Source organism: Scardinius erythrophthalmus, assembly GCF_964197995.2.
Source record: "Scardinius erythrophthalmus genome assembly, chromosome: 24".
In the NCBI taxonomy this organism is placed as follows: Eukaryota; Metazoa; Chordata; class Actinopteri; order Cypriniformes; family Leuciscidae; genus Scardinius; species Scardinius erythrophthalmus.
In genome coordinates, this window is record NC_138244.1 from 5522079 (window position 1) to 5627078 (window position 105000).

Here is a 105000-nt window from a genome sequence, read left to right on the forward strand (position 1 = left end):
AGGGAACGAGGGTCTGTCCATATAAACTTCCCTCGTCCACTTCACCTAGTGGAACGCACTTCAAAATGGCGGCGGGGATTCCCCCGAGGGGAAGTGCTTAGGGAAGTTCGCAAGTGCGTGTCTAAAAGTGGACTGGAACGCAGCCTAATTCGCGTTTTTTTTGTTTACACGGAGCCAATAACGGTATGGTGTAAAAATGAACGGCCAAAATGCATAAAAAGTTTTACATTTTTAGTTAAAAACTGTGTCGTGTAAACGGCCCCTAATTAGATCGTAGAAGTGTTGCCACCAATAATCTCACAATGCTTTTGGGAAACGCAGCCCTGTACAATGAACATTCGTAATTAAAACTTAATTAAACTAAAGGCAGCAAAATATGTCAGCTGACCAATCTGTAAATAAAATAAGCAAAATTCTCTCACCTGACAAAATCTGGAGATCTGGAGATGACATGCTGAAATTCAGAGAGATTCACTGTTCCATCTTTATCGATGTCCGACTCCTCCAGGATCTGCACAATTACATTTGTTCACATCAGTAAAGTTCACCTGACAGATGTCTCTCGTTTGTAATGTGACGTGTATCCACCGGACTCACATTGCTTATGAGCTGCCTCATCTCCTCCGCAGTGAGACGAGTGTCGTCCGTCTCGCCGGTCAGGCAGTTCACCAGCTTCTCCAGATCTCTCGCATCAAGTGTCCCGTCATCGTCAAAGTCTGCAGAGGAACAGAATAATGTTCAGGAACTGCTGTTTAATGGTGTTTGCTCAATTCAGAGTGTGTTCACACTTGTAGTTCGGTTCGCTTGGTCGGGACTAATAAAAACAACAACATTTAGTCCTGGTCTGCTTAGTGTTCACATTGGCATTTTAACACCGAACCTAAAGACATATGTTTAAAATCTGATTGGCCGGCTTTTATTACGTATATTTTGTGACGGAACTTACCGAGCATCCGAAACAATGCTGTGTTCTGGGCTAAATGCGCTTGTTGTGTGTGTGTAACTACATTTGATGGTATTTTGACCAGCTGAGAACTCGCTAAGAGCTTATAAAATGTGTAAATGAGTCAAAACAGCGTCAGGAATCCCTCTGTCACACACACTAACACACAGATCTGCTGCGAGGAGACACGGTTCTGATCCTGTACTGAACTGTGATGGGAAACACTGCGACTATGACGAGAAAAAACAGCTATGCTTGAGCTTTCCGTCCTTTTTAGGGTCACATCTCGTCCTGTTTGTGGTTCGTTTACATGTCTTTGGTCCGTGTTGTGTTCATATTTCAGGCGAACTGCACCAGAGTTGGTTTGGAAGTGGAGTGAGACTCGGTTTACTCGGTTTGATGCACCAGGGTTCGGATGGCAGCGTTCACACTTATTCAGATGAACCGCACTAACAGAGCAAGTGTGAACACACCTTAAACCTCAATCTTAAGAGCGTTCCAACTATTACCAAAGATCCGGAAGGCGTAATGGGACTTGATTTCCAGGGTTGCCGAATCGCTGAAGGCACTCAAGAGGTCCAGGAAATCCTCAAAGCTCAAGCTGCCATCCCTCAAGTCACAGGTCGAGAAGACGTGACAAATCCTTTTCCGGAAGGGGTTCGACTGTGAAGGATTGAACACTGAATTTCCAACAATAACAGCATATATACAGTTGAATAGGTGAATTTCAAAGGATTATAAGAAATTATATTACATAAGAAACATTATGGTTTCTAAATTTGATCTTTTACCTTCAGTTCAGGAAGCGTAAGGACCTTCTCCATGGACACCCTGGAGCTGTACGGCCCATTTTCTCTGCCCTGGAGTTCAGAGAATCTTTTGTGTGCCCTAAACAAACACATAATCAATGATAAAAGTATCAATACATTGAATGCCATTATCAATGTAATGACATTCAAACACTTTTAAGTGTTAGTTAGGCATCCATAAGCCACTTTCGATAACTTTACTGTATGTTTATGTAGTTTAGCTATTGTCACAAGTAAACTGACACCTTGCTGTTACAAATTCACTTTACAAGGAATGCCAAAGCAAAATGTACCATAGTAGAGAAGATATACATGTGAAAATCCAATAATAGAACTAATAAAATAGTACAAATGTAAAAACAAAATATAAAAATCAGGGTAACACTTTATTTTAAGGTGACATGAGTTACATGTACTTACTATAGTAATAACAGTAAATTATGCAAAATTACAAGTAACTAACCCTAAACCAAACCCTAACCTTAATCGTAACTCTATAGTAAGTACGAAGTTAATTCATATTAATTGGTACGTATTTGAGTAAGTACAATGTAACTACATCACCTTAAAATAAAGTGTAACCAAAATCAGTTTTGGTTTTCAGTGACTGACATAAAGTTAAAATATAAATATTAGGTGAAAAACTTCAATAAAAATTAGAATGGTCACTGAAATAAAATTACTAAAAGTAAAACTGATATAAAATTAAACCACAGTTAAATAGAAATATTAAAGATATAATTAAAATTACAAAGAAAATTGTAAAACAGTTTTAAAATAAAAAAATAAATACTTTAACAATAATAGCTTACTAAATAATACAATTCAATTCTACAGTCAACATTCACAATTAAAACATAAGCAGATTGAAGGCAATGAAATATAACATAAAAAACGAGTTTAAGTACATTATGACTTTACTTACAGTAAGATTTCTTGCTTAGTGAGAAATGTAAGCTCCTGTGTTACACAAAAAGGAGAAAATATAAACAAATAAGAGCAACTCAACTCCTCTCTATAAAGAATAACGTTACATTTATGTTCATAAATAATAAATATATTAAATGTGTCTGTCTCACCTGATACTCTGATAGAAGTTCTTTCGGCAACTTACTCGCGGTCCCCCCCATTACTAAACTACAAAAAAGTCGATTAAAGTCACTATTGTTTCATAAAAACCGAGGCAACTGGATGAAGTTTTGCTGTGTTTAGCTAACGTTACCAGGCTAAACCAACAAACTTTGGTCGAAAGGCTCTGCGCTTCCGCTTCCGCTTCCTGGATTACACGTCAGTTGCTATGGGAACAGATTTACAGCGTTCAAAGACCACAATGGATTTTTCTCTTATCTTCTTTTTGATGGGATTTTTTATTATTACAAGGAAATAAGGTTTAGTTGTAAAAAAAAAAAAAAAAAGTGATTAGGTAACTAACAGATTGTAACTTGTTTATTTACCCTAATTAGTATTTTTTTTAACGTTACAGTGTTATTATTACAAGCAGTGAATAATACTGTACTGATGATCAACGTGTATTTAATACATAATAATTTCCTGGAGCATCTGATTACACATTGTTATTGTTAGTTCTAATGTATCTATGGTTTATGATCGTGTCATATATTATTCTGACCGAATATTTTGAAGGAAAGACATTAAATTATTCATATCATATCATGTTGCTCTGTCTTGGATCTGCAATTTGCCAGTGATTTCAGAAGGTGGCATCATATCACAAATAATAAATGATCATGCCAACTATTCATGAAATAAATAAACAATTTATTTACAATTTATAACATTGTATAGCCATGTATCTTCTTCGTTTATTGGCAGTACGATTGGGTGATCAAAGTTATTTTGAGGTTTTAAATCTTACGTTATGCTTTTAATTCGATAGTGAGAAGTATGAGCTCTTGTATTAAAGAAAATATTACAACACTGTAAATAATGCTGGGTTATTTCAATCCATGTTTGGGTCAAATATGGACAAACCCAACCGTTGGGTTTAAAAATTTAATAAAAAAATTTAAACCAACGGTTAAAAATGTAAACCAACGAAATAAAAGTGATAAAAACACATTTTGCTTTTTTAATCTGGAGCTCCAAAAAATTTATTTGTGTTTTACGTGTTTGACATATGCTGTCAAAACATGTAATAATAAATATAATAGAGGATCAAAGAAGTTCTTATGAAGTTTTGCGGGATCAGGATGGGTTTAGCGCGTTGGACCTTTTCTCGAGTTAAAAGGTCCATCCAGCTCTACGCAGAGTGACCCCGCCCCCACATGACGTATGCTTCTCCCACAATCCCTCGCGCGGTCACATCATGGCGGACGAGCAGGCGCAAGAGCTGCAGTCCGTAGCTGCAAAAATGCAGATTTTACCGAACGGAGACTCTCACCTTCCCAAAGTAGACGCGGATCCCGTTGACGAGACCGGGAAGAAGAAGAAAAAGAAGAAGAAGAAGGGAAAAGCGGCAGCCGTGGGTAATAAAGACGGAGGAAAGTGTCGCGTGGCCCTGCCATTTACTGCCCTTTCTGATGATCCCATTAGAGCTCGCTATTCTTGTATCTAATTCAGAGGACATTCTTTTACTAGGGACTAAGCGTGTTTTAACAGACCTTAATGTTGATTTCATGCTCTGGGGTGTTAAGTTAAAGGCTGGTTGGAGGGTTAAACTAAGTTAGCTGGCGAACTCATGGCAGTTGTGTAATGTTGTTATGAGAGGGCACAGTGACTCCACGTGCGTTATTTGTCTATGTGCTTTATGTCTGTCAAATGTATTTTGAATTACAATATCTACACCGAATTCCCTTGACTATTCTGCAGGAGTGTAAAGAGTCCCTGAAAACCATACTTGAGGAAAAGCACAGTAAAAAATGACCCATTACAGGTTACCAATACCACTTGAGTATTTTATTTGAACAGTACTTTAGTATTTTGTACTGTAGGAGATGCACTAGTCCTCAACATCCAAGAGTAAAACAAGAAACCGTTGATTTGGGAGGAGAGCAATCACGTTTTGTTTCTAAAATCAAAATTAAACTGAACATCACATAAGTACATAAACCTAAAGGGATATTTCACCGCTGGAAAGATGAATGTGTATTTAAATTGGGTCATTTATGTAGTAGAAATGTGAAATTATTTTAGAAGTTGGTGCCTTCTAGACTGAGAAAAGCCAGAAAATGTATTTTTGGCTCATGTGGATGAAAGACTACAACTCCCAGAATGCACTTGCTTCGCTGCCCTATGAGGACACTCCCAAGCCACGGCTACCGGTTACAGAGGGCAGTATCGGGAGAAATGATACAGCTAGGCTACTAGTCGACTGGAAACTGAAAAGACGGCGTTTTATGGTGAGATCCCCCTATGGGCGGGTTGAAGACATGCGGGACGAGCTCCTCCTACTGGCTGGAGTCTCTCGCCTCTGGACAGAAAAGCCTCAGATGAGCTAAATGACCATTTTTGCGTTATCAGAGGGTTTTTTTTACAGACACACAACACAGAAATTGTCTCAGGGGGACATGAGGGAGGGAAGCACGGTCACTCGAAAATACTACCAGGTTTCTACTGATACAAAGTTTAATGCTAATCGGTGAAGTATCCCTTTAACTAAAAAGGTAGTCGAGTAGAGAGTTAAATTTGCTAATATCTTTGATATTCAGTAAAGCTACAAAGTAGCCAAAAAGATACTTAAAGTACTTACATTTACTCAAATACTTTACTCCACTGCTATTCTGCGCAGGGAACCATGAGGGTGAAGGAGAGTCGGACATCACCAAAGTGGCCAAACAAATGGAGCAACAAACTTTAGAAGAACATGAGAAAGAGGACGAGCCAGAGGAAGGTTTGTCTAAAGGTTTTTACCATTGTGAATCCACGTGCACATGCGACAAGCGTAGGTTTGAGCACGAATCTTGTTTTGTTTTATATTGGCAGATGGTGAGGAGGGAGATTCAACTGGAAAGAAGAAGAAAAAGAAGAAGAAAAAGAAAGGCCGTGAGTGATTATATAAATACTTCATACCGTATAAAGTGCCCTTGTTACTCGCAATGTTTATGTTGTTCATGTTCCTTGTTCTCTTTCAGCCAAAGTTCAAACAGATCCTCCATCGGTTCCCATCTGTGAGCTTTACACCAGTGGAGTTTACGCCAAGGGCCAGGAGTGTGACTATCCACCTGTGCAAGATGGGTACAGACCAGTATTGACACACTCTAAAACCTGCAGTCAACCAGTGTAAAGAAACCTCTCAGTGGATGTGTGTTATCTCCTTTGCAGACGGTCTGCGGCGTGGAGGACGACCAGCGAGGAGAAGAAGTTTTTGGATCAGGCCAATGAGGACATGTGGAATGACTTCAGACAGGCGGCCGAGGCGCACCGGCAGGTCAGGAAGTACGTCATGAGCTGGATCAAGCCGGGCATGACCATGATCGAGATCTGGTGAGCAAAACCATCATGAGTTTGGCTTTATAGGCTGTTTTTGCACTGATGATGTGGAAACTCATTAAATGTGATATGAAACCTGTTGGGCTGTATTAGTAAATGCAAAATGTCTCGTGTCTATACACGTATGTTTCCGCCCCCAAAAGACATTTTTATATATATATATATATATATATATATATATATATATATATATATATATATATATATAAAATTAGCAATTATTTATTTATTTATATAGTTTTTTTCTTTTACGATAAAAAAATGCGGGTTTTTAGGGCTGCACAATTTGGCCAAAATTGTGTGATTATTGATATGGCCATAAAATATTATTATTTAATATTCCATTATTAATATTGTACATGATTTTTATTATTATTATTGCTAAATTAAAAATGTAAAACTTACTAAAAAAGTATAATATTACTATTGGTGTATTGCTGGTGTCATTTTTATTCCTTTATTTAAATATTAATACATATTTAAATATATTAAATATGTATGTGTATATATATATATATATATATATATATATATATATATATATATATATATATATGTATATATGTATGTGTGTGTGTGTGTATTAGGGCTGGGAAATGATTAAAAACAATTAACTAATTAATCAAACAATTTGCTGTGATTAATCACATTTCCTCCAAACTTGTAATCATCAATATTTAAACGTAGAATCACTAATTAAATTAAACAACACAGTGAACACACAAAAAAAGGGGGAAAACACAACAAATTGGACAGAAAATAGCCCTATATTCAAATATTAAACATCAATATATCAATATTATTCTTCATTCAGTTCTATGCAACATACTCAGATTTAACAGATTTATTTTTTGACTAATTATCAAAATAAAGTATATAAGTATATTATAAATAAAGCAGGTAGTTTTACCATTGTTGCACAGCATGGCTATACCAGCTCAGCAAACAGAAGTCTACTACTGAGAAATTTCACATATTTCACACATTTGAGTGGACTTTGCTTTTCCAGTGCTGATCGGTACATGATTCTTGCGTTTGGGCCGTTAAAGACAGAGCAGAACATTGAGCAGAGAGCGAAGCGACACACCGACACGGCATATTTTCTGCCTTTTCAATAGCAGCCGCAACAGGAAGTAATTAAAACAAGGCAAAAAAAGGTGCTGCGTCAATTGCGTTTTTTTTTTTTTTTTTAAGCGTTAAACATCTCAAATTAATCGTTAACGTTAATTCCCCCAGCCCTAATATATATACATATACAATTAATTTTTTTTAAAAGTCTAACATGGGACTGGGGCTTCAAATTAGCCTTTGGCTAGAAGCCTGTATGTAGAGCATCGGCTGCTTGAAATTGTAGCAATGTTATTCTGCATTGTCCCTGTTAAATAAACAAATAAATTAATTACAAGTATGGAAAGATGTTGCGTTCCTGAAATGCATGTTAAAGCGACCCAAATTTGTTGTAAAAGTCACAGTGAACCGCACTTCACTCTGAAACACGAGAAATGTTACAGCCATAATTGCAGTAGTTCCATATTGACACTCACTGGCACTAATCCACTATTCACATCTTGTTTTTTCCCTGACAGTGAGAAACTGGAGGATTGTTCTAGGAAGTTGATCAAGGAAAATGGTCTGAATGCTGGTTTGGCTTTCCCGACCGGCTGCTCGCTGAACCATTGCGCGGCTCACTACACTCCTAACGCGGGAGACCCCACCGTTCTCCAGTACGACGACGTCTGCAAGATTGACTTCGGCACGCACATTAATGGTGCGTCTTTAATCATTCCTTATCCGTCTTGATTCTTTCCTGGTGCTTTTCTTGCTGATCTTTAGAGATGTTTGATGATTATGGCATTCCAGGTCGAATCATTGACTGTGCCTTTACCGTCACCTTCAACCCAAAGTACGACAAACTGCTGGAAGCTGTGAAAGATGCCACAAATACTGGAATTAAGGTAGAGTCTCACCTTTTTGCATTGTGATTGTGACAACACACATTTTCCTCTGTCAATATTGTAACTCTTTACTATATTACAGTTAAATACAATAGAAAGGACAAAAATACAGTAAAAACCGTAACATTGTGAAATATTACATTTTAAAATGTTATTCTTGTGATGGTAAAGCTGAATTTTCAGCATCATTACTCCTACATTTTTGAATAGTAGTGCAATTTAAATGTATGAAAAGACTAGAAACATGTTTTATTTGCATTTCAGTGATTGTTGCAAAGGTTATTATTTTATTTCAGTGCGCAGGTATTGATGTTCGCTTGTGTGACATTGGAGAATCAATTCAAGAGGTTATGGAGTCTTACGAAGTGGATCTTGATGGAAAAACATATCAAGGTAAAAATAGTACTACCTTTAACATGAAAGACTTATAAATAACACAAGATATGTTGTTGCAGATGACATTATTTTTCTTTCCAGTGAAACCAATCAGAAATCTCAATGGCCACTCTATTGGACAGTACCGAATACATGCAGGCAAGACGGTGCCGATAGTGAAAGGAGGTGAAGCCACCAGGATGGAGGTGTGTGCTGACGTTTTTGTTTTACAGATCTGAACATAGCTTTAACCCTTTTTATTTGGGCTGTTGTCTGTATATTTAGAGTTTACCATAGCAAGGAAAAGGAAGGCTGTGTTTTTGCCTCTCAGGAGACAGACTTTATCTTAGGAAAAGGGAGAGACAGACTCAGAGAGAGAGTCTCATTCTGAGGGTTTAAGGCTGAGTTTGGGTGTGCCAGAATTATCAACCCTACACAACCTCTATCAGTCACGCCACAGGGCTTAAAGAGAGGTGTAGTCAAATACACTAGCACTCAAGTTTGGGGTCGGTAATGTTTTTGAAACGGGTCTCTCATGCTCACGAAGGCTGCATTTATTTGATCAGAAACACAGTAAAAACAGTAATACTGTGAAATATCATTACAATTTAAAATAACTGTTTTCTATGTGAATATATGTTAAAATGTAATTTATTCCAGTGATCAAAGCTGAATTTTCAGCATCATTACTCCAGTCTTCAGTGTCACATGATCCTTCAGAAATCATTATATGATGATTTGCTGCTTAAAAAGCATTTTTAATTATTTTCAATGTAAAAAACAGTTGTTTTGCTTTATATTTTTGTGAAACCATAATACAATATTTTCAGGATTCTTTGATGAACAAAGTTCAAAAGGACAGCATTTATTTGAAATAGAAATCTTTACGACATTGTAAATGTCGTTACTGTCACTTTTGATCAGTTTAATGTGTTTTTGCTGAAGTAAAATTAATTACTTAACAAAAATAATTTTTACTGACCACAAATTTTCACTTTGTCAAGTCGACATTGTAAATCTGCTCTTATGTAGTGTTGTAAATCTCATTAAGGGTTTAGTTGTCATTTTGATGGTGTTGTCTTGCTGAATTTCCTCTTTTACAGGAAGGAGAGGTTTATGCCATCGAGACCTTTGGAAGCACTGGGAAAGGCATGGTGCATGATGACATGGAGTGTTCCCATTACATGAAGAACTTTGAAGTTGGTCATGTGCCAATAAGGTGAGAAACATGCTAATCTTGACACCATGTCCTAACTAAGTTTCCAGCGACAAGCAATTTGTCAATCACAGACAATCAGAAGATACTTGACATTTAAAGGGATAGTTCACCCAAAAATTTAAATTCTGTAATTTACTCACCCTCAAGTCCCAAACCTGTATGAGTTTATTTCTTCTGCGAGAAACAAAAGATATTTTGAAGAATGTCAGCAATCAAACAGTTGATGAGCCCCATTGACTTCCATAGAAATGTTTATATTCCATACTATGGAAGTTAGCTCATCTGTTTGGTTACTGTTTTGGTCAACATCCTTCACAATAACTTTTGATTTCAGCAGAAGAAATAATTCATACAGGTTCACAACAACTTGAGGGCAAGATGACAGAATTTTTGTGTGAATAATCCCTCTAATGTACTGGGAGCTCACATGCTTAAAGTTCCCTAAATGGGCAACTCACAAGATTTTAGAACAGAATTATGTAATGTTCATGTTAATCTTTCCCAGACTCCCCAGAGCCAAGCACTTGTTGAACGTGGTCAACGATAACTTCGGCACCCTCGCCTTCTGCCGCCGTTGGTTGGATCGCCTCGGTGAGAGCAAATATTTAATGGCGCTGAAGAACCTCTGCGACCTGGGCATCATCGACCCCTACCCGCCTCTGTGCGACACCAAAGGCTGCTACACGGCCCAGTTTGAACACACCATCCTGCTGAGACCCACGTGCAAGGAAGTGGTCAGCCGAGGAGACGATTACTAGGCCTCCACGTCACCCGTTTTTATAAATCTGTCCTCTGCTTTCTTATCACATGAGTATTTGATGGGTAAAGACCTGAGTAAGTTAATAAGCTGTGCCTTCTTGTTTTTAAAATGCTAGTATTTGTTTGTATAAAGGATGGCTGGAGGTAAAGATGTCCCCTTGTTTAACTGTGGTGTAACTCACTGGCACAGAAGTGCCCACACGTAAAGTGCTCTAGAACCATTTTGTAAATGCAGACAACAATATGGTTAGCTTTTGACCAATGAGCGACCCAGGAAAATGTGAAGTCAAAACCACATTTTTTAATATCATCTGGATTAGGCTGTTGCGCATTTAATAGTGCACTTTTTTTTTTTGGTACACATCTTGGTTTAAGAGAGATTAGGAAATGTTCTAGTTTTGATTAATTTTGTTCATCAAGTGCTGTTTGTTTCTCCTTTTCAGTTTGATTCAATTGCTCATTTAGGCTGAAAAAGAGGACAAGATATTATTAAAGGTGGGGATTTGGCTTTATTCCTTAGTGCAAGAACAGACTTTAATGTAACATAGACCCTAAGATACTAAAATACTCATTGAAACATGCTTTCCTCTAAGAGCGGGCACTCATAACAAAAGTGGCGGTGATGATGTGTAAACATCTTTATTTTGGCTTTGCTTGATTTCAGGTAAAGCCTGTTTGAAATCACCTTTCTCGGAATAAAGCACATGTGGTGTTTTATTTTGAAGTACAAATAAAATTTATAAGAAATTGTGATCTGCATGTTTCATGGTTTTTTCTTTTTTCTTTCAAGGCTTCATGTGTAACCAAGTCTGATGTTCAATTTATGAAATGTAGAATTTAACCATAAATGAATATATCTATATTGAAAATGTGTATTTTGTCACCACTTCTAGACAAAATTATATAAAATGTAATGGGTCACACTTTATGAAAATATTAATGCACGTGAAAAGTTGGTTCGCAAAATCATTTACAAGTTCAAAGAAAGTAATCTAAAATTAGATTACATTTCATTCAGAAAAAAAAAACAGGAGGTAACTGCTCGAACGCTTTCCGTTAGGCTGGTATTAGTAACTTACATTGACGAAACGTGAGTACTGTTATTTATACACATTTTTATCACATCACAAGAACATATTTTAGTGTTTTGTTTAAACGGTGTTAAAAATAGTCGACGTTTCGTTTGGGTAAGTAGTTTGAGTTGCCTGAGGCGAGCCTCGAAAATTACACAATTTATTTTAAAAACTCGACCCTTTTGTCGTAATTCATTAAGTTATTTAGAGTTAGCTGGAAAATGTTACACAGAAAATGCCACTATTTCTCATAACAGTCCTATTTTTTTGTTAGTATTTGGTCCAAACTCAAGTACATAAGAGGTGCGTCACTGTTCGGCGAATTTTCGCGGTGAGGGCGAAATATTTCTTAAAGGGATAGTTCAGCCAAATTGAAAATTCTGTCATTAATTACTCACCCTCATGTCGCTCCAACCAAACTTCGTGTTTTCTTCGGAACACAAATGAAGAGATTTTTGATGAAATAAGTTATTTTTGTCCCTCCATTGACAGCTACACGACCACTTTGACACTTAAAAAATAAGATTAAGACTAATATATAATTCGAGCGGTTTAGAAGAGACACGATCGCTCACTTTAGGCCTATGATGAACAGATTGAATTTTGGCTTTTATTCACATATAATTAACATTGATTAGCATTCAAGTTGGTCATTAAAATTGGCCGTATTTACGAACAGAGCTTTTTAAAGGTGCCTTCTATGTGAGCTGTGCTTCATATATCGCTACACAATGAACGATAGACAGTGGACCTTTTTTTGCCTGAGAAGTTTTGCTAATGTGATGCAACCGCACCTTTAGTGATTGGTAGATCATTACCAGTAAGTTAGATGCCGTTAACTACACCAAATTTCTCCCAAGTATAATAGATCTCTTTGAACCAAACAAACCAAGCTCTCATTCAGTTTTACACTCAAAATGTTCTAAATGATTCAAAATGGATCCTCAGAAACTCTCCATCACGCTAATAATCTGGGGGTGCACCCGTTTCCTATTGCATTTGAACAGCCAGTCTTTCTTCCGCCTGTAGCGTTTGGACAGCAGAACGTAGAGGACGGGATTCACGCAGGGGTGCAGATACTGGAGAACCGTGCAGGTGAAATGAAACATCTCCCATGAGCGCCCATGCCGGTAAAGTCCCAAATACACACACAACTCTAGAACATACCCTGGCAGCCAGCACAAGGAGAACGTCCCAGCCGCCAAAAACACCATGAGAGACGCCCGCCGTGTGTTGCGGGTGGTGGCGAGGGACATAACGGGCCTCTTGTGCAGGAAAAAAGCCATACGCCCCGAGCTGACTGCGATAACCAGCATTGGTATGAGATAGTACAGCACAAATTGGCTGAGAACAACCTGGTAATGATGTTCCTGGGTAGTCGGCATACAAACAGTGCTGTTACTCAAACCTGGGCCTAAGCTTTCTTTAGTGGCGAAAATACGCAACGGCAGACTTATAAAGAAACTCAGGCCCCAGACTAGAATAAACATGAGTACCACAAGGTCCATGCTCGGCGGGCGGTAGGGGTTGGTGATGATCATGGCACGAACCATTGATACGGTGCACAGGGAGTATGTGCTGGCGGCCAGGGAGAATGCCAGCAGAAACTGATAGACCTTGCAGGATGTGTTGCCCAGAGGCCAGGAGAAACTGATCGCGGAGTGGATGGTGAAGGGAATGAGGAGAAGCGTGAGGACGTCGGCCAGAGCCATGCTGAGGAGAAGAACGTCCAGGCGGTTTTTATGAAGGTTCTTGTGTTTGGCGAAGAGGGAGAAGGCCAGGAGGTTGGCGCAGAAACCAATGCCCACTATGATGCCACAAGTGCAAGCAAAGATCACTCCGTAGGTGTTTGGGGCTGCCTATTAGAGACAATGGGAAAAATAGTATAAAATAGTATGTTTTAAGTTGCATTTAAATTATTTTTTTGTTGGAATTAAATCGCTGTATTGAATTATAATAAAAAAAAATATTATTATCATACCTAAATATAATTTTAAAATGTATTAAAAAATTATATAAATACAGTATAATATTAAATATTTTGAAATACATTTTATATACAGTAGTCAACATACAGTAGTCAACATTTGAAGTGGTTTAAAAAAGTTCATCAAAGTTGTCCTAAGACAAGAACGGGTATTGTTCAAAATTCATGTATAACTTTGATAACTTTGAGGTTTTGATCCAAATGTTGACTAGTGTGTGTGTGTATATATATATATATATATATATATATATACACAGTTTAAATATAACAAAACATTATTATCTCTCAGTGTAAAAAACATAAAAATTAGGTTGACTACATACATTTTTCACTGTGCTTCTGAAAATATGTTCAATGATAAATTATATTATAAAATAACTAAGTAAAATGATTTTATTTGTTAATAAAATACTAATTCATCTCACATATTGCCAGAGGAAATTATTTACTCACCATCTGAGACGTTCAGTTACGGTAGATATCCGTGTATTTGCAAAGATAATACATCTGTGCATTCAGATAAGATTCAACAAATCATTTTTATTGTAGAGATGAGTCTAAATGTGTAAAGATATAATCCCGCTTTAAGAATAGACAAAATATGGGCTAAGCTTCCCTAACACCTCCATTAGAATAGAGCCATTTACAGACACAAAAAAAGAATATGAAAAATATCCATTTATCAATAAAGTCTTCTATTGGATTTGATTCAAAAAGCGACTTCTTACTCAAGATTTTATGTAGCGCATACACCAAATAACATCTTTCGAATGAATGTCAGACGTTCCCTGCTGGTTTTTTCCATCTCTCGTTCTCTGATTGGAGGCTTATTGATTTGCGATTGATCTCTGGGCTTCTGCCTCGTGGTTAATGAGTCTTTAAGGCTCGGCATGTGATCCTAAAGCACTCACAGGAAGTTAACCGAAACTTGCATTTACCTCTCCATCCATTAGCATGTGCACTGAAAGGTGTATAATTGTTGTTAGAGCCATTTTTGTGTCTTTTATTTGCTCGGTTTTTGCACTCGAGCGCACATTGATTGATTATTCCACCATCCTCAGTCACTAATAGTAACGGCTACTTAACCCATATTGATGAAGGAGTAAAGTGACGCTTTGTTTGCACAGACAGAAAATAATAGTAAAAACTGCACCTATAGTGGTGCAAATTATGAGAATGAATTTGGCGTTCTCTCTTTTTCAGTTTTATTGTGTATTGCTTATCAATGTATTTATTGAAAATAGCAGAACATTAACTAAAGTGAAAGAAAAGCTGTGTAATAAAATGTAAAAGATAGAAAAACACTTAATGTAGACCAGCATAACTATCTAAAGTGCATTTCAAAATCTCATCAAAATCAGCAGCATTGAGATACATTCAGGAAATAAATATTCCGATCAAATAAATTAAATATTACACGAAAAAGTCTGACTGAATGAGTACATTTAAAACAGGCTATACTGTAATTGTAACATATGCAAATTAGTTTGTATAAGAAGCATTTTCTACGCATCAATTAAGGCTTTAAAATGAAGAATTGTTTGGAGAGTTTATAATAAAGGCAAAGGCCTTTATTGTGAATTAAAAACAAGTGGGTTCTCAAAAGAGTCCTGGCATCCCAAGTCACTGAAGTCTCTCCTTGTAGGTGTTGCAAGCAGATCATGTGATCACATTATATCACTGTTCATTTGCATAAAGTCATTAATGTTGCTTCAAGTCTTTTCATGTCCAGGCTCTTTTAATGGTCTCTTTGCATATGTAAGGCACACCCCCTGTCTTTCCTCCGGTCTGGGTCTCTCAATCTGCCCAAACACATCTTCCTCTTCCTCTTCGTCACAGCTTTCAATGGCTGTTGCTCATATCTCAGGGTCTTGCTGGTCTCTTGCGGTAGGTTGTCTCTCATCACTATAGTCTCTATTTGAAAGCTCAAGGGGAAGTTTTTGTTGCCCCCGATGTGTTTGGGACAGTGGACGGTGGCCCACAGCGGGGTCTGGACGCTTCCCTCGCTCTGATATGGGGATATGGCCGTGTGCACCCGCTCAAGAAGCTCTTGTATTAACTTGCGCCTCTTCCAGTCATGCAGGGATCGGCCCCTGTCGTGCATCATCTGTGCGTGACCTACTGATCGTCGCCTGCATGGGACAAACAGAGAAAATATATATCAAACTGACTTTAACCTCAAGTCACATGCAGAGATTTGACTAGTAGACATGAAAAAAAAAAAATACATGATGCTTTATTATAACAATTTGACCTTCACTGCATGCAAAACTGCATTTATTTTGCATTGGCTTCTCAGAGCTCCTGTTTCTTCTGTTACCAGCAGATGGCAATCTCAACTACACTGAACAAGCCTCATGTTTTGAGATCTTGCAGAAATCACTCATGTTCAAAAGTAAGAGGAGATCATGACTTACTGTCTGTTGTTGAGAGTGTTAGTGGGTCTGGACTGGACCGGTATCAGGACAGTTAACAGGAACACGGCAAACCCCCAATGCCTCAACATACTGGACAACTGAACACAGGAGACAGTCACAAAGTTATCAAACATTAATATATATTTATTGTATGCAAATGATTTAAATATTTTACTAGGCATATTAGTCTACAAATTACTATTAGGTTTATTAGACAAAAGATAAAATACAAATGATAATATAAAATATATATTTTTAATAAAATGTTTAAAAATTACTACATATTTTTGCATGAAAATATTTGCCTTATATCATTTGTAAATCTGAATGGTTTTAGTTTCAACATAATAGTATGATATTCTTTTCACCTTCTGCATACACTTTAACATTATATATATATATATATATATATATATATATATATATATATATATATATATATATATATATATATATACATTAACTTGAATTATTAATTGCTGGTACTTAGAACTGAGTCAGTGTCCAGTACACAAGTGGAAATAGTAATAGAATTATATCATTATTTATCAATTAACATGAGGTGCTATAGCCTACATTAAATTGCTGTTGTAAGGCTTCAGCATTGATGATATACTCACATGTAATGCCACTGCTCAGTAGATGTTACTGCCACCCGGCTGGACGAGTTACAGATGTTGAAGCCCAACATGTGACTGTACGTTCAATAAACCAGGAGCATCATCTGCTGCCTAAATGAAGCATGTTAATATGTCCAAACTCCACTAGTCCAGAAGACAAACTCTTCCTATGTCTCCTTCCAGAGTGTTTGAAGGAATGAACGCATAGAGAGAGAGAGGACCAGAGCGATGGGCGTTAGATTTATTGCACCGGTGAGTCTTGTAAGTCCCCTTTGCTGTTCACTGCAAACTGGAATAGACAGCAGGCGTTACAGCAGAGAAAATTAGTGCGCACTGCACACTTGTCTGTATGTGTGTATGTGTGTGTGTGTGTGTGTGTGTGTGTGTGTCTGCTGCACATGACTGCCAAAGTGTATACCAGACTGACAAACCACACACACACACACACACACACACACACACACACACACACACACACACACACACACACACACACACACACACACACACTTCTAGAAACACACAGGCAGACACCTTCATTGGAAAGAGGCTGGTATGCTGGTCTCTCTCTCTCTCTCTCTCTCTCTCTCAACACTCATGAAGGGCTCAGGTTTGGCCAGGAGGGGCAGCATTTGACGAATAATCACCCAATGATATCTAATCTTAACTTTTGATTACAATGGTACATATTTGATACGCTGTTTGTGCATGTAAACAATCTGCAAAGAAAACACTTGCCTTAAACGCCTCGTACGTCGCCTTGTAACACATTACTGTGACCCGCCTAAACAAAGTTGTAAGGCTTTGAACCTGATGCTCGCCGCTTATGGTAAGGGGCGTTACTTTTCCAATAAACGCTCTTAAGTGATTGACCAATCAGAGCAGACTTGGTTTTTCCAAAGGCGGGGTTTAGAGAAACTAGTATTCAGACAGAGGGTGAAAACAGGTGCTGCAACTATGAATATGAAAAATAATGTGTTTTTGTACATTTAATCATGTAGACCTATTCTAGTAGACACCCTGCACAAAATTATGAACCTGTAAATTAGCATATTATGGTCTCTTTAATTTTTGTGTTTATTACTTAAGATCTTATCCATACACTGGGTCCTTTTAATGTATGAAGCAAATCCCGAAAACTCCTGAAAGCCATTACAATGGACAACTGATACTGATACAACACCAAAAAAAAAAAAATGCTGCATTATGTTGAACGTCTTTTACTTTGCATGGAAATTGTGTGTGAGAGTTCGGGTGAACATTATAGCTTATAACGGAGACCATAAGACCCTCCCCTCCTAAAACATGGGTGAAGCTGGGTGAAGAAAGTAAACAGCTTTGGCTGACCACTGTCCCAAGAGATTATGACCATAACCTCAGTGAAATCAAGCCTGTGGGTGGGTCTGCTCGCCTCCTAAGCAAACGTAATGGTCAAGGTGGTTTTCGGGGAGCCCACAAAATAGTACCGCTTCATTTATAGGCCTCGGGGCAAGAGGTTCACAACATAACTAATGCTCATCAACTACAAATTAGTTCTGTGCGACACTAAAATATTCCATATATTTCCATGTTTATGAGGCAGTGCGTACATTGGAAAATACACTGACTTGCACAACCACTCAAAAGTTTGGGTTTTTTTGAAAGAAATTAATACTTTTATTCAGCAAGGATTCATTAAATTGATCAAAAGTGACAGTAAAGACATTTATAATGTTACACGAATGTTCTATTTCAAATAAATGCTGTTCTTTTTTAGCTTTCTATTTATCTAAGAATCCTGAAAAAAGTTTTCCACAAAAAAAAAAAATTAAGCAAAACAACTGTTTTCAACATTGATCATAATCAGAAATGTTTCTTTAGCAGTAAATCAGGATATTAGAATGATTTCTGAAGGATCGTGTAACAAATGTGAATAAAGTACTTTTTTAAAATAAATTCAAATAGAAAACAGTTATTTTATATTGTAATAATATTTCACAATATTACAGTTTTTACTGTGTTTTTAATAAAATAAATGCAGTTTTGGTGAGCATGAGACTTCTCACGACCCCAAACATTTACTGTTCATCACACAAATGGCTTAAAAAAAAATATGTGCAGTTTCATGGACTACTTTTTATATTTTGAGTCTATACACTGTCATGAATAGCAACAAGAACTTTGTAAAGATTCTTCAGAAATTTCTGCTTGTTCTACGGGAAAAATAACAGCATTAAAGTTTGGAAAATGGGGGGCAATGGCAGAAACGATGACAGAATTAGCATTTTCAGTTTTTTTTGTAGACTGAACAATTGACACCTTTGGCTTTGAACACACTATATTTCTATCATTTGTATGTAATTCTCATTTGTCATATAAAATATGATGAAATATGAAATAAACCCAATGCGCAGACTCAAAAACCTATAGACAAAAATGTGTCTTGATTAGAAGAACCTCAAGTGCTAAAAGATCCTTTTCGTCCCATGAATCCTTCATGTTCATTCTTTCTTCTTAGTGGCCTTAAACTACTGAGAAATGTTTTGTTCTTTATTTCTAGTCAGTGACAGCATCGTCTAGCAATGTTCAAAAGGGCTTGACTCATCCGCACTAATGTCAAAAGCCCTGCGTTTTTTTTTATTAGAAATTGTTTAACTGTCATGGCTTGAGTTTCCTTTCCGCTTCCAGCGAACTCCTGTTTTGTTCTCGTGTTTGTTTGTTTTATCATGTAAGCTTGCGGGAACACATGACACGATTTCTTCCATTCGACCAGCACAAAAAATAGTTCCAGCGGGCCGCGGCACAGCGGCGCTCCAGATTTAATCACGAGGCGAAAGTGAATTCTGCTACCGAGGAAAGTCTCAGATTTTTGCGGTCTTCTCCGTGAAATTGTTAAATGAAGAAAACATGTCATTTAACACCTTGTCAGTTCCCCCATCGACCACTGGCACTTGACCTTCTCAGCACTTGGACAAACTTTGATATGACACCCGTAGTCAAACGCCACTCTTGAGTGAATCGTGGGACATTAGAGAAACATGCGAGCTAGCCACCCAGTATGCCATCAGACTGTGAGATTATTAAGACTGATGTCCCCAGCGAGGCCAATATTTTTTGTTCTACTGCAGAGCGTCGGCAATTTATCATCCAAACATCCCACAGGTTTGTGTTGTGTAGGTACTTTTGGATCTAGTCCGGCGGGTTTGATTCGGTGCCAGAAAAAACATGGCCGCCTTGCCAACAGGCCGTTTAGAGCTCGAGTTGTGAAAGCTTGTCTGAGGGTTCCAGTAAATCCTTCTTCTAGCAGGTAAGAAGTTTGGAAAGCGACGAGGCAGCTCCCCAAACCCCCCCAACACACCTCCCACCGCTGATCTCCATAAGCACAGCTTCATTTAGGTCACTATTGTTCGACTTGCGTGTTATTTCATTCATTTCTGCTCACATTGCATCGATATACGAAGGCACCTTGAGGACTTCTTCATGAAAAGAGTATTCACAAAAACTGTATTTAAATATTCAGCACTAGGGGCCGCGGAAAGGACACGCGTGTGTTCTCAATAAAAACTATAGGTGAAACTTCTCAAAGTCAAACCTGATGTGTTCCTGAGCTCACAAAGCATACAAAGGACCTTTCACTTGCGAAACGCTTTGTATCATCTTTTATTATTGCATGATATATTTCAATTTAAATAATGTATATACAACTATATTGGTACCATTTTACAGTCTCAAACTATATTTAGTGTATGCAAAGTTTTCTATAGATAATTTGTTAACTTTATGTTTTAAAAATAATATTTATAAATACAGCAAAACATTTTATAAATTCATTAATTAGATAAAGATAAACACTTTTAAAAAAAATAAATCAACAATTCTTTTAAATTTGTATATATATATATATATATATACAAACTTTTATGTTATGGGATTAATCAACTCGACAGTATAATACATATATGTAAATATATTTTACAGGGTTTTTTTCCCTATAAGTAAACAAAGTGGCATATATATATTATTTAATATATGTGTGTGTATATATATATATATATATATATATATATTTGTGTATATATATATATATATATATATAATGTTTATTTCTTCTCAAAGGAAATTCAAAACTCTACTATATACTGTATACATACATATGTACATACCAAGCTCTGCATAATAGACAATAAAGGCAATATCAGAGATGAAGGTGAATGCTTTCATGTTGTCGAGCAGGTGCCATCCCATGTGGTCTGTCAACATTTCAGCGGTCAGCAAACCGCCTACAAAAACATGTTTCGATTTTATCTAATCGTCTGGAGGGAAAGCCCTTCCAGTAAATGCTTGGTTGGTTTAGCCCTCCACCATCCAGCCATACATAAAATATACAAATATTTACTGCATAATGGAGGTGAATGGGAGGTGTCCTTCTAAAGACCCACACGTATCCCAGAATCCCGTGCGGCGGGGCAGATGAGTGATACGCCACGGCTAAAATGCACGCATGAAAAAGTGCTGTGTTCGCGCTGGAACAACGGGGACCGGAAGGTGAACTGCTGAGGGGCTTCTTCAGATTTTGGGGATCATACATCATGGGTCTCAATGCCTGTTGACCTCAGTCCACTGAGCTGAAGGTGTGTGTGTGTGAGGGGGGGGGTTAGGAGAAGGCACACCAAGGCTGTGTGTGCCGCCACACAGTAAGGCCTTTTGCTGGCTGCCATGGCGATGGCGACCGCAGAATTGCCATGTTTACTTAAAAGCTAGTGCATAAGAGAACAGCAGACCACCGGCAGACGCCACCCGCCGGCACTGGGCAAGGGCTACGGCTCATCTTTGTTGAAAATGGCTCGGGAACCTGCTGCCTGCACAGGGCCAACCTAAATTTAGCAACAAACTGAAAAACCCTCCTCATTCTTAAAAAGCTGTTTAAGTTTCCAGAGCGAGAGGGTTCAGTGAGGGACAGGAATGGTCTGAGAGACTCGTTCTGTCTCGTTGCAGGTGGCGATCGAGCGCTACGGTCCACGGGCTCGGTCAAGACTTGTGATTGTGCTTCCTGCGATGTAATATCACATAAAACATGTCAACGCGAGGTTAAACGTGCAGCAGGGGCAGAATCTGACTGGCCCACTGGTTAAATTTAAAAGTGATATAAAAATAGCACCTGTTTTGTTTGCCATTATTTTTGGTGTGAGGTATTTTTGGTTCATTATTTAGAGAAGTGTGTGAATCATATAATAAGTTTCTGAGGGACCAATTTTTGTTGTTGTCGAAAGTCATTTTCGTTGAGCATCTACCTAGTATAGTTACCTAAACGTTCACTTTTTCACCCTATGGACACCACATGTACACGGGCCCTAGTGAGAAATACCGGTAAATCCATTCTGGCAATGAGAGATTGCAGGTAAATGGACTTGTTGATGATATGTGTGAACAAAGCAGGATTACAGGCATGACCACCTGCTTTGAGAGAAATTATCCACCCTCTTTTTAACGTAAGAGCTGACGAGACCATAGTAACTTGAATGTGTCGAGGCTTAAAGTCTCATCTGCTTCTAGTTATTTTTGCTAGAAAGTGCATTAGTGCAATGCATAGCATTTTTTCATTCATTTTTCCCATAGGGATTTTAAAGTCCCCCTGTAGTCAATAGCTATGTTTCCATCCACTTGTCAATCGAATTATCTGAAGTTCGGTAAAAAAGCTCATGCGAATAAAGCTGGTGAATGTGTGTTTCCATCCAACGGCTTTAAAGCGAATAAAAACCTGTGCGTAATGACGTCACATGCTGTTTTGCGATCAAATTGGTATATCGAATTGATTTGAGACATTTTAAGGTGTTTCCATTTCATTTTCGCACTGAATCGCACAACATTCAAGCATACATTTGTGAACAAAGTTTTGCTAGACAAAATGGATCGTGCCATCTATCGTTTCCATCAGCGTTTATCGCATAAGCCGTATATCGATCAAGATAAAATCCGATGAGACGGACCGTATTTCATTTGAGTCGATATTCATGAAATTCAATCGAATTTTACTGTTTCCATAAGGCATTTTTCATTCGATATCACTCAATTCGGATAAAAACGTGTGAATGGAAACATAGCTAATAATTGTATCCCTTAAAACTCATCTTTGATCAGCAAAATTACATATTTAAGCCTTTTTTTCCCCGTGAGAAATAATTTTTCATGCCCTAAAATATCTTGAATGTAACTCGACACCCTCGCCTCATTTAGTATATGCAGTTCTATGAATATGCAAATGAGCCCCGCCTCCACTCACTCACTCAGCTCAGAGATCCACTGGTTGACGATCACACGTTGATCTGATTGGTTACAAGGTAGTTTGTGACATCAGAAACAACGGCGATTTCAAAGCGTGTTTTTGGTTCACTGCAGTTTTAAGGAGAAAATACTCAGCAATGGTGTTGACATGAATTTACACATGGTTTGTCTTAAAGCATATCAAAAACACCACATAGACATATAAACCTCATTAAAAACTTGATTTTCATCACAGGAGGACTTTAATGCGATCCCACTCTGTGTATTTGCTGGTTACCTCCTCAAGAACACAGAGTTTGTGCATCTTTTTGGTGAAAATACACACTCTAATTTGTAATATAACTTTTTAAGTGACTAAAACTCTGTTGTGTAGGTCTATATGATATGTAGATTTAAATTGGTTTATTATATGTACTATTAAGACACAAAAATGGTTTCCTTTGGAAGCACCCTAATATGGGGTCCGAAATTGGCTTTCACAAAATACAGTAATACTAAGCAGTTGAGGATTATTCCTGTAATAATGGAGTATTGAAACACCCAGCCAAACTCAATTCATGTTAACTTCCCTGTGTGGGCCAGACCTGTGCATTGGGACATTAGCTGGATTTCTCTTCAGGTGCTTGGGTAATTGTGCTTGGCATAAACTGCCGGTTCTTTGTGTCGGCCCGCGTGAATAGGATCCTCAAGGTGGAATTCCTGTGCTAACATGGGGAAGTCACAATATACATGGTCATATGACCAGACGGCCCCCATGGATTGGTTCGGTGGAAAACGTCCAGCCTGCACACGGTAGGTGGGCGTGGGCGGCGACTTTGCCCTTGTGCCCACTCAAGGCCTCATAAAAACACCTGACAGTTCGTATTGCCTTTGAGTACAACCCAGTATTGACACGAGCTGACCTCCGTCTACACCAGCCAAACAAAACAGCAAAAATTCACATAATAATTGAACAAATAAATGGAGAACTTGTTTGGCACGCCGTTCATAAAGAGCTGGACTGGCAGGCTTCGGGAAAAGGAGTCTCACTTTCTCTGTAGTGAGAGTTGACATCGAGGTGTGTGTCCTTTAAGCACAGTTTGGACTGTCAACAGGGGAAATATACTGTACTAGGTTTTTCCAAGCCAGGACAAATCCATTCAGTGCCTGTGAAAAGCTGCCTCTCAATCAGCGCCACACCAAGGGCCTGATTCTAATTAGCCATGAATACAAACCTTTGAGACGCTGCGTGTTGTACGCTGGTCAAGAGTAATGCTCTTTCATGCTCTACACAGAGGCGGTGATACATTGTTACTACAACATCAAAGACCCTGTTACTTTACACCTGGTATTAAGATGTGTTTTGGTTGATCGGATCACAAGTAGACGAGGGAGACATTCCTGTTTACACCTGGTGTTTTAATCCGTCTCTTTTGTCCACTTTCAACCACTTCTGTCCTGATTTCTTCAAGGGGAGGGTCTATGGGCGGGTAAATGTATGAACTTTTTCAGTTCTTTCAATCTAATGGATGAAATAAGCTTTTGTAATTTACATATGAACGCGTCCGGAGACGACGGAAACACACACGGAAAGCATCAGCTTTAGTTTCTGCTCTGACAGACACAAGACCAGCCGAACGCTGTGAGTGTGTGTTAGAAATCAGGAAAGGAGAGAGAACATTGTGCTTGATATGTTTTTCATCTTCAAACCAAACTTGGGTCTTCAGCCGATAAAGTTTAAATCCCGTCTGGCTCGAGCTCTTCCCATAATGTTACTCATTAGATCAGTAGACGGAGAGAAGACAGTCTTCTGTGTCTGTTTGAACACATTCAACCACATAAGCGTTTACACTACGAAAGCAATCCGGTCGAATGTGTTTTCAACTCCCTCTGGAAGTGTCAAAAAACGTTTTAGACCCTGTTTACTCCTGTATTTAGTGTCGTCCACTTGTGATCCGATCCACCAAAACACATCTTAATACCAGGAGTAAACAGGACACTCACATCTCTTTTGTTTAATTGCAGTTGATATTGCAACTGTCTGTATGTAATTGTAATGCACAGTTAAAAAGCTCACGTTTTTGAAACATTGGTTCAGCATTGGTTGAGTCAGTGTTGCTGTGTTGGGCTGGTCGAGATGCTCAAACAAACAGAGCAATGTTTTGAAAGCACCACAGAGCCACAGTGTTTACACTTTTGTGGCAAAATCAACCTACAAATGGCTTACTTATAGTTGTCTATGCAAATTAACATAGAAATACCACACACTTCACCTTTAAGAAAAGATCAGATCTCAAACATTTTGAAAATACCTCTCAAATACTTTCACAGAGAAGGCGTTTTATGTTAAAATATGGTTATAAGCCACAAACCATATGAAATTTTCAGTTTTCACATATGCTGACAGAGGTTGTGTGATGGACAGACTAAACTGCGTGCTGAAAAGTACTGCAGTCTCTCAGTCAGTACTTGGACTATAGAGAAGTTTAAGTGTAAGCTGCAAGTTTTTTGCACTTTTGCAACATGCAGTTAAACCCCTGCCAATGCAACATTTATCAAACGACAAATGCAATATTCAAGATAATCATATTTTGATCAGTGAAACCTAATAACATGTTGACATTAGACGTGCAAAATGTGACTGACTGCCATCTTGCAGATGCTGTTACTTCAGAGTTCACAATGCATAAGCATTCTCATATTCCATCATTAAACAAAAATGTACAGTAAATACAATTCGAAGATTGTTTGATTTGGAAAACGCACAAGCTTGGACAGTTTATACGTTTGAACATGTCATCACCCTGCTACAGTTTACACTGCATTCCTTTTTCAAAACCACTTTTATACACCCCGATGTTGATAATTGCCTAGTTTCTCTCAGATCCCTTTCCTGAGGGCACCACTGTTATGCTTTAAAAGACACTTTTATGTGGTGCTTGGCCGGAGGACTGTTTTCTGTATAAATGAAATACAATAAAGACAGAAAGGGTGTTTCTTAAGAGCTCAACATTTTCAAAGTTTCCCTCTCTGCTTTTCACTGGCAGAGCTCTCTTGGAAAAGCTTTAACTGAAGATTAAGCGTTAAAATCTGTGTGGTTTTGGGCACCGTTGCCATAATTCAGCTATATCCCAGAAACATAAGCGCGGGGCGAAATCACCAGCTCTCGCGACGGAGATCCAGGGTGCCCGACCTAAACCACACCGAGCTGGAATCCAGGAAGACCAGACAGTGGTCAAAACCAACACATACATCCACACCCGCACACAAGCTCATGTTCATTATGCGCGTGGAGACCGTGAACCTGAGATGAGTGGAAAGGAGCCCGGATCAGTCCAAGAGATATTTGGACAAAGAATTAAAAAAAGATCGATTGGAAACTCCACATTTAGTCTTTTTTTCCCCTTTTGTTCAAAGTTTTACTCGTATCACCCATTCAGGGTGTGTTCACACTTGTAGTTCGGTTCGTTTGGTCCGGACCAAAAAAACAAAACAAAAAAAACATTTAGTCCTGGTCTGCTTAGTGTTCACATTAGCATTTTAACACTAAACCTAAAGGCATATGGATGTGTTCACAATCTGATTGGTCGACTTTTATGACGTATATTTTGCGACTGAACTTACCGAACATCCAAAACAATAATTTATTAATATTATTAGTCAAATTTCACATCCATAAGTGTAAGTTTTCTAACAAAAAGCCACTTTTTTTCTGTATTCCTTAAAGAATTTGAAAATTATCTTTCTACAATTCAATCTAGTACTGATAGAAAAGCTATTAAGAGCTATTAAGTCTTTAAAATCTTTGACTGATATAATGGTCTTGTATTTTTATAAAAAAAAAAAAAATTTATATATACTGTGTATATATATATATATATATATGTGTGTTTTCTTTGCTCCCCTGGCTTTAAAGTTGTATGTTGTATCATTCTGTTGTTTAAAGCAATAATAATAAAAATAAAAAAATACGGAATGACATGAAAATCATAAAAAAAAACATCCAAAACAATGCTGTGTTCTGGGATAAATGCACTTGTTGTATGTGTATAGCTACATATGATGGTATTTTGTCCAGCTGAGAACTTGTGAAGAGCTTATAAAATGTTATTTTTAGGGTCCCATCTTGTGACATCATGTCCCGTTTTTGGTTCGTTTACATGTCTTTGGTCCGTGTTGTGTTGATATTTCAGTCGATCCGCACAAGACGTAGTTTGGAAGTGGAGTGAGACTCATCTTTTCATCGTCTCGGTCCGTGTGTGTTTGATGTGTGTTCAGATAGCAGCGTTCACACTTATTCAAATGAACCACAACTAACAGAGCAATCGCACTAGAGTTAGTTTTAATCCAAACAAACATGCCAAGTGTGAAAACACCCTTAATGTCAATTAAAGATTAAATGAAAAATAAAAAAATGGTGATTTTTTCATTATTAATTTTATTCATCCATCTTTTAGAGGGCTTGGTCAGCTGAAAAGGAATATTATTTTAGATGCAGAGCAAGAGTTTTGACAAAAAAAATAAGATTTCTTATTCTTTAGAATAATGTGCAGTGTTCGCAGGAGCATGCATTATAAGAAAGTAAATACGATCAATTTTGATTTCATGTTGACTAAGATTTTAGACTTAAGACTATTACTGGCTTCACATGTGCATTTCATCTGTGTTTACTTTACAGTGCTGTATACTTTGTACTTCTCCATGTGTGTCATACATACCACAAGACCAGATTTGTACCGGATTGGCTGCTAAATACGGTTCATTTGACCTTATGCGTCTGTCCTGTTACTGTAGAGCCTGGTCTAATAAGGCTTATGCTGCCATCTTTAGGTAGGGTGCTATGCTGTAATTCCTCTATATTGAGTTAATCTTCCTACATAGAATGATTTAGTCTTACCGTGTACATTTTAGTCTAATGTTTGAATGTTTTTAAGGGAAAATATAACAAATACAACGGTATTCAATAAAAATCATTAAAGATTTCACAGCAAAAAGACATGAGCTGAACTACTGAAAATACTAAAAGCCCTTTTTATTGCTAAAAAGAGTGTTAACTATCAATCAGAGGAAGAAAGGCTTTGAGAAGCAAAACTTTTCAGCAGTTTATATAATTTTTCAGGTCTTAGAAACACAATACTGTAGGCTTTATAGGGTTTACACTCCTCCATGCTTACAAAATACCATTTAATACCATGATGTTTTAACAGTAAATCTGAATAATGACCATATTCATGTGCCATGGTATTTTTTTAAGATACCCCTCCCCCATTTTGTATTAGTCTTTTATTATGAAATACAACCCTGTCAAAATCCCCACCTACGGTTTCTGTTGAACTAAACTCATAATAATGTTCCATTCTTAATTTTTACAGGCCTTTCAACCGAGTTTACACAGTTTATTGTAAAGAAACCTGCTGTAAATTCAAGTGTGTGTTGCAGACGGACACCATATGCTGCAGCTGTCGCTCGGTGTCGGCCTCTTTGTTTTGGACCAGCGTCTGTCACTCTTCCGCCTCGACCAATAGGAGAACGCCTTACTTAATCCATTCGACCAATGAGCGTTGAGCTTTGTTCTACTGTGCCAGTTCCGAGGCGCGCGCGCACGATACGATAGCCGTCGAGCTATTTCTACTTTAACCCGCCTTCGCAAAACCGCTTAATTGCGTATTTTAGCAGGGTTGTTTTTATTTACCCACAAGATTCGATGTTCAAACTTCCAAAAAAATCAATTTTTGGATGTAACAGACAGCTGTGTTTGTCGTAAAACCCCTAGGAGGACATTCAAACGGAAGGCGCGAGCCGGTTTGACGGTTGTCAGCGCGAGGCATCTTTTACTTTCATTTATTCTCGTGTGGGGGCGTACACAAGTTACCGCTTCACTTTTAAAACAGGAAAATAAGTAATTACACTTGCATTTTGTAAGTAAAACCCGCGTTTCATACTGTACTTTGGTAAAGATAATAAGCATGGCGCAATTTCTCGAGGATCCGGCGCTGCTCACTAAAGAGAAACTGAAGAGTGAGTTACTAGCCAATAATGTTCCTCTACCGAGCGCTGACAGCAAGAAAGATGTCTATGTTCAGCTGTATCTGAAGAACCTGACCGTGCTCAACAAGAAGAGCCTCTCTCCTCCCGCTCAGGACACTTTCTCCAGTGATGAGGAGATGACAGCGCCGCTGGTGTCCGACAGGAGCCGCTCGGGGAGGGTGAGATCCCAAAACATTAGTCTTAGGCAGAGATGGGCATACATACATGGAAATGTATTTAAAATACAAAAACTGTGTGAAAAAATGTATTTAAATACAAAATACTGTGTGAAAAATGTATTTAAATACAAAATACTGTGTGAAAAATTTATATAAATACAAATACAGTATTTTATATTTTGAAAATACACAAAATACATGTGAAATTGGCCATCCAGTGCAGGTATAGGTCATATTTTCATTCCTAACCACATCTTTCTTTATTTCTTTTTTTCTTTCTTTCTTTCAATTACAAATAACCTTATGCAAAATAGCAGCCATTCATATAGGCTACTTATTTCTGGTTGTGGTGAACACTATTAAAAAAAATTCATACTGTATGTAAAACTGGGAACCTTTTCTGCTATCTAGCAAAGAATATGGATGGGCGATATGACCAAAATCTAAATTTTACTTCACAGTAACAATATCATGGTTTCATAATTCTCAATATCAGTTTTGATTCCACAGCATAAACTGAATTTCAAACTCTTTTGAGTGTTTTTTGCAGGTAGTCCAATGGTTTATTTTATGTAAAGTTTATTTGTTTCTCTATAAGTTTATTAAAATTAGAAAGTGTATCTAAAATTTAAAATTAGAATTAATTTAGATTCATTTGACACTGTTTACCCCTTTTTGATTTTTTTTTATATACAATAAAACTAAAAGCTGAAGATGTTTGTGGTGTATCATTCATCAGTGCTTCTTTTTCCACTCCAACGTTACAATAATTCCTGCCCACTAAAAGCTGCACGGATAAATTTGCTTACCCCACAAATAGGCCCATCTATGTAAACGATTTAGAAAAAGTTTCATCAATCGCTATGATATGTAGTGTCATATCACCCAGCCCTAACATGCAGTAATGCTTTACACACATTTGACAAGCTAGTTGTTAAAATCAACAACCGGTCAAGACTGATTGGCTTACGCTATTTTTCCCTCTTTTATTCTATTCGTTAACTGAAGTGAATAATGCAGTATTTTAACTTTAATCAACAAGCAGAATTGATCATGACATTCTCACCTTATTAAAAAAATGAAAATAAAAAATCGCTGATCCAATGCTGAGCCAGTGAATGTTTGAATAGTTGATGCACAAAATCAGTACCCTGATAAAGAGGTTGACTGGCAAAAAGTATTTTGAAAATACAAAAATACTCATATTAAATGTATTTAAATACAAATTACATTTGATTTTTTCCAAAGGCGTTAAAATACAAAATAGTATTTTGTATTTCAAATACGTATTTTAAATGCATATATCTGAAATACTGCCCATCCCTGGTCTTAGGAAAATCAAAAGCATGCATTAACATAGATTAGCATGCTTGTTCATAATTATGATGGGAATCATTATATATATATATATATGATACAATTAATATAATCCTATATAAAATTAAAATTATGTGATCATGCTTATAATTAGAGATTTTACAAATGCTGGTTTTCAATAAAATATGCATTAAGCATTTTTTTTTACTGTTTTATTTGTCTCAATAAAATATTTCGCATATATTTATAATTGCTTTTTGATCCAATGACCATTTCTTACTAGTCTACCATAATAAAACATGCTTTCTATAATACGATATTTCCTTAACCTCTAGAAAGCCACAAGAAAGACAGACAGAGTTCGGGCTGAGGAGAACGACTTTTTGAGATTGACTGATGAAGAGTTGAAGGTTCAGCTTCTGAAGTATGGAGTCAATACAGGACCAATTGTTGGTTAGTATTGGGGTTTTCCACAGCCTGATTGTGTTTGTGAATATTAATCACCCAATATGAATGTCCTATATTATGTGTAGGTTTGCATTGCATTCTCACATGTCTGATTCTGCATCTCAGCAACTACACGTAAGGTGTACGAGAAGAAACTCCAGCAGTTCCTGGAGCATCCGCCGCTGGAGAAAATCCTTCCTGAACCCGAGACCACGATCCCAGAGGCCATCACCATCAAAGCAGACGGAAACCAGAACGGCAACACGCATTCAGCTGAAGATCAGTACAGCGACAAAGAAGAAGGTAAAGCACGGATAATCAAGTCAAGTATCCAAATATCCAGTCGAGCATGTGCACGTTCAAGTATATTGCAAGGGATCAGACTCATCCAGACAAGCACTTTTTCTGTTTTAAACATAAACATTTAGTTGTGGCATTTGAAGACTTAAAGTTGAATATTTATGGTCATATGTCACCCTGGATCACAAAACCAGTCACATGTCGCACGGGTATATTTGTGGCAATAACCAACAATACATTGTATGGGTCAAAATGATCGATTTTATCTTTTATGCCAAAAATCATTAGGATATTAAGTAAAGATCATATTCCATGAAGATATTTTGTAAATTTCCTACCGTAAATATAAAAAAACATTTATTTTTGTGAGTGAATGCAGCACAATCGCGAACATAAATGGACAACTTTAAAGGAGATTTTCTCAATGTTTAGATTTTTTTGCATCCTCAGATTCCAGATTTTTAAATAGTTGTATCTCGTCCTATCCTAACAAACCATACATCAATGGAAAGATTAGTTATTCAGCTTTTTCGTGATGTATAAATCTCAATTTAAAAAAAAATTGACCCATATGACTGGTTTTGTGTTCCAGGATCACATATTAAATCTCCTTTTCACCAATTTTACTTTGCATTTGATTGTCAGAAATTGCTCCAGCACCTGAGCCGGTTCCTGTAGTGATGAAGCCTGTCCGGAGCCGAGGAAAGACTCCAGTCACTACCAGGACCAGCAGCAGACAGCGCTCTAAAGTAAAGCCTGCACTTGCACAGGAAAAATACAGTTAGCATCACAATAGAGTCATCAGGCCTCGGTTTATGTTGCAAAATCTCTTACTATCAGAGTTTTCTTCTGTTCAGCTGGTGGTGGAGGAGACGGCATCAGCCACTGAGGAAGCATCCGTGGACGGAGGAGATATTCTGAAGGAAATCTTCCCCAATGAACCGGCCACACCAACCGGAATAATGTGAGTATGAAGATGTGGCGTGAAGGAGGTTTCATTCACACATTTTTGTTACTAATTAAATCATTTATTAATTGATTTAATCTAGTTGCCAAGGCAACATTTCTTATTTTAATTTATTTTAACTGGATGTAGTAAAATTAAAACTTAGGTTACACTTTATTTTAAGGTGATGTAGTTACATTGTACTTAAAGAATACAATACTCAAATAAGTAATTAACTACATGTACTTACTATAGAGTTGTGGTTAGGGTTGGGTTTAGTGTTAGTTACTTGTAATTATGCTTAATTTACTGTTATTACTATAGTACGTACATGTTAGTTACTTGTTGTAATTATGCTTAATTTACTGTTATTACTATAGTAAGTGCATGTTAGTTACTTGTAATTATGCTTAATTTACCGTTATTACTATAGTAAGTACATGTTAGTTACTTGTTGTAATTATGCTTAATTTACTGTTATTACTATAGTAAGTACATGTTAGTTACTTGTTGTAATTATGCTTAATTTACTGTTATTACTATAGTAAGTACATGTTAGTTACTTGTTGTAATTATGCTTAATTTACCGTTATTACTATAGTAAGTACATGTTAGTTACTTGTTGTAATTATGCTTAATTTACCGTTATTACTATAGTAAGTACATGTTAGTTACTTGTTGTAATTATGCTTAATTTACTGTTATTACTATAGTAAGTGCATGTTAGTTACTTGTTGTAATTATGCTTAATTTACTGTTATTACTATGATAAGTACATGTAGTAAAGTGTAACTACGTCACCTTAAAATAAAGTGTTAACAAAACTAAAACTGAATTTAAACTTAATATAAAAAAACTATATTTAAAAAAAAGCCCAAACCTATTATAAATGACAAATAAAAGCTCAACAAAATTATGGAAACTAACTAAATTATCTAAAATTGACCTTAATACAAAATATGACAATAAAAACTGATATTAATAATCTATAATAGTATCTCAATAATTCAAAAATAACCCTGATATAGAATTGTGCAACTGTTTTAAGATTTACAACAAAAAAATTAATCTTTCTTTCTATATACCCCTGACATGTTTGATTATATGTGACTTGTTTATACGTTATACTTGTTTCCCTCTCTCTCTATAATAATAATAATAATTACTAGGGCTGGGTATTGACACAAATTTCACAATTCGATTCGATTTCGATTCGCAAGCTTGCAATTCGATTCGATTTCGATTCGATTCAATATCGATTATTTTGGATATCAGGTTCAATACATGGCAAATTTTCTCAAGGAAAACAAATCTTTTAACTAATGCTGTTAACTATGGGAGTCAGTTAGCCTGTAGGCTTCATTAGCCTACTATAATATAGCTTAAAAATAAGGTAAAAATTAACTGATTTGTATACAAACACTTAAATTACACTTTTATTTATTTTTATAATAATAAAGTTATATGAAATATAAACATTTAAATGGTGGCTGTCATAAAAACCTGCCAGATTTATTCAAACATGCATTAAAAATAGAAGAACAATAAAAAATTATAATGAATATGTAATATGGTGCATATATTTAGCAAAATGCTCCTATCTAGAGTTAATTTTTCTAGCTGACTAACGAGTTTATGGTCACTGGATATGTTTTTTCTGAGGTAAATGTGACGTTACATGACATTGTTTGCAAGCTGATTTACTGACGTCTTGTTTATTCCGCGCTGTAACTGGTATTATTAAGGCGGAAGAGAATATCACGTGCGCTTCGTGCTGCTTCTCTTGAGCTGAGCTGCGCCAGAGCGATCTCAGGCCACAGCGCCAAAACGGTATTTATGTTTTTGAATTGCGTAATAAAATGGACGTAATTTGAATCTGAGACTTTGTTTCATATCAATAATATCAAAGCACAAAGATTAGTGCGATTTATTGGATAGGATGCACGCAACAATGTTACATTCATTCATCAACTGAAAACAGGATGACTAATCGATTCTTGGGATTTAAGAATCGATATCGTTTCGTAAAAATGAGAATCGATTAAAATCGAGAAATCGATATTTTTTACCCAGCCCTAATGATTACAATAAATTAAGAAGATAGATAGCTATAAATTGTAAATAAATTGTTTATTTCATGAATAAATAAATACATCATAGTTGGCATGATAATTTATTATTTGTGATATGATGCCACCTTCTGAAATCATTGGCAAATTGCAAACCCACATTTATGTTATCTGTCCGATCAGGGCCACATGTCGGAGGCCGATCCACGGTGCGGCCGGGCGTCCGGTGAAGCCGCTGAACCTCTGGTCCGAGGAGTCGCTCCTCCAGCAGAACGTTTACACCACGACTAAATCCACCATCACAGACGTTCGCAGTGCAGCACCCGCCGCTCCTCCCACTCCTCCTCGCCGCTGGTTCTCTTTCTGGCTGAAGCTTCTGGTGTTCATTGCAGTGGCTGCGTCTCTGTACTACGCCTTCCAGAACGTCACCGCCGATCAGATCGACTCCTTCCAGTTCTATGTCCAGGACAATCTGATCACACCCATCATCAATTACATTAACCTGGTATACCAGCCGGAAGGTGGCGACGACAGCGAGTGAGCGGCAAACCCGTCGAGCCGCTTCAGCATGCATCTACCGTCAGACTTATTTTCTAGTCCTTTAAGGAGCAACGCATCGGCAGGGTTTGGCGAGGGGGGGGGGGGGGTTCTGGTTATTTCAGTTTGACCTAGCAGTCACATCTGAATAGACTTGTGTTTCAAGTAGTCTTTAAACTCTGTGTGCATCGTGTGTTTTGATCTTGCTTTGTGATTTTACGGTTTTTGTAGCATTCGAGACGACAAGTGTAGACAAGTGTAGTGTTCATTCACGATCGCTAGCAGTGAATCATTCGCCGTTCAGAATCACACGACGAGGGTTTAGGACTCGCCTGCGTGTTTCTTCAAGTGCCAAGACGCGGCCAACACAAGCACAATTCGGTTACACACTCACACACATCACGGCTAGAAGGAAAAGCTTCAAGCTGAATGTCTGTAAAAAAAAATCTACGTTTTCCTGAATAAACCTGGTGAAGTTTATTTTTAGCGCGAGTGAATCTGACATTAGGAAGTGTTGCTAATGAGACCGGAGTGAGAAAATGTGTTCTTGAATAGTAGGGTGTGTCTCAGAAGGAAAGATCTTGGTCATATTTCACCACAAATGAGTGAAAAATCAAATTTTCATTACTATAGTGCAAAAATTAAGTTGTGTTACTGTTATGGTGGAGAATTACTATTATACAATTTTTTTTTAATTAGTATATTATTATTTTGAATTAATTTAATAAATTAATTGATATAATAATAATTCATGTCTGGGCACAATAATTATTTTGACTTAAAATTGGCATAAATTTAATTCAGTTTAAGTACAGACACTGTGTACTTAAATTTTACATTACAATACATTTAGATACAACATTATTGGCTTTACAGTAATGAAAATCTATGAATGTGCTTAATTGAAAATATTTTTTTTTTTTTTTGATAAATAGTCAATTTTGTGGTGAAATATGACTTTGATATAGTATGTTTGACGGTTTTCGTGAGATTCATCCCGTAGCTTTTGTTAAAACGATTTTTTAGCACTGAAATGTTCAAGCTAACTGAACTACCAGCTCAGATAATGTCTGGTTTTAGAACTAGACTTTTTAGATTGATATTCGTTTTGTTTTTTATCCAAAGCTTGAAAGAAAATGTGATCTTATATGAAAGTCTTGTGTAGTAAATAACGCTTCACTTCTGGTAAGAGGCAGTTTATTTTATTTTTTATAGGTAATGGTGGCTTGTTAAATGTGTTTGTGATGTTTTCATATTGTGATGTGGCATTGTAGCCAATATTAAAACCCATAATGAGAATCGAGTCCGCCGACACTTGCCTGCTATTGACTGTAATCGGACGTCTGTGATTCATCTGACTAAACTCAATTCATTTCTTATCTGTGATTTTTAAAAACAAAACTAATGTCGTCTGGACCTATGAACTAAGTATATATTCATTTCATTCAAAACAATACATTTGTGATGCATCTTAATGTGCAGGGGTTTGTTTTTATATTTTGCTACTCAGTTTAATCGCGTTTTAACTGCAATATTTTTCTAACGTCTTCTCTGAAATTAAAAGCTTTTTTTTAAAATGCAGTGGGTTACTTTTAAATAAATGTACATATACTGACTCCACTAACCACTAACTAACATCTTAGTTTTGTACTGCTCTGTCAAATGCAGTGAATGGTATTCAAGTCCAATGCACTTTGTATTTAGGCAGCTATTTGTGGAAAACTGGGCATATGGAATGATTTGAATATTTATCCTGGATTCAATACAAATCTGTTGTGAAATAAAAGAAATACATTGAGATCCCAGAGGTGACCCTTGTTTATTTACAGCAAGGTCAGTTCAGTGACCGACCCACACACACACACACACACACACACACACACACACATGACATTACAGAAATTGTATTAAACCAGGAATGTTTCCATTTTTATAGGAGGTTTGACCTTCAGACACATCATCGCACACAGGAACTAGCAAACAATATAATCAATAATTTACATAAATATGCCTCAAACACACTAGAAAGACATCAGACGGTGACTTTGAGATGAAAGGAATCTCTTGCGTAATCCTCTCCGGAAAAGCCCCGCCCCTCATTTTTGACCTGTCTGGGCGAGCGAAATCTACTATGGAGAAGGCTTGGCTCATGAATATTAATTACGTAATGTGACGTTATCCAGTTGGCCGGGCTGATTGGCTCAGACGCAGGTAGGTAATTTTTGGTGTTTCGTTGTATTAAACAATATTACAAAAAACAACAAAACAAAAAGTAAAGTGTGTCACTTGTCAATTATACTTAATAATATGACAGTCTCTAATGGCTTTTTTGTTTTTACATTTTTGCATAACATTAGTTTTGTTTAAAATATTTATGAAACTAAGTTTCTTTGAGTAAAGTAATACAATTTATTTATGTATGTGAAATTTTAAATCAATAATTATGTAAGACAAAAAATGTCTTCTTGAAATCTTTTTCTTATTGAAAGGTATTATTATTATATCCTCTTCCTACACTTATACCTCTTCCTACACATACTTCCTGTGTGTGTGTGTGTGTGTGTGTGTGTGTGTGTGTGTGTGTGTGTGTGTGTGTGTGTGTGTGTGTGTGTGTGTGGGAAAAGGATATAATAATAATACATTTCAATAAGAAAAAGACAAAATTTTGTCTTACATAATTATTAATTTTAACTTCTGCATACATAAAGATATTTAGTTTCTTTACTTAAAGAAATTTAGTGTTTCGTGTGTGTATATATATATATATATATATATATATATATATATATATATATATATATATACATATATTACATACTATATACAGTATATGTATGTGTAGTCATATATAGTCAAATATATATGGTAAAATATATATAGTAAATAGTAAATATATATATATAGTAAAAGTATATATATAGTAAAATGTCATTAGCAAACAGAGAACAGAAGAATTTGAATGAATGTAAAATAGGTTTTTAATTTTTTAAGTTTTTAATATTACTATGTACATCCATTGTGTCTTCTGCATTGAAAAAGCTTTCTTTTTTTTTTTTAACACCGTCCATATTAATATTCATGAGCCATGACTTCACCATAGCAGAGAATGTCTAATAGGAAGAGAATTGGCACTCTCTGCTTACTTCCGGGTTCTGGATTGGTTGCAGTAACACGTCTCTGTCCATGCGGGGGCGCTCGCGAGCGAGTGCAGAATGAATGGAGGTCTATGGCGAAAAACCCTCAAAACCCACTTTTCTCAGGATATAATTTTTTGTCTAGTAATTTGAATGTTGTATTCGAAAGGAGATGCAAAGAAATTACACATTGTTGGGTGTTAGATTTTTTAGAGTCACTTATTTGGTTTAAAAAGTCTTTTAAAATGTCAATGACGTCAGAATGCTGACGTCATTAGCAGAATGCTAGCGTGTTCTGGGCAACAACAATTCAACCTGTAAGAAATAGAAAAGAAATAAGTGCTCGTTCATTCAACTTTCGACCTATAACCCATGTTGAACTTGCAAAACCTACAATAAAATCTGAGATTTCTCAACGGCATTTGGGTGAAAGAGACACATTTAGCCGTTTAGCCCCATTGACTCCCATTCAGTCTGCACTCGCTCGCGATCACCCCCAGTGGAATTCTAATGGAACTGCAACCAAAATCAATACAATGGGGCTGAATAGGGAGTGCCAAGGCTCTCCGTAGACGGGCTCTGACCATAGTGGGATTTATACCTAAGGATTTATAAAGTAGTGGGCGTGGCTTGCAGTGACGCATCACTTCCTTTATCCGGTTCAGTCTTGCGCGGCTCTCACTCACCGCTCGGTCTCTATGCGCACCGGTAGAGGAGAGGACGGAGGCGCCATTTTGCGACAACTTCTCTAAAGTAAGAGTTTCTCCCACTTTGCAACACATTTTTCTTGGTTTTCACACACATATTAAACCGTCTTCTCACACTCTCCTCAGATAAATACTTCTTAACGTGTTAAATGCTTTAGTTTAGTGTTATTTTCATCACAACGTCTTCCTCAAGAGCGCAGGGCCGCTGACCTCTCCATAGAACCACATGATGATGAGAGGACAAATGATGACTCGTTTAATGGACACATTAGCTGCTTATAAATGTGTTCACTGCCTAACCAATGTTTGTTCTTCATTCAGGTCTACCATCAGACATGTATCCGACCACACTAACCCAATTGGCCCGGGGGAACCCCTTCAGCGCCCCGTTATTCACACTGCAGAAGACCGTTGAGCCCGAGACGAGCAGTCCCGTACCGAAGCGCAGGCTCGCCGCCGCCGCAGTGGCCGGTAAGACCCTCGCAGAACAAAAACCTCTGTTCTTAATGCTTAAAATTCTGTTTAAATGGGTGTAAAGGGGGTTGAAATAAGAGAGACCGCATAACCCATCACATTTCTCTGTTTATTATTGTATTAATGCTTGAAATGGATCAGAATGGGAGATATGAAACGCCATATGAACGTTGAATAAAAGGTTAGAATACTTGTTAGCACTAGATCTTGCCGAGCTGTAGTTTAGATCATTAGGAAGATCCATTTAAATGCTTTAGTTATTACATTTGTAGATTGTGTAGTTTAGTGTGAGTCGTTGCTGCTTGCTGTGTGTTTCTGGCCTTGTTGCGTTCATGGAGGGCAATGAAGGACAAAGATGGAGAACGCGTATCAAATCTTTCGGAGGACGTTTTTACATTTTAATGAGTTGTGTAAATATGACAAATGTCAAAATGGTATTGAGGCGGTCAGGGGACATGATGTACTTTATTTAAAGGGTCCTATTCTGCACATGACCTGTGTGTGCACCGCTACTAGCAATGAAGGGCGATCTGATTGGCTCCAGCTCTCAGCAAGGCGCGTTCTGATTGGCCTTCAGTCTGAGGAACACGTCCAAGACCGGCATCGTGTGTCGTTCAGTATCTTGCCCATCATTAAATCGTAAATTTGAATATCTTTTTGCATGTGTTATCAGGCTTGTATAATAATTGTATGTAGATTTAGGTTGAGTTGAAACGCTTTAATTGGTTTGCTTAATCTTTATATCTGTTTACCAAAATGAATAAGGATGTAGACCATAAACTGTAGATAACTGTTGAGTTTAGGTTAGAGTGGTTTATTGTCAGTTAATGTTAGCAGAAACTGTAAGTGTCCAAAATGAATCGATTAATAATTGATTGAAAGAATTTTCAGTTGTCAGATGTATAGATCATATATTAATTATATATACAGTAGTTGCCTCTTTAGATTATTTTGTTTTAGGAAGGGAGTCCCTCACACAAGGATGATTATATTTGATGGTATGTGGGATATAGGGTGTGTTCACATTTGGCATGTTTGGTTGGATTAAAACAAACCCAATTGTGATTGCTCTGTTAGTGCGGTTCATCTGAATAAGTGTGAACGCTGCGATCTGAACCCTGGTGCATCAAACACACTGACCGAGACGCTGAAAAGATGAGTCTCGCTCCACTTCCAAACCAACTCTGGTGCGGATCGACTGAAATATGAACACAACACGGACCAAAGACATGTAAACAAACCACAAACAGGACAAGATGTGACCCTAAAAAGTACAGAAAGCTCAAGCATAGCTGTTTTTTCTCTTCATTGTCACAATGTTTCCCATCACAGTTCAGTACAGGATCAGAACCGTGTCTCCTCGCAGCAGATCTGTGTGTTAGTGTGTGTGACGGAGGGATTCCTGACGCTGTTTTTACACATTTTATAAGCTCTTACCAAGTTCTCAGCTGGTCAAAATACCATCACATGTAGCAACACACACACAACGAGCGTATTTAGCCCAGAACACAGCATTGTTTCGGATGTTCGTTGCGAAATATACATAATAAAAGCCAATCAATCAGGTTGTGAGCACATCCCTATGCTTTGCCCTTCGCCTAACGGACCAGGACTAAATGTTTTTTTTTTTGTTTTTTTGCGCACCAAACAAACCGAATTACGAGTGTGAACACACCCTAAAAGATTAAAACCCCCTTGGCATAGCTCATGTCACTTGGTGTGATAGCAGGTGAAAGGTAGCGCTTTAAAGTCCAGCATGGAGGTTTCCCACTAACCCCCAATCAAACGTCTCAGGCTTTGTGTAGATGAATGTGACTCCGTGTTTCTCTTCAGAGGGAGACAGCTGTGAGTTCGGCTCACAGAAATACCTTGTCCTCTGTGGCTTCGGAGGAATCCTCAGCTGTGGCACCACACACACGGCTGTAGTGCCCCTCGACCTGGTCAAGTGCCGAATGCAGGTCCGTGTGCGTGTGTGTTAGCCGGAGTCACCCGAGTGTGTCCGTGTGTGTGACCTGACCCCAATGCAACCCTTCATCAGCATGTTAAGTGTCGTGTTGTGACGCATGAGCATGTGTGTGTGTTGTTCCCCCACGTCACAGAGACAGGCAATAGCTGCGAGTTCGGCTCATCGAAATACTACGCCCTCTGCGGGTTTGGGGGCATCTTGAGCTGTGGTATCACACACACGGCCGTCGTGCCCCTCGACTTGGTGAAGTGCCGTCTCCAGGTCTGTACTCGCCTCCATCCCCTTCATCAAATAAATGAGATGGCATCCGTGGCGAAGGGGTCACTAACACTTGTGAAGAGATTTGGCTAACCAGCTAACACATCTGATTATTTCTGATTGAGAATTTGAGGTGCAATATCATTCTGCGGAAATGGTTTATAATATGGAATGAAAGAAAACGCCATATTTTCTTATATTATGCAGAATGTTCAAGCTGCTCTTTTCCATAAAATATAAGTAAAACTGAAGATCTTTTGAGTTTCGTGTAAAAAAGGTAGTAGTTTGGAACACAATTAGTATTATTAAATTGCCATTTCTAAGTAATCAATTCCTTTAAATTGATCTGTGACGCTCTGCCACTGATGTCATCCAAGTAACATTTGGTTTACTTTTTGATTTATTAATCATGTTCCAGCATGTAAATACCATTTTTGAAGTGAAACCATTAACCGTGTTCCTTCATAACCAGCCGGTTCCTCGTGAAGTTCCTGTGTTGGTGTTTCTGGCTCTCATTGCATTAACCAAATGCTGCGTTTAGGTGGATCCTGCTAAATACAAGAGCATCTTCAATGGGTTCTCCGTCACGATCAGAGAGGACGGCATGCGTGGGCTGGCCAAGGGTTGGGCGCCCACCTTCATCGGATACTCCATGCAGGGGCTCTGCAAGTTCGGCTTTTACGAGGTGTTCAAGATCTGGTACGGTGACCTGCTAGGAGAGGTGAGATGGATGATGTGATGCTTGAGAAACATGTTTCAAAAACTTTTTTACTTTGGATCATAGATTTAAAATTTATTTATTCATTGAAGTATTCAAAAATTAGTAACTTAAAGTAAAATTCTGACCATTTATTTGTAATTTAGGGGTAGGGTTTCAGGTGAGGCGGTAGCACACTGCATTTAGAAGAAAGCAATGTATTGTGGCACAACAATTTTTATAGTGTTTTTGTAAAAATTGAAACTAAATTGCACGCCCTAATTTGTTTTCATTTGACATATTTGTTTAGATGGCTAATACATATGTTTTTAATTTATAGATTAAATTACCTGTTAATTAATTTGTATAAATATTAATGTAAACCTATATTCCATGTAGCCATTCTCCACAAAATTAAGCATGGCAATAACCAATGAACAAACATTGTAGAAGCTCGGGCTGGGTTAAACATATTGGTTTCTCGATTTTAATCTATTCTCTTTTTTTTTTTTTTTATTCTTAAAAGACAAGAATCTGTCTTTCAGTCTAAGCTGTTTTCAGCTGATGAATGAACAAAGCTTTGTTTGTGCTTTGTTACTTCTGATATGAAACAAAGACTCAGCTTTTAAATACTGTCAATTTTATTATGAAATTCAATTACCGACACAGCTTCAGTGTTAGTAAGCTAGAAAATAATTAACCATAGAGGAGCATTTTGCTAAATAAATGCACTATAGCATATTAATTTTATTCTTATTTAACCTGTTCTTCAATATTTAATGCATGTTTGAATACGTCCCATCATGTTTTTATGCCAGCCGCCATTTAAATGTTTAAATAAAAAAATAAAAATGAGTAGAAACATAATTGTCATTAAAGTTAAGACATTATTATTAAACCTTCCTTTTGTTTAAATGTAAGTAGCCTATACAAATCAGTTCATTTTTAAGTTGGTATATATATATTTTTATCCTTAATTTTTTCATGCACTGTACCTGATACATTAGCGACCCCAAATTTATTAACAAATGATCGTTGCGACAGAAGCGAATCAATCTAAACTAACTTTAGCTGGAAAATAACTATATTCAAGAACCGCTATAAAGCCAAAACAATCTGTTACCTTAAATGACACGTTTATCTCTGTAAAGCTGCTTTGAAACAATCTACATTGTTAAAAGCGCTATATAAATGATGACTTGACATACATACCACACAATTATCCGATATTGATTTAGAATTGAATCGTGAAATTAGTGTTATTAGCCCGGCTGTAAAGTCTGTCAGCCGACGCTTGTGTTCCTCCTGTCCTCATAAATATAGTACATATGAAAGCGCTATATAAATGCCTCATTCATTCCTCTTACAGGAAAACGCGTACTTGTGGAGAACCTCGCTGTATCTGGCTGCTTCTGCCAGCGCTGAGTTCTTCGCAGATATGGCTCTGGCCCCTATGGAGGCGTGTAAAGTGCGTATCCAGACTCAGCCTGGCTATGCCAACACCCTGAGAGAATGTGCCCCTAAGATGTACGCCGAGGAAGGACTCTGGGCGTGAGTATCCTGCACTTTAAAGCTCAACACGTTCCTTAGATCCACCTCTGGGGAGTTCCTCCGGGTCGGTTCTGCTCTCTCTCTCTGGGATCAGCAGGATCGGGCCGGAGGCTCCCAGCAGCTTCACCGCTGTACAGTCAGAGGTGCTTGAGTCATTGGCGTGTGAGATCAGTCTACCTGCTTTACCCAGCATCCTCTCTGCCCTGAACCGTCTCAGGAATACACCAGGGCAGAACCGCTGGAGAGCAGACAAACTTTTTAAATGAACCAGCAAGCCCGTTTATGTTGAGTCTTCGGAGAGTTGATGAGTGCTGTAAATCTTCTGGCAGGTTCTACAAAGGCGTGGTTCCCCTGTGGATGAGGCAGATCCCGTACACCATGATGAAGTTCGCCTGCTTCGAGCGCACCGTTGAGCTGCTCTACAAGTTCGTGGTGCCCAAACCCCGCAGCGAATGCTCCAAAGCCGAACAGCTGGTCGTCACATTCACTGCTGGTTACATCGGTAAGGAGGATTTCGGAGGATTGAGTTGATGACATCAGTGATACGACCTGGCTCAAAGTCATAACATATAGAGGACACTTCACAAGATAAAATTACATTTATTTAAAGTTAAACAAATAATGTCTAGGGTCAAAACATAAGGTAATAATAGTAAATATCAATACAACCTCAAATTATTAAACCGTTGGAAATGGGGTTTGTAGAGTCGTGGAAGTCGTATGGGAACACAACAACTCAGGAACCCACTCTTCAAACAGAGACATAAAACAAAAATGAGAGAGAGCTAGACAAAATCCAGGAGGTTCTTAAATATGTTGGTCTTCATCAGGGCAATCCCGCCACCGAGGAGGAGTCGGCCCTAGAGTTCTCACAAAAACTAAAGTTAAAAAAAAGGCTGTAATATCAGTTAATGTGTTAACTAACAATGAGCAATACATTTGTTATTATATATTAATCTTTAATGTTGGTTCATAAAAAAAATAAAATAAAGCCGTTTGTTAGTTCATGTTGCTCAGATTTATTAAATAAAAGTAACAGATATAACTTCTGATTTTTAATCATGTATTAGTGAATAAATATTAGTAATTTTATATATTGGTTTTTATTGATTCTATGATTGATTAATTTTATATTACTGTTAATTTTATATTTTTAACTGTTAATATTTTATCTTAATTTATTATACATTTTATTGTAAATTTACTTTATTATTTTATTCTTTTTAATACTAATTTTGTTCATTTTTTTTCTATATTATCATTATAATTATTGTATTGTATTACCTTAATGTCTATTCATTTTTTATAGTTTTTTTCTGTTAAATATTTATTTGTAATATTTTATTAAATCCATTTCATTCTAGTTCTTTAATTCTAGTTTTATATTAATTTACTAATTATTGTTATTATTGTATTATCTTTTATTTATATTTCTATTAATTCATTCTTTTCTATTAAATTATTTTTTTATGTTATTAATTTTATATTTAATTCTACTACTTTTTTATTTGTATTTAATTTGTTATTATTATTATTATTCTAATACCCATATTCATTTCTATATTTCCATTAATTTCTGTATTTAAGTTATTTGTTATTAGATGTGCACAGTATTGTCACAGCTCAGAGTGTCTGAAGTGGAGTAGTGACGCATGTTGCTGTTGTGTCTTGCAGCTGGTGTGTTCTGTGCTATCGTGTCTCACCCTGCTGACTCGGTCGTGTCCGTGTTGAACAAAGAGAAGGGAAGCACAGCCGCTCAAGTGCTCAAGAAGCTGGGACCTAAAGGTGAGACTTTTCTTATCAATCCATTGTGTTTTACAATATTTCTTTATTGTACAGCCTGGGGTGTGTTTCCCGTACAACACCGTAACTCGCTGCCTAACCAGCGTAGTGCGACGCATCAGTGAAGAAATCAACATGCTCGTCACGACTGGTTACCGAAACCATATCGTCGCAAATTTGTCGTTCAACCACGTTGGTTAATGATATCACGCAGGTGTTGGAGTAATAACTTGTTTTAATGAAACCGTTTGAGATTGAATTAACGCTAGATGTTTAGCTATAAATTACAGACATGACATCTGAGGACTATTTCTCATTTTTCTCAGTTATTTTGCTTTATTTCCAGATTCAATCATAGGCTCGTTCTTGCACTCTAGAGCACGTTCGCACATGCGACACTTTAAATCTCTTGAAAACTAAAAGACGTAAATATTTGTATTCTAAATGAAAGATATAGGTTGTACTGAATGTCGGCTTGATTATTTTGCTCAGGATGAGGATTTATTGAGTCCACGTGTCATGCAAACTAGAAACTGCTTCTAACCACAGGTCGAGATCTGTCGTTACAAACACACAACTTTGTGATGTTTGCAAATGTTTGTTGAAACGATGGTTTCAGGAAACACCGACTCGTTGAACTATACTGATAATAACAGAACTTGTGACCATAGTTGTCTAACAATGCTTTTGGGAAACACACCCCAGATCAACACGTTCCTTAGATCCACCTCTGGGGAGTTCCTCCGGGTCGGTTCTGCTCTCTCTCTCTGGGATCAGCAGGATTGGGCCGGAGGCTCCCAGCAGCTTCACCGCTGTACAGTCAGAGGTGCTTGAGTCATTGGCGTGTGAGATCAGTCTACCTGCTTTACCCAGCATCCTCTCTGCCCTGAACCGTCTCAGGAAAACAGCAGGGCAGAACCGCTGGAGAGCAGACAAACTATTCCGAAAACAATTGAGCAATTCCAACACTGACTTTCTTAAATTCTCATCCACCCTCTTGACGTGTGTGTGTGTGTGTTGTTTTTCAGGTGTGTGGAAGGGTCTGGTGGCCCGTATCATCATGATCGGTACCCTGACGGCCCTGCAGTGGTTCATCTATGACTCAGTGAAGGTCTACTTCCGCCTGCCCCGCCCTCCTCCCCCCGAGATGCCCGAGTCGCTCAAGAAGAAGCTCGGCCTCACAGAGTAGACAGCGATCTCACACACACCTTCCCCTCCGACAGCTACACACCTCCTGTTTTCTATATTTAAGCCTGTCCTGAGCCCCACTCACCCCCGACATCACGATACAGGGGAACCGCTCTCCTCCACGGGGCAGTTCCATGTCTAAATAGTCTATATAAAAAGAGTTGTGACCTGAATGAATGCCGTCTGGTTTTAACCTCTGACATTTGTTTTGTCAGTAGTACAATAAAGAGCTACCTGGATATTATACACAAGAAGTGCTGTCTCTCTCTTTGTGTTTCATGTTTTCATGTTCAATCAATAAATTGTGTTCTCAATAGTTTCTCTAAGGATTGTTTTTCAAATTAATTGTGGTTGCATATTTAGTGTTTTTGCTGTTAACATTTACAGCGGTGTGGTTAATTTAAGTTATTTTATTAAATTAAAATTGAATGAGTTATTTACACAGTTATTTTAGCTGTAGAAAATCAGTCTGTCATGCAGCTTGGTGTTGCAGACTGGTAATTGTTATATTTTAATTTATGATAACTAGTTTGTAGTATGAATAGATTTACTGTTTACTGCATGTTATTTTTATTTAGTCATTAACAGAGAATAACTTACCTCTGTATTGGGAAAAAATAAGGTGCTTGAGTTTTTTTTATCATTTTACTTGATATACACAAATAAGATATCAAAGAACGTACTGAAAAAAAGTCTTAAATGACCTTTTACTACAGTATTTCACAAGTTTTTGAAAGCTTTTTCCTCTGAATTATTGATTAACACCACTTGATATATGGAAAATGACACGAGGGTAATTATACTATTGCTATAGTAATAATTAATAGATATTTAATGTAAGTTAGCATTGGTAATGCTAAGATCAGAAACACTATTATAGAGATGTGCTGACTATATACATGTAGGCCTGCAAGATTTTTGTGCATTATTAAAAAGTGGTCTAGAATAAGAGTTTGTTTGTAAAATGACCTTTGTTGACTTCTAACCAACCAAGGCCTAATTTAACCGATAATTAAAATAAAATGCTTACCAAATGATACCTACAGTAAATATGGTTGATCATGCTCTTCTACACTGGAAGCATATCCTAAATGTTTGTATTATGGTTTTACTGTCATAAAACAAAATTTTGGTAGTTTTTTTTCCCCACCAATGAATAAAAATAAATAATAAAAAGTCATTGTAACTCTCACAATTCTGTCTTTACAACTCGCAAATCTCCAAAAAGGTCGATCCTGCTTATCCATTCAAAATTATATGCACAAATATATTCATATGCACAAATCATATATTTAGTTCATGCTGCAGTTATTATGGCTTACATCAGAGACCAATTTTATAGAGATGTATTGATGTTTTTTATTTTATTTTATAAATGTGTCATATAGTTTGAACCGACAAAACAGGCTATTTTTAATGGCTAAATCATACCGATAACAGTAGGCTAATTTAAATACAATATTGGCCGATAATGACGATAATCCGATGTACTTTTGATGTATCAGTGCTTGGATTAAAACTTTGTTGATTATCGGCAATTAACATTTGTTATTACAATGTAGCTAGCCTAGCCTACATGCTAAACATGTTATTACAGTATAGTTAGGCTATATGTAAAATCATGCACATTTTGCTTGCTGTATGTCAAGAGTATTTAATAAGTAATTTGTTGAGGTAGTTTTAAGATCTCTAATCTATCTGCTGTCTGACCTCTCGTGTCACTCATAAGTAAGGCTAATCAGAAAGTGACAGGTGTCAATCAGTCGCTTGAACTCCGCTAATTCACAGCTTTACCTGTGCGCCTGACCCCCCGCCCACACACACACACACACACACCAGTATAAACTCAGTCAGGACCAATGTCGTGTGATTTCCCTGTGGTTTTAATCTCTCAGCGTGTGTTTCAGCGGCTGTACAGCAGATGGCAGCGGATTACAGTAACTCCATTAGCCTGGCACTTCCAGCACTGACTGCAGAGGACAGAGCAATATATAAATATATCACACAATAACATGCTCGTGTCATGGTGGTATCTCTACCTGGGCGCGCAAAGCCTCTACACACATGGTAAGACTAACATGTGCTTGTGTTTTAGCAAGAGTGGATGTTGAACATATAGTCTTAAATGACCTTGATTGGAAACGAGAGGAGTGTTATGTGAGGATCAGAGTTTGTTTGAGTGTATATAGGACAGGACAGGACGTGTGTGTTTGTTCACATGATCCATCACTGGAGGAGTGTCCTGTAAGTGACCTTGATCTTTACAGACAGCAGCAGATATTATAAACATGAAGCAGGTTCTTCATTACAGCCTGTGTGATTTACTGAAGAGCATCTGTGTACCGGTGAGATATTACTGTGCTTTATTTCTATCATCTGTGTGTTATTATGATGGTTTTGATTATGAGGTGAGGTTCTCCATTTGCTGCTCTGTTGACTGAGTTTTGGGAATTGTTGCTTGGTGAGGTTTTTAATCATCAACATGGTTAGAGGCAAAACTTAATCTGGGACTCATTTAACCAACATGTTCTCTGGAGATTTACTCAAATTAACCTCGTATTTTACTTTCGGATTCTTTAAAATATTCCTGTAAATTTTTCCTCTTTCTGGTTTTTAGGTAATTGTTTTCCCCAGAATGATAATATATATGGTAAATGAGTATAAGCATGTTATAAGAATCAACAAGGTATTTTTAACAATTAATTTAATTCTATTTTTATTTTTAATTAGTAATTTAATATTTGATTTATTTTTAATAAAGGTCTCTTAGAGGTCTCTTGATGAGATGCTGAGATACAGGAAAAAGTCTCCTGTTGCTCTCCTTTTCATATCATTGCCATTTAAGAAAAATAATTTAGATATTACGGAGATGGACGTGTGTGTGTGTGTGTGTGTGTGTGTGTGTGTGTGTGTGTGTGTGTGTGTACTTAACTATATTTTGGGGACAAATTTGTACCCAGAAGTGACCAAAACCTCCCTTTATGGACGTACTCATTTGTAAATCAGGTTTTTTAACAATGTAAAACTGCAGAAAGTTGTGTGTATAGGGGTACGGTTAGTGTGTGTGTGTGTGTGTGTGTGTGTGTGTGTGTGTGTGTGTGTGTGTGTGTGTGTGTGTGTGTGTGTGTGTGTGTGTGTGTGTGTGTGTGATGGGCAGGTTTAGGGGTACGGTTAGTGTGTGTGCGTGTGTGTGTGTGATGGGTAGGTTTAGGGGTACGGTTAGTGTGTGTGTGTGTGTGTGTGTGTGTGTGTGTGTGTGTGTGTGTGTGTGTGTGTGTGTGTGTGTGTGTGTGTGTGTGTGTGTGTGATGGGTAGGTTTAGGGGTACGGTTAGTGTGTGTGTGTGTGTGTGTGTGTGTGTGTGTGTGATGGGCAGGTTTAGGGGTACGGTTAGTGTGTGAGTGTGTGTGTGATGGGCAGGTTCAGGGGTACGGTTAGAGTGTCTGTGTGTGTGTGTGTGTGTGTGTGTGTGTGTGTGTGTGATGGGTAGGCTTAGGGGTACGGTTAGTGTTTGTGTGTGTGATGGGTAGGTTTTGGGGAACTGTTAGTGTGTGTGTGTGTGTGTGTGTGTGTGTGTGTGTGTGTGTGTGTGTGTGATGGGTAGGTTTAGGGGTACGGTTAGTGTGGGTGTGGGTGTGTGTGTGTGTGTGTGTGTGTGTGTGTGTGTGTGTGTGTGTGTGTGTGTGTGTGTGTGTGTGTGTGTGTGTGTGTGTGTGTGTGTGTGTGTGTGTGTGTGTGTGTGTGATGGGTAGGTTTAGGGGTATGGTTAGTGTGTGTGTGTGATGGGCAGGTTTAGGGGTACGGTTAGTGTGTGTGTGTGTGTGTGTGTGTGTGTGTGTGTGTGTGTGTGTGATGGGTAGGTTTAGGGGTACGGTTAGTGTGTGTGTGTGTGTGTGTGTGTGTGTGTGTGTGTGTGTGTGTGTGTGTGTGTGTGTGTGTGTGATGGGTAGGTTTAGGGGTACGGTTTAGGGGTACGGTTAGTGTGTGTGTGTGTGTGTGTGTGTGTGTGTGTGTGTGTGTGTGTGTGTGTGTGTGTGTGTGTGATGGGTAGGTTTAGGGGTATGGTTAGTGTGTGTGTGTGTGTGTGTGTGTGTGTGTGATGGGCAGGTTTAGGGGTACGGTTAGTGTGTGTGTGTGTGTGTGTGTGTGTGTGTGATGGGTAGGTTTAGGGGTACGGTTAGTGTGTGTGTGTGTGTGTGTGTGTGTGATGGGTAGGTTTAGGGGTACGGTTAGTGTGTGTGTGTGTGTGTGTGTGTGTGTGTGTGTGTGTGTGTGTGTGTGTGTGTGATGGGTAGGTTTAGGGGTACGGTTAGTGTGTGTGTGTGTGTGTGTGTGTGTGTGTGTGTGTGATGGGTAGGTTTAGGGGTACGGTTAGTGTGTGTGTGTGTGTGTGTGTGTGTGTGTGTGTGTGTGTGTGTGTGTGTGTGTGTGTGTGTGTGTGTGTGTGTGTGATGGGTAGGTTTAGGGGTACGGTTAGTGTGTGTGTGTGTGTGTGTGTGTGTGTGTGTGTGTGATGGGTAGGTTTAGGGGTACGGTTAGTGTGTGTGTGTGTGTGTGTGTGTGTGTGTGTGTGTGTGTGTGTGTGTGTGTGATGGGTAGGTTTAGGGGTACGGTTAGTGTGTGTGTGTGTGTGTGTGTGTGTGTGTGTGATGGGTAGGTTTAGGGGTACGGTTAGTGTGTGTGTGTGTGTGTGTGTGTGTGTGTGTGTGTGTGTGTGTGTGATGGGTAGGTTTAGGGGTACGGTTAGTGTGTGTGTGTGTGTGTACAGTATAAAAATCATGATGTCTATGGAATGTCCCCATTTAGATGGCAGTGTGAGTGTGTGTTTGCAGTGATGTGATGATTGTCCTGTGCAGTGTGAGTGTGTGTTTGCAGTGATGTGATGATTGTCCTGTGCAGTGTGAGTGTGTGTTTGCAGTGATGTGATGATTGTCCTGTGCAGTGTGAGTGTGTGTTTGCAGTGATGTTATGATTGTCCTCCTCTGCAGTGTTGAAGATGGCATCAGTTCTGCAGAAGCTCATCACTCCTCTGTTCAGCGGGCCGGTCGAGCCGCCCAGGAATAAAGTGACGGTGGTCGGCGTGGGACAGGTTGGCATGGCCTGTGCCGTCAGCATTCTGATACGGGTGAGACTGTGACCGTCATGAAGTCGTTGATCGTGACAGGCTGTTCTCGCCAACAGAACTCAGACTTTGTGACCAAAGCACAAACATATTCCTGGACAAATTCCTTGTTTGTTTATTGATTGTGCAAGAGGGTATGAACATGTTGCTCATACTGATGATGTCAGTAGGTCAGCGGGTCACAATATCAATCATTTTTCAGTAGATTTGGGTCATGTTTGTCTGCGCTTGACTTTGATCCCTTCGTCCAACTAGATAAAAGGTGAAGAACCACGGCCAGCACAAACACAGATGAGCAAATCTGAGTCTAACAGGTCAACAAATAACTAGATCAGGACAAAAATATATCTATGAAAAACATTGTTTTTCATAGATTTATTTTTGTCCTGATCTAGTTATTTGAAATGAAATGTATTGAAATCATAGTCTGTGTATTTTATATATATATATATATATATATGAAAAACATTCAATTTTAATTATTTTATTTCATATTTTACATTTTTGTGACTCAAAACGTCAATAATGTCTAGGTGTAACTGTCTAGAGATTATTCAAGCAAAAAAGTCTCTAAAAACATTATTATATCTATTTTTAATATTATTATTTCTTTAATATTATTATTTCCCCCTGTATTTTCATATTATTATTATTATTAGTAGTAGTAGTATAATTATTATTAGTATTATACATATACATTTTTCTATTTCTATCTATCATTATGTGTCTAAAAAATCAGTGTTTTATAAATGTATTGTAAAATCAAGTACATACTTGTGTGTAGTGTGAGTGTATGTAATTTGTGAGTTATTTGTTGAATGTTGTGTGTGTGTGTGTGTGTGTGTGCAGGAGCTGGCGGACGAGCTGGCGCTGGTGGACGTGGTCGAGGACAAGCTCAAGGGGGAGATGATGGACTTACAGCATGGAAGTCTCTTCTTAAAGACCCCCAAGATCGTCTCAGGCAAAGGTAGCGCTCTTCTTCTGTCTTCTCGACTCCTCAGTGTGACTCACTCATGCAGAGTCGCCACTATGATGCTGGTGGTTGCCAGGGTGTTGCTAAGCAGTTGTTGATATGTTTTGTATTATGTTACAATATGGTTGAGTGGTTTGTTTTAAAAGAGAGTGATATGTTTTGTCCTTCAGATTACTCTGTGACGGCCAACTCTCGTGTGGTGGTGGTGACGGCGGGCGTGCGACAGCAGGAGGGAGAGAGCAGACTCAATCTGGTGCAGAGAAACGTCAACATCTTCAAACACATCATCCCTCAGATCGTCAGATACAGTCCCAACTGCATCCTCATCGTGGTGTCCAACCCAGGTACACACACACACTCTCTGTCACACACACAGTCTCTGACACATACTCACACTCTCATTATCACACACACACACACACACTCTCTGTCTCACACTCACACTCTCACTATCACACACACTCTCTGTCTCACACTCTCACTCTCACTATCACACACACACACACACACACTCTCTGTCATATACTCACGCTCTCACTATCACACACACACACTCTCTCTGTCACACACTCACACTCTCACTATCACACACACTCTCTGTCTCACACTCTCACTCTCACTATCACACACACACACACTCTCTGTCACATACTCTCACTATCACACACACACACACACACACACACACACACTCTCTGTCACACACTCACACTCTCACTATCACACACACTCTCTGTCTCACACTCTCACTCTCACTATCACACACACACACTCTCTGTCTCACACTCACACTCTCACTATCACACACACACACTCTCTGTCACATACTCACGCTCTCACTATCACACACACACACACACTCTCTGTCACACACTCACACTCTCACTATCACACACACTCTCTGTCTCACACTCTCACTCTCACTATCACACACACACACTCTCTGTCACATACTCACACTCTCACTATCACACACACACACACTCTCTGTCACACACTCACACTCTCACTATCACACACACTCTCTGTCTCACACTCTCACTCTCACTATCACACACACACACTCTCTGTCTCACACTCTCACTCTCACTATCACACACACACACTCTCTGTCACATACTCACACTCTCACTATCACACACACACACACACTCTCTGTCACACATTTACACTCTCACTATCACACACACACACTCTCTGTCTCACACTCACACTCTCACTATCACACACACACACTCTCTGTCACATACTCACACTCTCACTATCACACACACACACACACACTCTCTGTCACACACTCACACTCTCACTATCACACACACTCTCTGTCTCACACTCTCACTCTCACTATCACTCTCACTATCACACACACACACTCTCTGTCTCACACTCTCACTCTCACTATCACACACACACACTCTCTGTCACATACTCACACTCTCACTATCACACACACACACACACACTCTCTGTCACACACTCACACTCTCACTATCACACACACTCTCTGTCTCACACTCTCACTCTCACTATCACACACACACACTCTCTGTCTCACACTCACACTCTCACTATCACACACACACACTCTCTGTCACATACTCACACTCTCACTATCACACACACACACACTCTCTGTCTCACACTCACACTCTCACTATCACACACACACACTCTCTGTCACATACTCACACTCTCACTATCACACACACACACACTCTCTGTCACACACTCACACTCTCACTATCACACACACACACTCTCTGTCATATACTCGCACTCTCAATCTCACTATCACACACACACTCTCTGTCACATACTCACACTCTCACTATCACACACACACACTCTCTGTCATATACTCGCGCTCTCAATCTCACTATCACACACACACTCTGTCACATACTCACACTCTCACTATCACACACACACACACACACACACACACTCTCTGTCACACACTCACACTCTCACTATCACACACACTCTCTGTCTCACACTCTCACTCTCACTATCACACACACACACTCTCTGTCATATACTCACACTCTCACTATCACACACACACACACACACACTCTCTGTCATATACTCACACTCTCACTATCACACACACACACACTCTCTGTCACACACTCACACTCTCACTATCACACACACTCTCTGTCTCACACTCTCACTCTCACTATCACACACACACACTCTCTGTCATATACTCACACTCTCACTATCACACACACACACACACACACACACACACACACACACACACTCTCTGTCATATACTCACGCTCTCAATCTCACTATCACACACACACTCTGTCACATACTCACACTCTCACTATCACACACACACACACACACACTCGGTCACATACTCACACTCTCACTCTCACTATCACACACACACACTCTCTGTCATATACTCGCGCTCTCAATCTCACTATCACACACACACACTCTGTCACATACTCACACTCTCACTATCACACACACACACACACTCGGTCACATACTCACACTCTCACTATCACACACACACACTCTCTGTCATATACTCGCGCTCTCAATCTCACTATCACACACACACTTTGTCACATACTCACACTCTCACTATCACACACACACACACACTCTCTGTCATATACTCGCACTCTCAATGTCACTATCACACACACACTCTCTGTCACATACTCACACTCTCACTATCACACACACACACTCTCTGTCATATACTCGCGCTCTCAATCTCACTATCACACACACACTCTGTCACATACTCACACTCTCACTATCACACACACACACTCTGTCACATACTCACACTCTCACTATCACACACACACACTCGGTCACATACTCACACTCTCACTATCACACACACACACTCTCTGTCATATACTCGCGCTCTCAATCTCACTATCACACACACACTCTGTCACATACTCACACTCTCACTATCACACACACACACTCGGTCACATACTCACACTCTCACTATCACACACACACACTCTCTGTCATATACTCGCGCTCTCAATCTCATTACAGTATTTCACAATTGCTAAAACACTAAACCCCATTCTCTGAACCCAATGCTCAGTGGCCTAAACCCATTTGTCGAATCAGTCACTCTGTAGGCAAAACCTTAAACAAGTTCAGGTAGTTAAGACACTGTTTGCAAATCTCATCCACTCTTTTTGCAAAACTCTAAACACATTCTCCCTCACTAAAACACATTTTGCACTGTGTTGCAAAATGGTAAATACATGTGGCAAAAGTTAAACACAACTACATCACCGCTGTCATCGTTTACACACAACAACTCAAAATTGTTCACACTTATTTCTAATGATGTGATCAAATCAGTTGTCTAGAATATAAGCCAGTTCAGAGTACACAGGGGGCCCAGGTACGTTGAATGTTGATCCCAACAATGGATGGAAACAATGTGAGAGGCAGAGGAGGAAGAGTTTGTGTAAGAGGTGGTGGACAATGAAGAGCAAGACCAAGAATAGTAATTTCAGATCAAATTCAGGCAACTGTGATAGGTTCATGTTCTTGTTCATGGAATGACAATGAGGGAAGCAGGACAAAGAGTACAACCCAATTTGAGCAGATTCTCTGTGGCCACCATAATCAGGACATTCAGAGAAGAGAACAGGTAAATGTATTGTTTTTCTAATTTGTGCGACTGAAAGTTTACTGTATACATTTGACACAGGTACATCAGTTTGGAAAAAAGAAAAAAAAGATTTACAATACATTTTACATATGAATGTGATGTCCATTACTATTGTTACTGTATGTATTCATTTGTAAGAGCATTTTCCCTTTTGTAGAACATTTTGTGTAATATGCTTTTCATTTAGAGTTGTCTTTCTTCTTTGGGCTTACTTTATTTTTCTACTGAAAATACAGGCATTCAATACTGTATTACTTGCAGTACTTACAGTATGCAATATATTTGCTGTACTGAGTTGTGAATTATTTACTTTTATTTATGGCAAAATTATTTTCTATATGCAATAAACATTTTTTTCTCTGTAACTACATGCCCTGGACGCTGTGTTCTCAATTTTTTGATGTAGTGTCTAATGAATGCTGATGAGTGTTTATATATTGACTGGCTGCGTTTATGTTTTGAAAGCATAGTTTGATTTTGAGCACAGATCAAATGGTTTTGAGGCAAGTGTTTGACTCTGCCAGAAGAGTCAGGGGTTTTGTGAATGTAGTTTAAAGACTGGGTTTTGTGTTTAAAGTTTTGAGAATATGGGTGAAGGTTTCAAGAAATGTGTCTTAGCAATTGTGAAATACTGTATCACACACACACTCTCTGTCTCACACTCTCACTATCACACACACACACTCTCTGTCATATACTCGCGCTCTCAATCTCACTATCACACACACACTCTCTGTCTCACACTCTCACTCTCACTATCACACACACACACTCTCTGTCATATACTCACGCTCTCAATCTCACTATCACACGCACACACTCGGTCACATACTCACACTCTCACTATCACACACACACTCTCTGTCACACACTCACACTCTCACTATCACACACACACACTCTCTGTCACATACTCACGCTCTCAGTCTCACTATCACACACACACTCTCTGTCACATACTCACAATCTCACTATCACACACACTCTCACTATCACACACACACTCTCTTTCACACACTCACACTCTCACTATCACACACACACTCTTTGTCACATACTCACACTCTCACTATCACACACACTCTCTGTCATATACTCGCGCTCTCAATCTCACTATCACACACACACACTCGGTCACATACTCACACTCTCACTATCACACACACACACTCTCTGTCACATACTCACCCTCTCAGTCTCACTATCACACACACACTCTCTGTCACATACTCACAATCTCACTATCACACACACACTCTCTCACTCTCACTATCACACTCTCTGTCACACACTCACACTCTCACACACACACTCTCTGTCACATACTGACACTCACACTCTCACTCTCACTATCACACACACACTCTCTGTCACATACTGACACTCACACTCTCACTCTCACTATCACACACACACTCTTTGTCACATACTCACACTCTCACTATCACACACACCCACTCTGTCACACACTCACACTCTCACTCTCACACACACCCACTCTGTCACACACTTACACTCTCTCTCTGTCACACACACCACACTTTATTTGCGTTTCTAACAGTGTTTCTGCTACAGTGGATGTTCTGACGTACGTGACCTGGAAGCTGAGCGGCCTCCCGAAGCACCGCGTCATCGGCAGCGGGACAAACCTGGACTCTGCTCGCTTCCGGTTCCTGATGGCCGAGAGGCTGGGCATCCATCCCAGCAGCTTCAGCGGGTGGATACTGGGAGAACACGGAGACTCCAGCGGTGAGACGATCCAGACCAGTGTGTGTGTGTGAGAATATATTAGTGAAGATATTAATATTACTATTATATAAAATACATTTATACAGTATTTGTATAAATATTTAATTATATAAAATATAAATTTAAATATAATATAAAATGATAAATAAATAATTATGAATAATAAAATATATTAAAAATAATACACAATAAAATATTAGTGAAATAATCATAATTTGCATTAATTATAAAAATAAATATAAATTATGTAATTAATAAAATATATTAGGAGTATGTATAATAAAAATATTACAATAATTATAATTCTTATGCATTATTAGCATAAATACTAATTAATATAATAAATAATATAATAGTAGTTAGTAAAATAATTATTAATATTTATTATTCAAGATTTAAATAAATGAATAATAAATTATACATATATAATTATATAAATTGTAAAATGTTTTTATAAAATGCATTCTATCTATTAACAATAAACATAAAATAAAATAAAACCATAAATATTGCCATCAAATTCTGAACATGTAATATCATTGAAGAACTGTGTGTTTGTTTTGCAGTTCCTGTTTGGAGCGGCACTAACGTGGCAGGAGTCAGTCTGCAGAAACTCAATCCTGATATCGGCAAAGACACGGACAGAGAGAACTGGAAAGAAACGCACAAGAAGGTCGTGGACAGGTACGTCAATGAGTTCGTCTCTTAGAGATTAGTCCTAATTAATGAATCAGTATGCGAAAGGAACAATAAACATTAAAAAAGCATGCAACACTGTCGTCACGTGACTTCACTACATTGCATGATTGATTCAGTGTTGTGCCTCGTTATCTCACAAATAAATATACTTTATAATTCAGTCTGGTTAAATTTAAGACAGACATGAGTACGCACTACTCTTTACTGATGTGTTCACCGCAGTGCCTATGAGGTGATCCGACTGAAGGGTTACACTAACTGGGCCATCGGCTTGAGCGTGGCCGACCTGAGCGAGAGTCTGATGAAGAACCTGAACCGAGTCCATCCCGTCTCCACCATGGTGAAGGTCAGGACGGGTTACTGAACCCTACATATAACACACACACTAATGTTCAACACTTCAGGGTCTGTTAGAGTTGAAAAAAAGAAAACAAAAGTGACAGTAAAGACATTTGGTTACACTTTATTTTAAGGTGTCATTGTTATATATTTAAGTACTGAGTAATATTAAGCAACTACATGTACTTACTATAGGGTTAGGGTAGGATTCGGGTTTGGTTTAGGGGTTAGTTGTATGTAATTATGCATAATTTACTGTTATTAGCCTACTAGTACATGTAACATATGTAACAAGGACACTGTAAAATAAAATGTTACCAGACATTTATAAAGTTACATTAGACAATATAATGCTTGTGATAATATGATTGCTTGTAAGTAGTTGGTTATCACACATTAATCCAGTAAACGTTTCTCACAGTGTAAAGACACAACCCCTAAAGTCTTGACCACAGAAAAAGCTATTAAAAATATCCACCATTTTCCCAAAAACAATGTATTTATTAAACAAGTTCATGCTATAGTGGGGCATGTTCTCATACTGACATCAAAGATATACTTCACCCAAAAATGTTTAATTCTGTCAGTAATTATTCTCCCTCATGTCGTTCCAAACCTGTACGGCATTCGTTCATCTTCGGAAACACAAATGAAGATATTTCTGATGAAATCTGAGGTTTCTGTCCCATCATTGACAGCCATGCACTTTAGCACTGCCACTTTGACACTTAAAAAAGTAGATTGTTAAACTAATCCATATGAATTTAGTGGTTTAGTCCAAATTCTCTGAAGAGACTCGACTCAAAAGTCTTACGGGTTTGGGACGACATGAGGGTGAGTAATTCATGACAGTTCATAATCCTTACACTAGTTCGCCTGCCCATTCAGCCCATATCTGTGACCCTGGACCACAAAACCAGTCACATGGGTCAATTATTTGAAATTGAGATGTATACATCATATAAAAGCTGAATAAATAAGCTTTCCGTTGATGTGTGGTTTGTTAGGATAGGACAATATTAAACTATTTGAAAATCTGGAATCTGAAGGTGCAAAAAAATCTAAACATTGAGAAAATCGCCTTTAAAGTTCTCCATTTATGTTCGCGATTGTGTTGCATTCACTCACAAAAATAATTTTTTTATAGATTTACGGTAGGAAATTTACAAAATATCTTCATTGAATATGATCTTTACTTAATACCCTAATGATTTTTGCCATAAAAGATAAAATCGATAATTTTGACGCATACAATGTATAGTTGGCTATTGCCACAAATATACCCGTGCGACATGTGACTGGTTTTGTGATCCAGGGTCACATATGATGATTGACAGGAGGACTGAATGTTTAGGCACGTTTTGAACTTCATTTAACATCCTACAGTAAATCAATGATGAAACCCATTTCCAGGCCTGAACGCACGTGTGTGTTGCAGGGCATGTACGGGATCGGGGACGAGGTCTTCCTGAGCCTGCCGTGTGTGTTGAACAGCGCTGGAGTGGGCAGTGTGGTCAACATGACTCTGACCAGCGACGAGGTCTCGCAGCTGAAGAAGAGCGCAGACATGCTGTGGCACATCCAGAAAGACCTGAAAGACCTGTGACGCTCGCTAACTCACGGCCAACAGCTTTTAATCACAGCGTCCGATGTTTGATCACTGCTTCCCGTGTGAGCGGTTCACTAGAGGTGTTGCATACGATTTTTTTTAAATATCCTAGTATTAAGTAATGCAAACATACACTGCCCGGCCAAAAATAAGTCTCTGTTTGGATTTAAATATGCAAATGCTTAAGAGTCTGTGATTGGATCATTATTGCAGTGATTATTATGTTTCCAGCATGTTTGGCAAAAGTTCCTCTTACTCTAATTGATGGAGTGTGTAGCTTTTCATCTCTTAAACAACCATGTATGAAGACACATTATGGCCATATTCCAGGATGACAATGTCCAGATTCCTCAGGCTCAGATTGTGAAAGAATGGTTGTGAGGAGCATGAAGAATCATTTTCACACATGAATCGTCTCCTCTGAGTCCAGGGGCCGGTTTCACAAAGATAGACTTTGACTATGGCTTAGATATAGTAGATAGTCAGACTTCAGATAGACATCTAAATCAGACCGTTGCACAAAGCACTTAAGACTCTGACTATCTTAAGTAGGACTACACTGCAATGCATTCTGGGTAAAATAAGACACTTTACAAAACAAAAAACATGGCGGATCGCGTAAGCGCATTCAACCGCTCAGCGCAGTTTACCCCAGCGGAAAATATGTGTTTGTTGGAGGAGTGTAACAGTTACAAGGACATTTTACTTGGGAAATTTAGCGGAGAATGTAGTAACAAGAAGAAATGTTTAAATTATGAGCCATTTTCCCTTTTCTTTTGGCTGTTTGTAATGTAACTGATTGTTACTGCTGGTTGCCAAGGTAACATAGAGTCTTTAAGGCACGTTCACACCAAGCACGATAACTATAAAGATAACGATAAAGATAACTATTTATGCGTCCACACCAACGACCGATAACGGTCTTTTTATTCTAAGCACGCGCGCGCCCGGATGATCCAGATCCATTTTAAATGCGCGAGACCTTTAAATTAGAATGGATTCTGATTGGCTGTCAGTGTTTTATCGTTCGACAGCTGGAAAAAAATCGTTCTGAAAGTGATCCCAACGACGATATCGTTCCTCATATCTTTATCGTTATAGTTGTGGTGTGAACTCTGTTATTCTTTAATATGGAGAACGATTTTTAGAATTATATCTTTATCTTTATAGTTATCGTCCTTGGTGTGAACGGGCCTTTTGGACCTAAGTTAGCCTGGGGGTAAGGTGTCTAATTCTTTTGGTCTAAATTAAGTCAGTCTTTATTTTTGTGAAACAGTCTAACTTGCATTAGCCTAGTCTATGAGCAACTTTTAGACTCATCACTATAGACCGGTCTAAAATAGCTTTGTGAAACCGGCCCCAGATCTTAAATTCTCTGAAAGTCTCTGGGATGTGCTGGAGGAGACTTTACACAGCGCTGGACTCTTGAATTGACAATAACACAAGATCTGGACCAAAAACTGATGCACCTCATGATGGAAATAACATCACAACATTTAAAGTCTACTTAGAAAAACTGATGCCAAACATATAACATGCTGGAAACATAATAATCACTGCAATAATGATCCAATCATACACTCTTAAGCATTTGCCTATTTAGCGACTTTTTGTTTTTTTTGGCCGGACAGTGTGTAAATCGTACTATCAAATGATTTTGGGGTCTGAATTTACATACTTAAAATAATCAGAAACACATGACTGTCTCTGTAAAACAGATCTTGGTGTCTGAAAGCTTATGGTGAAATATAGCAATTATTATACGCTACAAGTCAAAAGTTTGGATACAGTGTAGTGAATTGATGTTTAAAAACCTTTTGATCCAGAAGTTTATGCTCAAATGCTTCAAATTCGCTTTGTAAACAAATATAAATTTAATCAACATTTGATTTGCCTTACTAAATAAAAAATATATGCATGCATTGGATCAGATTGTGAAGGAAAAGCATCAAGCGTTCAGGTTTAAAAACCTCCCATGATGCATTTCGAGATGGTTGATGCATGCCCTGACAGAGTAAGAAGAACTGGAATCCAGACAAAGAAAAAAAAAATCAAATATGAGAGTTTTCATTTCTCACTTTTGATCACAAAATGTGCAAAATGGGCATAAAGAATAAGTAGGCGTGTCCAAACTTTTGATTGACATTGTTGCTCTTCCAAATGATTGTTGGTTACAGGAACTACTCAATGTACGCACTAAATGTTGATATTTAAGTGCAATATGTAAGGCAAATGCTACAAATATATACACTTTGTGTAATGTTTGCACTTGTATAAGGCTTTAAATGTGATGTCGGGCAACACTAGCTGGACCATCAAGGATTTAATCCATTTATTAAACAGAATCTTTGTCGGTAAAAATGTATATTAGTCTCACATTTCAAGTATGTACAAATACTTAAACAAGTCAGTCATGTATCATAACAGCAAATCACGCAGGTTGCTGAATTTCCTGGTGAGCACGAAGAGATGAAACAGTCTCCGCTCCACTGGGTGGAGCTCATGTGGAAAACGTCCAAATTAGCCTCACGATGTTGATGATTAAAAAGAGCGAGACAAACCAGTTGGCACGTAAAAAACATTATTTTTTAAAAACAGTAACGACTTTATTCAGAACCCAGTGATTCCTTCATTGTTCGCTCGTCGTCGTTTCGGGGTGCAGTCGGTGGTCCCCGTCGCCCCCTGGAGGGAGAGGTGTGATGCAGCAACAATGACAGCGCCTGACTTGGTTTGGTTATCAGTCCCAGAAAAAACACAAACTTCTTCACAGGTAAAATATCAAAAATCTGATCTGTGGTTCAGAGAGGCCAGCCAGCAAGACGCCGAGCCCGAAGCACATCATGACAAATATAAATATGAGCCACTCATAGAAAACTAAACCATTGACCGTTATACCATAGTGTTGCTCTCGCCGACTTTATCCACTAGCTGAAAGAGAAACACAAACACAATCGTCAAAATGAATCATTTGACAGGATTTCTGTCATGCAAGCGCAAAATACCAAACCAGTGACAAGAGTGGGCGAACTGTGGTTGACTTACTCCACTGATACCAGGAAGGTTCAGTAAAGATCCCAGAATAGGCACCCGCCTAATAAAGCCAATCGCTACTGGGAAAAAGCCCCTGAAAACAGAAGGACACACAATTAAAGTCAAGTATTATTAAAATTCACCATAAAACCAGTATTTATTATAAATGATTTATCCATGCACATCATTTTTTGACTAATTAATGTGCCCTCATAATCAATCAATCAATCAAAATAACTTCCTCTCACTCTTGCAGCGACATTTTTCCTCTGATGATGTGTTTACTGGCGTGAGGGCGGGGCAACCTGTCACTCACATGAGATCGACCAATAGCAAACCACAACCAATCAATTCCCCATGGACAAAATCAAGCCCCGCCCTACATTTGTTCTTGTTTGCGAACTACTTATAATACTATACAAGCTTTAAGACATACAATCACATCATAAAATCGCATAATAAATTTGTGTTTTTAGTTCTGAACTGAATCCTCCTTCAAAGCGCAATGGGTTGTGGGTAATGTTAGCCGTTAGAGTGTGCATGAAGCCACACTTCGAAAATTACCGAAAATAGTAGACTTTTTGGCATGCACTTTTCAATATACAATGCTTTGTAAAACACTTTTTTTAAATCTCACGTACTATTTAGGCTGGATAATACACACATTGGTCAGATATGCGTTATGTGTGACCGCAAACGTCCTGAAAAGTGCAGCTAAAGCATTGATCGCCCCCTGGTGGCTGGCTGCAGTATAGCTCATAAAACCCACCCTCTCCATGTAATCAAATGGGACGTGAGCCAAACTAAAAAATTAAATTACACTTAAAATAATATTTTTCCCCAGGATGTTTTATTTTGTCATTTTAGGTAGTTGCTATAAAAACGTGGTGTAACATCATGATTGACAGCTGTGCTTGCGATCGAGTCCGCAGGAGTGGGAGTATAGACCTTATTCAGAGCAGCGCCATGACAGGTATAAAAACGAGGCTGTGAGAGATAGACTTGCCGTGTTTTCATTGGTTTCCGCTGTAAAAGCACGATCATTAAAACATTTCCACAGCTCATGTTGTCTGGAGTTTTTGTACATTTCTTGGAAAGATATTTTTGCAGTGTTTCGTCAGCAACACATGAAATAACAGTATAACCCACTGAAGAGATGTACGTCTATCCCTCACAGCCTCGCTTTCATTCCCATTCAAAATCAAAGATGGCGCTGCTGTGAATAAGGTCTATGGGCGGGACCTTGATACCAGTGAGTGACTTGGGCTTTGACTTATGTAATCAGCAACAACCTTTCTGGGATGTTTTGGTGACATTTTCTACAGTCAAAAGAAGTGGAGACATGTCATCCATATCTTTTTTTTTGCAGCCTATGGTTACAACAGGGAAGAAAAGACTATGGCAACTTACGTTTCATGCTGACTTTAAATCTGTTAATCTTGAACAAAAAAGTTATGTAGTGTAGCTTTACATAAATAAAAATAAACCCCTTTATGGTAATGCAAAACCACCCTGTCAGGGTTTGTGAATAAAACAGCAACAACAACTCACCGGAAAAGAAGGAAAAATCCATAGACCTCCAAAACTACGCCTACAATCGGCCATCCGATGAGCACCACGAAAACACCTCCCAGGAAGAAACCGGTGGCTTTCATTTTATGCCGCTGGAAGAAGAACCTGAAAGTCCGTTCCAGCCCGATAACAAATGAGAGACCTGCAACGAACAAGATCTACACACACACACAGACATCCATGTTCAGTTCAAGGAGGGTTTCATTTCATGACACAAATCTGAGCATTCACATCACATTTTACTCCATTCAAACACAACTTTGTTTCCATGCTAAAGCACACACTCACATTTCCTATGGCCAAGAGTGCTTTATCAAAGAACAGAATCATTCCGAAGAAGAGGAAAAACACGCCGAAACCCGTCAGCCCCATCCCGATCTCTGAGCAAACACAAGAACAGACTTCATTAGTGCTCAATTACAAATCTGTAGAGAGTTACTGCATGCAAATGAGTCATATTTGAGAGGTTGCAGAAATTAACATTCAGTACTTCAAGAATACAAGTAATACTGTTGTACAACTTGCAACTGTATTAAGCTTTTTCTTTTTTATGCTTTGGAAAATATTTGATTACCATTTACCATGGTATTTGCATAGTACACCACAGCACTTGTTGTGAGAATGCCATGGTAATATATCTATCTATCATAGATAGACAGACAAATGATAAATAGACAGTCATAGATAGATAGATAGATAGATGATAGACAGACATAGATAGATAGATAGATAGATAGATAGATAGATAGATAGATAGATAGATAGATAGATAGACAAACATATATGATAGATAGATAGATAGATCTATAAATCTAATGATTACCATATTTACATACTATAGTACATTACACTAGCCTTCGGGCTAATTTGGGTACTTTTACATGCATGGATGTTTATTAATGTACACTTTCCCTTTTTGAAATAAATCAATAAAACCATAATGGCAGTGCTATTACCATGGCATCGCCGTTCTTCATACATTTTTAAGAGTTTTACAATATTTGATTGTACTGTTAGAGGCCAGGCCGTCTATCCTCATTCATTCCCTTTCATCACTTTAAGAACATTTCCAGCTTTAAAGCCGCATTTTCACTATTTCTATCACGGTTAACATAACGCAAACATACAGTAAATTTGACTTACTCTGTGAATCCGATAATGAAATCATGTTTGTGTTGTGTATCAGCTGCTTTACTGACTGAAGTGTAAAACTGTTCTGTGTGTGATCGCCACGACACCGGAAACACGTAGAGATACTTTAAAACCCTGAAATGACGCAGGAGACGCGCAGCAATTTTTTTACATAGTTTATAGTATTATTACTATTATTATTTACTTTATTTTATTTAAAAGCTATTTTATTACTACCTCTCGCGATTATGCAACACCAACGTAAATACGGGCAAAGTTTGTTCGTTTGAATTAACCTACTCGCTTCCGTTTGTGATGCTGGGAAATGTAGTTTTCATTCGTACCCGGATGCATTCTGAATTAGAGACAGAAAACTACAAATCCCACAAGAGGAGGTTGGAAGCAGGAACGCATGTCTGTCGCTAGTCGGGAGACGTGTTCATTGAAGTGCAGGAACATTTACAAATGTATTATTCACAATGCCAGCATCCGGATTAGTGTAAAGCTGAAATAACTGCTGAAATAAGTGTTTCATTTTAACCTTTAACAATGAATACGCTGTTTGCGACCAGTTTGGTGTTTGTTGGTTGCTGCAGCAATGTTGTGTTTTTGGAACTTTTGGTTAGGTGAGTTGCATTTCTCTCATTTATGATCATTCAGTGTCAGTCATTTCTGATATGCTGTCAGTTCTCACTTCTTTAAATCACATATTTTACAGGGATTTCCCAGGATGTGGAAATATTGTCACATTTGCCCAGTTTGCCTTCATCGCACTGGAGGGGTTCATCTTTGAGACAAACTTTGGACGCAAAAAGCCACACATACCCCTCAGGTTAATCATTTATACATTTTGCATGTACACGCGTGCATTTTTATTCTAACCATTTGCTTTTGGCTTCTCAGACTAGATTAGTAGTTGATTCTCATCCCATTATGTTATATGTGCAATTGTGCATTCATTCATTAATTTTTACAAAAATTAAATGCACATTTATGCATTTTTACTGAAACAACCAGTTTTGCTTGTTGAACGAGGTGGTAAAAGGCAGTTTACCATTATTAATTATTATATTATTATAGGTGAAAGGTGAACGCCTTGCTTTGTCACTGGTACAGGCGATTTGAACATTGAACATTAGGGACATGTATATGTGTATATATATATATATATATATATATATATATATATATATTCAGTGTGCATGCTTTTTCATGGTGTACATATTTGGGTAACACTTTATTTTAAGGTGACATGAATTACACATTACTACATGTACTTGCTATAGTAATAACAGTAATAAACTAATCCTAAACCCAACCCTAACCCTAACCCTAACCGCAACTCTATAGTAAGTACATGTAGTTAATTAATATTGCTTATTTGAGTAAGTACAATGTAACTACGTCACCTTAAAATAAAGTGTAACTCATATTTGCATCGAATATCGGATATGAAAACTAGATACCACTTCCTGAATGTGGTGTTGTGACAACAATATAGCATGCTGCATAATGTTTCATATACTTGAAAGCTAATATACTGTATTGCACAGTGTATGTTAAACCAGGGGGTTTCAATATTTTAGATGCCATGGGCCCCCAGATATGATTATGTGAGAGAGCCCATCTTAAAATATCTTTTATAAACACCCATCTTATACACAATTTTTTTTAAAATAATTTAATAATATTAATAATTTACAGATTTTTATATTTATTGATTTATATATATATTTTTTTAATCTAATGTATTTATTTATTTTATTTTTATTATTTATTTTATTCTCATTTAGTTATTTATTTATTAAAAAAAAAAAAAAAAGACTGGACTTTTCCACGTGCCTCCTGTCACTCCCTGGACTCCAGTTTGAAAACTCCGGCGTTACACTCGTATTCAATTCCAAACATAGTCGTGCAGTTTTGAACCTCAGCAAGACGACTTACGTTACAGTGTTTGTGCTAAATCTAGAATCAGACACATCTCTTACATTCAGTGTTCTGGTTTAGCTTCAGGACAGATTTTGTACTGTACTTCAGGTGGGCATCTATAAAATACATAAAAATTACCTTAGTTAAGCATTGCAATTTATACGTTTAATTAATGTTTTATTGTTTTCAGTATGAGGGCATGTCATGCAAATCTGTTCATGTTGAAATCTGCCTAATTTTGCCAAGTAACAGATGAATTTGCAGCAAATATTGTATGGATGCTCATATTGTTTAGATGCATTAAATTATCTGCATTCAGCTTTGATTTTCCCTCTTGTCCATCAGAAGCTACAGCTTAACGTCGCTGACTTTCAATGTCCCTCTTCTTTTGCAGTAACTATGTGATCATGGTGACTATGTTCTTTACCGTCAGCGTTATCAATAACTACGCCCTGAACTTTAACATCGCCATGCCACTGCATATGATCTTCAGATCAGTGAGTGTCATTCGTTTCATTCATTCATTGCTTTGGACTGTGCCTTATAGATCTTTCTAACCTCTCGTTTTGTGCACAGGGATCTTTAATAGCAAACATGATTCTCGGTATTGTCATCTTGAAGAAAAGGTATGCTGAAGATCATGCACAAAATCATTACTGAAAGAGGACCTATTATGTATTTTTATATGTTCATCTTTCTTTAATGTGTAATGTTGGTGTTTGAGCATGAAAAAGCTCTGCAAAGTTATAAAGTTCCTCCAGCGAGAGTTCTTCTCTATATCAGTGTCAGTGTTTCTGAACTCCCTGAAACGCCTCCATTGTAGTCTTGAGTTTCTTCCGGGAACGAACGTCACAATATTCCTCATTTGAATAATTAATACGCAGAATAAAGGGGGCGGGGCCTGGTTGAGTTGGTTAGGAGTGTGTTGAAACTGGCTGTTATGGTAAGGGGCTGGACATTTCCCAAACACTGACCAATCACAACACACTGCTCCAGCTGACCAATCAGAGCACAGTGTGCTTTTCAGAAGGAGGGGCTTCATAGAGACAGGAACTAAACAGAGCGTTACTGACAGACTGAGTAGAGAGGAGCCGCAACAATGGAGAATATGAGGAAAATTAAATCTAAATCAAGACTTTGTGAAAGTGCATAATAGGTCCTCTTTAACTATCAGGTTATTGTTCAGTCACATTATTACTTTACAGATATTCGATGAGTAAATATCTCTCCATCGCGCTGGTGTCTCTGGGCATTTTCATATGCACTATTATGTCGGCCAAACAAGTGGTGAGTTGCAAAATACTGTGTTAGAACTTGTTTCATATTATAAAAGGCACAACATACTTGCATTTCAATGTTTTATTTCACATTTTATCTGCACCTAATACATCAGGTTTGATCCTTCTGTAGAGTGTTGAGAAAGGGGCCACAGAGGAAGATGGTGTTTATGCCTTCATGCATTGGCTTCTGGGTAATATCCTCACCGCACATTCAATGTTTTGGCATTATTAAAAATAAGCATTTAAAATGGTTGTATCCACATTATAAGTAGAATGTAGAATATTTCATATGGTTATTAAGATTTGCACATGACTGTTCAGTTTGGGTCAGCATTTTTATATTTATATAAAGTGTAAATCTCTCTCTCTCTCTCTTTCTAAATATATATATATACATATTTATATAGAGAAAGAGAGAGAGAGAGAGAGAGAGAAATTTACACTTTTATACTGCAAGGATGCATTAAATTGATCAAAAGTGACAGTAAAGACATTTATAATGTTACAAAAGATTTCTATTTAAAATAAATGCTGTTGTTTTGAACTTTCTATTCAGCAAAGAATCCTGAAAAATAAAATGTATCACGGTTTACACAAAATTATGAAGCAGCACAACTGTTTTCAACATTGATAATAATCATAAATGTTTCTTGAGCAGCAAATCATCATATTAGAGTGATTTCTGAAGGATCATGTGACACTGAAGACTGGAGTAATGATGCTGAAAATTCAGCTTTACAATCATTACAATATCTTACCCATCCCAAGCTCTTGAATGGTTGTGTATATACTGCATACTGCTAAAATAATATCAGGAGTGTGTTAGTATGCTATTCTGAACCTACCCTAAAACAGTTAAAGAGTAAATGTTAGAAGTGTAATTCTTCTGAACTTTATTTTTTATGTCACGTAAGCAAGATATTCCGTTAAATTAGTGCTGTTGTGTTTCAGGTATCGCCATGCTGACGTTCGCCTTGCTGATGTCTGCAAGGATGGGGATTTTCCAGGAAACTCTGTACAAGAAGTATGGGAAACACTCGAAGGAGGCTCTGTTCTACAATGTGAGTCCCTAACTGAACATATGATGCTGTCATATATGAGTTTGTGAGATAAAGTCTAATTTCTCGGCCTTTATTTCAGCACTGTCTGCCGTTACCAGGGTTCCTCCTGCTCTCAACGGACATCTACAAACACGCCGTGCTCTTCAGCCAGAGCTGTGAGTCTCATTCAACAGGGAGTCATTTAGGCCCTGTTTACTCCTGGTATTAAGATGTGTTCTGGTCGATCGGATCGCAAGTGGACGACACTAAATACAGGAGTAAACGGGGTCTAAAACGTTTTGAGCTTGTCCACTTTCAACACATCCAGACGTGTTGAAAACACATTCGACCGGATTGCTTTCGTGGTGTAAACACTCATGTGATCGAATGTGTTCAAACAGCCACAGGAGACCGTCTTCTCTCCGTCTACTGATCTAATGAGTGAACATTTTGTGGTTTGGTTTGAAGATAAATTTACTTGAAAAAAAAGTTTGTCAAGACAAACTTTAAGTTGGCTTGAGAAAGCTGAACCAGAAAGTTTGAAGAAGTTTAAAGTTGGGAATGTGTCTCCCTAGTCTACTTCTGATCCGAGCGTCCAAAACGCATCTTAATACCAAGAGTAAAGTAACATGGCATTAGTAAATTAGTCCTCATCTCTATTTACTACCGTTCAAGATGTTTAAAAAAAAAATAATAATAATTTTATAGAAGTTTCTTCTGCTCACCAAGGCTGCATTTATTTGATCAGAAATACAGTTTTAAAAAAAAAAGTATTTTCTATGTGAATATATTTTAAAATGTAATTTATTCCTGTGATCAAAGATGAATTTTCAGCATCATTACTCCAGTCTTCAGTGTCACATGACCCATTTGACACATTTAGATTTTGACACAATGACCCTTTAGATTTCTTATTGTTAACAATGTTGAAAACAGTTTTTGCTGCTTAATATTTGTGTGGAAACTGTGATACAAATTTTTTTTTTTTCAGGATTCTTTGGTGAATAGAAAGTTCAAAAGAACAGCATTTATTTAAAATAGAAATCGTATAACTGTCGTTACTGTCACTTTTGATCAATAAAATGCATCCTTGCGGAATAAAAGTGTTTATTTCTGTGAATATATAAGCCTATAAGGCTTTGGAAATGACAAACCGATGACTTTCTCTCAAAGCTCCAGTGGAAATCCCTGTGATTGGTCAGTCTATGCCAGTCATGTGGTTTTACCTGCTGATGAACGTCATCACCCAGTATCCTTTCATATTGTTTATGGGCTTTATTGGACAGGACTGTAGAATCCTAATTGCATGCCAAGAGTCAGTTTTATATTGCGTATATCGACCTTATCCAGGTTTCTCAGATATGTGTGTATCCGCGGCGTCTTCATCCTGACCACAGAGTGCGCCTCGCTCACGGTCACACTGGTGGTGACACTGCGCAAGTTCCTGAGCCTCATTATTTCCATCCTGTACTTCAGTAATCCCTTCACAGCCTGGCATTGGGTGGGAACGGCCGTGGTGTTCCTGGGAACGCTGCTCTACACAGAAGTGTGGTCCAGCATTCGAGTGGCAATGAAAGGAGAGAAAGCCCACAAGAAGGCAGAGTAAACTGTACAGGAGTTGCAATACCTCTTTAGTTCCGTGCGAGTGTGTTTGTTGTCACTTTTCATTGATTTACTGTGAATGGATGAGAGCTTGAAGTGTGTTTGGGCCAATTTTATGAGCTGTTTTTGAGCCAGATGTGTGTGTAGGTCTGTTAGAGCATTTGTCTGTAAGCTTGCACAATCCCTGACCTGTTTCAGATTGTTTTTTGCAGAAATAGACACTCCTTTTGTTCCTGCCACCATATCTACTTCACATAGATCTACTTCATTCAGGACTTGCAGCGAACCCAGTTTGTATTAATTTCCACAAGTATTTATTTATTTTCCGTTTTTTAATCACACCCAGTTTCGGTAAGTCAGCGGGATGTGTCGGCCCATTACATGTGTGAAATAATAAAGTAAATATGACAACAAAAGTTAATGCAATACATTTTTGTAATCATTTTAAGCTGTAGTCATTATATCAGTTTTGACATTAGCGCTTCGTCAGGGTGAGCTAAAGCAATACTGTAGAAAACAAGACTGCCTAAACTGTATGAGTGTTGTTCATGAGGCTACAATTTGTAATGTTGCATGGTTTTGTGTAAAAAAATACTTTGTTTTCTATCAGCTAACACAGAGACCTCTTTGTCTTCTTTATTGGCTTTAAAAGCGTTGTACCTCCATGTGTCTGAGGGATCAATACCTAGGCTTTTTATTGAATGTGGCTCATGTTGATCCCAGGAATCCACACAGTATTCTTTACAAAAAAATCAGCATTATTCCACCAAAATACAATAATTAATGAGTTATTGTTAATATTGTAACATTAAAATAATGAGGGATTGCGCTAAAAAGTTTTCAAGTGTATGATTTACTTTTTTAGTACACAGAAACAGTTTGTTTTTACCATTTTGAATAATAATGAATAATAATAATCACCTCATGTATTATTTACATATATTAGCCACACCCCCAATTGCATGAGAGACTACATTAAATAAGTTTTTCTTGTTCCTATTTGCTCACATAGCAACAGAAAAACTCCACTGTAGTGTTTTCCACAACTTTTAAAAGAGGAAAAAATACAGAGAGAATGATAACGACAGTCGGAAGTGAGAAAGTTGTCAATTTGACAGAAACACCCTCATAGCAGCGTTAATTAGTTTATTTTGTAATCTGATGCAAAGGTAATATAATACAAGGTATAGTGTTATAAATGTACATAATTATAAAAAAATAGGCCTATATATATATATATGGGTGATTCTCCAACTACAGGCACTTTTGTTGTCCCTGGCCTTTTTTTGTGAATAAATAAACAAACAAGTGCACAAATAAACTGTCATTATGAAGTTCATGCTCCAACATCCTAGTAACCACCAAATCTTGCCCCTTTTTTCTTTTAAAAATGCTTTTGCATGGCTGTTTATTAGCAGATTTTGCAGTTTTATGCTAGTCCCCAACCCAGACTTGCCCTCTTTGAATGTTAGAAAATTATAATAAAGGATCGATTTAAAAATATTTTAAGGATATCTTAAGGACAAATAAAATAATGTCATACCATCGAAATTCCATATGTATATCATAATTTTAAACTATTTTTGGAATGAAATATGTCTGTCCCCAGGTTTTCCGTCATTTCCACCTCCCTCAACAAAATCCACTTTAATAGACCCACCTTAAATATTTTATTTACTTGGTAATCATGGAAATAACTGTGAAAAGGATGTATTAGTTGAAGATGAAACTTCAGGCACATGTGCTCTTCAGCACAAGAAAATAAATCAAGGTAAGTCAAGCTTTTATACAGAATATTTTTATTCAGCGTCATTTCCACCTTGGCTGTAGTTCGGTTGAATTATGTACAACAAAAATGAAAATAATGTATTTATGTTCATAACGAGTAAACAACATAATAAGTCCAAAAGTAGCTAATCCTGACATGAGGGTGTGCTAATATTGCAGAAAAACTGCTAAAATGTCATTTCCACCTCCGTCATTTCCACCTCTGAGAAATTTGAGGCGTAGATTTGGACATGATATATGCTGTTTTTGTGCGCTATTGGCATGTTCTCATGACATATTTGTGCTTTTGGACTGAAAACTTTATATATCACCATTCCAGTACACTCTAAATGTATTTTTATTTATCTATATTTATATGAATGTTTTGAGTAGGTTTATATAATTTGCATATCATTTATTATCATTATTTTTAAAATTATTAGGTATACTGTTCAACTCATATATGTTAAATAATAAAATACATGGTTAAAAATATTTTGGACTGGCAATTTAAGTAAAAATAAACAGAAACAATCTTTCCACCATAAACCGTCATTTCCACCACTTTCCACCACTACAGTTTTTAAGAAAAAAAAATAAGAATAACCAATGATGTGGATCTAAATGTATTTTAAAATAAGTAGTAATAGTTCATTACTTACAATATATGTGTGAGTGACTTATAATAACATAGACCTGAGCAAAAATGAGATGCTGTAGGCAAAAATCCCAAACTCGTGGCAACTCCTGGCATTTAGCAACTTTAAATGAAAATGCATTAAGTTCATGAAGTATTAAGATTTATTTTGTTACATGATAAGATAGCCACTGATGTTGTTGACAGATACATATAATCATATATAACAGTTTTACTATATTATATTGTAATAAAATACATAAATTGAAAAGTGGTGGAAATGACATGGCTCTTCAGAAAAACTGTTAAAAATAATAATAATCCATGGAATTCTAAAACTGCCCACTGTTATATTGTGTTAGAAGACAAATGAATGAAGCTAGGAAGATAAGAGTGTTTTAAGAGTGTTTTAAGAGAGTGAATTTTACATAAACTCACAGTGCCAAAAGTGCTTCTAGTTGGAGAATCACCCACATACGTGTGTGTGTGTGTGTGTGTATGAAGAGTTATATATATATGATATATTAATATATATATGAAGAGTTCAGATGCAAAAGCCTCTAAGTGCCATCTGATTTTCTTCTAGACTGATCATTTTTATCAAGCTCGTATATTTAAGTTCAATAATTTCACTTGAATGGCATTGCAAATTACCTATTATGTCAATTAAGTGAAATTACTGAACTTAAATATACAAGCTTTATAAAAATGATCATTCTAAGAGAAAGTTTTAGATGGCACTTAGAGGCTTTTGCATCTGAACTATATATTCATATATATATATATATATGTCTGTGTGTTATATATATATATATATATATATATATATATATATATATATATATATATATATATATATATATATATATATATATATATATATATATATGGATTTACATTATATTAGCCACGCCCCCAAACATAACGAAAAGCAGTCAGAAGAATGTCCACTTCAAGTACTTCTAAACTTTACATATTTTATGATCACATATATATATCAAATGTATGTTGAAAAAACATTTATTCTCGATTATAAACGTTCATTATCTGGCAATAATAATTCGTTGTCTCTCCGGAGGTTTGAATGAGCGCGGGGCTGTGGACAGAAATTCCTCAGGGTGTGTGAGCAGTCTATGGGTGAGAGACTGAGTGGGAAGGGCCGGTCTGAACACGAGCTTTTCGGCAGATATTGAAGCCCGTGCTGAATTTCCCATCAGCAAATTCCCGTTTTTTGAATTTTATGTACAATAATTATCACATTAAACTATAGAGGTAAAGGTACACCGTCGCAGTGATGGGAGGCAACAGCAGCTCGCGCCACGTTTCCCTCGAGGAGGCCGATGAGGTTACATTCGTAAAGGGCATTCGGGTAAGTGTAAGTTACTAATTAACAATACACTTATTGAAAAAGAGTTTTCCCTTTTCGTTATTAAGTAGTTATAGCTTCATAATCTCTATCCCTCATACAAAACTTTCTTTGGTGTTTGCTTAAGAACGTAAGTTTGTTGTATGTATAATGAGTTGCAGTTTCACTGATTCAGTCGAAGTCTTGTAGCATTGCAATATCGTCCAAAAATGCAAGAAATGCATTGTTTGTGGAGATTTCAGTCGAAGTCTTATGTCATTGGAATATCGTGAACAATGCAAGAAATGCACTGTTTGTGGAGGGTGTAGAACAAAATGTAGTGCTGTGCAGGAGGGCATGTTATGTTAAATATAGCCTATGGGTCATGCATGTTGTTGACCTGATCTGCATACTAAGCATGCATGCATACTACACCTAAACATGATTGGTCAACTTTCGTATTACCTATAGACATTTTGTAGTACCATGGTACATGAATTTGGTTGCCAGTTTCAGTGAATAATATTATTGGTATGCTGTACAATGATTTAGGCAAAGTACTTAATTAATGCTAATTTCAATCAATTCCTGCATTATTTGCAATTGCTTGCATAAAAATAACGCAATATCAGCTAATGAATATCCACGAATCCTGGTACTATTATCACAAAGTTTGAAAAAGATTAGTAAATTCAATTTGGACAACAATAATCTGGACAAACAAGTTATACGAGATCCTTGTGGGACGATCATACACATAAACTTTTAGGTGATGCAGAAACTGTTCTCATTTATCACTGTAAAAACGCAATGGTGCACATATTTTAATAAACAAGAGAAAATGTATCTCAATGCTATTTCTGATCTGATGATACACAGCTTTCAGAGAGAGTGATTAATCGAATGAAGGAGTCTCCACCTGTGGTTCGCCCGCAAGTGCCAACCAGATCACCATCAACTCCTCCGGTTGAGTCTTCAGTTCCAGATGTACGTCATGTACCCATAATGCCTCATTCCCCTTCATACGCCAGTGCTTTGGTCCCTCCTCCTCTTTCAGAGCCAATAACACCTTTAGTGCCTCCTGTGACTGAGGAAACATCAACACCTCCTTCATCTGTTCAGTCACCTGAGGGTCTTCCAGTTCCTCCACCCACTGGTAATGAGCATGTAGTTGTACCTGATCCTCAACCTGGGTCTGCTAACATACCTGTACCTGATCCTGAACCTGCTAAACCCATAAATGCTCCTTCACAAGCCTCAAGTGAACCAATAACCCCTCCTCCATTAGTGGATTCAACCAGTGCACCTGTTGAACCCTTAATAACACCTTCTATCACCACCTCTACTACTGAACCTGTAACCAATCCACCTCCACCAACCAAGAACCCACTTACTGAGCCTGTAATATCTTCAGAGTCCTCTAGTGAACCTATAGTACAGACTCCATCCTCCTCTACTTTAGCAGCTGAAGCATTATCTGCCGACCCCATGGACTTACCTGTTCCTTCTCCTGTTGAGCTTGAGACTTCACCCTTCCCGATCTCCATACCTGATCCCGTTGTATCTGTCATGGAGGAGTCTACTGTGTCACCTTCTGGATCTGCTTCAGATGTGGTTTTGTCTAATGAAATGCCTTCCAAGACACCTCCTGTTGTTGTTCCTTCCTTAATCGACCAAGTCGAGGTCTTTCCACCACAAACACATGTTGGTAAGTTCATAATCCGGTACATTAGTCTTACCACAATCTTTCTGCTTAATTTTTTGACTGATTGACCAGCAAAGTCTCCAATTGTATCTCAGTATTTTATACAAATGCTTAACTCAGTCTTAAAGTCAATTAAAGGGGTGGTTGATTATGATTTGACTTTTCTAACTTTAGTTAGTGTGTAATGTTGCTGTTTGAGCACAAACAACATCTGCAAAGTTCAAAGCAAAGGGAGATATTTGCTTTTAAAGAAATCGCTTTTTAAAGTCCCCGTGAACCGGAAGTTGCAAACGACTTTTCTCCAGTGTTATGACGTATTTCCCAGTGAAACGGAATATTGAACAGAGGGCAGGGATTTACTCTAGCGCTCCTCCTCTCCATCTCTGCTCATAGCAGACTAACGGTTTGAGGGGAGTGGTTAAGCGTTGCCCAAACCAATTCCTCAAACCTACGTCATCGGAGAAGGTCCTCCAATGCAGAGGGGAGGGGCATTTTCAGATTTTGATTAAAGATTACCATGGTAAAAAACATTTTTTTAAAATATTTTCTTGCACGGATTAATTGTTCACCACAAGACTAGTAATATGCGCTAACAAAGTAAATAGGGTCAATTTTGATTTCATGGGGACTTTAAGGATTACAACAAACGGCTGGTTGGGACTACACAACATTCCTCCAGGGTTAGTGACATCACAAACCCTAAAATTAGCATAAACCCGCCCCCGGGAACGCGATTTATAGATTATCATGACAGAAAATGCTCATCAATGACTAGAAGGTAACTTCACACAACCTACATAAATTCATCAAATAACCATTCAGAAACGTCCTGTTGCTTCTACATGTTGTCACTTCTTCTTGAGTCTCTCCATCTTTGTCTGACTCCGGTTTGAACATAAAAGGCTAAAAGTTTTTGAAATTTTCAGTGAGTGTCTGTGTGAGGTAAAAGGACACAAGCTGTTGAAGCTCCGCCCTCTGTGCCGGGAGCAGCAGCTCATTTGCATTTAAAGGGACAGACACAAAACCGATGCGTTTTTGCTCACCCTCAAAAAGTGACAACTTTAACATGCTATATAAAAATATCTGTATTATTTTGAGCTAAAACTTCACATACACACTCTGGGGACATCAGAGATTTATTTGACATCTTGTGAAAAGTGCATTATACCACCCCTTTAAATGATCTGTCACATAGCCCTCTATATAAAGTTGGATATTTATAATCTACAACTTTATCCGCATATATATACTATATAGCAAATCTCAACTGTCTGATTTTTAATTTCATTTCAAAATGTAACTATACCATCACCCAGCTCTTTATATAAAGTTGTATATTTGTTATGTCCAAATTTATTTGCATGCATGCCATATATTCGTATAAAGCAAAGTCTAAACTCCCTGATGTTTTATTTCTTCGTAAAATGTTAACTATATTATCGGCCAGCTCTTTATATAAAGTTGTATATATAAGTATGTCCAACTTTTGCATACATTCAGTACATTGACGTAAAACAATTTATATTATATAGCAAATGTCAACGGCTTGATTGCTTGAATCATCGCAAAATGTAAAGTATGTTATCGCCCAGCTGTAATCTGCTAAATGCGACAATAAGGCATGATCATCATGATTTTCTGTAAAGATTTGAAACAATGTTTATTGTGAAAAGCAAATAAATTTGACTTGATGTCCGTATTTTGACGTTTTAGCAGGTTATCACTAGAAGTCTGTCATTTTCACCATAATGACCAGTTGTGGCATTTTGATTAAGTAAAAAAATAATAATAATAATTAAACATGCCCAAATGAATTGTTGGTTGCACTTTATTTTACAGTACCAGTACTTTCACAGTGTACTTACCTAAGAAAGTACTGGGTAATATAAGGTAACTACATGGGTTAAGGTTAGGTGTAGATGTCCGTTCATTGTTAGTACCTGTATTTTAATTACTGTAATAATAAGATCTATAACATGCATGTTGAAAATAGATAGAGTGAATTTTCATCTCACGCTCAAATGTTGGTGTTTCTTCTGTTTAGTGAGTGAGGAGAAGCTCAGGAAGGAGATCAGAGAAGATCTCCAGAAGCTCCTGAACGAGGAGATAAGGATGGCAGAGCTTAATATGCGACAACAGTAAAAACCTATCTGATCAAGATCTTTCAACAACATACGCAAGAATGCAGTGAGTTTTAGGGTTTAAACGGTGTTTATTACTGTGTTTTCGTAAGGCTGGAGGAAGAGAAGGCTGAAGCGAAGGCTCAGGCTCGAGCCGCAGCCCGACTCCAGATTCAGGATGAGGTCCAGAAGGTTCTGGATCAGGAGAAGGCGTCTTATCAACAGACTCTAGCAGACGCCATCAGGAGGGAGCAGTTGAACGTTCAGGATGATCATCTCATAACTCAGTATTATGTAAGTCAGCTTCTCCACACAGGATCCTGTTCGCTGTGTGTTGTTTGTGTGTGTGTGTATGTGTGTGTGTGTGTGTGTGTGTGTGTGTGTGTGTGTGTGTGTGTGTGTGTGTGTGTGTGTGTGTGTGTGTGTGTGTGTGTGTGTGTGTGTGTGTGTGTGTGTGCGTGTTTCTGACAGTTTGAACAGCTTCTTCTGTCTCATAACTAAAAAAAACTGTTTTCATACTGTGGTATCATATAGTTATGGAAGCTTGTTTCCGCCACTGAATAATAAATAAATACTAATAATTGCGACTTTTTATATCACAATTCTGACTTTTTTTCTCACAATTGCGATATATCAAGTCAGAATTGTGACTTTTTTTCTCACAATTGCGAGATATGAAGTCAGAATTGTGATAAATAAAGTCGCAATTGCGAGATATAAAGTCGTAATTCTGAGAAATAAAGTCGCAATTGCGAGATATAAAGTCGTAATTCTGAGAAATAAAGTTGCAATTGCGAGATATAAAGTCGTAATTCTGAGAAAGTCGTAATTCTGAGAAATAAAGTGGCAATTGCGAGATATAAAGTCGTAATTCTGAGAAATAAAGTCGCAATTGCGAGATATAAAGTCAGTATAAACTATTCTGAGGTAAAAAAAAAAAAAAAAAAACTCCGTCTTTTTTTCCCTTAGAATTGGACTTTATATCTCACAATTCTGAGAAAAGATGTCAGAATTGCGAGGTATAAACTCGCAATTATGTGTTATAAAGTCAGAATTGCGTGATATAAACTCGCAATTGTGAGATAAAAAGTCGCAATTATCGCAAAACAATAACATAACATTAGCATAACACCATGCAGGGTTATTATAGTTAACTAAAACTGAAACAATGGATAACATATGTTTCTAATATTTAATATTTCCCATTTTCATTTAGTTTAACTTGATTTACTAAAATAACTAGAACTGAAATCAAATTACTAAAAACTATAGACATATTTAAAAAAATATATAAATATATTATTTATGGTGCAAATTATAATGTGAAAAAATTCAAACAGAATGATGACATTTCACAGTTTTTACATTAGAGAGAGGAGAAAATAATTTATATAGAATGGATGGATAGATAGATGATGGATGGATGGATGGATGGATGGATGGATGGATGGATGGATGGATGGATGGATGGATGGGTAGACAGATAGATAGACGTGCAAAACAATGTTACGTAACATTTTCTCTGCATCCACCTCTACTTTGATCTGCTCGTGTTGTCTTTGCTTATTGCTAATGTCCGAATGCATGAAGTAATTGAACCGGTGATGCTTTGCTGCTTAACTCCACTGTCGCTTATTTCCTTTCCATGTCTCTCTTTCTCTTGATCTGCCCGTGTCTTTCAGTGGATGGAGAGGAAGGTAAGACGCTGCACCTTCATTCTGACAATCACTCGCTCTTTCACTTTTTACAGAGAGATTTGTGACCTCTGAAAAAGTGAATGCTCAAATACAAGATTAAATTAGTTCAGTTTAATGTTCATTAATTTATCACACACATATACAGCCTTTGGTGTATTAAATTTGACTTGACTTTTCATTTAGAGGTCATGTGTGAGCAAGATTTTTAATGTGCATCAAAAAAAATGCATGTGCCTTTAAACTTTATTTACTACAGTGATCAATTATTTTTATGGGAGATTTACAGGTTGATCCGGTCATATCATGTTTTATCTTTAGGCTCAGAAGCTGGAAGAGAAGGAGAAAGATCTGGAAAATCAGGACGCTTTGTTCCGGGAGCAGATCGCCAAGATGCAGGAAAAGGCAAAATGATTCATCCCATCTTTCATATCCTCTCCATAACTTCACTGCATATGAATAATATTACATGTGTTGTTGACCATCTCTTGTTGTTGTTGTTGTTGTACAGGCGGCTCAATTCACTAAAGTCACAGCTGAAAATTACAGGAAAGGCTTAGAAAGCGCAAACAATCGCTTCAGGTCAGTGTGCAAGAGTAGATTTACTAATATTTTGAATTAGCTTTTATTTTTATATTTTTAGTTTTCATGTTAACTTTAGTTTAATCGTCACATTTTTATATTAAGTGTCTTTAACTACTATGTACTTACATTAGAAAATAAGTACAGTGTACTTGTGTTCATCTTGTATTGCAATTACAGAAATGAATTATAGATGTAATTACGTGCATAATAATAATAATAGTACAAACTAAAAATATGTATGTGCATAAGTGCATTGTATCAAATGATTCATTTAAATATCAGTTCATTGTAGTTAAAGACACATAATATGAAGTGGGACCAGTTTAATTTTTAGTATGTGCTTTTGTCATTTTCTAAAAAAAAAATTAAATAGCTATTTAGGTTTAATTTATCGTTAATTAAGTTTTTTATTTATTTACAGTTAATAATTGTAATGCTTCAACTTAAACTACTTTCAGTTCATTGCCAAAGCAACCTTTCTAATTTTCGTTTAGCTCAAGTTTTTTAACTCATTAATATTTCATTCAATTTCAGCTTTGTTTTAATGAACATAAATGTTTTTAATAGTTTTAGCTAATAATAATAACCCTGGTGCAAGATCAGTAAATCAGTGTTAATTTTTTCAAATAAGTCTCCTTCTCACTCTCTGTAGGCGATACCAAATCAAGCCAGTGTGTTTGGATCTACAGAGTCAGATAATGAAGTGTTACGCTGAGAATAAAGGTCAAACTATGAGCTGTTCCAACATCGCATCTCTGTACATTCAGTGTGTGGACCGCGCCAAACAGGTAAACCGGACACTTGGATGAACAGGACATGACTTGTATTCAAAATAGCAATCAAAATACTAATTAAGAAAAGCTTAGAGGACATTTTGAGCTAAGACTTTAAAAGTGGTTTAAAAAGGATTACAGAAATGTTTGCATTTCATTTATTTTTCAGGATAAAAAAGTAAGCACTGGAGGTTAACTTACCGGCCTGAACGTCAGATCTACAGTGTCATGGTGAAAGAAAAAGGACCATTACAGCAAATACACACATCTAAACCTTTATTAACATTTAGTTAAACATTTTCCACTGGAAGTGTGAGGGAATTTCATCCCTACAGAAAAAGAAAAAGGAAACTTAACATGTTTCAGCAGTTTTAAATGTGCTTTTCAGGAATATGAGCCATGATTGGACCACGATAGTGCAATACCTCAACTCTTTTAACTGTGAACTGTGAGCTAAATGATTTTAGGTGCTATCGAGTGCTGGTTGTGTGTGCAGATATAGTGATGTTTCCCTTTATGTTTCAGAAAAATAATGCACACTTTTTTTTGCATGACCAAAAAGTACAAAGCGATGCACAATCTGGAAGCTGCTGTCTGATGATACATTTTTGCGTAGTAAAAAGTTTGTGCCTTTTTCTTGAGATGCTTTTGTTTCGGTCATTTTGGGGCAGTGTGATTGGCTTTTAGCAGCACAGTTTGGATTTCATCCAAATTTGTCAATGGCAACTCCTATAATAATGGGTTTCCACATTATCTTTTCCAGCCTCTGAAGGCTCTTCGTTGTGCAACTTATTTCCACTAGATGGCGCTGACGTTATTGTAATATTATTGGATGTATTGGGGAACCACGCTGGTCTAGAAGGTTAAAAGGACGACCAAAAATTCTGCAATCCCATTTTCCCAAGCCTCTGGTCAACAGATTAAGTTCAACATGAAACGAACATGACCAGTTGTAAAATGAGGCAGTAGATGCATTTACATCTAGAGCTTGTTTTCTAGTTTATTATTTAATTGATTCTGTGAATTGTAGGAAGGGGGCTGTAGTTCTGTATCGTATGAGAAGCTGAAATGAATAAGAAATCATGTCCACTTGCTGCTGGCGTCCTCTGATAAACGTCCTACCAGCATGAACACAGCCTAGATTCAGCACAGCAATTCATGCTAATTTCACATCCAGCGCACTCGCTGCCTTAACCCTCTATTGCATGCATTATGAAAGCATGTTTGATGCATAAAACGGACCTCATTATCGAAATCAAAATCAATAGCCTTGTGTTTTATTAAGATGTGTTATTTAAAGACTGCCATCACTCTCAACCTCATGTTGTTCCAAACCCATATGCATGCATGACTTCTTTTATTGTGTTGAACATTTTTAATGTAGGCCTATATGTCACTCTTTTGCATGCATTTACAACTTTCATGCATCAAAAGCACCATAAAAATATCATAGTAGTCCATTTTCAAGTCATACTATAGCTTTATGTGAGAAACAAATTGAAAATTAAGCTTATTTGCTAAAAATAAATAAAAAAACTCCTTTAAGCAAGCTGATTGTTAAATCAGTGAGTTGAGCTCAAAAACTGGATCAGTCTAATTCACAAATTAATAATTTGTGAACTGAATCAACTGATTTATTGAAAAGATCTGACTCAAGAATCAATCAGACTCAAACATTGTTAGTTCTCTAATGTACACTAACACAAAACATATGGCTTTCTGAGAAATGGAAAGATTAATCCTATGATCTGCGTTTATGATGCTATCCTCTTATTTTCATTATATAGAAATTATTGATTCAGATAATCATCAAAAAAAAAAAAATCTCCTTTTGTGCCACATAAGAAATAAAGTCAGGTTTGAAATGACGTGAGGGTGAGTAATTAATGACAATATTTTCATTTTGAGGTGAACTATCCCTATATAGATAATTAATGTAGGATTCAAAAATCTAAATGAAAAACTTATGACTGCAACAGTATTCATAATAGCCTTGTTCATTTCATTGCACAGTTGCTCCTGGGCAATAAGTGTTTAAGCGACCATAACGTACAATGAATTTATATGACTGTAAATGCTATGAACAAATATGAGTCATATTTTCTCCAACTTTGTCCTCAAGATGTTTTTAAAGAATGCTAGGATGTGCTGTGACCAAGAAAAGAGTTTAATTTCATACTCATCTCTTCATTTTAATCCATTTTATATGCATCAGGTGCTTGTAAAGTGTACAGAATAGTTACCCAGAGTGCAACAGACGGACACACTCACCTGAATACACGACGTACTCCTGGTCCCCCCCATCTAGTTTGACATGAGCAAACCGAGCTTTATATATGATGACAGATCTTAACGGGTGACATTTACAAAACCCTTGTGGTGCATTGACTGTTTACAGAGGGGTTGATGATTCTCAATTACAGTTTTATAGGACGATCTGAGAGGGGCAGATCTTATGCGAGCGAAGTGTGACGAAAGGTCACCGTGGCATATTGAACGGCTGGTTTGGTTGTTTGAAGTGCCGTCACTTGGAACGAGGCAGAACCGTGAATTGCGGGTCCCCGTGTGACCTGGATTTTACAGTGCCATGAAACCGGCTTCTGATGTCTGCCAAGGGCATTTCAAATCAAGCGTATGATTTTATCCCAAATAACAGGACTCCGTTGGCGTGACCCGTTGATGCCAGCTTGATATTGCTTTTCTAGAGGTCGTCGGTGAACAAGACCCCTGTTTGGATGCAAAACTTACGCTGTGTCACTTTATAAGAGCTTTTAAGTGATTCTAAATTGTATCGACACCATCTATTTGTCTCAAATTTGGCCCATTTAAGTAGTGTGCACTTTACCTGTCATCCAGTCTGATGGATGAACATCTCAAGAACCTTGTTTTCCTTCATCTGTGGTTCAGATGGCAGCACTTCATTGAGATTCCTTGGTACTGAACAAATTATTATTATTATTATTTTAAACATTTATTGTAAAACATAGCTCGGTTCCAAATCTTTAAAGACACGTTGTTGTATGAATAAGCAGACAGTGATCTCACATGGCTTAAGTACACCGTTCACTTTGAGACAAAAGTTGTATAAATCAAGAATAGCTTCAAAAGGTTCAGTGAGTGACTCATTAGAACGAGTCATTTTGACTGAATCATTTAAAAGAACAAGCTTGTAAGAGTCATTTGTTCATGAATTACGGTCGTTTTGACACTTTTATTTCTTTCTATAGCTTCATCCCAGTGTTGTTATGGTTAACTAAATCGTTTTCATTAACTGAAATAAATCTGAATTAAAAATATAAATATTAGATAAAAAGATTTAAATGAAAATTAGAAATGTTTACTTGGCAATTAACTGAGATAAAATAAGTTGAAGTTGAAGTAATAAAATTAATAATACTAAAACTGAAATAAATATAAAGCTATTAAGTGAAGCAAATGTTTATCATTTTTCTTATCGCTTATTTTTCTTATCGTGAATCGCTAAATCGGCATCGTCATTTGTCCATTGACAACACAGAATAATTCCCACTGAACGCACAAGGACGAATGCTCGTAACGGTGCACAATAGACCTCTAAGAGCTGGGAAAATTTTCATTAATATGCAGATTTGGTGAATGGGAGCTTAACTTCAGTTTTTTTGTGAATGCAAAATGAGGGACGTTTTGTCCTTGACAGCAGAGGCGAAATTAACCAGACGTTTCCTTAGATTTGACAGCATATGTCTTCGATGTCCTCCCTTCTTTTCTTTGCATATCATGAGGCTTTTACAACTTGTTTGTTACCAGCTTTTAATTTGCGGTCTGTCACTCAGAGCTATCACATGACACCAGAAGACTTGGTGTACAGCGCAAGAGGCAACTTTTTGTAAGTGCTTTTGGTGTTTTGTTAATGTTTATGAATCGCTATGTGATGATTCATCAAATAATTCTGCTTTTTTGTTCCACAGAAACCATAATATTCTCATATTCCTGCACAAGATGACTTCAGACGGAAGGAAAAGCAGCCATCATGGCGGGTTAATGTTCCCAGCATCTGCTGTTCATGTCAAAGAGCAGATGAATTTCGTCTTTCCCCCACCTAGTTTATTACAAATACATGTATACACAGGCTAATAGACATAATAGAGGTACATAACTGATCAAGAATATGTACAAATCCCATGTATTTACAGTACATACAGTGGTTTATAAAGGACATGCATCTTGTAACTGCAGTAGTATCATTCTATGAAACCTATCATATTATATTCCAAGTAAGTTATATAAATAATACGATTATTTGATACCTGCTCATGTACGACTAATATTCACATCACGTGGTTCCCTTTATGGATAACAGTGCTTTTATGAAAACTAGTCTTTTGTTAGAGGTTGCAAAGTGGCTTTAATCGGCATCTTCGGATGATAGACATTTCTGCCTGGCTTCGTGATCATCAAACGTCACTTTCTTATTCCGTTTAGGGTCGATCCAGGAGTTTCGGATCACTGCATTGTTCGGCAGCGGATCCGCCTCGATGATGGACACCACCCGTTTCTTCATTTTACTTTTCAGGACATTCTGAAACTTCTGCCTTGTGAAGGCATACAAGAGTGGATGGAAGACCGTGGTGCCGTAGGCCATGACCAGAAAACCCATTCGGAGCTTGACGGTGAGGTCGCTAGGGCCTGCGCTGAGAATCACAGTGTTTAAAACGGTAATGGGCGTCCAACAGAGGAGGAACGTGGAGATGATGAGCAACGACATGCGGAAAACGCGCTTTTGCCGCTCACGGCGTTCCCGGTGGCGTTTGACGGCCCTTCGCAGGGCGATGATCACCGAGACTGACGTGCGCATGCCAAGTGGAGCATTTCCACGGTTTCCGGCGCTGCTCTGCGAGGCGTCCGTGATCTCGGGAAGCTGCTGTTCGGATGTCGACATGAGAGAGAAGTTCTTTTTCCTCCTCATCTTCTTCTTCTTCTTCTTCTGCGTGGCATGGAAGCGCGTGCCAATGCGGATGTTGAGAGCCTGCAGGATCTTTGCGTATGTCACTAGCATTATGACGGCAGTCAAACAGAAAATGGGGATTTGGGCCACTAGGTGGTAGTACAGACCAAGTTCGGTGTAATACTCGTTTACGTGCACAACGGCGGTCTGATTTGCTTTGGTGGGCTCCGGTCCCAAGAATCCCACTTCGATAAATGGCACCAAGAAGCTAGCGAAAGACAGCACCCAAATGCAACCCAACAAAGCCACTGCTCGTCCCATTGTCAGCACGCGATTGGCGGGTTTAACGGAGATGTCGTATCGGTCCAAAGTGATGGCTAGCACGTTAGCTGCCGTAGCTACGCTAGCGAAGGACACGCAGGCCTCGTGGAAGCAACACACGAGCACCGTGTCGCTTTGCAATGACAGCATTAGCACGACGATGGTTAGCGGGATGCAGCAAACGCACACCAACACGTCCAACACGTGCAGGTTCATGGTGACGATGTTGCTAACGGAGTTGACCAGGTTGGACTTCATGCAGTAGAGCGCCAGCACGGTCAGGTTGCTGCTCAATCCCAGTACGATCTCCAGCATGAGGAATCCAGTCAGGGACACCTGGAAGCTGAGTGGGTACGGGATCGGGCCGGCCGCCGTCATGGCGGGACTCACGGCCTCGGTGATGTCAAGGACAGTTACGTTACTCATGGTGCTTTCTTCCTCCGTTGAGGGAGGGACGTGCATTATCCTGAAAGGTAAAAACAGCAGGATGCACAATCAGAGAAAAAGGTAGAAAGACCAGGCGCATTTGAACAGCGTTGTTTCATTCAGAATTTAATGTCTTGAAGATGAATCGATTGCTTGAATGACAGATAGATGGATGGATGGACAGAGATGGATGGATAGATGAATGACAGGTGGATGGATGAATGATAGGTGGATGGATGAATAGATTGATGGATGGCTAGACAGAAAGATAGATAGAAAGATAGATAGATAGATAGATAGATAGATAGATAGATAGATAGATAGATAGATAGATAGATAGATAGATAGATAGATAGATAAAAATGGATACAATTCAGTAAATACTTCTTCCTTTCATTCCAATTCGACTTCCTGAATTTCAAATTCACACTCGTTCACTCACTTCAATTCTGAATTTCGGACAACCCTGTGTTAGATCCACTACTAATCTAAGAGAAGAACAAATTAAGTTGTCTGTAATGGCCACAATAAGATTTATCATGGATCTCACTTATTGAGACCAACAAAACCATTAGATTAAGGAATCTGTGGTAGATTTAAGATGGATTCGAATCACCGCCATATACAAAGTTCTGTTTGTCTTGTTCAGATTCCCTATGCGCCTGCTAATGGCTTTAGATCTGAGGTTCCTGTGCACGTTGACTAATAATGCATTGGTTATGCACTGGCCTGTCTGTATTAGGCGCTGCCATGAATAGACTCACTTTAGGCATTATTTTTTGTCCACAATGCATTTTCATTTGTTGCACAGTGATGGATTGCTCCATTTGCAAATGTGACTGTCTTTAGTGCTGTGTTTCATTCATCACCGTAAGAGAGAGAATTAAGAGAGAGAGAGAGAGGATTGTCAAGATAAGTATTAACCTGGTTTTTGTAATTTACTCCATGTAGATGGATGCATCAAGGTGCCAACTGGGTACTAATAACTCTTTTTGTTTTGATGTAGGCCGACTGACACCTTGGAGTGAAACCATATGGAAACTCGAATGACTTCATGAGCTAAAACACAACACCTCACAGATCATCAAGCTTGTTTTCTGGACGTCGAACAACCTTGACGACTAATGACAACTGTCCAATAGTTTATTCTACACATTAGTTGACTTACCCTTCCCCTTCCAGGTTTTTTCTCAGCCTCGGGAGTCAGCGGTCGAGACGGGAGAGTCTGGAAGGGGTACAAGTTGTACATCAGCCCCAGGCATGGCCTTTCAAGGAAGTATTCTGCACTTCTTAATCCTCGTAATCCAAGCGAATCTCTCTCTTAATGATCAGGGATGATGTTTTTGTACTAAACCAATTGATATGTTTGGTCCCCTGCCATGTCCAGACCTAACAAAGAGTTGGCATTCCTGTTTTCTTTAACGCACTGATTAAGTCCAAAGAACATGAAAAGTGATTTAGAGATAAACTGTCCATTTTCATTTTCTAACCTAGCTTGACAAACACTAGAGCGTTGGCGCTTGCAACGCCAAGGTCATGGGTTCGATTCCCAGGGAAAGCAAGAACTGATAAGAATGTAAATGCGTACCTTGAAATGCAATGTAAGTCGCTTTGGATAAAAGCGTCTGCCAAATGCATAAATGTAAATGAAGGTAATTGTTTTCGATTAATTATTATATCCACTTTAGGGTTAGGGAGTTGCTGTAATCTCGCTCGATACCATCAGCACGGCCTCATACCGTTCCTTCACCGCTGACATATTCCCGTTATTGCAGTTTTATGGGCCCTATAAGGTGATAAATCCATATTGATTTGCTGATTTGCATGTGCCATCTGGTGAAGAATCCAAGGTCGCTGAATTGTTTAGGTCAGCATGAGGGCGTTGGGGAATTGGCGATGTAATTTCCAGTCCCCTCACAGAAGGTCACCTTTAGGTTGCATTATCAATGCTTTCTGAAGCCTGTGATAAAATTTTCACATCTGTGGCGAGCATGGGAATGTCTTCCCCTGGGAAATCCACTCGTTCTGGCACGTCTTCCTGAGAGATGGCACTTTGGAAGCAGTTCTCTTCCACTCTTTGATTCCACAATCCTAACAAGAAAAAAAGCAGAGAAGTGTTGATAAGTGAACAATCAATTATTCATTAAGCCTGCATCCAATCCATCATCAAGTAAGGACTTCCATGTGTTATCCATTCATCTTTTCCGAGCGGTCTGCGGAAATGCACACGCTCTGGTCTTGCTTAACGTCCATGTGAAGGTACAAGTAACATCTGCGAACCTGAAGGGGTTGATGGATGGGCCCGTGCATCTTGGGAACAATCTACAAACACTCATTTCCAAAGCAATACCTTTTAGGTAAGGTAACGCAATCACCTGTGTTGTTTTTATGTCTGTACTTTTCTCACATCATTTTTCAGTCAACGGCCCTGAAAGAATATGCCTGGATCACGTGTAACGAGGTGGTCGTGTTCCAGCCGTGAATGAGATTTTACACTGTAAATTTTTCCCAGATGTTACAGTCCAGCAGACTTTGACAGATCGAGGGGAAAACCGTAAACAGAATCGATTGGGTATTGGGGGCGAAATTTGTCAGCGGAGACGTGGATCAATAGACTAACTAAAGTAAGAATGCTGTTTACAGGCAGCGGCAAGTTAATCACAAAACGTAGACGTCCCCTCAGATATTCAGATAACGGATCGATATGAGGTTTTCAATGACAAATTCTTAAACTTTAACCTTTGGTTCCTTCAATCATAAAGGTTGCATTCTTGCAATAAGCATATTTTCCCTCCTTCTATCCTTCATTTTGCGGATTTATTTGAATTTGATTTACTAGGGCAACTCCAATTTTGACAGATTGCCCTAGGGAGATGTATATATCTGCTATTCCAAGTTTCGACATCTGCTCTTTTGAACGAATACTGTTTAAATGGTTTTACATCCAAAAACTCAGCCGCATGCATACTTGTTCAATCACATTTATTTATTTTTTTACCAAAGTTATTCAATATCACCAGCTTACCTTTGCGCTCCCAGAGTTCTCATCTGTCATGCAACGTGGAGCAGCTACATCTTCACCGAAGCATCACCTGAGATCCACAAGTGCACAGACTTTTGTAGGCATTGCATGTCAGCGAGTCGTAAACCTGCTTCTCCTTGAGGAGCATGAATCAAATCCCGTCCGTGCGAACTGTCAGAGTGAAATAGACTGACTTTGATCTACTGTCCTGCTAACTGTTTCTTTCACTGTCTTGCTTCTTTTCCTCTCTTGATGGCACACTCGCTCGCACACTCGAACTGTGATGCATTGAAGTGTTACCGATGCACCCCTCTGTTGCTCCTCCAAAAACCTTGCTTGTCCCCCCTCTCTCTCGTTCGCTCCTTCTCTATCTTCGTCTCCCTCTCTCACTCACTGCGGCGGTTTTGCAGTGTTGCTCTCTGCTCTGATTGGTCTGTCGTAATGGGGTTAACCCTTTCCTCCCCAGAGAGTGGGGATGCACTCTTTTGTTTTCTTGTCGTTCTCTCCATCCAGCTTTTCCCTCTATCCTGCGATGGAAGCGCAGTCAGTCCCTGCGGAGATGCTTTGGTTTCTATTTAAACACTGTGTCAGAGTTGCATGTTTTCATTCATATTTGATGCCGTGCTCTGTGATGAAAATGGATATGTGTCTACTGGGAAAAGGACACAAAAAGAATGTGGCTGTGTTATAAACCTAGTGAGCTGTCTATGTAGGCAGCATTTTATGGTGCGCAGGCAGTTTTTAAAGACTATTACTTCAATGATTCTTAATTTTGGCAACATTTTGGCTGAAACAGCATGGCATGCATTCATAATGGAGAAGGCAGTGTCAGAATGTTTTGCGATGAGCTCAGTGGAAAAAAATATATAATTTGTCCAGTACCTATGTACCTATAAGTGCCTATAAAAATGACACATGCACCAATAAGACCGATAAGCCGATAATTATTTTGGTATGTTATGATAGGTGAATTTAATCACAACATTATAAGAATGAAAAAAAAAAGATAGATAGATAGGCAGATAAATAGATAGATAGATAGATAGATATTTACAATTTACAAATCCTTTAATTAAAAAAAGTTATATAATGATATTAAATATATTATGTATTCCTATTCATTTTAAGATTAGCTAAAGATTGCATTGTATCAATGTTAGAAAATTATTAGTATTTTTAAAGATGAACATTTAGCAAGTAGATGTAATATTACATATCTAATATTGACCAATAATTTCTTAATAATTTTCCAATATGAGCATTTTACATTTACATTTAGTCATTTAGCAGACACTTTTGTCCAAAGCGACTTACAAATTAGGACTTAATTAAGCGAGTCATCGTGAAGAGGCAACAGCGAAGCAAGAAATGCTCAAAATACGAAGTTCAGGCATTGTTCAGAGTAGCATAAGCCCGATAAGGGAGGATTAAAGGAAAAGGAAAGATATTTTTATTTTTTATATATGCTCACGGAAGAGATGAGTTTTCAGCTGTCATTTGAATGTTGTCAGGGATCCTGCTTTCCGGATGAGGGTGGCGAGAGCATTCCACCAGCTTGGAACCGTGAATGAGAATGTTCTGGAAAGTGATTTTGTGGCTCTCTGTGATGGAACCACGAGACGTCATCAAAAAGTAATTTTGAGAATCGAAACGTTATTATGAACATCCATAATAGATTAAAAAATCGGATTAATTAAACGTACATGATCTTACCCAACATATTTTTGTATAATATAGTGTATTTTAGATGCTATTGTCGTGTGCTTAATGCTAATGGGAAATTATTTAAATCGATACTCCACTTTTTTTGGAAATAGGCTCATTTTACAACTCCCCCAGAGTTGAAGAGTTGAGTTTTACCGTTTTCGAATCCATTCAGCCGATCTCCGGGTCTGGCGGTACCACTTTTAGCATAGCTTAGCATAGATCATTGAATCGGACAAGACCATTAGCATCTCTCTCAAAAAAATTGTTTTTGATATTTTTCCTATTTAAAACTTGACTCTTCTGTAGTTGCATCGTGTACTAAGACCGACGGAAAATGAAAAGTTGCGATTTTCTAGGCTGATATGGCTAGGAACTATAATCTCATTCCTGCGTAATAATCAAGAAACTTTGCTGCCGTACCATGAGTCCAGCAGGCGTAATGATATGACGCAGCACCTGAAAATAGTCCCCAGCTCGGTAGACTATAGGGTCGACTATTTTCAGCCTATTTCTGGCTTAAAATGATTAAATAGGCATAAAATGAGCCTATTTCCAAAAAAAGTGGAGTATCCCTTTAAATCAAAGTCGAGTCTAACATGCATTTTACAAAGTTGAGCGCTATTTGTACGAAGTAAAAATAGCTGCCTATATCGATAAAATTGTTCACTTATGAGATTACAATTCAAACCAACTGTGTAGGCAGTAGGCAGCTCACTGGGATTTGAAACAGAGCATGTGTGTTATATTTAGATGATGGGAACACTTAGCGTGTGTGTGTGATAAGTAAAGGAATTGTGATTGATAGTTTCAATTAAACCGGCCTGTCAGCTGGCAGAAGGAGCAGTCTTTCTCTATTCATTTTGTTTGGCTCATTTGGCAGGTAAGGGGGGGGCGTTGAAAGTGACAGTCGTAACAAGAATGTGTGTGTGTTCATATTTGAAGCACTTGTTGGCGTGCAGCTCTCCGTTCTGAAATGCACATGTTGTATTATTAAGTAGTAAACATCCTTCTATAGACACGGCGGCAGCGCTGCTGAAAACTTTTTACTAAAACCAGGCTCAATATTTCAGCTGTCATTAATATTTCAGCATGCTTTCCCAGCAGCCTTCCAACACTGCAGACTAATATTCGGTTATTCCTAACCATTTTTCTGTGTTGAGTGTTGGAGAAAAAAGACACTAGCAATAGCAGACAGCATTGTGTGTGCTGTGGATAAAAATGCACAATGATCATTCTAAATAACTATTTTGATTGATATGAATATTTTCATAAATAATCCTCCCTCCGCAGTCCTTACATGTTTGTCCATATGCAAATCAGACAGATGAAGGCTGTGAGGAAAAAAGAAGATATAGTAAGTATTTACAAATATGTTGACATGCATTTAGAAGAAAGTAGTGGAAAGCATTTTACAGTGTCATTGTTACATATGTTACATGTAGTTACTATAGTAATAACTATAAATTATGCATAATTAGATACAACTAACCCTGAACCAAACCCTAATCCTAATACTAACCCTATAGTAAGTACATGTAGTTACTTAATATTACTTAAGTACTTAAATGTCTAATTACACTGTAACAACGACACCTTAAAATAAAGTGTAACCCTGTTTTCTAGCTGATTCTTATAGCATGGTGAAAGTTATTTACAAAATAACATGGTTTTACCATGGTACATATCCAAAAAGCCAGAGCAATGAGATTTACCATTGAAGTGCCTTGAAATGCGGAGCATTATTCTAATTTGTAAGTTGCTTTGGACAAAAGCGTCTGCTAAATGACTAAATGTAATGTAAATGTATTCAATGTTGATGTAATTTCAACTGAAACAGGAAGACAGGGCGGGAAATATCAAATTGCTCCTCCCCTTTTTTAAAACTAGCCAATAGCATTTAGTTTATATCACAGCTTGGCCAGAGCCGTTGAGCTCGGTAAAGCCGCAGTTTCCTCCTGATCTCTACCCTGGAAATCCAGAGTTCTCGCGAGAGCACAAGTTGAATTTGCTCAGCGAGTTACTCTGGCGTCGAGTAATGATGCTCATTAAATATGTCCCTCTATCTTAGCTGCACCAATCACATCGGGTTATCTGATATAGGCGGGCCAGAGGCGAGATGACGACAGCGCTGTGACGTCGAAGTCATTAGTAAACATTGCAAGATGGCTGTGGATGAACACCAGTTGTTTGAAACGGCTTTGGTCGCTACAATGAATGAGTTAAACTTGACTTTTTATCTAAAAGAGGAACAGAAAACGCCGCTCGAATCATTTCTTTGCAAGAAGACGTTTTTGCTGTTTTGCCGACCGGATACGGTAAGAGTCTAATCTACCAGTTAGCTCCGCTCTGGATACGTCACCCCATGTATTGTTGTGATTGGTCGTAGTGTTATCCAATAGGAGGATCTTTGTTGACATCTTTGTACGCATGCGCGAGTGGTTGTGTGGCAACAAATCAAACAGTATTGCGGGCTGTAAAGACGCGACGAGCACTTTCAAGAGAGTTAGCGGGCAAAATCCACAATATATAAGCACTTTAACATCTGAAGACCGGAGGAGGTTTGGAGAGAAGCTCACAATTTGTATTGGTGACAAAATCAAAGTTATTCAAAGCCCATATGAGATCTCCGCTGACTGTGCGTGCAACTCCCCAAATAGACGAGGCATTTATACTTGACGCAACTGTTTTGTTTTAGACTGAACACCAGACCATACAACTGATTTAGACGCGCAAACTGGGTGATAATGAGATGTACTAATATCCGTCTGCTCGGGCAGATTCGGCTCAAAGTCGTGCATCTGCGGATGCGGAGGCGCGCGCGCTGTAAAGCCGAATCTGCCCGAGCAGACGGATATTTATTAGTTTTTTTTATTACCTTCTCGCTCATGCGGACGCGTCGAGTATAAACAAGGTTTTAAAGCTCAGCCACTTGTTTTTTTCATAATTTTTTGCAAGTGGAAGATCTTGGTTTACATTTGGACTTGGATGTGATCTTATAGGCTTGAAAAGGTTGGTGACCACTGCATAACGCAAACCCAGTCAAACGTTTGACTGCAGTATCTTCTATTCTATGCGCCTTATAATCCGGTGCGCCCTATATATGAAAACAGTTATAAAATAGGCCATTTATTGAAGGTGTACGGTAGTGCGGAAAATACGGTAGTCTGGGTGCTGTGGATCGCGGTTTGGGACACCTGAATCAGAACGCGAAAACATATGACTCGGTTGATTTGACTCAGTTTTATTATTTTTTATTTTATTCAATCTTCTATAAATACATAGTCACTAAGACTTAGGCCTACCATGAACAAAATGAGCCTCACAAACTCGATCAGTAACGTTAGGAATCCAGGCTTCGGAGCGTCCAGGTTAAATCGCCTAATTGCAAGCAACCATTTCTGTCGTTTTTCGCGATCCTTTTCGGAGGGAATTCGAAAAAACTTTTTATCAGGCCCCCAACGAGCCGTACAATCGACCACACAGCAAGAGTGAACCATCGTCTACTCTAAATCCTCCTCCAAACATGCAAAACAATCAAATTACAGGTATCTAGCGGTGTTTCCTGCCACACGATTCCCGTGATGCAACGCGGCAAACATAAACAATGACGTCACAAAAGATCCGCCTATTGCGTGCAGTGAGATTTTCAAATGCATGCTTCTTGAGTTGGGCGATTTTCATTACTCAATGCCCAGTGTTGTAATGTAACGGAGTACAAATACTTCGTTACTGTACTTAAGTAGAAATTTCACGTATCTGTACTTTACTTCGTTATTTAAATTTATGCCAACTTTCACTTTTACTCCACTACATTTCCTAGATAAAATGTATACTTTTACTCCGCTATATTTCCACTAAGCATCTTCGTTACTCGTTACTACAAAATAAAATCAGAAGAAATGTGTGCGACTACAATAAGGGAGGTTTGGCGAATCACTGCTCCTAGATTGCAGTACGCACGGCGCGCGCTCTATTTCAGCGTAATGCTTGTTTGTTGCCATGCCAAAGGAGGAGGAAGCACAACTGAAACCGCCATGGAAGCACGAGAACCTGCCGGAGGACCTGGAGCACGTTTAACTTACAGAGCTGCCCACTCTCACGCATTCACCGTGAGACACACGCAATTGACTTTTTCCACACACTCTCACGCCTCACATCAATTTTCTCACGCACAGAAAAATCGCGAAGCAAAGAGGACGACCGACAGACTAGACAGAGCAGGTTACATTATGATATAAAACATTTTTTTTTTTTAAACTCAGATTATGTCAATTTTATTACGAAATTCAAAAAATAAATACTGTTTTGGCGCTTGTAAATGTTACGTGACAGATGACAGATCCCTAGCTCAAGTGAACCGATCATCTGTACTAGCTAATAGTAAAAAAAACATGAATACTGTTGAAAGATACAGTAGGCCTATAACTTACCAAAATGTTCCTCATACATAATATCGATCAATAAGTGTTTTTCATCAGCGTGAAGAGGTCAATAACGTAGCTGGAGGACAATTATGTCACATTTACCTCAGGAAAGCCATTTAATAATAGGCTATAGGCACAGTTGGCAAGACAAAATATAGCTATAGAGAGTATTTTGCTAAATATGTGTTCTATATTACATATTTATTATATTTTTACTTATATCATTAAAGTTTTTATTATAATAAAAAAAACGCATTCTATTTAATTATTTTTAACCTTAAATAATAGCCTACTACAAGCTAGGGCTCTCTGTATGTTTACAGCATTAGGGGAGTTGTTTTTTTTTTGTTTTTTTTTGAAAAATTAATGCAGATCTTGAGTAGCCTACCTAATATTTATACAAATGAGTCAATATTAAATCAAATCACAATTGAATTGAATTGAAATAATAAAAAAGCGTAGCTTACCAGAAATTATAAACATATGTTTATAATTTCTGGTAAGCTACGCTTTTTTATTATTTCAATTCAATTCAATTGTAAGAAATAATAAAAAAGCGTAGCTTACCAGAAATTATAAACATATGTTTATAATTTCTGGTAAGCTACGCTTTTTTATTATTTCAATTCAATTCAATTGTGATTTGATTTAATATTGACTCATTTTTATTTAGGTAGGCTACTCAAGATCTGCGTTAACATGTCACTAAACCTAATAAAATTCAGTTTAATTACAAAAATGTTAGTGACAATCACAATACACATATTGTGATGCAATTTTTTTTTTTTACAGCTAAAGGTACATGCAGTGGGAGATAAACGATAACATAAGTAGCCTACAGTACAGGCTACACAGTCCCTCCAGTTTTTCGTGATTCCGTGATCGCTGAATTCAACAACAAAAAATAAATAAAAAAACTTTTACTTTTACTTCAATTACTTAAGTACATTAAATATCAGAAAATTACTTGTGATACTTAAGTACAGTATATATCAGATACTTTAAGACTTTTACTTAAGTAATATTCTAAAAGGTAACTTTCACTTCTACCAAAGTCTTTTTCTAGTACAATACTTGTACTTTTACTCAAATATTGCTTTCTAGTACTTTATACAACACTGTCAATGCCAGACCCTTAATCTTCCGGATTTGGGTCTGGATTTCCAGGCTACCTAATCTCTAGTCTCGGCCTCAGATGTCACGTCCACGGACCGTTGGCTGAACGTCTGATGCATATGACACACTTTTCTGGAAACACTTCCGAAGTTTCGAAGTCGCGATCTGATTGGTTGAATTCGCGTTCTTTAACAGTCCGCCTGGAAACAAATGCCATGACGCCAAAACCCCTTCGTGGAAGAAGAATGCCGTTGTGTTTACAACTTGTCAATGAGCGTTACCAGGATCAACTAAATGCTGGATTTTCAAAATGATGTTAAATTTGCGGCTCCATTGTTGCAGTGAACTTGCACGCTCTTGAGTGAATAATTTATTAGATGCACGCTGGTCTGTTATTGTAGAGACATCGACATTATATTCTCATGCCCCTAAATATGACGTGGAACAAAACGAACTGTGATTGGTTGCGTTACATATCAGTCAAACGTCCTCTAGGGCGATCCTTGACCAAGAAAAGCTGCGATAGAGTCCAGAGCTTCTGCCGTCAGTCTGAAGGTCTGGCTACGCGAGACTACCTAATCTCTAACATTTCTTCTCCTAATCTCCTTCAAATCACTTTAAAATACGGCATACTGTGCACAATTTAAATGGGTCCAATAAGTTTTCCGGTCTGCGCCGACTCTATCGTGCCATCATGTCTCTGGAGCGGATCTGCAGCGGCTCGCGTGACACTAACGTGAAACCAGACTTAATTCGTCTCAATGGAAAGCATATTTCAAATCATCTCTTTCGTTCCCTATTCCCTATATAGTGCACTATGTGCCATTCACCATGTAGAAAACAGTAAATGTGTGAACAAGTGACCGATTTCAGCCGCAGCATCAGCGTCTATTTATAATGTAAGGGGCGGAGCTTCAGATTCTAGAGCGCATTTGATTGTTGCATTGATCCATATTGGCGGAAGTGAGAGACTTCAAGTTTTGAATGCTTATTTCTTCTAAATGTGAATTTTGTCATTGTTTTGGAGCACACTAACTTTTAGATAACAGTAAGGCTTACATATTCATACTAAAAGCCAAAAAACGTCCATTTTGATTTTCACTTTAAGTCACTTTTCTGAAGTGGCAGACAGCGAGTCGACTGGGAATTCCAGCACTCAAGCGCTGTTTCGATCCGTCTGCCACCGCTATGTGAGCAGAACAGCAAAAGCCCTATTGGACGTCTGATTTTTCTAGGCCTGGCCGTGCGAGAGGGTCATTTCGCAGGGCTAGAAATCAGCTTGAGAAAGGCAGAGATCTCCGCAGCGGCTCTTTTATCTCTCTCCTGCAGTGCCACTCATGGTCTTTGTAGCCGGAGTGTGTGCGGCAGCGTCCCAGTAGATTAACACAACGCTAATAGAGCCGCCCGCCTTTGTGTTACTGAAGTGCAGTGTTTTAATCACTCTCCTCTTAATACAGTAAATCTGAACACTTTCTCGGCTGGAGCAGCGAAAACGAGAGAGAACAGGATGAAGAAACATTTTTCTAAATTTTATGTGAAAGATATAAGCTTCCAAAAGGAATGAATTAAGCACACTTGTACACTCAAGTGTCCTGAGGGAATCATTTTGGCGACTTCAGATGGCCTACATGTAAATCAGCCAGTGCAGATTAACATATTCATTTGAGTTTATTGCTATGTCGTTTATTTTGATGCCGCTGTTCATCGACACTGTTGTATTTAGTCTGAATTTATCGGTTTAATTCAAAGCTGTCACCCTACTCAAAATTAGTTTTTGTTCGAGATAGTCATATCATCTGATAATTTCACATAAAATGATTCTGCTCCCTTCAATAGATTCAGTTTATTTTTTTAGCAACTAAAAGTGATCATATATAGCTCACTATATCTCAGAAAACAGTTATAAGAAAGTTAAAAATATTCCCCCCTTGGCTTCAGACACGTCTATGTTTATTGGTGCGTTTTCTTATGGTCTTTCAACTTTTTAATTGCTTCTTTTAGCCAAAGTTTAAGCATTCATTCTGAGACATTACATTAATTGTTCAAGAAACTTTGTTCAGTTTTTAAAACCCTTCATTGCATGTTTCTATATGAATTTTTGTTGTAGTTTTGCATCCATTGTTTATACATACATTATTCATTTATTGGTGCACGCGTGTTGTTTTTCAGCCATAGCCTGTTTTCAATCCTCTTACTTTAGTGTTAAATGTTCATCTCTGTGCAATCAATAAATGATAATTGGTCGTGGGCCTCCGCTAATGTACTTATACTCAAGCCGACGACTGCATTTATAAGCCCTTTGATGTTTAAGCAAACAAATCACTCATCTTTGTTTGCGTTTATGACACTCTAAATCTGATTTGTGAGAGATACCCTGTAGCCTGAAGTGATTAATCTTTATTGTTGAAGCTTGTAAATTTGATAATGTGGCCAGTGAGGCAAGACTGTTTTGTCTGTGTAATTGTGGCCTCTCTCTATCTTTCCCCCCTGTTGTCTCATTGCATCATCTGTTGTTATTAACATGTGCTCTGATTTGTTTTCTGCATGTGTTTTGTGTCATCTCTAGTCCTCTGTGGTGTCAGACTAACTGGTTACATGAGGTCACATAATGAGTGAAGGCACACATGAATGCCATCGCTCGTCATAAAAAGCAGACTTTCCGAATTGGGGCGTCAATTAAAGAATTATAGTTGAAGGTAAATGTTATTGGTTGTAAGTTGTAATTGTAAATGTTAACCGAACATTTAATTTTTATTTCATGTATTGATGTCATTTAACCAATTTATAAGGTGATGGGTTCGTATGACAAAAGTTTAGCTAACATGCAGCTTCCACACCTAATATGCATCATTTCTTCTTCATTTTTTTTGGATAAGTGTTAAAAAAGCTCAATGCATTTGTAACAAATTTTGTCAGAAAGAAATATGAAATTGGCCAATCATTGCAACTTCCTTGTACGACAAAAATTTCCTTCACAGATTGCTAACATGCAGCTTCCACACCTAATATGCATGCATCATTTCCTCTTCATTTTTTGGATCAGTGCTAAAAAAGCTACTTTTGTCAGAAAGATAGAAAGAAATATGAAATTGGCCAATCATTGCGACTTCCGAATTCATAAATGTGAGGGCTTGAATGCAGCAATAATCTAGTAAAACTGGAGAGCAAATCATACCTGAAATCATGCGGTTATTATGCTGCAAATGATTGCATTTTGAGGTGGATGCAATTTCAGTTTATAGATGAAGTAAATCTGCTTCTTCTGAGGCCTTTTGTTGGTTTTAGCTGGTCTCACAGCCTGACCAAGCTGGTTTAACTGGATGACCAACTGACAAATGTCCAAAACATCTTGAAATCCTTCAAACCCGACCAGTTTGACCAGTGCAAACCACCTGAGGTTAAGTTCAGAGGTCTTCAACCTTGGGGTCAGTTGCAGGTTATGTTTACAGTATATTTTCATTTTCTGTAAGGCCAGTTTCTACACATAAAATATCTGGCTTATATCGTGCATAAACTGTTAAGTGAAATAGCATTACTTGGATGCAAAAATTCATTCGATTTATGCAATTCAACATATCCACTACGGTGCATCCCTGGAGAAATTTTGGAGCAATAAAAGCTGCTGATACTGTCTGCTAACAATAGTGCAAGGCCAGATTCAGCACGCTTTACATCAGTGCCAAATGTTGGATATAATAGCGGCGATGAAACATTTTCAACACTGAACATCAGTCCTCATTAGAAAAGGTAAGTTCTGGTCCAAGTGATTTGTTTTAGTATTTGTGAAGTATCAGTATCAGTATTGACTAACCTTTTAATAGTAAAAATGTTGTATTATTAAGAATGCATTTTACCAGTTATGCTTAATTCAGTTCTTGGCTGGAATTTTGGGAACAAAAAAAAAATGCTTATAATAAAAAAAATTCAGCAGAATAATGTTGCAATTTTGACCATTACATTGATATTTAAATGCATTTATAAAGTAGATGACAAGTCTATTATATTCCAGCATACAGTATACACCAAAAGAGACAGAGAGTCACTGCAAACCCCTTGACTTCCTGTTTGAGTTGCATGTTTACATTAGCCTGTTAGCGTGAGAAAGGACAGGTCCACTGTTTCAGAACGCAGCAGACATGCTCCAGAGGACACATTGTTCACCCCTCGGTCAGAGATTCACAAGAGAAACTGCTATGTCATGCATTAAAAAAAAACCTGGGGTTCGCCACGCTCGGTTTATATTAAAAGGGCTCCGTTACGAAACCTAGTGAGCCGTGTTGCTGTCTACTACACCTTATACACTGACAGTGAGGACACATGCTAACCCAAATACAACCTCTGATTTGGAAACACTACACTGAAAAAACAATGGAAAACACAGATTGTCCGATGAACTCAATTATTTGTGGTCTACACAACAAAATTGAGTTTTTCTCTTAAACTTGATGTCTTTGCTTTCAATTAATGTAATTCTCTAAAATGTGCAATATAGATTAAATTATGTGAACCAATCAAGTAGTCCAATGATTTTTTTGTGGTTTTGAATAATATGAGAAAGAGGGAGACTTGATGTTTAATGTTCGATTATGTTTTTTGATTTAGAAGCATTTAAATTACTCTGGGTTATCATTGTGGTGAAGAGATTTTGCTTGGGTTGAGGATGTCCCTGCTGGAAAAAAACACACAGCTAAAACTAGCCTAAGCCGGTTTGCTGGTCTTAGCTGGTTTAAGCTGGACTTCCAGCCTGGACAAGCTGGTGTTCAGCTGGTAGCTGGTCTCCCAGCTTGACCAGCTAAGACCAGTCTGGCCAGCTAAACAAGTGTCTAAAACCAGCCTGGGAGACCAGCTAAAACCATCCAACCCGCTTAGGCTGATTTGTTTAGCTGGGGGTGTTTTAAGCAGGTCTGCATCTGAAATAGCATTCTTCCTTATCCCTACTATATAGTTGAAAGACAGTGTGTTGAAAAACTAGTAGGCCTATGTCCAAATTCACAGTATTAATAAAACAGACGCAACATATATATATATATATATATATATATATATATATATATATATATATATAACATTGAAGGGAACCATATAAAACCACTTCAGAACGACTTCATTCGGTGATGTTGAAGTTACTGAACAAATTAAATTATGCTTGTGTTGCTTAACTGATTCATGTTGAACCGATGTAAATGGTTAAATCATGTAAATCCACACTTTTTTCAGTGCGTTGCATGTCGTCATACAAATTGCACACTTAGCAAGATGTGCACGGGAGACTAGAATTTAGCATTAGCATGTTGCTGATGTAGTCGTGTGGTAGTCTAATAAGCATAAAATACACAAATATTGGGTCAAATACTTTATGTAAATAAATCATTGAATTATTTGTATGTATTTTTCCAGCTTTCTCCAGCATCTTAAATAAAAACAATTCAGGTCTCAGTCATGCATTTTGGTATTGCCTTTTCCACACAATCCACATAATTATAATCTTTTTCAAATTGCATACATGTTTATAATGCCTTAAAGTAGGCAGCTCAGTAGGTTTCAAAATGGAGCCAAAAACTTGATGAACGCAGAGATATTATAAAGTCAAGTTTTGCTAAATTTAACCACTTTGATTGACACCACCAAGGTTTATTTCTTGATGTAACAGATCCGTAAGCACATCACCAGGACATTGAACGCTGAGTAAATGTTTGTACGTGAATCACAGTTGTTTGTCCTGGCCATATAAAATATGTCGCATATTTATTTTTTCTCCCAGGGACCCTAAACAACACACTGTGCGCTGCGGGATCATCCGATGGTTATCACGTGACGGTCACTTGAACGTTTGGGACGTGGACTCATCAATCACGGGGCCCACGTGCGGTTCGAAACCCGTAACCTCCCGCGGAGAGGTTCTGAAGATGCGACGTGCTGTTTGTTTTTCCACATCAAGAGAGCTCTTCTCTCGGAGAACCAGAGGAACTTCCATGTAAACATTTGACGTGTGAACGTCGAATGCAGAGAAGAAGGTCTCCCACTTTCTCACGCTGAACGCATCAGTAATTGTCAGGGCTTTCGAAAGCGGGATGAGCGCCTCCATAATTCTCCTCTTGACTTGAAGTGCATTAGCATTTAGTACTGACAGACTGACTGATCTCTTCCCCGATCCGGTGATGACCGATTTTAGCGATGCCGTTGCGGTCTCAGAATGAACGAGCTGATGTTGTTCTTGGCCCGCTCTAGTGTTTTGAATATGTGGTTTATT

The 105000-nt window shown here is 37.9% G+C and overlaps 11 protein-coding genes across 15 annotated transcripts in view; 6 read left to right on the forward strand and 5 right to left on the reverse strand.

The window, feature by feature from the left end:
* cib1 (calcium and integrin binding 1 (calmyrin)) overlaps nucleotides 1-6197 on the reverse strand; it is a 7771-nt gene extending 1574 nt beyond the window's left edge. Inside the window, exons 1-7 of the mRNA XM_081356708.1 lie at nucleotides 5782-6197; nucleotides 2832-3047; nucleotides 2678-2712; nucleotides 1735-1831; nucleotides 1453-1606; nucleotides 598-716; nucleotides 423-511 (exon numbers count right to left, since the gene is read on the reverse strand). Of these exons, the coding sequence (XP_081212834.1) occupies nucleotides 423-511; nucleotides 598-716; nucleotides 1453-1606; nucleotides 1735-1831; nucleotides 2678-2712; nucleotides 2832-2882 (545 nt within the window). The 5' untranslated portion in view covers nucleotides 2883-3047; nucleotides 5782-6197. The remainder of the gene's footprint in view (nucleotides 1-422; nucleotides 512-597; nucleotides 717-1452; nucleotides 1607-1734; nucleotides 1832-2677; nucleotides 2713-2831; nucleotides 3048-5781) is intronic.
* metap2b (methionyl aminopeptidase 2b) lies at nucleotides 4030-11262 on the forward strand. Of its 2 annotated transcripts, none has more exons than XM_081356706.1 (11): nucleotides 4030-4238; nucleotides 5501-5602; nucleotides 5695-5754; nucleotides 5844-5946; nucleotides 6034-6195; nucleotides 7788-7969; nucleotides 8062-8156; nucleotides 8453-8549; nucleotides 8634-8737; nucleotides 9635-9750; nucleotides 10256-11262. In XM_081356706.1, the coding sequence occupies exons 1-11, from the start codon at nucleotides 4079-4081 to the stop codon at nucleotides 10506-10508; spliced, it is 1434 nt and encodes a 477-aa protein (XP_081212832.1). In that variant the 5' UTR covers nucleotides 4030-4078; the 3' UTR covers nucleotides 10509-11262. The 2 variants fall into 2 exon arrangements, with proteins under 2 accessions (XP_081212832.1, XP_081212831.1); XM_081356705.1 differs by having other exon boundaries at nucleotides 4073-4264; nucleotides 5512-5602.
* Nucleotides 11263-12526: 1264 nt separating this feature from the next.
* Nucleotides 12527-14561, reverse strand: LOC308684233 (galanin receptor 2a; the record flags this gene model as incomplete). The annotated part of the gene is made up of 2 exons (XM_081355348.1): nucleotides 12527-13441; nucleotides 14508-14561. The coding sequence occupies 2 exons, from the start codon at nucleotides 14559-14561 to the stop codon at nucleotides 12527-12529; spliced, it is 969 nt and encodes a 322-aa protein (XP_081211474.1).
* Nucleotides 14562-15245: 684 nt separating this feature from the next.
* pthlhb (parathyroid hormone-like hormone b) lies at nucleotides 15246-16706 on the reverse strand. The gene is made up of 3 exons (XM_081356929.1): nucleotides 16607-16706; nucleotides 15987-16084; nucleotides 15246-15701 (listed from the first exon to the last, which is right to left on the reverse strand). Exons 2-3 carry the CDS (start codon nucleotides 16073-16075, stop codon nucleotides 15308-15310), a joined length of 483 nt encoding a protein of 160 aa, XP_081213055.1. The 5' UTR covers nucleotides 16076-16084; nucleotides 16607-16706; the 3' UTR covers nucleotides 15246-15307.
* Nucleotides 16707-28395: 11689 nt separating this feature from the next.
* Nucleotides 28396-36468, forward strand: tmpob (thymopoietin b). The gene is made up of 6 exons (XM_081355736.1): nucleotides 28396-29052; nucleotides 30705-30822; nucleotides 30943-31119; nucleotides 31762-31865; nucleotides 31974-32080; nucleotides 34315-36468. The coding sequence occupies exons 1-6, from the start codon at nucleotides 28813-28815 to the stop codon at nucleotides 34670-34672; spliced, it is 1104 nt and encodes a 367-aa protein (XP_081211862.1). The 5' UTR covers nucleotides 28396-28812; the 3' UTR covers nucleotides 34673-36468.
* Nucleotides 36469-38311: 1843 nt separating this feature from the next.
* Nucleotides 38312-46741, forward strand: slc25a3b (solute carrier family 25 member 3b). Of its 2 annotated transcripts, none has more exons than XM_081356353.1 (8): nucleotides 38312-38555; nucleotides 38831-38980; nucleotides 41083-41210; nucleotides 41749-41928; nucleotides 43274-43455; nucleotides 43785-43957; nucleotides 45130-45240; nucleotides 46266-46741. In XM_081356353.1, exons 2-8 carry the CDS (start codon nucleotides 38845-38847, stop codon nucleotides 46424-46426), a joined length of 1071 nt encoding a protein of 356 aa, XP_081212479.1. In that variant the 5' UTR covers nucleotides 38312-38555; nucleotides 38831-38844; the 3' UTR covers nucleotides 46427-46741. The 2 variants fall into 2 exon arrangements, with proteins under 2 accessions (XP_081212479.1, XP_081212480.1); XM_081356354.1 differs by lacking the exon at nucleotides 41083-41210 and adding an exon at nucleotides 40817-40941 and having other exon boundaries at nucleotides 38333-38555.
* A 1552-nt stretch (nucleotides 46742-48293) lies between these two features.
* Nucleotides 48294-63162, forward strand: ldhbb (lactate dehydrogenase Bb). 3 transcript variants are annotated; one of them, XR_014029434.1, is made up of 9 exons: nucleotides 48691-48770; nucleotides 51413-51549; nucleotides 52396-52513; nucleotides 52690-52863; nucleotides 57780-57953; nucleotides 58520-58637; nucleotides 58875-58998; nucleotides 60430-61024; nucleotides 61964-62955. XR_014029434.1 is itself a non-coding variant. In XM_081356820.1 (8 exons), the coding sequence occupies exons 1-8, from the start codon at nucleotides 48438-48440 to the stop codon at nucleotides 60595-60597; spliced, it is 1068 nt and encodes a 355-aa protein (XP_081212946.1). In that variant the 5' UTR covers nucleotides 48294-48437; the 3' UTR covers nucleotides 60598-62956. The 3 variants fall into 3 exon arrangements, 2 of the variants coding, with proteins under 2 accessions (XP_081212946.1, XP_081212947.1); XM_081356820.1 differs by lacking the exon at nucleotides 48691-48770 and adding an exon at nucleotides 48294-48492 and having other exon boundaries at nucleotides 60430-62956; XM_081356821.1 differs by having other exon boundaries at nucleotides 48689-48770; nucleotides 60430-63162.
* Nucleotides 62397-66765, reverse strand: golt1bb (golgi transport 1Bb). Its single transcript, XM_081356825.1, has 6 exons — nucleotides 66571-66765; nucleotides 66346-66468; nucleotides 65491-65582; nucleotides 65182-65360; nucleotides 63643-63724; nucleotides 62397-63528 (listed from the first exon to the last, which is right to left on the reverse strand). The coding sequence occupies exons 2-6, from the start codon at nucleotides 66368-66370 to the stop codon at nucleotides 63490-63492; spliced, it is 417 nt and encodes a 138-aa protein (XP_081212951.1). The 5' UTR covers nucleotides 66371-66468; nucleotides 66571-66765; the 3' UTR covers nucleotides 62397-63489.
* slc35b4 (solute carrier family 35 member B4) lies at nucleotides 66719-73537 on the forward strand. The gene is made up of 10 exons (XM_081356824.1): nucleotides 66719-66959; nucleotides 67052-67165; nucleotides 68657-68759; nucleotides 68839-68888; nucleotides 69468-69549; nucleotides 69673-69733; nucleotides 70494-70603; nucleotides 70683-70758; nucleotides 71756-71831; nucleotides 71942-73537. The coding sequence occupies exons 1-10, from the start codon at nucleotides 66883-66885 to the stop codon at nucleotides 72186-72188; spliced, it is 996 nt and encodes a 331-aa protein (XP_081212950.1). The 5' UTR covers nucleotides 66719-66882; the 3' UTR covers nucleotides 72189-73537.
* A 2345-nt stretch (nucleotides 73538-75882) lies between these two features.
* On the forward strand, nucleotides 75883-83612 carry chchd3b (coiled-coil-helix-coiled-coil-helix domain containing 3b; the record flags this gene model as incomplete). Its single annotated transcript, XM_081355349.1, has 9 exons — nucleotides 75883-75957; nucleotides 76813-77641; nucleotides 79683-79776; nucleotides 79872-80052; nucleotides 81441-81455; nucleotides 81774-81857; nucleotides 81964-82034; nucleotides 82690-82825; nucleotides 83574-83612. 9 exons carry the CDS (start codon nucleotides 75883-75885, stop codon nucleotides 83610-83612), a joined length of 1524 nt encoding a protein of 507 aa, XP_081211475.1.
* Nucleotides 83613-86874: 3262 nt separating this feature from the next.
* gpr22b (G protein-coupled receptor 22b) lies at nucleotides 86875-91891 on the reverse strand. Its single transcript, XM_081355380.1, has 3 exons — nucleotides 91507-91891; nucleotides 89650-90572; nucleotides 86875-88521 (listed from the first exon to the last, which is right to left on the reverse strand). The coding sequence occupies exon 3, from the start codon at nucleotides 88515-88517 to the stop codon at nucleotides 87195-87197; it is 1323 nt and encodes a 440-aa protein (XP_081211506.1). The 5' UTR covers nucleotides 88518-88521; nucleotides 89650-90572; nucleotides 91507-91891; the 3' UTR covers nucleotides 86875-87194.
* Between the last annotated feature and the right edge of the window lie 13109 nt (nucleotides 91892-105000).

What these genes read in the sequence shown, in the direction of transcription:
- metap2b (XM_081356705.1), top strand. Translation starts at nt 4,079, where the DNA reads ATGGCGGACGAGCAGGCGCAAGAGCTGCAGTCCGTAGCTGCAAAAATG. An exon ending in GAAGAAGAAAAAGAAAGGCC is followed by an intron (nt 5,755 to 5,843) that starts GTGAGTGATTAT and finishes GTTCTCTTTCAG; the next exon opens with CCAAAGTTCAAACAGATCCT. An exon ending in CCACAAATACTGGAATTAAG is followed by an intron (nt 8,157 to 8,452) that starts GTAGAGTCTCAC and finishes ATTTTATTTCAG; the next exon opens with TGCGCAGGTATTGATGTTCG.
- pthlhb (XM_081356929.1), bottom strand. Translation starts at nt 16,075, where the DNA reads ATGTTGAGGCATTGGGGGTTTGCCGTGTTCCTGTTAACTGTCCTGATA. An exon ending in AACACTCTCAACAACAGACA is followed by an intron (nt 15,702 to 15,986) that starts GTAAGTCATGAT and finishes TGTCCCATGCAG; the next exon opens with GCGACGATCAGTAGGTCACG.
- tmpob (XM_081355736.1), top strand. Translation starts at nt 28,813, where the DNA reads ATGGCGCAATTTCTCGAGGATCCGGCGCTGCTCACTAAAGAGAAACTG. An exon ending in GTACAGCGACAAAGAAGAAG is followed by an intron (nt 31,120 to 31,761) that starts GTAAAGCACGGA and finishes TTTGATTGTCAG; the next exon opens with AAATTGCTCCAGCACCTGAG. An exon ending in GCCACACCAACCGGAATAAT is followed by an intron (nt 32,081 to 34,314) that starts GTGAGTATGAAG and finishes CTGTCCGATCAG; the next exon opens with GGCCACATGTCGGAGGCCGA.
- slc25a3b (XM_081356353.1), top strand. Translation starts at nt 38,845, where the DNA reads ATGTATCCGACCACACTAACCCAATTGGCCCGGGGGAACCCCTTCAGC. An exon ending in TGGTGAAGTGCCGTCTCCAG is followed by an intron (nt 41,211 to 41,748) that starts GTCTGTACTCGC and finishes TGCTGCGTTTAG; the next exon opens with GTGGATCCTGCTAAATACAA. An exon ending in ACGGTGACCTGCTAGGAGAG is followed by an intron (nt 41,929 to 43,273) that starts GTGAGATGGATG and finishes TTCCTCTTACAG; the next exon opens with GAAAACGCGTACTTGTGGAG.
- ldhbb (XM_081356820.1), top strand. Translation starts at nt 48,438, where the DNA reads ATGCTCGTGTCATGGTGGTATCTCTACCTGGGCGCGCAAAGCCTCTAC. An exon ending in CCGTCAGCATTCTGATACGG is followed by an intron (nt 51,550 to 52,395) that starts GTGAGACTGTGA and finishes GTGTGTGTGCAG; the next exon opens with GAGCTGGCGGACGAGCTGGC. An exon ending in CACAAGAAGGTCGTGGACAG is followed by an intron (nt 58,638 to 58,874) that starts GTACGTCAATGA and finishes TGTTCACCGCAG; the next exon opens with TGCCTATGAGGTGATCCGAC.
- golt1bb (XM_081356825.1), bottom strand. Translation starts at nt 66,370, where the DNA reads ATGATTTCATTATCGGATTCACAGA. An exon ending in TTCATTATCGGATTCACAGA is followed by an intron (nt 65,583 to 66,345) that starts GTAAGTCAAATT and finishes GTGTTTGCTCAG; the next exon opens with AGATCGGGATGGGGCTGACG. An exon ending in CACTCTTGGCCATAGGAAAT is followed by an intron (nt 65,361 to 65,490) that starts GTGAGTGTGTGC and finishes GTGTGTGTGTAG; the next exon opens with ATCTTGTTCGTTGCAGGTCT.
- slc35b4 (XM_081356824.1), top strand. Translation starts at nt 66,883, where the DNA reads ATGAATACGCTGTTTGCGACCAGTTTGGTGTTTGTTGGTTGCTGCAGC. An exon ending in TGCATATGATCTTCAGATCA is followed by an intron (nt 68,760 to 68,838) that starts GTGAGTGTCATT and finishes TTTTGTGCACAG; the next exon opens with GGATCTTTAATAGCAAACAT. An exon ending in ATTGTCATCTTGAAGAAAAG is followed by an intron (nt 68,889 to 69,467) that starts GTATGCTGAAGA and finishes ATTACTTTACAG; the next exon opens with ATATTCGATGAGTAAATATC.
- gpr22b (XM_081355380.1), bottom strand. Translation starts at nt 88,517, where the DNA reads ATGCACGTCCCTCCCTCAACGGAGGAAGAAAGCACCATGAGTAACGTA.